Source organism: Nerophis ophidion, linkage group LG29, assembly GCF_033978795.1.
Source record: "Nerophis ophidion isolate RoL-2023_Sa linkage group LG29, RoL_Noph_v1.0, whole genome shotgun sequence".
In the NCBI taxonomy this organism is placed as follows: Eukaryota; Metazoa; Chordata; class Actinopteri; order Syngnathiformes; family Syngnathidae; genus Nerophis; species Nerophis ophidion.
The window spans coordinates 26,342,586-26,465,085 of record NC_084639.1 but is presented as its reverse complement, the minus strand read 5'-3'; the positions used below and the strand labels follow the sequence as shown (position 1 = coordinate 26,465,085).

The window sequence follows — 122,500 nt, the reverse complement described above, 5'->3', positions numbered from 1 at the left end:
CTTCCATATCAACAGGTGTCAGCCAGTAGCTAATTGCTCTGTAGATGTCGGGAACGTGGTTTGATCGTAGCGTGCAGGTAAAAAGGTATCTAAGGCTTAAACCCATAATAAACTAAAGGTGAGTGCCACTAAGAAAAGGCATTGAAGCTTAGGGATGGTTATGGAGAACGAAACTAAAACTGAACTGGCCGCAATGTTAACGAAAACAGAATGCTGGACGACAGCAAAGACTTACAGCGTGTGGAGCAGCAGACGGCGTCCACAAAGTACATCCATACATGACATGACAATCAACACAGAAAGATAGCGTCTGCACGACTTAAATAGTCTTGATTGCCAAAACAAGGCAGATTCGGGGAATAGTGTTCGAGGAGGACATGAAATTGCTACAGGAAAATACCAACAAAACAAGAAAAGCCACCGAAATAGGAGCGCAAGACAAGAAGTAAAATATGACACACAGGAAAATGTCAAATAACTCCAACTAAGTCACGGCGTGATCGTGACAGTACACCTACTTTGAGAAAAGAGATATAGTGAAGCATGGTTGGTTATGCTTTAAATTCATATCCAACACTTGCAAAAACTACTTTTTATTGTCAATATAGTGATGCATGCTTGGTTTAAATTCATATCCAACAATTGCAAAAACAACTTTTTATTGTCAATATCGGCAACAAAAACAAAATGCTGGACGAATGCAAAGACTTACAGCGTCCACAAAGTACATCCGTACATGACACAACAATCAACAATGTCCCCACAAATGAGGATAGCGCCTGCACAACTGAAATAGTCTTTATTGCCAAAACAAAGTAGGTGCGGGGAATAGCGTTCAAGGAAGACATGAAACTGCTCCAGGAAAATACCAACAAAACAGGAAAAGCCACCGAAATAGGAGCACAAGACAAGAACTAAAATACTACACACAGGAAAACGTCAAAAAATCTCCAAATAAGTAAGGGTGTGATGTGACAGGTGGTAACAGTACACCTACTTTGACACAAGATCTATAGTGATGCATGCTTGGTTTGAATTCATATCCAACAATTGCAAAAACTACTTTTTAGTGTCAATATCGGCAACAAAAACAAAATGCTGGACGACAGCAAAGACTTACAGCGTCCACAAAGTACATCCGTACATGACACAACAATCAACAATGTCCCCACAAAGGAGGATAGCGTCCGCACAACTGAAATAGTCTTTATTGCCAAAACAAAGTAGATGCGGGGAATAGCGTTCAAGGAAGACATGAAACTGCTCCAGGAAAATACCAACAAAACAGGAAAAGCCACCGAAATAGGAGCACAAGACAAGAACTAAAATACTACACACAGGAAAACGTCAAAAAATCTCCAAATAAGTCAGGGTGTGATGTGACCGGTGGTAACAGTACACCTACTTTGAGACAAGATCTATAGTGATGCATGCTTGGTTTGAATTCATATCCAACAATTGCAAAAACGACTTTGTATTGTCAATATCGGCAACAAAAACAAAATGCTGGACGACAGCAAAGACTTACAGCGTGCGGAGCAGCAGACAGCGTCCACAAAGTACATCCGTACATGACACAACAATCAACAATGTCCCCACAAAGGAGGATAGCGTCCGCACAACTGAAATAGTCTTGATTGCTAAAACAAAGTAGATGCGGGGAATAGCGTTCAAGGAAGACATGAAACTGCTCCAGGAAAATACCAACAAAACAGGAAAAGCCACCGAAATAGGAGCACAAGACAAGAACTAAAATACTACACACAGGAAAACGTCAAAAAATCTCCAAATAAGTCAGGGTGTGATGTGACAGGTGGTAACAGTATACTAACTTTGAGACAAGATCTATAGTGATGCATGCTTGGTTTGAATTCATATCCAACAATTGCAAAAAACGACTTTTTATTGTCAATATCGGCAACAAAAACAAAATGCTGGACGACAGCAAAGACTTACAGCATGCGGAGCAGCAGACAGCGTCCACAAAGTACATCCGTACATGACACAACAATCAACAATGTCCCCACAAAGGAGGATAGCGTCCGCACAACTGAAATATTCTTGATTGCTAAAACAAAGTAGATGCGGGGAATAGCGTTCAAGGAAGACATGAACCTGCTCCAGGAAAACACCAACAAAACAGGAAAAGCCACCGAAATAGGAGCACAAGACAAAAACTAAAATACTACACACAGGAAAACGTCAAAAAATCTCCAAATAAGTCAGGGTGTGATGTGACAGGTGGTAACAGTACACTTACTTTGAGACAAGAGCTATAGTGATGCATGGTTGGTTTGAATTCACATCCAACAATTGCAAAAACTACTTTTTAGTGTCAATATCGGCAACAAAAACAAAATGCTGGACGACAGCAAAGACTTACAGCGTCCACAAAGTTCATCCGTACATGACACAACAATCAACAATGTCCCCGCAAAGGAGGATAGCGCCTGCACAACTGAAATAGTCTTTATTGCCAAAACAAAGTAGGTGCGGGGAATAGTGTTCAAGGAAGACATGAAACTGCTCCAGGAAAATACCAACAAAACAGGAAAAGCCACCGAAATAGGAGCACAAGACAAGAACTAAAATACTACACACAGGAAAACGTCAAAAAATCTCCAAATAAGTCAGGGTGTGATGTGACAGGTGGTAACAGTACACCTACTTTGAGACAAGATCTATAGTGATGCATGCTTGGTTTAAATTCATATCCAACAATTGCAAAAACGACTTTGTATTGTCAATATTGGCAACAAAAACAAAATGCTGGACGACAGCAAAGACTTACAGCGTGCGGAGCAGCAGACAGCGTCCACAAAGTACATCCGTATATGACACAACAATCAACAATGTCCCCACAAAGGAGGATAGCGTCCGCACAACTGAAATAGTCTTGATTGCTAAAACAAAGTAGATGCGGGGAATAGCGTTCAAGGAAGACATGAAACTGCTCCAGGAAAATACCAACAAAACAGGAAAAGCCACCGAAATAGGAGCACAAGACAAGAACTAAAATACTACACACAGGAAAACGTCAAAAAATCTCCAAATAAGTCAGGGTGTGATGTGACCGGTGGTAACAGTACACCTACTTTGAGACAAGATCTATAGTGATGCATGCTTGGTTTAAATTCATATCCAACAATTGCAAAAAGACTTTGTATTGTCAATATCGGCAACAAAAACAAAATGCTGGACGACAGCAAAGACTTACAGCATGCGAAGCAGCAGACGGCGTCCACAAAGTACATCCGTACATGACACAACAATCAACAATGTCCCCACAAAGGAGGATAGCGTCCGTACAACTGAAATAGTCTTGATTGCTAAAACAAAGTAGATGCGGGGAATAGCGTTCAAGGAAGACATGAAACTGCTCCAGGAAAACACCAACTAAACAGTAAAAGTCATAAAATAGGAGCGCAAGACAAGAAGTAAAACACTACACACAGGAAAAGAGCAAAAAATCTCCAAATAAGTCAGGGTGTGATGTGACAGGTGGTGACAGTACACCTACTTTGAGACAAGAGTTATATATTAATGCATGCTTGCTTATGCTTTAAAGTCATATCCAACAAATGCGAGAACAACTTTTTATCGTCAATATCGGCTGCTGAGTTTTATTGTTCAATGATTTCTGCTGATTGTGTGCCTCAGAAATGTTCCAATGAATAATGTGTGCCTTGGCTCAGAAAAGGTTGAAAAAGACTGTTTTAATGAACGACAGGAAATTTTACAGGGAAAAAATTCCTGGTTGCTTTGTTCTCCGCTTATAATAAAAATATGATGGCACATTTTCCTTGACAATTCAAGTGGTGCACAGCAATAATACAGTAAACTTTGGACTATCAGTCGCTACTTTGTACCTACGCTTTGGACCCTGTGGCTTATAAAACAGTGCAGCTAAATAATTGATATTCCTTCAATGACAGCCAGAATGCAAAATGCAACTAGTTAAAAAAAACAAAACAGGCAAAGACTATGAATAGGTGTGTCGCCACTGGACTCTAGAGGGGTGGGGACCCCTTCTTTTGGAGTGATGAATCACGCTTTTCCATCTGGCAATCTGATGGACCAGTCTGGGTTTGGAGGTTGCCAGGAGAACGCTGCATTTCGGACTGCATTGTGCAGAGTGTGAAATTTGGTGGAGGAGGAATTATGGTGTGGGGTTGATTGTCCAGTGAAAGGAACTTTGAATGCTCCAGGTTACTAAAACATTTTGGACAATTCATTGGGATGGCACTTCAAGTTCAAGTACAAAGGCAGGTGGCCAAATACTTTTGGCAATATAGTGTATTTATTCTATCACTCAGCCTCACGTATAAATATTTGGCGGACAATTTGTGATGAAGGCTTTTGTCAAACAGCGATGGATGTGCTACTTATTGGGACACTTATGACAGTACCACTCTAGTTCATGTTATAAGATTGTTTTATAAACATCTCCCCAATGCCTAACTGGTTTAAATTCACACTTTCGGGACTTACAGTGGGGCAAAAAAGTATTTAGTCAGCCACCGATTGTGCAAGTTCTCCCACTTAAAATGAGAACTGTAAGAGGTCTGTAATTCGAGTTTATACCAAAAAGTTCTATTTTGGTTTCATCTGACCACATGACATTCTCCCAATCCTCTGCTGTATCATCCATGTATCCTTTTTGGTATAAACTCAACTCGTGGTGTTTGGAGGAAGAAGTATACTGAGTTGCATCCCAAGAACACCACACCTACTGTGAAGCATGGGGGTGGAAACATCATGCTTTGGGGCTGTTTTTCTGCGAAGGGGACAGGACGATTGATCCGTGTTATCCGTGTAATCCTACAATGTCAATTCCTGGATTTTGTTTCACATTCTGTCTCTCCCAGTTGAAGTGTACCTATGATGAAAATTACAGACCTCTGTCATCATTTTAAGTGGGAGAACTTGCACAATCGCTGGCTGACTAAATACTTTTTCGCCCCCACTGTATGCAGATCCCAAATACAGAACAACAGGTACAAAAAAAAGTTGATTTCACATAATGGGGCTCCTTTGAAAAGCAGAGCAAGCTCCAAAGCACAGACATCAGCACACTTGTTCTCACCACAGTTATATTCCACAGCAATCTAACTGTCTGGTAACCAGGCAGCGAAAAGAAAGCTTGTGTCCTCGGATGACTGGAATACGTTGCATGAATTCACACATTTTAGTGCCCACAGTATCTTGGTTCTGAGGGCTTATTTTATTCATTTATTTTATTTGTTGCCATGGTAACTGTAGTAGTGTTTCTCACAGCACGGGCGTTCTATTCACCTTCTTTCAAATGGCCACCGAGTGCTGCCTCGCCCATATTTCAAACCATCTAATGTTTTACAGCACAGTTTGCATGTACCGTATTTTCCTGACTTTTTCCCCCCACTCATAGAACGCTGCAGCTTATTAAACGCTTCGGCTAATTTATGGATTTTTTCTTTGCTGATGGTCGTAATGCAAACAGTTTTCAAAAAGGTGTGTTCTTGTTTGTGCCACGGCGCCATCGTTTGGACGAGTTCACTCACTGCAGGTGTTGCGAGTGTAAAATGTACTTCCTGTTTTAATGCCTGAAACTTAAACTAAAACCATCCATAGCGTTTGTACTTGAGTGGATTCTTCATTCATTTTACAATATAACTAAAACAATTCTTACTTACTAAACCGTCCCATGTTTGAGGTCAGGACTGAACTAAATTGAGTTTGACACATCCGTTGTAGAACCTTGTGCTCTGAAACCAAATGGCCGATACTTTTAATTTTTTTCACCTCATTTTTATACCAAAAGTTCTGCTGTACTGACGTATGTGTGTGCTGCAGTTCTACTCCAGTCCTGCAGGTGGCGATGATGCACCTTTGTGATTTTGTTTTTTAATGTATTTATTATGCCATCGCACTTTAATCACAATGTTTGTATCGGTCTATCAGGTATTTTATGTCATTGTTCTAGAGTGTGCCTGTATATTGGTGGTCGTTTGTGGATTTTTAAATGTTTTTATGATTTGTGTTTGCTTGCTTCATGATGTCCTGACGCTGAATTACAAATCTCTGCACATATATTTTACTTGCGGGTACCATTAAAGAAACCTAGAACCTGTAAGTGGACTGCCCCACACAGCGCATCGTCGGCTAATTATCACCAATGCAAGCAGACTGGAATGAGAATCAGCACCTCCAAGTCCGAGTCCATGGTTCTCGCCCGGAAAAGGGTGGAGTGCCATCTCCGGGTTGGGGAGGAGACCCTGCCCCAAGTGGAGGAGTTCAAGTACCTAGGAGTCTTGTTCACGAGTGAGGGAAGAGTGGATCGTGAGATCGACAGGCGGATCGGTGCGGCGTCTTCAGTAATGCGGACGTTGTATCGATCCGTTGTGGTGAAGAAGGAGCTGAGCCGGAAGGCAAAGCTCTCAATTTACCGGTCGATCTACGTTCCCATCCTCACCTATGGTCATGAGCTTTGGGTCATGACCGAAAGGATAAGATCACGGGTACAAGCGGCCGAAATGAGTTTCCTCCGCCGGGTGGCGGGGCTCTCCCTTAGAGATAGGGTGAGAAGCTCTGCCATCCGGGAGGAGCTCAACGTAAAGCCGCTGCTCCTCCACATCGAGAGGAGCCAGATGAGGTGGTTCGGGCATCTGGTCAGGATGCCACCCGAACGCCTCCCTAGGGAGGTGTTTAGGGCACGTCCAACCGGTAGGAGGCCACGGGGAAGACCCAGGACACGTTGGGAAGACTATGTCTCCCGGCTGGCCTGGGAACGCCTCGGGATCCCCCGGGAAGAGCTAGACGAAGTGGCTGGAGATAGGGAAGTCTGGGCTTCCCTGCTTAGGCTGCTGCCCCCGCGACCCGACCTCGGATAAGCGGAAGATGATGGATGGATGGATGGCAAGCAGACTGTAACGTTGACAACAAAGATCACCTTCGTCTTTTAGTAAAGGTTAAACCGTTTTTATCTTTTAACCTTTTTGAACAAGTGGTGCATGCTTTTATTTCAAGTGGCCTGGACTACTGCAATGCACTTTATGCTGGCATTAGCCAAAAAGCTCTCTCCCGGTTGCAGTTAGTCCAGAACGCGGCAGCAGGACTTTTAACAGGGGCCAGGAAACGCCAGCATAGAACCCCAATTCTTCAGAGTTTGCACTGGCTCCCTGTTCATTTTAGAATTGATTTTAAAACATTGCTGTTTGTTTTTAAATCTTTACATGGACTGGCACCTCAATATATCTCAGACCTCATCCAAATTTACATTCCTGCGCGCGCCCTGAGGTCCGAGAGCCAGTTCCAGCTCGTGGTGCCCAAGACCAGACTTAAGACCAGGGGAGACAGGGCCTTCTCTGTGGTCGGCCCTAAACTCTGGAACACTCTGCCCCTCCATGTTCAAACTGCTTCCAGAGTGGACTCTTTTAAGTCTCGTCTTAAGACCCACTTTTATTCTTTGGCTTTTAACACTACGTGAGTTGTGTGGTCCTCTGTCCTCTGTTGTCCTCTGTGTTTTTTATACACTTTGATTTCTATTTTACTGTTTTCATTGATTTTACCATTTAAAATAGTTTTTAATCACATTTGTTTTTATTGTTTTATTTTTATTTATTTTATTCAGTCGTTAGTGGAGCATAATATTGTTTTAAACATGGCTGTGCAGCACTTTGGAAACATTGTTGTTTAAATGTGCTATATAAATAAAGTGGATTGGATTGGATTGAAAGATCCCGAAAAAGGTTAAATGGAAATTTACGGTCTGTGAATTAGAAATAATCCAAACATATCTAGAGGCTTATGTCAGCTTGGTTCTTGTGAACTATCCATCCATCCATCCATTTCAACCGCTTATTCCCTTTTGGGGTCGCTGGCGCTTATCTCAGCTACAATCGGGCGGAAGGCGGGGTACACCCTGGACAAGTCGCCACCTCATCGCAGGCCCAACACAGATAGACAGACAACATTCACACACTAGGGACCATTTAGTGTTGCCAATCAACCTATCCCCAGGTGCATGTCTTTGGAGGTGGGAGGAAGCCGGAGTACCTGGAGGGAACCCACACATTCACGGGGAGAACATGCAAACTCCACACAGAAAGATCCCGAGCCTGGATTTGAACCCAGGACTGCAGGAACTTCGTATTGTGAGGCAGACGTTCTTGTGAAATATTTCCAAAAAAATCAAGTGATTTCGAGGGACGTCCAGTCAGGCTGCTTAATGAAAGGGATACATTAAAAAGGCACTCAAGGCTTGACGGTATGAAGCTGAACATGGGCATGAATTATTTGTTAGGCGGTATTTAAATATTGATTCCACATTAATAAGTGATTGTAATAATTTCCCCCCCAAATTGCATCAGCATGCTTGGCAAATATCGTGCCGTGCTATTTTAGTGTCATTGTCATTTTTGTGCACTCCTACCGCCCCCGCCTGCCCAACGCCTGTCCATCTGTGCGTCCATCTGCCCGTCAGCTCGCACGGCTCATCTTGCTCATATCCGCTTTGTTTTGTGGGGACTTTAAGAGGCGCCAAGACCAAGGTAGTGTTTTATGTCCACCATTACCGTAACCCGTAGTCTGATGGACATACCGTATCTTCGGGACTATATGGTGCACTTAAAGTCATTGTTTTCCTCTTAAAACTCGACAGTGCGCCTTATAACTAATGTACGGGTTGATTCTGGTTTTGCTTACCGACCTCGAAGGAATCTTATTTGGTAAATGTTGTAATGATAAGTGTGACCAGTAGATGGCAGTCAATGAAGCCACACCGCTTGATGGATTGTCAGCGCATTAAACATAGGAGTATTATTATGGTGTGTGTGTGTACAAGGTAAGACATTATCTGGTGTTTTGTTTTGCAATATTACACAAAAACATTTTTGTTACCTTCTGGTACCTGCTGATCTGTATTTGGGATCAGCATAAATCCTGAAAAATTGCACGCTTCCGCCTTTGTCGTCCGTGCTTCTTATTTTTCTCTATCTTCTTGTTATTTGACATTCATCCTCCACTGTTGCCATTTCTAAAATAAAAGTAGTGTGAAGTTCTTACTTATATCTGTCAGTAAATTCGCCATGAAAGCACTAAAACATACCGGTGTAGTTAGTTTACATTATTCGCCCAAGGAACTTTAGTTATTAGAGAGTTCCGGTCGGACGTTTTTATCACGGGACACATTTCCGGTGTTGTTGTTTCCGGATGCTCCGTTATTGATTGAAGTAAAGTCTGAATGTCATTAAAACAGTTAGCGCCATCTTTTGACACTTCTTCCACTCCCGTCCTTGCACGCTACACCGCTACAACAAAGATGACGGGGAGAAGACGCTGTCGAAGGTGAACCACATCGTTTTATTTTTCTAATTTTACGCAAAAGCAACATTTCTTAACTTCTGGTACCTGCAAATCTGTATTTGGGATTTGCATAAGTCCTGAAATATTGTGCGCGTCCGCCTTTTTTAGTCTGTGCCGTAGTCAATAGGCTTCTTATTTTTCTCTATCTTCTTGTTATGGGACATCCATCCTCCGCTGTTGCCATTTCTAATATAAAGTATGGTAAAGTTCTTACGAATATCTGTCAGTAAACTCGCCATGAGAGCGCTAAAACATACCGGTGTAGTGAGTTTACATTATTCACCCAAGGAACTTTAGTCATTAGAGAGTTCCGGTCGGACGAGTGTTCACGAGACACACTTCTGGCGGATGAGGAGATCCTGCTCTGTTATTGATTGAGGTAAAGTCTGAATGTCATTAAAACAGTTAGCGCCATCTTTTGACACTTCTTCCACTCCCGTCCTTGCACGCTACACCGCTACAACAAAGATGACGGGGAGAAGACGCTGTCGAAGGTGAACCACATCGTTTTATTTTTCTAATTTTACGCAAAAGCAACATTTCTTAACTTCTGGTACCTGCAAATCTGTATTTGGGATTTGCATAAGTCCTGAAATATTGTGCGCGTCCGCCTTTTTTAGTCTGTGCCGTAGTCAATAGGCTTCTTATTTTTCTCTATCTTCTTGTTATGGGACATCCATCCTCCGCTGTTGCCATTTCTAATATAAAGTATGGTAAAGTTCTTACGTATATCTGTCAGTAAACTCGCCATGAAAGCGCTAAAACATACCGGTGTAGTGAGTTTACATTATTCACCCAAGGAACTTTAGTCATTAGAGAGTTCCGGTCGGACGAGTGTTCACGAGACACACTTCCGGCGGATGAGGAGATCCTGCTCTGTTATTGATTGAGGTAAAGTCTGAATGTCATTAAAACAGTTAGCGCCATCTTTTGACACTTCTTCCACTCCCGTCCTTGCACGCTACACCGCTACAACAAAGATGACGGGGAGAAGACGCTGTCCAAGTGGAGGAACGTGAATAAGACCGCCCACAAAACGGCGCATCCTGAAGCGACTGTCAGAAAGAGACTTGAAGATGTGTAAAATATCATCTATGCAACATTTTAAAGCAAAGAACCACCATTACATATTATGTAGACCACAAGGAAGTCTTTTACATTTAGAACAAAATATATAATAATACGAATGAAGCTGAGAGAGAATAAGCAGTAGGAAATGGATAGATGGATGGATGACTACTTTAAAGCGCCTTATAATCCGGTGCACCTTATATATGAAAACAAAGATTGAAAATAGACCATTCATCGGCAGTGCGCCTTATAGTCTGGTGCGCCCAATGGTCCGGAAAATATGGTTGTAATAATGTCACACAAAATTGTACAATTTTAATAAAATAAGTCCACATACATGGCAGACACACTGCTGCTTCATATAACCGCTTTTTTTTAGATTTAGTTTTTCAGTCCCAATTGTAAAGTACTTGAGAACTAAATTTCAAAGTTTAACCAAATTGTTCAACAATAAAATGTCTCTGAAGTCACACCAGATCTCGATACATCTGCCAAGTCCTGGGTTCAGCGACTCTTTGCTCTACTTTGTAGTGTTTCAGTTGAACTTCTTTTTACACTTGCACGACGAATACAACTTTACAACAGGTGGGAAGTGGGAAAAGTCGTGCAAGATGACGCCACTGTCTAATTTGCACAATTGGCCATGCAAAAAAACGCGAAAAGCACATTTCAGTCCTTGAAATTGTGAGTTCACAAACCACAAAAAGTACTATCTAAATATTGTGACCATGTCGCAATGTTAACACCGATCCTCCTTGCTATGTCTTCTTATTCTCTGGCAGAGCAGTGCCTGTGACAATCGGTCACTTAATTTCTGTTTGTACTTCCTTGTTTTGTTGAGCTGTTTGGCCCAAATACCCAGCAATATGTTTGGAGGACAAAGGGTGAGGTCTTTAATCTCTGGAACACCATTCCTACAGTCAAGCATGGTGATGGTGTAGCTATACAAATAATCGTTGATTGATTGATTGACGTAATAAAACATTTCTAAAATTATTTTGGGAGGTAGAAGGGTCTAAGTGACAGAGCCTCGGAGTTGTGCACAGAACTAATGGACACGTCATCAGTGCTGCTATAATACAATACGTAAGACTAATGTGATTAGGAAATCAGCTGCTCCCCCTCCCCGTCCTCCTTTATTTAAGGGGAGACAATGCATCAGTGGTCGGCCTTCACCGCTCTGCGACAGTTGCTTGTCTATTTTTGTAGGGGTGTCAGGTTCAAACACCGAACTATCTATTAAACAAGACAAGAAGCAAGGAATCAGACGGAAACAGAGTTCAATTTTGCCCATGAGGAGAAACATTTAGGGCTGAACACTCAGTTACAGTCTCCCACCACGCTCTAAGGCAGTTTTTTTCAACCACTGTGCCGTGGCACACTAGTGTGCCGTGGGATACAGTCTGGTGTGCCGTGGGAGATTATCTAATTTCACCTATTTGGGTTAAAAATATTTTTTGCAAACCAGTAATTATTGTCTGCAAATGATGTGTTGTTGTTGAGTGTTGGTGCTGTCTAGAGCTCGGCAGAGTAATCATGTAATACTCTTTCATATCAGTAGCTGGCAGCCAGTAGCTAATTGGTTTGTCGAAAACAGTGGGAGGCAGCGTGCAGGTAAAAAATGTGTCTAATGCTTAAACCAAAAATAAACAAAAGATGAGCGCCCCTATGGCATGGAAGCTTAGGGAAGGCTAAGCAGAACAATACTAAAACTAAATTGGCTACAATTTAAAAACAGAATGCTGGACGATAGCAAAAACCTACTGTGGAGCAAAGACAATGTACATCCAAACATGACATGACAATCAACAATGTCCTCACAAAGAAGCATTTAAAAAAAAAGAAATATTCTTAATTGCTAAGACAAAGTAGATGAGGGAAATATCGCTCAAAGGAAGACATGAAACTGCTACAGGAAAATACCAAAACAAAATAAAAAGCCACCAAAATAGCAGCGCAAGACAAGAAGTAAAACACTACATACAGGAAAACGGCAAAAAAGTCCAAATAAGTCACAGAGTGATGTGACAGGTGGTGACAGTACACCTACTTGGAGACAAGAGCTAAAGTGATGCATGCTTGGATATGCTTTAAATTCAAATCCAACAATTGCGATGACGATTCTTTACTGTCAACTGAGTTTATTTTTTTAATTATTTCTGCTAGTGGTGTTCCTCTACATTTTGTCAACATAACAAAATGTGCCTTGGCTCCTAAAAGGTTGAAAAACACTGCTCTAAGGTACAGCCCCCGCGCTCCTCTATTCATTCAGGAGTTCCCCAGAGTAGCTCCAGTACGCACAATCCGTGATGGAATGTGCTGGGGGGCCTTGTGATCACCTTGTCTCTGCTTTGTCTGCGTGCTGTCGCCTTATCTTCGTTGAGGTCCTGGCACGTCCTTGGCTGTTAGCGGGCTAAAACAAAGCAAACATCTGCGGCGAGGCCAACCCTCACATGCCGAGGAAGATAACAAGTTGTGTGCCCTTGCACGAAGCAGAAAAGAGCACAATCGTTAACTATAGCAACGGCCTTTAAGCATAAAAGTTGTGTGATAACTTAAACTGTAATTATTCTAACAAGGGGTCCCATCTGGAGGCCTGTTCCTCGTTACGGTCTTTCACCTGCCTTGTAGACCCCCTCCTGCCTGCCCCAATCACACATGCGCTTTACCCGCCTCACAGAGACCACCCTCTCCACTCCACAGACCACCCCTCCCAAGGAGGTTCTTCAGTGCTGGTCTCGACAGAGTGCGATGGACAGCATCACGGAGCCTCAGTGATTCCTCGCGCGGATGCTTGACAAAGACCTGAGCTCATTTTTTGTGGAGTATTTGGCGTAAACACTTTTTTGTATTTGCGACTCAATAACACGGCAGGCGCTATGGAAGAAGACATGGACGAGGGGCAGACCCAGAAAGGTAGACTCACACCTGATTGTGCGATGTTACTTTCCGAATACATCTTGAAATATGAGAGCAGCAGCTGTTGGTGCGCTTTCTTTGTCCCTCGAGTGTTCGCACTCCATCAAGAGCGTGCGAGTGCTGGCTTGGGGTCGTCGGAGGGGTGTGAACCGGGGGGCTGGACCGCCTTTGTTTGCTTGATAATGCGTCCATGCATCTTTGCAGGCACATTTTTTAATCCGTCAGTACCGGCTGCAGACTAGTGCAACCCAATGTTGCAACAATATTCTTTTTTTTTTTTTGTTGGCAAATATATTTGATAGATTTTTCCAGTTAAAATCCCATTTGACAATCAGACTTTGCTCACTCAGACCCTTCCTACATGCACTCATGCACACTCACATGCACGCTTGAGGAGAGAGGTGCACTCGGGCTTTAACAACTCAGAGGTTTACAGTATGGACATTAGTAGAGAAAGTACCCAGATATTATATGCAGCAGGGGTAGGGAACCTGTGGCTCTTTTGATGACTGTATCTGGCTTTCAAGAAAAATCTTAGCTGACATTGCTTAACACGATAAGTAATGAATAATCTATCCAACGCCCTTGGCGCAAATCCCTGATGGGTGATGGATGGCTGGGCAGTGCCTGAAGAGCTGCAGCCCGCCACCGTAGCCCCAACTCCCTCCCCTATGTTGCAAGTCTGGAGTTGTGTGTTGTGATACGTATATATGGTTTTTTTTTTCCCGTAGCTGTTCTGTGAACCTAAAACTGTTTGTTTGTCTAATAAAATCAATCAGTCAATTAACAAAGTTTTGTTGTTCTTGGACAATAACAATACCTACCTAATTACATTGGTAATCACAGTGTCAAAATATCCATTTTCTACCACACCTGTTCAAGAAGTTGCATTCATGGTAAGAAGTATTTTATTTATTATTGGTTAGCTTCAGAATATCAATGTTAATTAAAAATAATAAGAGACCTACAATAGTCTAAAAATGTTGGTCTTACTAAAAAAAAATGCAGGCATTTAGTTATATTCAGTGTTAAATAAACTATTCTATGGCTCTCACGGAAATACATTTTAAAATATTTGGCTTTCATGGCTCTCTCAGCCAAAAAGGTTCCCGACCCCTGATATACAGTACATATATATGCAACCATCCTGCACTGGCTCAGGATCAGCAAACGATCCAGACCCGGGGTCAGGAACCTTTTTGGCTGAGAGAGCCATGAAAGCTAAATATTTGAAAATGTATTTCCGTGAGAGCCATATTATATTTTTTAACACTGAATACAACTTAATGTGTGCATTTTTAAGAAAGACCAACATTTTTAGAGTTTAATAAGTCTCACTTATAGTGTTTTGTCGCAAGGATTATGTGTGATTTGTACGTTTCTGGAATGTGTTTGTAATATTTTTGGCCAAAGTAAAACAAAGAAAACAACTTGGGCTTGTCTTTATTTTTAAGTTATCATGCCGTGATTTTACCATTAGGGTCCAGTTGGGAATAGATGTTCTTCCATGCGGCCCCTGAGCTAAAATGAGTTAGAGGGTCATACATTGGTCATAATTAAAGTCCTCCTGTGTCCAGGGACGTATTTCATGGGTTTATAAACAATACAAAAATGACAAATGATTTTGTGATAACAACAAAATAGATGTAATTGCTGTAGTATCGGCTGTATACGCTGTTGTACTTGGTATCATTACAGTAGATGTTTCTATAGATCCACCCATTTGTTTACAATCAGGAGCGCAAGCTAGCTGTTAGCGGTTACGGTGTGTAGTTGTCATGATCTGTGGTCTGGATCATGTTTTTTGTTATTTTCTGTTAGTTTTAAGACTCCATTAGTTCCTGTTTTTTTAGTTTTCATGACGACTTATGAGTTTCACCTGTCTCTAATCAAGAGACCAGTATTTATGCCTGTCTTTGTCTGTCAGTCGGTCTGGCGTCATTGCTTGTGTCATGCGATTGTTTGCTTCATGCCTTGCCAAGTAAGTTTTTGTTTGTTCATGCCAGGGTTGGTGAATTTTTGCCCTGTCCATAGTTTATTCTAAGTGTTAGCTTTTGTTTCCTGCGCTAAGTTGTGCCTTCGCCTTGTGCGTCTTTTGTTTGTACCTATTTGATAGTCTAGATTAATAATGAATATGTTCCTACCTGCTACATTTGTCCAGAAAAATACATTGATTCTCCCTCTTATGTCTCCACACTTTGTCTGTTTGTAAGCGCACCGTGCGTATGCGTTGCCGAACAAGCGCCTCTTGCTCGTTTTACCAGCAAAGTCACGACAGCGCGCAGTCATATCCATTAAAAAACACTGGCATTTTTCAGAGGCAGTATAGTACCAATTTTAATTCATTAGCTGTACTTTATTAGTACCGGTTTATTTTACAACGCTGCAACAAACAGACACTAGATATTTGACGATAAAACTTGGTGATAGCTTTGTTTTATAGGTGGTATGATTATTAGGTTTTGGTATCAAAATGCCAAGAATTTCACATCACTTCTTTTTTTCTTGTTTTTCAATCAATCCAAGTTTATTTTTACAGCCCTAAATCACACGTGTCTCAAAGGGCTGCACAAGCCACAACGACATCCTCGGCTCACCCACATCAGTTTTGTTTTTTGTTTGATTTTATTTCGACATTATACGGCGGACCAACAAAACCCGAGTTGTGGGCCGCAAATGGCCCCCGTGCCGCACTTTGGACACCACTGTTTTAAAACGTTCGCAGATTGAATTGCTTTATGGAACCTGAAGGTGACGCTCATACAAAGAAATGTGCTAAACAAAAATGTAGGTATAGAAACTCGACCAACATCAGTAAGACGGAATCTATGTGCAAAAAAACTAAACAATGAAAAATAATGTATCTCCATATTTGTATTTTATTGCGGACAAAAAAAAAAGAAAATATACTTGCATTTTCGTAGAGAGCAATGACAATAATCTAATTATATTTACAAATAATTTTTTTTCCCGCTCTTAAGTGAAATGTCGTGACAGGTTTGCTTGGCAAACAGGAACTGGAGCGGTTGCCATGGCGATGGTCAAGAGTGATCATTATCATCATTATCATTATCACCTCCCACTAATAATTAGGTGCCAGCAGCACCAGAATAGCTCGACAGAGCTGAGGATGGGGGAAGGAAACTGCAGGAATAGGCGGTTGCAGACAACCACAATGTATGCCACTGGGCACTTCAATGGTTTTAATACACTGTGTGTTCTGATTAATAAAGGATAGCAGGTGAAGCGGACCAAATATGTCAAAACTTCATCAACACTGCAGAAGGAGATCAACTTTTCGGCCAATGGACACAACTTTCTCGAAAAATCTTGGCCAGTCGGCCTCATTTTCACCAGTCAAATTTGTGTCTCGGTGGCGCTGAAATGAAAAATCTGCACTTCAATTGTGTGATCAAAACATATGTTTTTTTTCATCTATGCAAAGTAGGAACAAAAATATGTAAAAATATATCAACATTTTTATGTTTTCCTCCTGCATAGCTAAGAGTGACTTCCGGTTCCTGTTGACAGTGCAAAGCCTTCTGGGTAATGTAGTATACAAACATTTAGCGGCACATCCCAGTTTACATTATTTATTTTACATGCATTTAATCAAGATAAGGCCGTTCAAAACTTATTTTCATCAGCATTGCTGACCAAGCAAAGAGGCACCATTTTCATGTTAGAGATGTTGAAGTGTGATGATAATCTCTAATGGTCTCACATCGACATAACAGTTTATAAAGGCTTTGAAATGTGCTGGATTGTATTGGAACATGAATGAATGTTTAAAATAGATTTTTCAGGTGTAAAACATACACAGAAAATGTCTGCAACCTGTGTACTTCAGAGCAGACAACGGACAATAGGGAAGCCATTGCTGATGTTTCCGTCTATAAATATTATTAATGATTACTATATAGGTTAGAATTATTTTAAACAGTACAGTAAGTTGACAATGAACTCTGAATACGGGCTTTTACAGTACAGCCATTTAGTGTAAAACATCAATAGTTTTCTTTGGGAAATCCTGTGTTTTTAGAGGTTGTACGGATCTCCTAAATCAGTGGTTCTCAACCTTTTTTCAGTGATGTACCCCCTGTGAACATTTGTTTTAAATTCAAGTACCCCCTAATCAGAGCAAAGCATTTTTGGTCGAAAAAAAGAGATGAGGAAGTAAAATACAGCACTATGTCATCAGTTTCTGATTTATTAAATTGTATAACAGTGCAAAATATTGCTCATTTGTAGTGGTCTTTCTTGAACTATTTGGAAAAATATATATAAAAATAACTAAAAACTTGTTAAAAAATAAACAAGTGATTCAATGATAAATGCAGATTTCTACACATAGAAGTAATCATCAACTTAAAGTGATTTTTTTGGAGATTGTAATAGAGATCCATCTGGATTCATCAACTTCATTCTAAACATTTCTTCACAAAAAAATACATCTTTAACATCAATATTTATGGAACATGTCCACAAAAAATCTAGCTGTCAACACTGAATATTGCATTGTTGCATTTCTTTTCACACTTTATGAACTTACATTCATATTTTGGTTGAAGTATTATTCAATAGATATATTTATAAATGATTTTTGAATTGTTGCTATTTTTAGAATATTTAAAAAAATCTCACGTACCCCTTGGCATACCTTCAAGTACCCCCAGGGGTACGCGTTCCGCCATTTGTGAACCACTGCCCTAAAACACTGATAATAAATTAATGAAATCACAAATGCATTCAATGTTACTGAAAAAAAAAAAAACGACCTGAAAAAACATTACAACTTTTACTGCAACTTTCTGAAAAAGCTGCTACGAATTTGGACATTTTAAGAAGCGAAATACAGCAAATTGAGACTGTGGCTGAAAAATGTATGTTCTGCACTCAAACACCTTCTACTCTTGTAGTTACAAAACATGCCTGAAATAAATGATGCTTAAGCTAGAACAGGAAAGCTCTACAAACGTAACCGCTTCCTTATCCACCTATAGAGATGAGCGGTTTGCGGTCTCATTCGCGGATAAACCGCGGGTCGGGCGGTTGACATGACGAAAAAATAGATTTTAATTAAATTCGGGCGGGTGGCGGTTGAACCATCTGGAAATATTTGATATACATGGTTCTGGGATCGGTATCCTTTGCCATTCAAAGAGCCATTTAAGACCCGTGTCTGTAAGGTGGGCGGGGTTGGGGGGGCGGGGGTGTAAAATATATTCAGTAATTGTCATGGATACAAAGGATTCTGGGTATTTGTTGTGTTGCGTTTATGTTGTGTTACTGTGAGGATGTTCTCCCGAAATGTGTTTGTCAATCTTGTCGGGTGTGGCTTCACAGCGTGGCGCATATTAGTAAGTGTTAAAGTTGTTTATATCACAACCATCAGTGTACTCTGTATCACCCAGTATGTCTTTCAATCTTGGACGTGTGATTGCGGAAGCTGCACACAACATGTTGCCGGACCAATAATCAGTTGGTACATGTTGTTGAAGGCAGTAATAAAGGCAATGGCTTCACAGCACGCCCATATTCTTGTCATCAAGATGAACGCTATTGGATAGTCGCGAGAACGCTAGCGGCTCCAATTGTCTTCATTACTCTGTAAAACAGGTTTAGACAGCTCTGTGAGTGGTAAAGGCGGCCGACCTCTGATGTATTTCAGCGGGCGGTTGGCGGGCGGGTACGGTCCTGATAAAATGTTGGTTCGGGTGGACGGCGGGTGGATGACGACTTTTGTGATGCGGATGATATAATTGCCTATCTGCGCATCTCTATCCACCACACATTGACCACTTTTTAACCAACGTGCTCTGGGTTGCCATTATTCAGTGGGCACTTGGGCACTGATATTCATCCCCAAAGATATTTCCCTGTGACACGCAAATGTTCAACCGACCAAAAGAAGCATCCCTCCAAGCTTGGCAGTATGTGTGAGGAAGTCATCTCCATTGTCTTGGAGCTCGTGACTGCATGAGTAGGCAAGGTTTCATTGGAAGTCCTTGGACAAGTATATCACCCCAGCAGGCACAAGACATTGATACAACGTTGATTTTTACATACATGTATAATGTACGTAAAACTGACTTTGATAACAACGTTGCAAAATAGTTGGATTCGTGAATTGAGACAACGTTGGTGTCTTAGCGTTGGATCCATGTTGTTGGTTGGGAAATGACCACATTTCAATGTTCAAATCAACGTCACAACCCGACATTGAATCATCATCGGCAGTCACTCAAATAAGTATGACGATCCTCCTGGTAGGGGTGTATCCCTTTATGGAGGATGCCTGTGCGTGACTTAGTTTAACGTGGGGAGACTGGTGCACCACACCATCCTTGACAGAATCGGGTCAGGTTCCAGTGGCATGGAGTCCAAAACGACTGGGGACCCTTTTCTGCTGCAGCCTTCTTCCGCCGTTGTGGTAGTTCTTAAATCTACCGTCTTCCGCCTGCTCCGCCGTTGAGGTCTTGACCGTATCCCTGGCAAGGGGGCAGTCAGGTACTAGGCCTTTGCCAAGGGCCAGCTGGGGTGACAGTAGTAAAGGGGTTAACCTCCTACTGCCCCAAGACCCCATAGAGGAGCCTCCACTGCCGGATGCACTTTAACGTCATGCCCAAGACATTGACATTGAACAGATGTCGTCAAAATGTATGTTGTACTTATGTTGTACAATATTGGTTGGGAAATGGCCAAATATTAAATGGTCAAATCAACGTCAGAACCCAACAATGATTAACAGTCATCAAAAAGTATTTTGTTTTGTATAAGTCTGGAAGAGCACTCTCAAGACATGAGTATTGAGTGTAAACATTTTGTTTAGACAGTCATGTACCTCAAGTTTTTGCTACCTATAGGTCACATTTTGTAGGGTCAAGCTACATCTCGAGGCCACACAAATATCTTTACATAAATTATCTAAACGTTTAACCCCTTACACAAGTTCCATTACTCATTGGCCATAAGTCACCGGTTCTGTTTGTGGTGTTTAAAAGTAGTGTACTGCAAAGTAATTTTACAAATTATAGTTGTTACTTTCCCAAATAAGTAATTTTATTACTCCCGGAATTACTCTTGAATAAATGTACCTAATTACTAGAGAAAGTCATTACTACATTACTTTAAACAAACTTTAAATATCTGACATATGCAGTTGTGAGATGTTTCATGAGAACAGAGTGTGTCCGTCCCTTTAAAAGACGTGTGTACGTTGGCGAGAGAGCCAGACAGAGCAGCATTAGCCCAGCTGTGTTTGTTAGCTTGCGGTTTGCGCTAGTTAATAAAAAAGACTGAATGTGCTTCGATGGCTGTCATCTCTTTGTCCACGAACAAGGCTTCAATCATTGATTTGTTGTTCATTCTTCCATCAAACTGGTAGTAGTATGGGAATGTACTTAAAGGGTACGTGTTGTTTGCCGTGTGAATTTGCCGCATCCTGTTTGATATCAAGTTCATTTTAGTGCGGCGCTAGTTGTTGCTTTCATTAGTAAAAACTTACTTGCTGTGGTTCTGTTGCTGTCTTGTTGACGTTCAACCACATCAAGAGTAGTGCGCCACGTTACATCAAACGTGTCGGTAACGGCGTTGTAACGTACGTAAAAGTAATGAACTATTTTAGTTGTTACTTGTAAAAGTAACACTGTTATTATGTAACGTTGTTTTCCGCCGCTTCAGGAGTGAGAAAACTTGGAATTTATGTTGTTCCTGTTCAAGGATTCCGCAGATATGTGTAAAATCCAAATGTGTCGTGTTTCGGTACCTGTGTTCCTTCGGCACTTGGCCATCACTCCAGCAGCACTGAGAGCGGACTCAGCCAAACATGTATATTGGTTTTATGATTTCATAGTTGGTGAGAATAAATACATACAGTGCATGAATATAAGATCATATTGTACACATAATGCGATTAAAAGGTTATTTCCTTGGGTCAATTCATGCAAGTTTATGTTAACTTTATTTCTGTGACAAACCCATGCAAATTGAGAGGATAATATATTTTTGGTTCCAGTTTGGTCACGTCGTTGGGGAGGGTGGGGGTGGGGGGGGGGGGGACAATTAATATGTGATGGAATTAAGGAAGCAGCATGAGACAAGTGTTTGATGGAGAAGAAAGAAGTTAATGGAGTTTCGGATTAAAAATAAACTTGGACACTGACAAAGCCTAACCTTTTTTACTATAACAATCTACAAGGTTAATATAGGTTGCTTCTCTTTCTTCCCCTCCATTTTCTGCATACTTTTGTATCTCTAGTTATCATTACATATACGTATTGTTGCATTTGAACAACTGTATTGTTAAAAAAAGAGGTAATTATTGGTAATGTTCATCATCACTAGTGATATTTCTATTGGTATTTGTATTGCTCCATTTGTAGTGTAATAATGCTCTGTCATTTCTGTATTATTATTTATTTCACTAACTGCTTCTTTGCTATCACTTTTACCATCATATTTGTACATATTCTATTTGCTGATGTTGCTCTGTTGTTGTTGTTGTTATTGTTGTGTTTGCTGTTGTATTTGTCTCTCTGTCTTATTCCCCTCTTATCCCCTCTGTCTTCCTTTTTTTTTCTCTTTCCATCCCCTCCTGCTCCGGCCCGGCTGCACCTAATGATAATATAAATACATTTGATATAGTCAAATACAAATAAAGCAACAAGAGAAGTATCACACACTTCCTCTTTTGTAAAGTAAATGTGAACAGCCGATACGGGCATCTACATCAACTATATGATTTGCCTGAGAAGCTGGACAGGACAAAAAATAAATCAATAAATAAAAAATAAACTTGGTGTTTAAGAGGCCAATAAGGTATGATTCTTCCTGATATGTACGTGAAATCATTGGGTTTTCTTCTATCGGAGGTCAGACTAATTGCAAGTTATGTTTACTTATATTATTTGTTCGGACGGCATTATATTTGGCATTGTTGGTAACGTGAAGAAGACGTGGCTAAAGTAAATGTCTCGAGCCTGGATGAACACCTCGGAGGGAGTAACAGGCATTAATGGTACAACCCACCACAAAAAATTCCAGACTGATTCCATTCTAGACTAACAAACATGGCGTTTGACATTTGCTCGGATCCGATGTGGTCGCATTAAAGCCTTGGAGGAGGTCTGTGGCTGACAGCATCGGTGTGTAATGGACGCAGACAGCGTAGCTAATGAATTAGCAGCTCAGCCCTCTGTCTTCCTGTCAGATCTGGTGAGTCGCACGGGGCAGGTGGACACTTCTCACTGAGCTGCCAAGCCAATGTGTCGCTGCTCTAAAACAACAAGTGGCAACAAACAAGCGGGTTGGAGCTCCACCGATCACCAAGAAAGACAGGCGGAAAAGCGAGCATGACGCAGACGACACAGTCCGAGTCAACTGTGGACAACCTGAGGCTCATAACCTAAGGATATCCAGGGTAAATCCCACCTAACCTTATCTGTGTCCTCACGCACACAATGGTCGTTTAAATCCAGTGTGCTGTGAACAACACCTGAGTCCTCATTAGTTAATCACTTCTTAACATGTGAAAGTAAATGTGATAAAGAACATTTGACATCAATCAAACTAGGGATCTCGATATCTGGTCAGGACACTCCTCGCTCTTTAGCCTTCACCTTCATTCTCCATTCCTTTTTGCTGACTTTATATACTCTGGACCTAGACGTTGAGTCCGTGACATACATAACTGATATAGTCTGCTTTGCCAGTCCAAAAGCATTCGCCGTTCTCTGTAGTCTTCCCTCGACGGCCAGGTAATACAAATCACATGCTACCATTTTTATCACATCCACGGGAGGCCGCATTCTTGTTGTCTCCCCTGCGACAAATTGACCAAGTTTTTCGCTAAGAAGAATCACAGCTGACCTGGACATTGGAAAGTTCTCTTGCCGTCTGAGAAGTGTTGTATCCCAAATAGCTGCAATGGCTTTCTCTTAAGGTATTCATGTGTGATTTCCACACATAGAGGAAGGAGAAACACGGGCATGTCTGGATGACTCGCCTCCATATTTCCAGTGGTTAGTTCCGAGTTACGAAACCACTTTATTATGAAGCTGGCTGTGGCACCTTCTTTCTGATGTCACTTCCTATGTGGGGCGTGGTCTTTCTGGCATCACTTCCTCTCACATTAAAGACATAGTAACAAAAATGAGCAGAAGCATTTCAATCATAAGAAGAAGTGCCTATTTTTTAACTAACACAACTATGAAGCAAGTTATACAATCCCTTGTATTGTCACATATTGACTACTGCTCAGCAATCTGGTCTAATGCATCCAAACAAGATCTCAATAAAATCCAGTTTACCCAAAACAGAGCTGCCTGACTAGCTCTCCATTGCTCATTTAGGACTAGCATTGAGATCATGCATCATGAATTGTCATGGATGAAAGTTGGTGAAAGACTAGCGTGTAGTTTGATTCTATTTTTAAAAAACATCTATACATACCATAAACCTTCATATCTGTATCCTCAGATCTTGCTTGCCAGTGACAGTCACAACTACGGTACCAGGCTAGCCCAAAGAGGTGCTCTCACCCGTCTTAAACCCAAAAGTGAAGTTTTGAAAAAGACTGTAATGTGTCGGGCAATCACTTTCTGGAATAGACTTCCACAATATCTGCTATCAATCGTCAGCATAGTGGGCTTTAAGAATAGACTAAAAGGAGAAGTATTGCGTACAGAGATTATTCTAGATTGTACCTAATGTCATGACTGTTTTTATTGACTATTTTATTGATTATGGGATAAGCAGCAGAAAATGGATGGATGATACTTTTTCGTCACTTATTGTTTGTCTTTGGTACACTAATGTGTATATTTTAGGCCATTGTTTCTTTGTTTTATTTTGCAAAAATGTATACAGTATATCTATTTTTATATTGCTATTTTTATTTTTGGTATGAAAATTATTATGTAACATTTATTAGTATTTTTTGGTTCTTTGTTGTTGCTATTTTTGTATTATGACAATTTATTATTGGATCATGTTGTACTGCATTGTAATCTTTTGTTCTGTGGTTGTGTGATGTTTTTTGCCTGGACCCCAGGAAGAATAGTCTCCACTGCGGTGTAGACTAATGGGGAGCCTTAATAAACTAAACTAAACTAATCTCCGAACTCACTTTGTAAACGATCAATGAGTCCATACAAAGCTAAGAGCCGGAGATTCAAGATACACGGCGCACTTACCCGTGTAAAAAAATATCTAAGGAGGGGGGCCTTAAACGATGGTTTAGTGTGGTTTAGGCTAAATGATGATTTGTTTAAGGAATTATCCGGCTTAATGTAGACATAACCTTAGAATTGAGAACACCTGTTAGTGTTGTTGGAGCCAAGGATGGTTGCTGCAAGGCTCCACTTAACCTTCTGTCAAGCTCTTCCTAGAAAGTTCTAGCACAAAGCTTTGTTCCCCTCGTATTGTTCTCATTTTCAGGCTGAGGGAGTTCCACCAATTGTTCAATGCTATTACCGGCTTTGAATACTTGTTGTCGCAGGATGAAGTCCAGATTTAAGATAAAGTAAAACATAGGAGGTGTTTGCAGAAGACGATTCTAAAATGGTTTAAATAAAAGGTTAACAAGATAATACAACACAGTCAAACCAATTCCTGTTCTACCGTATTGTTCCTTGTACGACAAAGTGAGAGATTTAGTCAACACATGATCGACACTTTTGTCAAGATGAAATTTAAGACCCAATACGGTAATTTCTATGAAAAACAGGCACGTTTATGTTGACTTGGGTTGTAGTTCTACCCCAGCACCTCCAAAACCCTCAAATCTAGACTCCAAACATCCAAGAATAAGATAATCCGGTTACTTTTAGACCTCCACCCCAGATCACACCTCAATCCAACCCACTTCTCCAAAGTGGGCTGGCTCAGGGTGGAGGACAGAGTAAAACAACTTGCACTGAGCCTAGTCTATAAAATCCGCTACACCTCCTTGATACCGAAGTACATGTCAAACTACTTCCTTAACGTAAATGACCGCCATAACCACAACACCAGGGGGAGCTCCACAAACCACGTTAAACCCAGATTTTGATCTAACAAAGGTCTTAACTCATTCTCTTTCTATGCCACATCAATGTGGAATGCACTCCCAACAGGTATAAAAGTAAGTGCATCTCTATATTCCTTCAAAACCGCTCTAAAACAACACCTCCAGGCAACTTCAACCCTTTACTAATACCCTCCTCCATTCACATCCCATCTCCCCGGATTATAAACAACTCAAATGTACTTCTAATGTATATACTTGTTCTTATGCTATGTGAACTCACTATGTTCTCTGCGGGCTGTACATATCCTACTAAATAAGACCTACACTGTTTCAATGTCCACATTTCTCTGTTGATGTAATTGTTGATGACTGAAGTTCTGATATCAACCAAAGCTCCCCACCCACCCCCCGGATTGTAAATAATGTCAATAATTCAATGTACATACTATGATGATTAACTTGTGTGATGACTGTATTATGTTGATAGTATATATTTGTACCATGAATTGATTAACGTGGACCCCGACTTAAACAAGTTGAAAAACTTATTGGGGTGTTGCCATTTAGTGGTCAATTGTACGGAATATGTACTGTACTGTGCAATCTACTAATAAAAGTATCAATCAATCAATCAATCAAAAAGTTAAGGCTGGGCGATATCTGGAATATACTCGATATAGCACGGGTTTGTCTCTGTGCGATATAGAAAATGACTATATCGTAATATTGGAGTATATGTTCTCACGCAGTTGCTTTTGGCTGCGGGCATTACCCTACATGCTCTTCTCGCTCTGTCTTGTCTCTCCTTCTCACAGAGACATGAAACATGCGCACCTTCTTACATACGTCACATTATGTCAAACGTGCAACATCATACGCCCTCGCCGAGCAGAGAGGCAGCGGCAAGGGTAAAGTTAGCAGTGACAGGTGGTGCGAGTGGTAATACAAGAGAGAGAAGGTGGGAATCTGGTAACAAATGGAGGAGGAATAATTAATTCCCAAGAAAAACAGCAGGGGGTCCATCATCTGGCGGTGGTTTGGCGTCAAGGGGGAAGATGTCGAACAGACAACCGTGGTATGTCAAGTATGCGGCAAACGTGTTGCTACAAAAAGTAGCAGCACTACTAATATGTAGCAACATTTGAAAAGTCACCCGCTAGAGCAGGGGTCGGGAACCTTTTTGGTTGAGAGAGCCATGAAAGCCAAGTATTTTAAAATGTATTTCCGTAAGAGCCGTATAATATTTTTAACACCGAACACAACTGTCAGGTTCACACTGATGACATCTATTAAACAGACAAGAAGCAAGGAATTAAACAGAGACAGGACTCAATTTAGCTCAATGAGGAGAAACCCGTAAAACTGCACCCTTGTACAGTGTCGTCCTAGGCTCTGACAAGAGAATTCTACATTCTCTGTTATTTGGACTTTCCCTGATTACAACAACTAAATGCATGCATCTCTTATTATTTTTAATAACATTGTTATTCTGAAGCTCCTTCTTCACCACAACGAAGGAGCTTCAGAATAACAATGTAATGTAATAAGAGATGCATCCGTTGTGGTGAAGAAGGAGCTGAGCCGGAAGGCAAAGCTCTCAATTTACCGGTCGATCTACGTTCCCATCCTCACCTATGATCATGAGTTTTGGGTCATGACCGAAAGGATAAGATCACGGGTACAAGCGGACGAAATGAGTTTCCTCCTCTCCCTTAGAGATAGGGTGAGAAGCTCTGCCATCCGGGAGGAACTCAAAGTAAAGCCGCTGCTCCTCCACATCGAGAGGAGCCAGATGAGGTGGTTCGGGCATCTGGTCAGGATGCCACCCGAACGCCTCCCTAGGGAGGTGTTTAGGGCACGTCCAACCGGTAGGAGGCCACGGGGAAGACCCAGGACACGTTGGGAAGACTATGTCTCCCAGCTGGCCTGGGAACGCCTCGGGATCCCCCGGGAAGAGCTAGACGAAGTGGCTGGGGAGAGGGAAGTCTGGGTTTCCCTGCTTAGGCTGTTGCCCCCGCGACCCGACCTGGATGGATGGATGGATGGATGGATATTCTGAAGCTAACCAATAATAAATAAAATACTTTTGACCATTAATGCAACATCTTGTACAGGTGCGATAGAAATGGATGGATGGATTAAAATGCATGAGAATGTTTTATATTTTGAAAGTTATTTTTAACACTGTGATTAATAGCGGGGATTTATCCATTACTTATCGTGTTAAGCAACGTCAACTAAGATTTATCTGAGAGCCAGATGCAGTCATCAATAGAGCCACATCTGGCTCTAGAGCCATAGGTTCCCTACCCCTGCGCTAGAGAATGAAGAGTGCTTGGAAATCTGCACTTCAACATCTCCGGCCGGTGCCACACCCACAAAATGCCGAAGCAACCATTTCCACATCAACACCGTATGAAAAATATTGTCAAGAACAGAAGGAGATAACATCCGCAGGAACCTACCACAGAGCGAAGGACATATACTATTTAATTTCCTATAATGCAACTACATTTTATTTGACAGGTTTTTAAAATATATCTTGTGTGACATGCACAAAAGTGCACCTTACTTCTTTTAAACTATCGTAGTGGTGTTCTGTACAAAAAGTGCACTTTTAATTGAGTGTTGTTTGATATGTCATCTTAGTGACATCATGCACAAAAGTGCACTCATAGCTTGTTTTAAAACTCTCTGTTGTGAAATGACATGAATGCTTGCGTCACTGCTTAACTGTTTAATTATTACACTTTTGGTCAATTGACTTAGTTGTGATTTCCCTCTCTGCATGAAAGTTTAAAAGTAGCATATATTAATGCAGTAAGAAGAAGAATGTTTGAATGTAGACACATAGAATCATCATACTGCTGTGATTATATGCATCAAGTGTTCATTCTAGGCTAAGGCAAAATATCCAGATATATATGGTGTAGCGTGACAGGGGTGTCCAAACTTTTTCCACTGAGGGCCGCTGACGGAAAAATTAAAGCATGCGGGGGCCATTTTGATATTTTTCATTTTCAAACCATAACAAAATATATGGATTTTTAAAATGTATTTTACCTTTAGGGGTGCCGGGGACCATAAAGGGTCTCGGTTAATAAAATATGCAAAATAAGTCAAATTTGTATTATTATTTTTTATTTAACGCTTACAGTAAATCTCTATATCCACTTTAAAAAAACAATAAATAAGGTTTTATGGCTTTTCTGTCAAAAACGTGTTTTTTTTAATAGTAAAACTGAAATATGCAGTATTTAGTAATTAGAGCTCTAAAATATCAATAATGCAGGACACCATTAGTTTAAATTATTTAACATGTTTGAGTAATCACAGTGAAAAGATAAATAAAATACCACTAAATATATTTGGGATCCAAAAGGTGCCCCACTCGGAAAGTGATACATTTTTATTAGTTTTTTTTTTTTTAACTTTAAACATTTAAGTTGCGAGATCAACTTCAGATATATCTGTCTATTTTACCTTTAAACTATTATTTTAGTTTGTTTTATGCTCTTTTGTCAAAGAAAACTTTGTTTTTATATGGCAACTGCACGATATATGCAATATTTACCACATAAAACAATTTAAAAGTGAATTTTTTTAACTAATTGGAGCTTTGAAAATGTGTCATTATAACATGGATTTTTTTTTTTGTCATTATTTTTTGTTTTGACCAATGGCAAAAAAAATACAAAATAAATGATTGATTGAAACCAGTATTTATTAGGTTACACAGTACAGTATTCATATTCAGTATACATATTCCCTACAATTGACCACTAAATGGTAACACCAGAATACGTTTTTCAACTTGTTTAAGTCGGGGTCCACGTTAATCAATTCATGGTAAAGATGTTTTTTACATGGAAAAATAAAGACAAACGAAAGAAAAAAACAGTCTGCATGGCAGCTTTGTGTCAGCATTGCAACTGTTTCTCGTTAGATTTCACCTCATTCCAGTATTTCTAATGTCCTTTTTTTATTTTTGCAACAGCATTTCCAGAATGTGTGGCGGGCCGGTAAACAATAAGCTCCGGGCCGCAAATGACCCCCGGGCCGCACTTTGGACATCCCTGGCCTAAAAATATGGAAAAATTAATGAAAAGCCATATCGCCCAGCCCTAGTTGTTGTATTGTCTAACGACCATGACTGTTTCATTAAAGAGCATTAAATGTGCACACATTGACTTCCTGTTCAGGGCAAAGTGAGCTTCAAACTAAAAGCATGGCAGGATAAACCTGAAATAAATGATTTTATTTCAATCAATCCAGATACCAAGACATGTCACCGTCTGATTTTAAAGTGAATCGCTGCGTTTAAACTGAGAGGTACGGCAAAGTTCAATGCACCTTGACACAAACGCGCAATAATTGGACCCTCAATCATGGTCAAGGGGCTAAATTAAGAGGTTGTAAAGAGTTAGGAAGGAAATAAAAGAACCTGCGGCATTTGCTCGAATCAGTGCAGCGAAAAGAGGCGAGAGTTGTGGTAGGACAACTCGTGGCTGCCTCACCCGAACATGACCTACAACACGGCCACCATTACTGGCCCGCATTGATTACTACGCTGTCTAGTAAATGTCGGACGTGATATGACATTCAATTGCTGGCGTCACATGACGGGGGGATCGGGGTCAGGCCGGGTCAATTGCAACACATTGATCCTGTTGTACTGGAGTCAACTGTGTTTGCATATCTGAGTTATTGTGCAGAAATATCCGGTTTATATACATATCCAGTATAGTCCATATCTGAGTTATAATGCAAAAATATGGGGGAATAACAACAAAAGTACACTTCATTCATAACCGTGTGGGATCAGTTATAATAATAAATAATGTTGGATATAGAGAACATACAAACTCTTTATTTATTACATCATAAATACTGAAATTCCAAGACACAGATAATTTGCAAACAGCTAAAATTATACACAAAGCAAACTATAACCTGCTACCCAAGAATGTACAACCATTCTTCTCAACGAAAGAGGAGAAATATAGTCTTCGAGAAAAATGTAATTTAAAACATTTGTATGCATGTATAACACTTAAGACTTTCAGTATATCAGTATGTGGAATTAAATGATGGATTAAGTAAAGCAATCAAACAATGTACTAATATGATCCACTTCAAGAAACTCTTCAAACTTAAAGGGGAACATTATCACAATATCAAAAGGGTTAAAAACAATAAAAATCAGTTCCCAGTGGCTTGTTGAATTTTTTGAAGTTTTTTTGTAAATTTTACCGGACCCGGAATATCCCTAAATAAAGCTTTAAAGTTCTTGATTTTCCCAATTTGCGACGCGACTGTCCATTTCCCTGTGACGTCATACAGGGCTGCCAACACAAACAACATGGCGGTTACCACAGCAAGATATAGCGACATTAGCTCGGATTCAGACTCGGATTTCAGCGGCTTAAGCGATTCAACAGCTTACGCATGTATAGAAACAGATGGTCTGAGTATGGAGGAAGATAGCGAAAACGAAATTGAAGAAGAAACTGAAGCTATTGAGCGAATAGCTATTGACGGTATTCGGCCATAGCGTGGGTGTACCCAATGAAGTGGCCCATAGCATGGCTGCCTTATTAGCATCGCCGGTAAAATGTGCGGACCAAACGATCAGGACTTTCGCATCTTGTGACACTGGAGCAACTTAAATCTGTCGATTGGTAAGTGTTTGTTTCGCATTAAATGTGGGTATCTAGTTTCAAATGTACATACAGCTAGCGTAAATAGCATGTTAGTATTGATTAGCGTAGCATATTAGCATCGATTAACTGGCAGTCATGCCGTGACCAAATATGTCTGATTAGCACATAAGTCAACAACATCAACAAAACTCACCTTTGTCATTTTGTTGACTTAATGGTTGCAAATGCATCTGCAGGTTATCCATACATCTCTGTGCCATGTCTGTCTTAGCATCGCCGGTCAAATCTGAAGACACTCTGGTACATTCAATGGGGGTCTGGCGGCAGATTTCTTGCCAGTGGTGCAACTTGAATCCCTCCCTGTTAGTGTTGTTACACCCTCCGACAACACACCGTCGAGGCATGATGTCTCCAAGGTTTCAAAAAATAGTCGAAAAAACGGAAAATAACAGAGCTGAGACCCGGTGTTTGTAATGTGAAAATGAATATGACGGGTGTGTTACCTCGTTGACGTCACGTTCTGACGTCATCGCTAAAAGACCGATAAACAGAAAAGCGTTTAATCAGCCAAAATTCACCCATTTAGAGTTCGGAAATCGGTTAAAAAAATACATGGTCTTTTTTCTGCAACATCAAGGTATATATTGACGCTTGCATAGGTTTGGTGATAATGTTCCCCTTTAAAGTGTTTACAAAGTAAAAAGAAGAAGAACCATGATAAACATCCTGAATTTATTTCATCCATCCATTCATTTTCTAGATCATCTTACTTATCTCACCGTACGAAATATAACTTACTCTACAGAGTATTATTTATTTATTGGTATTGTTTTTACTTATGGATTATATTGTGAATATATTGAGAAAAGGAAGTGAAAAAAATCAGCCCTTTGAGAAACTAGTGATTTAGCGCTATATAAGTAAACATTGATTGATTGAAAAAATTTAGCAACTGCTATGTAAATAAGCTCTGCTTCTTATGACTCCTTTTCGAACATGTTGAATAGAGAAACTGGAAACTGTGATGTATCATGTTGTATGCATGCATGTGTGATGTATCATGTTGTATGCATGCATGTGTGATGTATCATGTTGTATGCATGCATGCATGTGTGATGTATCATGTTGTATGCATGCATGCATGTGTGATGTATCATGTTGTATGCATGCATGTGTGATATATCATGTTGTATGCATGCATGTGTGATATATCATGTTGTATGTGTGCATGTGTGATGTATTATGTTGTATGCGTGCATGTGTGATGTATCATGTTGTATGCGTGCACGTGTGATATATCATGTTGTATGCATGCATGTGTGATGTATCATGTTGTATGCATGCATGTGTGATGTATCATGTTGTATGCATGCATGTGTGATGTATCATGTTGTATGCATGCATGTGTGATATATCATGTTGTATGTGTGCATGTGTGATGTATCATGTTGTATGCATGCATGCATGTGTGATGTATCATGTTGTATGCATGCATGTGTGATATATCATGTTGTATGCATGCATGTGTGATATATCATGTTGTATGTGTGCATGTGTGATGTATTATGTTGTATGCGTGCATGTGTGATGTATCATGTTGTATGCGTGCACGTGTGATATATCATGTTGTATGCATGCATGTGTGATGTATCATGTTGTATGCATGCATGTGTGATGTATCATGTTGTATGCATGCATGTGTGATGTATCATGTTGTATGCATGCATGCGTGATGTATCATGTTGTATGCGTGCACATGTGATGTATCATGTTGTATGCGTGCACGTGTGATGTATCATGTTGTATGCATGCATGTGTGATGTATCATGTTGTATGCATGCATGTGTGATGTATCATGTTGTATGCATGCATGTGTGATGTATCATGTTGTATGCGTGCATGTGTGATGTATCATGTTGTATGCGTGCACGTGTGATGTATCATGTTGTATGCATGCATGTGTGATGTATCATGTTGTATGCATGCATGTGTGATGTATCATGTTGTATGCATGCATGTGTGATGTATCATGTTGTATGCATGCATGTGTGATATATCATGTTGTATGTGTGCATGTGTGATGTATTATGTTGTATGCGTGCATGTGTGATGTATCATGTTGTATGCGTGCACGTGTGATATATCATGTTGTATGCATGCATGTGTGATGTATCATGTTGTATGCATGCATGTGTGATGTATCATGTTGTATGCATGCATGTGTGATGTATCATGTTGTATGCATGCATGCGTGATGTATCATGTTGTATGCGTGCACATGTGATGTATCATGTTGTATGCGTGCACGTGTGATGTATCATGTTGTATGCATGCATGTGTGATGTATCATGTTGTATGCATGCATGTGTGATGTATCATGTTGTATGCATGCATGTGTGATGTATCATGTTGTATGCGTGCACGTGTGATGTATCATGTTGTATGCATGCATGTGTGATGTATCATGTTGTATGCATGCATGTGTGATGTATCATGTTGTATGCATGCATGTGTGATGTATCATGTTGTATGCATGCATGTGTGATGTATCATGTTGTATGCATGCATGTGTGATGTATCATGTTGTATTCATGCATGTGTGATGTATCATGTTGTATGCATGCATGCGTGATGTATCATGTTGTATGTATGCATGTGTGATGTATCATGTTGTATGCATGCATGTGTGATGTATCATGTTGTATGCATGCATGCGTGATGTATCATGTTGTATGCGTGCACATGTGATGTATCATGTTGTATGCGTGCACGTGTGATGTATCATGTTGTATGCATGCATGTGTGATGTATCATGTCGTATGCGCGCATGTGTGATGTATCATGTTGTATGCATGCATGTGTGATGTATCATGTTGTATGCATGCATGTGTGATGTATCATGTCGTATGCGCGCATGTGTGATGTATCATGTTGTATGCGTGCATGTGTGATGTATCATGTTGTATACATGCATGTGTGATGTATCATGTTGTATGTATGCATGTGTGATGTATCATGTTGTATGCATGCATGTTTGATGTGTATGTATATATATATATATATATATATATATATATATATATATGTATATATATATGATAGAATTATATATATATGATAGAAATAGACCCGTTTTAAGACATTTTAAATGTATTATTATTGCATTTTTTAGACCATATGGCATTTAAGGCGTTATATCATGTTTTTTTCTACAAGTAAAATACTTCCTTGTGGTCTACATAACATGTAATGGTGGTTCTTTGCTCAAAATGTTGCATAGATGATGTTTTACACATCATCTCCAAGTCGCTTTCTGACAGTCGTTTCCGGATGCACCGTTTTATAGGCGGTCTTATTTACGTGCCTCCAATTGGACGGCGTCTTCTCCCCGTCATCTCTGTTGTTCCGGTAGTTTTAGCGCATCCATAGTGAAGTCTACTGACAGATATATTACAATTGTACGCTAATTTGTATTACAAATGGCAACAGTGGAGGATCAATGCCCCATAACAAGAAAATAGTAAAAAATAGGAGCATCTTGACTAAAGTGGGGACTACAAAGGCGGCCAAGCGCAAATTTTCGGACTTATGCAGATCCCAAACACACATCAGCAGGTACTAATAAGTAAAAACAAAAAGTTGGTTTTGCATAATATTGCAAAACTAAACTCCAAATATGTCTCTTAATAGGTGCCATTTTGGTGTCCTTATACCAACATTATTATAATGCCCGTCCGACTATGGTCGCCATAAAGTGACGACAATCCATCAAGCGGTGTGGCTTCATAGCTTACCAAAGTCGTGCTAAAACATTTTGACAGATTTTCGAGTGCCGTGTGTAAGATTCCAAATTCTCAACGACACATCCGAATTTTGGTGTTTCCTGCTTACGGGTGCTTGCAAACGTCAATTATCAAACAGGTGACCACCAGCAGTCCATACATATCTCTAATGTGTGACTGCGATCTATTGGTCACACTTATTATCACACCGTGTACCAAATAAAATAGCTTTGAGGTTGGTAAGCACAACCAAAGTGAATGCGTACATGAGGCACACCGGGTTATAAGGCGCACTGTCAATGTCTGAGAAAATTAGAATAGAATAGAAATTACTTTATTGATCCCTGGGGGAAATTCAGCACCACAGTTCGCTCACAATAGACAATAAAGACTTGGGTATTTTTTTACATGGGAATAATATAAATACAGTCTATTATACAGCATTATTCTCATGTGAATAACAAAAATACAGTCTATTATACAGCATTATTCACATGTGAATAATATAAATACAGTCTACTATACAGCATTATTCACATGTGCATAACATAAATACAGTCTATAATACATCACTATTCACATGTGATTAATATAAATACAGTTTTATACAGCACTATTTACATGTGAAAAATATAAATAAAGTCTGTTATACAGCATTATTCTCATGTGAATACATAAATACACACTATTATACGGCATTATTCACATGTGAATAATATACTGTGTACTATACAGCATTATTTACATGTGCATAACATAAATACAGTCTATTATACAGCATTATTCACATGTGAATAATATAAATACAGTGTATTATACAGCAATATTCACATGTGCATAACAAAAAATACAGTCTAATACATCACTATTCACATGTGATTAATATAAATACAGTTTTATACAGCATTATTCACATGTGAAAAATATAAATAGTCACTTATACAGCATTATTCTCATGTAAATAACATAAATACAGTCTATTATACGGCATTATTCACATGTGAATAATATGAATACAGTGTATTATACAGCATTATTCACATGTGAATAACATTAATACAGTTTTATACAGCAATATTCACATGTGAATAACATAAATACAGTCTATTATACAAGCATTATTCACAAGAGAATAATATAAATACATTCTATCATACAGCAATATTCACATGTGATTAACATAAATACAGTCTATTATACAGCATTATTCACATGAGAATTATACAAAATACATTCTATTAAACAGCATTATTCACATGTGAATAATATGAATACAGTGTATTATACAGCATTATTCACATGTGAATAACATTAATACAGTTTTATACAGCAATATTCACATGTGAATAACATAAATACAGTCTATTATACAAGCATTATTCACAAGAGAATAATATAAATACATTCTATCATACAGCAATATTCACATGTGATTAACATAAATACAGTCTATTATACAGCATTATTCACATGAGAATTATACAAAATACATTCTATTAAACAGCATTATTCACATGTGAATAACAAATACATTTTGTTATACAGCATTATTCACATGTGACTAACATAAATGCAGTATATTAAACAGCATTATTCACATGTGAATAATATAAATACAGTTTGTTATACAGCATTATTCACATGTGAATAACATAAATACAGTCTGTTATACAGCATTATTCACGTGAATATAAATACAGTTTTATACAGCATTATTCACATGTGAATAACAAATACATTTTGTTATACAGCATTATTCACATGTGACTAACATAAATGCAGTATATTAAACAGCATTATTCACATTTGAATAACATAAATACAGTCTGTTATACAGCATTATTCACATGTGAATAATATAAAGTTTTATACAGCATTATTCACATGTGAATAACAAATACATTTTGTTATACAGCATTATTCACATGTGAATAACATAAATACAGTCTGTTATACAGCATTATTCACATGTGAATAACATAAATACAGTCTGTTATACAGCATTATTCACATGTGAATAATATAAATACAGTTTTATACAGCAATATTCACATGTGAATAACAAAGTCTATTATACAGCATTATTCACATGTGAATAACATGAATACAGTCGATTATAAAGCATTATTCACATGTGAATGACAAATACAGTCTATTATACAGCATTTTTCACATGTGAATAACATAAATACGGTCTATTATACAGCATTATTCACATGTGAACAACATAGGTACATTATTTACAGTATATGTACAGTCAAAAGGAACATATGCATTATACAGTCTGATGGCTGTCTGTATTAGAGGATTTTAAGAGCACTTTATAGTCCGAGAAATGGTTGAAAAAGTTTGGACACCCAAATACATTATCTTATCTCTCATGGTATTTAATAAAGACGTTTTTCTTGTGCTAACCTTTAGCCTTCCTTGCTGACCTCACACTGTTGCTGCCGTCCAGTAAGTAACGAGTTGGACTTGACTTCCATGTCCTCCCGTGTGCTTCAGTGCAGAGCAAAACGGGCAACGACTGAAGCGAGCAATAAATATGACTGAATTGACGACTTCTTGACATTTTTATTTCAGCTATTAGTGCCTCGTTGCTGGAGATTTAAAGCAAATTTGGTCTTTGCACGTTAATGTGGATGTAACGCTGCTCTTATAGCTCATGTGCAGCCACCCCCCCCCCCCCCCGTCCCCTGAGGCCGCTGTGTTTTTTGTTTTTTTCCCTCCCCCTTCGCCACCTCCTCTGCGCATGTTTAATCAAGCACTATGGTTGCCATGCCAACCACAGCGCCAAATCTGCGCCTTGAGAGCCGTGACCCACTTACTGTATGTCAACAAATTCAGTGGGACAATGGCGAGGGGGACACATTAGCCGCACGGCCCCCCGGGGGCTGAAAGGGCCCAAAAGCTCAGCCCTCGCTTTTGCTTCTTTCTCTCCCTTTCCACGCGCGATGAAGGAATCTCCGCCTGACGAGCGGGAAGTGACACGCATCTCTATGTTGCCTCAAAGCCGAGTTCACACGGGGATCGACTGGAGAGAGCAAATGTCAAGCTCTCAAAAGCATTGCTTTTTTTTGTTAGCACAGTTGAGTTGAGTTTGTGTTTATTTGGAACATGCATGCATACAACATGATACATCACACATAAATGTATACAACATGATACATCACACATGCATGCATACAACATGATACTGTATATATACATCTATACATACACATATATACATATATACATACATATACATATATACATATACATATACATATATACATACATATACATACATATACACATATATACATACATATACATATATACATACATATACATATATACATATATACATACATATACATATATGAAACAGTCGGAAATATTTGATATACATTGTTCAGGGATCGGTATCCTTTACCATTCAAAGAGCCATTTAAGACCCGTGTCACAAAGCGAAGAAGACAACAGGTGACGCTAATATTCCCTAGAATGACTGCCGGCAGTTACCAAGTTAATAAGTATCAGGGCGTGCTATGAAGCCATTGGCTTTGTCGCCTTCTTCAGCTTGTCAGTCCAGCAACATGTGTGTGGTTTCCGCAGCAACACACACACGACTGCTAGGCATACTGGGTGACACGGAGTACACTAATGGTTGTGATATAAACAATTTTAACACTTTTAGTAATGTGCGCCACGCTGTGAAGCCACACCAAACAAGAATGACAAACACATTTCGGTAGAACATCCTCCCAGTAACCCAACATAAACGCAACACAACAAATATCCAGAATCCTTTGCATCCATGATATATCCTGACTATTTTATACACCCCACTAGCAGCAAAGTGCCCAACCTCTGATGTAATTCAACGGGCAGGTGGCGGGTGGTTGCGGTTCTGATAAAATGTTGGTTCGGGTGGACGGCGGGTGGATGACGATTTTGGTGATGTGGTTGCGGATGATATAATTGCCTATCCGCGTATCTCTAATATACACATATACATATATTTATACATATATATATATATATATATATATATATATATATATATATATATATATATATAAACACACACATATACATATATATACACACACACATATATATATATATATATATATATATATATATATATATATATATATATATATATGGGACTGTTATTACAGTATTTGTTTAATCATCGTATTACTGCTCTGCAAACTGGAATTGGCTTAACATGGAATATTAAGACTATGGATGTATTAGTGTTGTCCCGATACAAATATTTTGGTACCAGTACCACAATTATTTCGATACTTTTTGGTGCTTTTCTAAATAAAGGGGACCACAAAAAAATGGCATTATTGGCTTTACTTTGACAACGAATCTTAAGGTACATTAAACATATTTTTATTAATGCAAATTTAGTCCGTAAATAAAATTGTGAACATACAATAAAACTTGTCTTTTAGTAGTAAGTAAACAAACAAAGACTCCTAATTAGTCTGCTGACATATGCAGTAACATATTGTGTCATTTATACACCTATTATTTTCTACACATTATTAAGGACAAGTGGTAGAAAATGTATTATTTAATCTACTTGTTCATTTACTGTTAATATCTGCTTACACTCTCTTTTAACATGTTCTATCTACACTTCTGTTAAAATTGTTTTCTTTGATACTGTACATTAGTTTTGGATGATACCACAAATTTGGGTATCAATCCGATACCAAGTAGTTACAGGATCATACAATAGTGTCGCTGAACACAAGACAATAATTACTGTGCAGGTGAGCTGTGTGCTTGGTATTTTTATGTATAAATGATAAATAAATGAGTTGTACTTGTATAGCGCTTTTCTACCTTCAAGGTACTCAAAGCGCTTTGACACTACTTCCACATTCACCCATTCACACACACATTCACACACTGATGGAGGGAGCTGCCATGCAAGGCGCCAACCAGCACCCATCAGGAGCAAGGGTGAAGTGTCTTGCTCAGGACACAACGGACGTGACGAGGTTGGTACTAGGTGGGAATTGAACCAGGGACGCTCGGGTTGCGCACGGCCACTCTTCCCACTGCGCCACGCCGTCCCCGTATGTTATGTATTTTTATTATTAATTTGCACTAAATTAGTTTTGCTTACAATTGTGTTGTACAATGTACAAGGACAATAAAGATATATTCTATTCTATTCATTGGTCGTATTCAAAGTCCTCATGTGCCCAGTGTCATAGTTCCTGACTTTATAAACATAATATGAATTTCATGAAAATGAAAGAAGATGTGATGCCAAAAAATAGACGTAATTATAGTAGTATCGTGCCTGTACTTGGTATCATTACAGTGGATGTCAGGTGTAGATCCACCAATGGTGTTTGTTTACATTGTGACACCGGTGAGCTACGGTGCGTAGCGAAACATGTTTAGCTATTCCTCGTCATGCAGTGATAATGATACTTGTAATAAACTTACTTCATCCGTCGCCATGGAGGCGAGGATTAGTGATTTAGAAGTAGTTCAAACACTGCAGAATGCGGATGGACTTTAGCCACTAGCTAGCTTGCCATGTCTTGAAGCAGCTCTTCCTGAGGGTGTTTCAGTGTTATAACTTCACCTTTATCTTTACTTTTTAGGCCAAAATGCGTCCGTTCTCCCTTCGCACTGTGTCTGCTTGTAAGTACTCAGTGTGTGTGCGCTGGCGAACATGCTCCTCTGCTCGTAAACCAGCAATGTCACCACATGACGACGATGCGGTCACGGGCGGTCGGAGACCAGTACTTTTCAGAGGCGGTATAGTACTGAAAATGATTCATTAGTATCACGGTACTATACTGGTATACCGTACAACACTAGGATGTATGTATTCCTGTTAATTACTTAATTTATTATTTCCTTATTTCCAAATCTTCTTCAGTGGGATCAAGACGTGTGCACTGCGGTCTCATTAGTGTAAGCAATTGGAGACGTCTGTCATTCCTAATATGGACGCATAATTGATTTATATATATATATATATATATATATATATATATATAAAAAAGGAACCAAAAAAAGAAAAGGACAGCAGAAGCTTCATTAATTAACCTCAATTGTCTGCCAGAAGCCTGCGCCAGGTTTTTCTTCAAAGGACGTAATTCATCTCCTGGCTTTATCAGAGGATAACCTTGCCTTTCGTAATGATGTTGACTGGATCACTAAGTGTGTGTGTGTGTGTGTGTGTGTGTGTGTGTGTGTGTGTGTCCCTTTTGCCTGTCGGACACGACACTGACAGATGGAGAAGAAGTGGGAGGTGGTGGTAGTATTTAGGGAGGGGGTCATAGTCACTCTGTATTAGAACGAAACATTATGAAGTGAAGTCAATTATATTTATATAGCGCTTTTCTCTAGTGACTCAAAGCGCTTTTACATAGTGAAACCCAATATCTAAGTTACATTTAAAGCAGTGTGGGTGGCACTGGGAGCAGGTGGGTAAAGTGTCTTGCCCAAGGACACAACGGCAGTGACTAGGATGACGGAAGCAGGAATCGAACCTGCAACCCTTAAGTTGCTGGCACGGCCGCTCTACCAACCGAGCTATGTTGATTGGAGATTTGTCTGTGTTTTTTTTTATGCTCCTTTTAATTTTTTTCCATGATAAAAAAAAAGTACATTTTACGTTATGGTATAGTACTAGAATGTCTCAGCGAAGCCTAGACCTCCACCAAGGCGGAGCTGATAAATACTGTAATGGTAATCCTTTGACAGGTTAATACGTAAAGTACACTTTTTCAATCAATCGAGCAATCATTGTTTAGTGATCATAAATGCCTCAAAGAGTTTCACAAACCACAAAAGAAAACATTGTAGCGTCCCGGAAGAGTTAGCGCTGCAAGAGGTTCCGGGTATTTGTTCTGTTGTGTTTATGTTGTGTTACGGTGCGGATGTTTTCCCGAATTGTGTTTGTCATTCTTGTTTGGTGTGGGTTCACAGTGTGGCGCATATTTGTAACAGTGTTAAAGTTGTTTATACGGCCACCCTCAGTGTGACCTGTATGGCTAATGAACAAGTATGCAATGCATTCACTTTGTGTGTGTGAAAAGCCATAGATATTATGTGACTGGGCCGGCACACAAAGGCAGTGCCTTTAAGGTTTATTGGCGCTCTGTACTTCTCCCTACGTCTGTGTACCACTCCGTACAGCGGCGTTTTAAAAAGTCATACATTTTACTTTTTGAAACAGATACCGATAATTACATTTTAAAGCATTTATCGGCCGATAATATCAGCAGTCCGATATTACCAGACATCTCCACAAATAACGGTTTAAATTGGTTCAGGTTATCGGGGACTTATTACTGACGGACAGGTGTCGCGGTGTGACTGCAGCCAGGCAGGTAAGAAAACCCTCGTTTCCATGGCGACATGTCTGTCACTTCCACTCATTTGCCGCTTTTCCACTAACGCAGGGGTAGGCAACCCAGAACGTTTAAAGAGCCATTTTGGAGCCGAATCACACAACGCTGTCAAGCGCCATGCATATAAAACTCGCGGGCCGCACTAACATTAGACTTTCATATTAAAGTGGAGGCCGCAAAATAACGGCCCGCGGGCCACGTGTCCGAGACCCCTGCTCTAGAGGAAAGTTCTGTGATCAGATGAAACAAAAATGGAGCTGTTTGGCCACAATACCCAGCAATATATTCGGAGGAGAAAAGACGAGGCCTTTAATCCCAGGAACACCATTCCTTTCGTCAAGCATGGTGGTGGTAGTATTATGCTCTGGGCCTGTTTTGCTGCCAATGGAACTGCTGCTTTACAGAGAGTAAATGGGACAATGATAAATATAATATACATTTTTAAAAAAATTAAAAAATAAAAACTAAAGAAGATTTTGTGATGCTGAAAAATGTTGATGTAATCATAGTGGTATCATTACAGTGGATGTCAGGTGTAGATCCACCCATGGCGTTTGTTTACATTGTGACGGCGGTGAGCTACGGTGTGTAGTGAAGCATGTTTAGCTATACCTTGTCTTGCAGTGAAATTGATACTTGTAAAAAAACGTACTTTATTTGTCGCCATGGGGGCGAGGATTAGTGATTTAGAAGTAGCTAAAACACTGCAGACTGCGGATGGACTTTAGCCACTAATAAGCTAGCCAGGTCTTAAAGGAGCTCTTCCTGAGGGTGTTTCAGTGTTATAACTTCACCTTTATTGTTAGTTTTTAAGACAAAAATGCGTCCATTCTTCCTTTTCTGTCTACACACTGTGTCTGCTTGTAAGTAATCTGTGTGTGTGCACTGCCGAACATGCTCCTCTGCTCGTAAACCAGCAATGTCCCGACGTGACGACGACGCACCTATTTATTTATATATATATATATATATATATATATATATATATATAAAAATATATGTATCGTATTGGGACTCAAAATATATCAGATTGAACCAGACAGACACTGACACTGAAAAATCGGTCCCATTTGTTTTTTTTTTTTGTTTTTTGCTTTTTTAAATGTATAAAGTGAATTAAGAAGTATTTAACAGTATTAACATTGATTAGTGCACACAGTTGTTGAAATCTAAGTACAGTAGTGCACATGTTAAAAGAATCAGAATCAGTTTTATTGTCATTACGCAGGGCAACGAGATTGAGGCCATTTCATATGTGTGCCCTTCCAGATGTGTCCATGCAAGAAAACAATGCGTAAATATTTAAAAAATATAGAAGTGCAAAGAAAGGTGTGGAAGAGAACAGTGTACACTATATTCTCTGTACAATGTACACTCTGTACACAGTTAATGAATATGATTGAGGGGGATAGATTGATGGCAAAACTTGCACATTTATCCAGATCCTCACCGAAACATAATGGCTATTTTCCTGAACCATGCACAGCCCTTTCACACAACATTTTGCGCGATAATGCTAACAACACAGCTACGATTTTTGCACAGAATGGAGTGCAGTGGGAGGCTGCAGAAAACGTTCTGTAAAGATTTGCTTTAAAAGTCTTATACTGTATTGTAAACCAGAAATGGGAACAACGTCAGCAGACTTTTCACCACATTTTATCATAACTTGGCTTGGACATGGATGGTGTGTGCTCCTTCGACGCAGCGGGATTACAGGACGAGCCGGGCGTGAATTCAGGTACATAGTTTTAATTATTATTACTCAAAAATACAATAATAAAGGCCAAACAAAAAGCGCGCTCGATGGCGGATAATCTAGGCTAAAACATAGAACGAAAACAGCACAGTGGAAATACTATCTACAAACAATCAAAAGAAACCATCAAAGGCATTCATACAAACAAAAAAACTTACTGTGACAAAAAAAGGGAGGCATAAACAGCAAGGTGCGTGGCAGGAGATCAATGGCATGGAGCAATGAGCAGCAAAGGTCCATCCATCCATCCATTTTCTACCGCTTATTCCCTTTCGGGGTCGCGGGGGGCGCTGGCGCTTATCTCAGCTACAATCGGGCGGAAGGCGGGGTACACCCTGGACAAGTTGCCACCTCATCGCAGGGCCAACACAGATAAACAGACAACATTCACACTCACATTCACACACTAGGGCCAATTTAGTGTTGCCAATCAACCTATCCCCAGGTGCATGTCTTTGGAGGTGGGAGGAAGCCGGAGTACCCGGAGGGAACCCACACATTCACGGGGAGAACATGCAAACTCCACACAGAAAGATCCCGAGCCTGGATTTGAACCCAGGACTGCAGGAACTTCGTATTGTGAGGCAGACGCACTAACCCCTCTGCCACCGTGAAGCCCGCAGCAAAGGTCATAGATTATAGATTACAATGAAAGTTAGAACGGCATGGGTAATGAAAGTTAATGTTCCCAGACTGATGGACAGAAAGAAATTGACTTAAATAGTGGCTGAGATAATTAGGAACAGGTGCGGGACTGAGGGCATGGGCGTGACTAGGAGGGCGAGGTGAAAAGCAATGAGTTGTCATGGTAACAAAACAAACCAGGAAGTGAAAAAACAGAACAAGAGTCCAGAAACAAAACAAAACATGATCAAACATAAAACCAGATTTAAAGACGTGACGTGAATCCCCACAAAAACAACACATTCTCCCTCATGGAGTTTTCCAATTCATCATCACTCCGTCACAAATTGATAGAGAAGCACTAAATGATGACCCCAAACGATACTGGCAAGTCCTCATTAAGCAGCAGAGCTTTTATTTCCTGCAGGTATTGTTGCTGCGAGCACCAGGCATCAATAATACATGCAGGGCAGCACTGAATTATGGATTCAACATCCAGCATCCTCTTGTTTTTTTGTTTTTTTTAAACCCAACTTAGGAGCCGAGGTGTTGGTAATGTGGCACAATAGTGATGGATGACTTGAGGTCAGGGGGAGCAAATGTTGGAGGCGCCACATCTTGAAAGCCTCAGCCAGGGGATGAACAACGGACGGTGTGACATAAAGTCTTATTAGCCCTGCTGGCAGAGACGCTAAAAGGTCAATTACTGCCTGACTCCTTTCATAAAATCCACAGCGGTGACAAAATTGTGCTGCACTGAGCACTTTCAATCATGAGCAATTAAACCTTCAAGTCTTTTGTCATTTTACTGCACAAATGTAGTGCAATTTGTACTTTATCTCGTGTCACATCATTAGATACACCACTGACTGGCACACTTCAACCCGTGTGTCCTTCCTGCCATTACAGGGGAACATTATCAGCAGACCTATGTAAGCGTCAATATATACCTTGATGGTGCAGAAAAAAGACCATCTAATTTTTTAACCGATTTCCGAACTCTAAATGGGTGAATTTTGGCGAATTAAGCGCCTTTCTGTTTATCGCGCTGGAGGCGATGACGTCAGAATGTGACGTCGCCGAGGTAACACACCCACCATTTTCATTTTCAACACATTACAAACACCGGGTCTCAGCTCTGTTATTTTCCGTTTTTTTGGAACCTTGGAGACATCATGCCTCGACGGTGTGTTGTCGGAGGTGTAACAACACTAACAGGGAGGGATTCAAGTTGCACCACTGGCAAGAAATCTGCCGCCAGACCCCCATTGAATGTACCAGAGTGTCTCCACATTTGACCGGCGATGCTAAGGCAGACATGGCACAGAGGTGTGTGGATAACCTGCAGATGCATTTGCAACGATAGTCAACGAAATCACAAAGGTGAGTTTTGTTGATGTTGACTGCCAGCTAATCGATGCTAAAATGCTACGCTAATCGATGCTAACATGCTATTTACCGGCGGTGCTAAAGCAGACATTGCTCAGAGATGTATGGATAACCTGTAGATGCATTTGCAACGATAGTCAACGAAATCACAAAGGTGAGTTTTGTTGATGTTGACTGCCAGCTAATCGATGCTAAAATGCTACGCTAATCGATGCTAACATGCTATTTACCGGCGGTGCTAAAGCAGACATTGCTCAGAGATGTATGGATAACCTGTAGATGCATTTGCAACGATAGTCAACGAAATCACAAAGGTGAGTTTTGTTAATGTTGACTGCCAGCTAATCGATGCTAACATGCTATTTACCGGCGGTGCTAAAGCAGACATGGAACAGAGATGTATGGATAACCTGCAGATGTATTTGCAACTATATTATGTTTCCTTCCACCCACATTTAATGCGAAAAAAAACACTTACCAATCGACAGATTTAAGTTGCTCCAGTGTCAAAAGATGCGAAAGTCCTGATCGTTTGGTCCGCACATTTTACCGGCGATGCTAAAGCAGCTATTCGGCCATGCTATGGCTATGAATAGTGTCAATAGCTATTCGCTCAATAGCTTCAGTTTCTTCTTCAATATTTTCATACTCCAACCATCTGTTTCAATACATGCGTAATCTGTTGAATCGCTTAAGTCGCTGAAATCCGAGTTTGAATCCGAGCTAATGTCACTATATCTTGCTGTGGTATTCCCATTGTTTGTTTACATTGGCAGCACTGTGTGACGTCACAGGGAAATGGCCAGTGTCTTCGCAGAGAGCCGAAAATAAGGCACTTTAAAGCTTTATTTAGGGATATTCCGGGACCGGTAAAATTTTGAAAAAAAAAATTCAAAAAATACAACAAGCCACTGGGAACTGATTTTTATTGTTTTTAACCCTTTTGAAATTGTGATAATGTTCCCCTTTAATGACACAATACTCCAATCAGTATTACATGACATTTTACAGAAAGCTGATGATCTCCAGACTTAACAAAATGCTCATCAAAACATTAATTTAGTCCTAAACTGTGCAGGAGAAAGTGCTCCAGCTGGTTTAATGTGTGGAATTGTAAAGAACATCATGCCATGGCTGTCTTGAGTTTGCAATCATTTCTACAATTTTTTGTGATAGAGTATTGGAGCACATACTTGTTGGTCGCAAAAAACATTCCTGAAGTTTGCTTCTTTTATGAATTTATTATGGCTCTACTGAAAATGTGAGGGTCAAAAGTATACATACAGCAATGTTAATATTTGCTTACATGTCCCTTGGCAAGTTTCACTGCAATAAGGCGCTTTTGGTAGCCATCCACAAGCTTCTGCTTACATTTTTGACCACAAAAATTGCTGCAGTTCAGCAAAATGCGTTGGTTTCCTGACATGGACTTGTTTCTTCAGCATTGTCCACACCTTTAAGTCAGGACTTTGAGAAGGCCATTCCAAAACGTTTATTCTAGCCTGATTTAGCCATTCCTTTACCACTTTTGAGGTGTGTTTGGGGTCATTGTCCTGTTGGAACACCCAACTGCACCCAAGACCCAACCTCCGGGCTGATGATTTTAGCTTGTCCTGAACAATTTGGACGTAATCCTCCTTTTTCATTGTCGCATTTACTCTCTGTAAAGCACCAGTTCCATTGGCAGCAAAACAGGCCCAGAGCATAATACTACCACCACCATGCTTGACAGTAGGAATGGTGTTCCAGGGATTGAATGCCTTACCTTTTCTCCTCCAAACATATTGCTGGGTATTGTGGCCAAACAGCTCCATTTTTGTTTCATCTGACCACAGAACTTTCCTCCAGAAGGTCTTATCTTTGTCCATGTGATGTCAGATGAAACAAAAATGGAGCTGTTTGGCCACAATACCCACAATGTCGTGGTTTGTGAAGCTCTTTGAGGCATTTTTGATCACTAAACAATGATTGCTTGATTAATGTCCCTTGGCAAGTTTCCCTGCAACAAGGCGCTTTTGGTAGCCATCCACAAGCTTCTGCTTGAATTGTTGACCACTCCTCTTGACAAAATTGGTGCAGTTCAGTTAAATTTGTTGGTTTTCTGACATGGACTTGTTTCTTCAGCAATGTCCACACATTTAAGTCAGGCCATTCTAAAACCTCAATTTTAGCCTGATTTAGCCATTCCTTTACCACTTTTGACGTGTGTTTGGGGTCATTGTCCTGTTGGAACACCCAACTGCGCCCAAGACCAAGCTTCTAGTTGAATTTTTGACCACTCCGCTTTACAAAATTGGTGCAGTTCAGCTAAATGTGTTGGTTTTCTGACATGGACTTGTTTCTTCAGCATTGTCCACACGTTTAAATCAGGAAGCTTGTGGATGGCTACTAAAAGCGCCTTATTGCAGTGAAACTTGCCAAGGGACATGTAAGCAAATATTAACATTGCTGTATGTATACTTTTGACCCAGCACATTTTTCATAAAAGAAGCAAACTTCATGAATGTTTTTGGTGAGCAACAAGTATGTGCTCCAATCACTACATCACAACAAAATGAGGGTTGTAGAAATGATTGAAAACTCAAGACAGCCATGACATGATGTTCTTTACAAGTGTATGTAAACTTTTGACCACCACTGTATTCTCTTACAAGAGATTCTTACCAGAACTGGTATTTGATGTTAGAATTTCATATATATATATATATATATATATATATTATACATACAGTCATTGGTAAATAAAACAAATGATCATTTATCAGTCCTGTGATGAGGTGGTGACTCCAAAAGCGACAAGCGGTAGAAAATAATGGATGGATGGATGATCATTGATGATTTCTAAGATCACACTAATGTGCCACGTAGCAGTGGTTGGGAATCACTAAGGATGGGTAAAACTTTCCGTTACCTCAGAATTTATACCGATGCAACAGTTTTGATACTTTTGTGTATGTTGTTGTGGTAATAAGTGTTTTTGGGGCTTACAGTATTAACTTGAGTCCAGGATAGTCCATGGACTTAGGTAATGACCAACATACCCTTAGGTCCCAAATTAGCCCAAAAGAGACCTTTTTTTCCCTACAGGTACCAAAGGATTCCAAAATGGATTTACCCCTAAAAGTCCCGGTGCTACAAAAGGGAGAATAATATTTCAAGGCACCCCATTTGGGTTTTTGTTTTGTTCTACTAGTGCCTAATTGGGTACAATTGGGACTTTGTAGATAGCTATAAAAAAACGTTATTAGGGTTGGAGGGAAAGAAAAAAAACGACAAATGACTTTCTAACCCTGCAGTGAGTATGAACAATTGGGGTATTTTGTCGGTCCACCATTTTGTACAATCAGATTTCCTGGAGAAAAGATCGTTTCTAAAAATAAAACCCAGAACTGACAGCCAAGTCCGACAACGGAGGAGGTACAGTAGGCGTGCTTGCAGATAATCCAGGCAAATCTGGAGCGAGGCCAGAAGCTTGGCGGCTACTTGCTATTCCGCTCATGCTTACAGAAGAATGAGGAGAAAAGAGATGAGGAAAAGCGGGAAGGCGAAAGGGAAGCCTGAGACGACCTTAACAGAATGTCTGATTTCAGAATCATTGATCGAGAATGCAGGAATCCTTCCTGACCCCAAAAACTAAGCAACTGCAGAATAATTGACGGTCATTCCGACAGAACCGACATTGGTATTCCTCATATCAATCCTGCTCTGAGGCAGCTGTGCACGGTGAGCTCCTCAACAGACGGTATTGTTCATTCATGGCCACGCACCGATAATAGACCAGCGACCTGGTAGGGCAGTGGTCGGAAACCCGCGGGTCTGGAGTCGCATGCGGCTCTCTGATCACTCTGATGTGGCTCAGCTGCATACTTGCCAACCCAACGATTTTTCGTGAAAGGTTTCGTGGCTTCAGTGCCTCTCCCAATAACATGCTCCGATTTTCACCCGGACAACAATATAGAGGACGTGCCGCGACGGCAGTGCCTTTAACGTTCTCTAAAACATGTCGAACTATCTGCGCGCCGGCCTATCACATATAATATGCGGCCTCTGTTAAAATACGGAAGTGACTGCAATGCATACTTGGTCAACGGCCATACAGGTTACACTGAGGGTTGTGATATAAACACCTTTAATACTCTTACTAATATGCGCCACACTGTGAACCCACAGCAAGCAAGAATGGCAAACATATTTTGGGAGAACATCCACACTGTAACACAACATAAACACAACAGAACAAATACCCAGAATCCCATGCATCCCTAACTCTTCCAGGCTACATTATAGACCGCCGTTACCACCTGACTATACGGCTCTACATAGCACAAAGCGAAAAAAACTCTGTATGGGCTGTTATTTCATTTTAAATTTCAAAAGAGTTTTGTGGCTTCCATTGTTTTCTTTTTTTTGTGAAACGAGTCAAAATGGCTCTTTGAGTGGTAAAGGTTGCCGACCCCTGTGATAGGGCCTCACCCAGGAAATAAACCCCGCTGATGCATTGCGCTGACAAATAACTGAGTCTGTCTGCATGTCAACACATTTACCCTCTTTTTAATGACACATTCAAAAGTCAGCGTCCTTTCAAAGGCTTCACGTCAAAAAGCCGAACGTACACATCAATACACAGCAAACTGCAGGGGGGGACACTAAGACTTAGGCCAGGGGTCAGCAACACAAAATGTTGAAAGAGCCATATTGGACCACAAATACAAAAAAGTAATCGGTCTGGAGCTGCAAAAAATGTAAAGTCTTATATAAGTGTTATAATGAAGACAACACATAATGTGAGTAGCTAATTATTTATATTAGCCTACTATCAAAATGACTGTGTGTCGCAGGCAGACGCAAATATTCCTTGACAGAAATGACGAAATGTATTATTTATTCCACACTTTTTTACAACATTTGAAAACAGTAAAAACTTCTCAGAAGGGGAGATAACTTCTGGAAATGACTGCCTTAGAATGGCCAAAGGTATAAATGTGTGTGTCCAAGTTAAAGGAAAAAACAGGTGTCTTCTTCCAAGGGATTTATTACATTCTTTGCAAGCTGGGTAACGTTTGCTGTGGTCTGGAACAACAATGAGAAATGCAGCCAATATTACATACAGATAATGTGTCATGAGACATGGAAAAATAAACTAAATACACAGAGGACATAAGTAAAGGAAATCAAATATACTGACATAATGATGGAATATGTACACATAGCTAGCCTGTCGAAGTGTTTCTTTGCAAAAGCCCTGGAAAATCTAATCATGGGTGGAAATGAGCATTGTGCTTCTTCGCAAAGCGACATCGGCAACTACAGGCCTGGCAAGCACATTGCAGCATTTCATTATCAACATAGTGTAAGCCATTGCATTTCAACTACTGTGCCGTGTGATACATGTGCTGTGGGAGATTGTCTAATTTCACCTGTTTCAGTTAAAAATGTTTTTTGCAAACCAGTAATTATAGTCTGCAAATGTGTTGTTGTTGAGTGTTGGTGCTGACTAGAGCTCAGCAGAGTAACCGTGTAATACTCTTCCATATCAGTAGGTGGCAGCCGGTAGCTAACTGTTTTGTAGATGTCAGAAACAGCGGGAAAAGGTGAGTGCCCCTAAGAAAAGGCATTGAAGTATAGGGGAGGCTGTGCAGAAAGAAGCTAAAACTGAACTGGCTGCAAAGTAAACAAAAACAAAATACTGGACGACAGCAAAGACTTACTGTGGAGCAAAGACGGCTTCCACAATGTACAGCCGAACATGACATGACAATCAACAATGTCCCCACAAAGAAGGATGTAAACAACTAAATATTCTTGATTGCTAAAACAAAGTAGATGCGGGAAATATCGCTCAAAGGAAAATATGAAACTGCTAGAGGAAAATACCAAAAAAAGAGAAAAAGCCACCAAAATAGGAACATAAGACAAGACGTAAAACACTACACACAGGAAAACAGCAAAAAAGGGCAATAGGTCAGGGTGCGATGTGACAGGTGGTGACAGTACACCTACTTTGAGACAAGAGCTATAGTCATGCATGCTTACTTATGCTTTAAAGTCATATCCAACAATTGCGACCATGACTTTTTACGGTGAACTGAGTTTAATTTTTTCATGATTTCTGCTAGTGGTGTGCCTCTGGATTTTTTCAACGTAAAAAACGTGCCTTAGCTAAAAAAAAAAGGTTGAAAAACACTGGAGTAAGCCATGCCCGTGCATACAAAGTTTAATGACACTCTTACATAAACAATATGATTTGCCTGAGTGGCTGGATAGAACGGATTGTTATTAATCTGAAAAAAATGTTTGCACCCCTATTGACTACAGCCTTGGACTACAATGGCAAACACGTGCAAAAGCTCTTGGGATAAATGTTTACCATATATGGATAATCTGTTGAGGTCACCACTGGCAACCACGTCAAAATGGGGCAAATTCCCCACGGCTCGTTTGGAGGAAGTATGAAGAAGGCAAGATTGTTTTATAAATATCTGCACTGCCTCTATAACTGAAATAAAATAGATGCATGCACTGCATTATGACAAAAAAGGAAAAGCCTCAGACTAAGAAGCGAAAGCCTCATACTAACGTGTTCGGGAAAAGTTTCGTGGTTTCAGTGCCTCGCCCAATAGCATTCTCAGATTTTCACCCGGACAACAATATAGAGGATGTGCCGTGACGGCAGTGCCTTTAACGTTCTCTAAAACATGTCGCCAGGCCCGCTTTTCCACCGAGCTATCTGCGTGCCGGCCTATCCATATAATATGCGGCCTCTGTTAAAATACGGAGGTGACCGCAATGCATACTTGGTCAACAGCCATACAGGTTACACTGAGGGTTGTAATATGTGAAAGGGGCAGATGTAAATATAAGAATATTATTCTTCCATCTGCTCCTTTCTGATCATGGAAATGTATAAGAAAAAAAACAATGAAAGTGTCAATTGTACGTGGCTTGTAAATATGCATTTTCATGAAAGGAATAAAAATAAATGATGAAATGAATGATGACGTCAATAATGTATCTAATCTTGCCCATCAAATGAGTTACCGTAGTTATTGGAATTTTGACAGAAAATTGCATTGACTGCCGGAAATTGCATATCTTTCGAACTTGAATATCTGATCACACAACACTTATATCATTGTTTACTATACCGCATTATTTTGTAAAAATAAAAATAAGTACCGTATTTTTCGGACTATAAGTCGCAGTTTTTTTTTCATAGTTTGGCCGGGAGTGCGACTTATACTCAGGAGCGACTTATGTGTGAAATTATTAACACATTACCGTAAAATATCAAATAATATTATTTAGCTCATTCACGTAAGAGACTAGACGTATAAGATTTCATGGGATTTATGGATTAGGAGTGAGAGATAGTTTGGTAAAGGTATAGCATGTTCTGTATGTTATAGTTATTTGAATGACTCTTACCATAATATGTTAGGTTAACATAGCAGTTGCTTATTTATGCCTCATATAACCTACACTTATTCAGCCTGTTGTTCACTATTCTTTATTTATTTTAAACTGCTTTTCAAATGTCTATTCTTGGTGTTGGATTTTATTAAAAGAAATTCCCCCAAAAATTCGACTTATACTCCAGTGCGACTTATATATGTTTTTTTCCTTCTTTATTATGCATTTTCTGCAGGTGCGACTTATACTCCGGAGCGACTTATACTCCGAAAAATTCCGTACTTAAATATCTTATTGTCCCGTTGACTTATGATTTCACAGCAAGTTATCAATCAATTTATAGAAAACACACAATCAAACAGGCACTTTTGTAAAAATATCATGAGATGTATACGGTCTATGTTCACTGTTACAAGCAGCCGTCTGCATGTTCCCATCACCAAAAATGACTTTGACCCTAAACTTGAGGGCTCCTGGTTTGATTCTGACTCCCGCCATCCGAGTCTCTACCGTTGTGTCCTCGGGCAAGACACTTTACCCACTTTGTTCCCAGGAGAGCATCCCAAGCTGAGACAGGTCAGCATGCAGAGATGTCCCAAACCGAGGCACAGACGAGCGGTCTAGCCCGGGTCCTGACTTTGTGACCCGGGCTGGACAATTACTGTTGGTTCAAAAATACTTCATCATCAATTCTCCTTATGTCTCTGAAACAAAGTCACAAGTAAATGTGCAAGAAAAGTTTCCAATTTTGGTTACCGTATTTCCTTGAATTGCCGCTGGGGCGCTAATTAATTTAAAAACCTCTTCTCACTCCGGCACTTACCTAAGACATGCGGTAAGTTTAGGCCTGCAATTATTAATTTGAGTTTGATGTAAGGATACCATCATGAAAAGCACATTTAATAAAAAAAACATTATGGTCTTACCTTTACTTATAAATGAAGTCCATGCGCAGCTCCTTCTGATCAAAAGTTTGATAACTTGTTTATAGAAGTCTTCCTTATCTTTCTTCAGTTTTAAAAGTTTCTTTTGTCTCGATGGAGATATTCCTTTATTACCTCCTGCTTCGATTGAAAGTCCAGTTTGGAAAACTGTTTTATTTTAGATATGTAATCCTCCAAGTTAAAAGTGCAAGCGAGAGGAAAAAATAAACAATCGCTGCTCACTCTTGCTGCTTGTTGTCACTTCTTCTGCAGCCGAGTAGTCGCAAGAAGGATCACTAGCGCCCTCTAGCACCAGGAGGCGGGAGTCATTTAATGACTCATATTTGACACACGCAGCTACGGTATATAAATAAAACATAACTGCTTACTGTTCTTTTTAGCATATTCAATAGCTTGGGCCTTAAATCCTACTGAATAGCTCTTAATCTTCTTCCCTTTATGCGATTTCAAATGATTGAAATCAGCCTCCTCCATTTTGAAAATGATGAGAGGTGAAGTATCACTCGTGACGTGACGAGTTTGACCCAGTGGAAATTCTAGGTATATGCTAATTTTTTGGGGAAACGAGTTTGACCCAGTGGAAATTCTAGACATGCGCTAATAAAAATAATATTTTGCTAAACGAGTTTGACCCGCCGTTAATCCTGAGCCGGCGGTAATGCTTAATATGCGCTAATTATTTTGCGAAACGAGTTTGACCCTGCAGTAATTCTAGGCAGGCGCATACTATGTACCCGGCAGCAATTCAAGGAAATACGGTAAGTCCAACCGGCTTCTTTGAGGTACAAGGCAGTACATTAAGTCAGGGCCAGAGATGTGACATTAGTGATTATGGTTCCAAGAGACAGCAAAACCAGGGGTCGAAGGTCAGGGTCGTGGCTTAAATCTCAGGCGGCGGAATTTAAATGTCAGCCTCCTCCAGGGGACTAAACAAACGACAGAGCAAATTAACGGCACAGAGGCAGAATGCAGGGTAAAAACCCGGTGAAGACGCCGCTTCTATTTGTGGCTTTAAGTACGGTCACAATGGTAGCGAACCTTTGTATGTCAGAGAGAAAATGAACTGTGACCTACTTTCTAAGTCAACTTGATGGATTTGTTGTGTAGTGCACGGCTGTGCATGGACGGCTGCCAACTGGGCTTTGAATTTGGAAGAAGCCAAATGGCAAAACTGTGTTTGTAAAAAAAAAAAAAGTCGAAAAAGTAGGAGTGGGTGTCCTTTTATTTCCTCAACGTGACTGAGAAGTTTTTTGTTTCTTTCCTGGCGTGTTTAGGGTGCCTGGAATGCTGCATCAAATGCCTGGGAGGCATCCCCTACCCCTCGCTGGTAGCCACCATCTTGCTGTACGCCGGCGTGGCTCTCTTCTGCGGCTGCGGCCACGAGGCTTTGTCCGGCACCGTCACCATCCTCCAGAACTACTTTGAGGTGGTGCGGAGCCCCGTGGACGCACTGGACGTCTTCACCATGTGAGTATCGGTGCTCTCGGGGACTTTTGGACTACATTCACACTGCGGGCCAAAAGGGCCCAAATCGGATTTTTGCGAAATTGGGATATTTTTCCAGTCGACGATTTACAATGCAAGTACAAACCCCGTTTCCATATGAGTTGGGAAATTGTGTTAAATGTAAATATAAACGGAATACAATGATTTGTAAATCCTTTTCAAGCCATATTCAGTTGAATATGCTACAAAGACAACATATTTGATGTTCAAACTGATAAACATTTTTTTTTTTTAGCAAATAATCATTAACTTTAGAATTTGATGCCAGCAACCTATGACCAAGAAGTTGGGAAAGGTGGCAATAAATACTGATAAAGTTGAGGAATGCTCATCAATCACTTATATGGAACATCCTACAGGTGTGCAGGCTAATTGGGAACAGGTGGGTGCCATGATTGGGTATAAAAGCAGCTTCCATGAAATGCTAAGTAATTCACAAACAAGGATGGGTCGAGGTACACCAATTTGTAAGCAAATTGCCGAACAGTTTTAGAACAACGTTTCTCAACGAGCTATTGCAAGGAATTTAGGGATTTTACCATCTACGGTCCGTAAAATCATCAAAAGGTTCAGAGAATCTGGAGAAATCACTACACATAAGCGATATTACGTACCTTTGATCCCTCAGGCGGTACTGCATCAAAAACCGACATCAGTGCGTAAAGGATATCACCACATGGGCTCAAGAACACTTCAGAAAACCAGTGTCAGTAACTACAGTTGGTCGCTACATCTAAGTGAGAGTTAAAACTCTACTATGCAAAGCCAAACCCATTTATCAACAACACCCTTAAAAGCCGCCGGCTTGGCTGGGCCCGAGCTCACCTAAGATGGACTGATGCAAAGTGGAAAGGTGTTCTGTGGTCTGACGAGTCCAAATTTCAAAGTATATTTGCAGACAGAGGACGTGGTGTCCTCCAGAACAAAGAGGAAAATAACCATTCAGATTGTTATAGGCGCAAAGTTCAAAAGCCAGCATGTGTGATGGTATGGGGGTGTATTAGTGCCCAAGGCATGGGTAACTTACACATCTGTGAAGGCACCATTAATGCTGAATGGCCCATACAGGTTTTGGAGCAACATATGTTGTCATCCAAGCAACGTTATCAGAGACGCACCTGCTTATTTCAGCAAGACAAGTGTTACAACAGAGTGGCTTCGTAAAAAAAAAGAGTGTGGGTAATTTCCTGGCCCGCCTGCAGTCCAGACATGTCTCCCATGGAAAATGTGTGGCACATTATGAAGCGTAAAATACGACAACCGAGACCCCGGACTGTTGAATGACTGAAGCTCTATATAAAACAAGAATGGTAAAGAATTCTACTTTCAAAGCTTCAACTATTAGTTTCCTCAGTTCCCAAACGTTTATTGAGTGTTGTTAAAAGAAAAGGTGATGTAACACAGTGGTGAACATGCCCTTTCCCAACTACTTTGGCACATGTTGCAGCCATGAAATTCTAAGTTAATTATTATTTGCAAAAGAAAAATAAAGTTTGTGAGTGTGAACATCAAATATGTTGTCTTTGAAGTGTATTCAACTGAATATGGATTTGCAAATCATTGTATTCCGTTTATATTTACATTTAACACAATTTCCCAACTCATATGGAAACGGGGTTTGTAAAATGTGATCTTTTTCAGACCCAATGTTGCTTCGACGTCACTTGCATGCGCAGTTCGAAAAAGTGAAAACAAAATGAGTTGACTGGAAAACGTACATGAACAAGGAAGTCGCTATTACTACTCCTACAAAATAAAATAAAAGTCACCACAACTTAAAAATGATTGTTTTTTTTACATGAAAAGAGGTAAAATAAATATAATGTATGAATGGATGTATGGAGTATAATACATTTTGGGTGTTGGTTCTAATCTTTTTATGTCTGTTTAGTAGATGATACACAAACATTAGGGTGGATCTATGTTAGCTTTATTTTCCAACGTACTTACGTAAACAATGTAACATGTAAGCATATATGCCAAAGCGTCAATTCCGATCCTTCAACAATCGTTATTTTTTCGGAATCAATATACAGTGGTGGTCAAAAGTTTACATACACTTATAAATAACATCATGCCATGGCTGTCTTGAGTTTCCAATCATTTCTACAACTCTTATTTTTTGTGATGTAGTGATTGGAGCACATACTTGTTGCTCACAAAAAACATTCCTGAAGTTTGCTTCTTTTATGAATTAATTATGGCTCTACTGAAAATGTGAGGGTCAAAAGTATACATACAGCAATGTTAATATTTGCTTACATGTCCCTTGGCAAGTTTCACTGCAATAAGGCGCTTTTGGTAGCTATGTTCTCAAGTACCATGAATTGATTAACGTGGACCCCGACTTAAACAAGTTAAAAAACGTATTGGAGTGTTACTGTACTGTGCAATCTACTAATAAAAGTTTGAATCAATCAATCAATCAATCAATCAAAGTTATGGACAAAAATGCCAACATGGCACTGCCATATTTATTATTGAAGTCAAAAAGTGCATTTTTTTTTTTAACATGCCTCAAAACAGTAGCTTGGAATTTGCTCCCTCAGAGAGCATGAGGAGGTTGAGGTGGGCGGGGTTGGAAAGAGTTAGTGCTGCAAGGGATTCTGGGTATTTTTTATGTTGTGTTACGCTGTGGATGTTCTCTCGAAATGTGTTTGTCATTCTTGTTTGGTGTGGGTTCACAGTGTGGCACATATTTGTAACAGTGGTAAAGTTGTTTATACGGCCACCCTCAGTGTGACCTGTATGGCCGTTGACCAAGTATGCCTTGCATTCACTTGTGTGTGTGTGAAAAGCCGTGGATGTTATGTGATTGGGCAGTGCCTTTAAGGTTTATTGGCGCTCTGTACTTCTCCCTACGTCCGTGTACCACTCCGTACACCGGCGTTTTAAATAGTCATACATTTTACTTTTTGAAACAGATACCGATAATTTCAGATATTACATTTTGAAGCATTTATCGGCCGATAATATCCGCAGTCCGATATTATCGCACATCTCTACTCTGGACTTCGCCTAGTTTCCATTCAAACATGCAACAAAAGATCCTCATGTTTTGTTTTGTTTAAGGCGTACATTGTTGAAAAACATCCACTGAAGAAAGTAATAATTAGTTTAGCGTTTATGGTTCACTTCCAGGATTGACATCATCAAGTACGTGATCTACGGCATCGCTTCGGCCTTCTTTGTCTACGGCATCCTGCTCATGGTGGAGGGCTTTTTTACCAGCGGCGCCATCAAAGATCTCTACGGAGACTTCAAGATCACCACCTGTGGACGCTGTGTCAGCGCTTGGGTAGGTTTGGAGATAAGTACGGACAACCCCGGTCTTTAGTGGCCGCTCAATGGAAACAGCAAAAGTGGTGACGGTGTATAAGTGGCCATTTTATGCTGGTTGGCAGACATTTTTAATGGCGATAATTAATTAAGAAGGCGGGAAAAGAGCGCTGCTGCTTGTTGATTCTGTGAAAGTTGGAGAACAAAGGAAGGGGAGAGCTTGTTGGCGCAGGATAATATGGTGCTATCCTGGTCAAAAGTTTACATACACTTGTAAAGCAGTGGTCCACAACCTTTTTGGAGCTGCGGACCGGTCAACGCTTTTTTATTTTATTTATTTATTCTTTATAAAAAAAAATGTTTTGGTCATGAAAAATGTAGGGTTTTTTGGGTTAGTGCACTAATTGTAGGTGTATCTTGTGTTTTTAATGTTGATTTAATAAAAAAATATACATAATAAAAAGATAATAATAAAAAAAGAATATTCTGCGGCCCGGTGGTTGGGGATCACTCTTGCATAGTACATGTCATGGCTGTCTTGAGTTACCAATAACTTCTACAACTCTTATTTTTTTGTGATAGCGTGATTGGAGCACATAATTTCTACTAAAAGACAAGTTGTCTAGTATGTTGACTATTTTATTGAAGGACTAAATTGCAATAATAAACATATGTTAGATTTTTTTTGTCGAAATAAAGCCAGTAATGACATGTTTTTGTGGTCCCCTTTATTTAGAAAAGTACTGAAAAGTACCAGAATACTTTTGGTACCGGTACCTATGAGTTCAACAACACCCGGAAACATATACTCACTACACATAGTCGCACACCATACACATTTTGGATTAGTTACAAGCCTCATTTCTTATGGTATTTAATAATAAATAGAGCTAAACCACGTCCTTGCTTCCCTTCCCCCGCTGAACCGTAACGATCCGCCCAGGAACCTCTTCCCCACCGCACAAGCTGTACACTGACTACTCTCAGGTGTACCCAACATTCCCTTCTATAATATTGCTTCTGGACAAGCGACACGATCATAAAAAGGCTTTCTGAAATGCCGAGCTGCTGTTATTAAATTGCATAACCTCTAACAGATAAAATGTCTAAGTACAAATCATGTACAGTCGTGGTCAAAAGTTTATCATGTCATGGCTGTCTTGAGTTTCCAATCATTTTTACAACTCTTATTTTTTTGTGATGTAGTGATTGGAGCACATACTTGTTGCTCACAAAAAACATTCATGAAGTTTGCTTCTTTTATGAATTTATTATGGCTCTACTGGCAAGCTTCTGGTTGAATTGTTGACCACTCTTGACAAAATTGGTGCAGTTCAGCTAAATGTGTTGGTTTTCTGACATGGACTTGTTTCTTCAGCATTGTCCACACCTTTAAGTCAGGACTTTGGGAAGGCCATTCCAAAACCTTCATTCTAGCCTGATTTAGCCATTCCTTTACCACTTTTGAGGTGTGTTTGGGGTCATTGTCCTGTTGGAACACCCAACTGCACCCAAGACCCAACCTCCGGGCTGATGATTTTAGCTTGTCCTGAACAATTTGGAGGTATTACTGCTTTTTTATTGTCCCATTTACTCTCTGTAAAGCAGCAGTTCCATTGGCAGCAAAACAGAGCCAGAGAATAATACTACCACCACCATGCTTCACAGTAGGGATGGTGTTCCTGGGATTAAAGGCCTCACCTTTTCTCCTCCAAACATATCAATCAATCAATGTTTATTTATATAGCCCCAAATCACAAATGTCTCAAAGGACTGCACAAATCATTACGACTACGACGTCCTCGGAAGAACCCACAAAAGGGCAAGGAAAACTCACACCCAGTGGGACGCCAGTGACAATGCTGACTGTGAGAAACCTTGGAGAGGACCTCAGATGTGGGCAACCCCCCCGTCTAGGGGACCGAAAGCAATGGATGTCGAGCGGGTCTAACATGATACTGTGAAAGTTCAATCCATAGTGGCTCCAACACAGCCGCGAGAGTTCAGTTCAAAGCGGATCCAAGACAGCAGCGAGAGTCCCGTCCACAGGAGACCATCTCAAGCGGAGGCGGATCAGCAGCGTAGAGATGTCCCCAACCGATACAGGCGAGCGGTCCATCCTGGGTCCCGACAAGCGGTCCAGGATATATTGCTGGGTATTGTGGCCAAACAGCTCAATTTTGGTTTTATCTGACCACAGAACTTTCTCCCAGAAGGTCTTATCTTTGTCCATGTGATGTCCATCCATATTGAACCAAATTCAAGAAGAAGCTCGCCAGAACTTTGTGGATGGCTACCAAAAGCGCCTTATTGCAGTGAAACTTGCCAAGGGACATGTAAGCAAATATTAACATTGCTGTATGTATACTTTTGACCCTCACATTTTCAGTAGAGCCATAATAAATTCATAAAAGAAGCAAACTTCATGAATGTTTTTTGTGAGCAACAAGTATGTGCTCCAATCACTACATCACAAAAAATGAGAGTTGTAGAAATGATTGGAAACTCAAAACACCCATGACATGATGTTCTTTACAGGTGTATGTAAACTTTTGACCGCGACTGTAAGTACTGTATGCAAAGGTACATAATAGTTGTACCTCAACCGCTAGCCAGTGGCATTGGTAATGGCTGTTTTTTACTACCTGAAAGCAATTGTGGCAAAATAAAAATAAAAATACGCCGGTAACAAATAAGTAGGGTTGCTTTTAACATTTTTTGTGGCTGCTAACTGAACTCTTGCTCCTGTTTGACGTGCACGTTTGAAAAAAGATTGCGAAGACTGCGACTTGTCCGATTGCAGTACGTTATTTGCGGGTTGTGCACAAATCATTCAGATTCGACCTCCTCGAAACGGATTCTCAAACATTTTTACATCAATATTTGAAATAGTTCCAGGTTCAACAAAACTATTTGTCCGTCTTTAATCGCCATTGTTTGCTCAGGACAAATGAAGCCAACAGAGCTCGATCGTCGATAAGAATTGTGCTAGCTCCCTGACTTGATTTTCCGGAAAACACTACCCCCTAGTGGTGGTGCGGAATATTTCACGGCATGCAGGATGGATGACGCAGAACCGTAATCTAACGATGTTTGTTTTTAATAGGAAAATATATGAACTTCTGCTGAGTGAATGACTAACTGGGTAAAGTTGGCAGTTTAGAAAAATAAATACGACAACACGGGCAAGAAAAAAGTGAAGGAACTAAAGCGGACAATCATGTCGTGACATACTGATCGTGTTAAACGTGTTGTAGCTGAGATGCTGCGTGGTTGCATTGCAGCGGAAATATTACATAAAGAGGATAAGACAATAATGAAAAGTGTCAGGGCGCATCGAGGAACCTGCAGTAACGAGATTATCTCAGCTGTGAAATGAGTTTGCAAATCTGAAGCTCTCCGGGGAGGTAAAGTAAGCGATAAGGATTTGTTGTCATTGGCAAGGCAGTTTTTATTGATTTTTTTTTTTTTGTTAAATCTCCAAATTGTAAATTGTATGCCACTCACATCCACTGCAACAGTGATTCTTAAACTGTTTTTCCCCCAAACTACCACACCAGGACTAAGTATTCATTGAAACAAAAGCAGTGAAGTTGTCACGTTGTGTAAAAGGTAAATAAAAAGAGAATACAATGATTTGCAAAGCCTTTTCAACTTAAATTCAATTGAATAGTCTGCAAAGACAAGATATTCAATGTTCAAACTGGAAAACTTTGTTATTTTTTGCAAATATTAGCTCATTTGAAATTTGATGCCTGCAACATGTTTGGAAAAAGCTGGCAACAGTGGCAAAAAAGACTGAGAAAGTTGAGGAATGCTCATCACACCCTAATTGGGAACATCCCACAGGTGAACAGGCTAATTGGGAACAGGTGGGTACCATGATTGGGTATAAAAGCAGCTTCCGTGAAATGCTCACTCATTCACAAACAAGGATGGGGCGAGGGTCACCACTTTGTCAACAAATGCCCGAGCAAATTGTTTAAGAACAACATTTGTCAACCAGCTATTGCAAGGAATTTAGGGATTTCACCATCCACGCTCCGTAATATCATCAAAAGGTTCAGAGAATCTGAAGAAATCACTGCATGTAAGCGTAATAAACATTGAATGCCCGTGACCTTCGATCCCTCAGACAGTACCGCGTCAAAAAGCGACATCAGTGTGTAAAGGATATCACCACATGGGCTCAGAAGCACTTCAGAAAACCACTGTCAGTAGCTACAGTTTGTCAGTGCATGTGTTTTTTTTGTTTTTTTTTCTTCCCTTGGCCTCAGTCTGCACCCCATCTCCAGGGCCCAGGCTAAGACCAATTTTTTTATTTTATTTTAATCTTCTATTTTTTTCTCCCATTCCCTTGTTTACCTGTATCTCATCTTTTTTGTAAGGGGCGCTGGAAGCCGGCAGACCCGTCAGCGATCCTGTTCTGTCTCCCTGTTATGTTTGTCTGATCTTGAATGGGATTGTGCTGAAAATTTTAATTTTCCTGAAGGAACTCTCCTGACGGAATAAATAAAGTACTATCTATCTATCTATCTATCTATGTAAGTGCAAGTTAAAACTGTACTATGCAAAGCCAAAGCCATTTATCAACAACACCCAGAAACGCCGCCAGCTTTGCTTTGCCTGAGCTCATCTAAGATGGACTGATGCAGAGTGGAAAAGTGTTCGGTGGTCTGATGAGTCCACATTTCAAATTGTTTTTAAGAAACCGTGGATGTCGTGTCCTCCGGAACAAAGACCAAAAAAACATTCAGATTGTTGTAGGCGCAAAGTGTAAAAGTTAGCATGTGTGATGGTATGGGGGTGTATTAGTGGCCAAGGCATGGGTAACTTACACATCTGTGAAGGCACTATTAATGCTGAAAGGTACATACAGGTTTTGGAGCAACATATGTTGCCATCCAAGCAACGTTATAATGGACGCCCCTGCTTATTTCAGCAAGACAATGCCAAGCCACGTGTTACAACAACATAGCTTCGTAGTAAAAGAGTGTGGGTACTAGACTGGACTGCCTGTAGTCCAGACCTGTCTCCCATTGAAAATGTGTGGTGCAATATGAAGCCTAAAATAGCACAACAGAGACCCCGGACTGTTGAACAACTTAAGCTGTACATCAAGCAAGAATGGGAAAGAATTCCACCTGAAAAGCTTCAAAAATGTGTTTCCTCAGTTCCCAAACGTTTACAGAGTGTTGTTAAAAGGAAAAGCCATGTAACACACTGGTAAAAATGCACCTGTGACAACTTTTTTTGCAATGTTTTGCTGCCATTAAATTCTAAGTTAATGAATTTGCAAAAAAACAAGTTTCTCAGTGTGAACATGAAATATCTTGTCTTTGGAGTCTATTCAGTTGAAAATAAGTTGAAAAGGATTTGCAAATCATTGTATTCTCTTTTTATTTACCATTTACACAACGTGCCAACTTCACTGCTTGTGGGTTTTGCAAATTCACCATTTTTGGCCGCTAACATTACGCACAGCTTGAACAGTAACACTGTGTTTGAATGTTTAATTAAGTGACCCGTTGACGTACCGCCACCACAGTTTGAGAACCACTGCAGGAGATGACATACTTGCTTGGCTTGCAGTTTTTGCTTGCAGTACTCAACAGCAGTATCTATTCATACGAGATGCTAACTGTAGCATTGTGGTCTTTCAGTTCATCATGCTGACCTACATCTTCATGCTGGCCTGGCTGGGAGTGACCGCTTTCACCTCCGTGCCCGTCTTCATCTACTTCAACATCTGGAATATTTGCCAAAACGCCACCGTGCTGGAAGGAACCACCCTCTGCCTGGACCCACGCCAGTATGGTACGGGAACAATCCCCTCGCCACTGAGTGACTTTATGTCAAAGGCAATATTATTGTAGTCTTATCAGATCTTTTTAACTCATTCACTTCTCTGCCGTCTATTGGTTCTGATTTACCTTGCAAGTTAGGAGAATTGTACTGCATACAGTAGGGAAAGGATTTATATGGCCCCGTTCCTGGGTGGATCTCGCGTGAGAGGAAGAGGGGGAGGTTAGTCAGCAACCTGCAAAAATGATGGAAGGCGCCACTCTACATAGCAACAGACGCTGTGGTCAAAAACAGAATTGCCAGATCTAGATATTGCGGGGCTATACAACTACATAATGATGGTCCCAGTTTCAAGAGCCCGAGAGCTCAGGGGCCGGACATGGAAATGTGGATGTTTCGTCAGAAAGTGCCTCTGAAGGTTGTATTCCTTTGAGAGTGCGTTTACTTAATTGCAAAATAAACACATCGGCTTTCACGATGGACTGAAATTCATTATTCTGCCCTGGTTACTCGTTTCCAGCGTGTGCAGCTGGACAGATAGTTAACATCATGAAAAAACAGAAGCTCCAGACTTTTTGTTGAGGATTGATGTTCCTTCTTTTGAAGTATTTTCCTTCCTTAGTTTTATTGCTTTACACGTCTTTCTTCATTTAAGTGTGTAAGACTGAAAATGTAAACATAATACAAACAATGCAAAAATATAACAGCCATTGTGTATTTTATGTAATGTCCATTGTAGTTTAGTGTTAATACATTTACACAAACAACTACACCTTTTTACGCACATAGATATTGAAGTGAAGTGAATTATATTTATATAGCGCTTTTTTGTAGTGACTCAAAGCGCTTTACATAGTGAAACCCAATATCTAAGTTACATTTAAACCAGTGTGGGTGGCACTGGGAGCAGGTGGGTAAAGTGTCTTGCCCAAGGACACAACAGTAGTGACTAGGATGGCGGAAGCGGGGATCGAACCTGTAACCCTCAAGTTGCTGGCACGGCTGCTCTACCAACCGAGCTATACCGCCCCATATTGAACAACATCCACATCAATCATTGCACACAATGAATATGTCTCATCACAATGAAACCTAAGGTGTAGTGTTATCTCCCTCTACTGGTCAAATTAAGCACCAGATGTATTACATGAGCTTTAATCGCCGGAGTTACTCTAACATACCAAAGTCATGGACTTAGACAAACTTTATTTATTGAAATTGTTCAACGTAGTAGCTCAGTTTCAAAGGATGGAAAGGGTAAGTTTTTCCTTGCCCTTATGTGGGCCCAACCGAGGATGTCGTTGTGGTTTGTGCAGCCCTTTAAGGCACTTGTGATTCAGGGCGAATATAAATAAACATTGATTGATTGATTAATGATAATGCAGTTATAAAGTAAACAAAAAATGTACCACATTAGTACCACATTTCAATACAAAACAAACAAAATATCTTTATAAACAACATCTACTTACTAATCCGACCAAGTTTCATGATGAAGCTAACGCGTGGAGTTCTACCATTGTAGCTGGTCGGGGGCTTAAAAAGGCCTGACAGGAAACAATGACTTGGTGCAGAACATTCACACTTTGTTGTCCAGTCGCTGTTAAAAGTCCGATTTTAGCCAATCACTTTGACTTTTTTTAAGGGTTGCATTAGTAATCTTCTTCAACTTCACCAACTGCTGCTTCATTGCGACACATTTGCCTCATTGTTGCCCCCTATGGTGTGGCGGGAGTACTGCACACATGAGCAACCAGAGTTCAAATGGTTTCATCGAGCCTATTTTGGTGATGTTTCGGCAGGCCGCCAGTTGACCAGGCCTGCTCTAGTGTACCCCTAAATTTGTCACATTTCATGCGTCAGGTAAACCTCGGCGGATGGGAACTTGTGAATGCCTTCCTACTGTATGTTTGGTGTGTGCACTAGAATAGGTACTCAAATAGTGTTTTATGTTCCAGGCATTGTGCCAATTGCCAAGGCAAAGACGGTGTGTGCAGGACGAGAGGACTTCTACAAGATGTGTGAATCCAACGAGGTGAGGTGGTCACAGTAACTCGGGGCAGGTTTGAGGCTTGAGTCACTAATGTCTGAAATGGGGCTCCAGGCTCAAATCATTTTTTGCGATAATTGGTTCGCAGCTTAGTGTGAAACGACTGGGATGAGAATCAGCAGCTCCAAGTCCAAGTCCATGGTTCTCGCCCGGAAAAGGGTGGAGTGCCATCTCCGAGTTGGGGAGGAGACCCTGCCCCAAGTGGAAGAGTTCAAGTACCTCGGAGTCTTGTTCACGAGTGAGGGAAGAGTGGATCGTGAGATCGACAGGCGGATCGGTGCGGCGTCTTCAGTAATGCGGACACTGTATCGATCCGTTGTGGTGAAGAAGGAGCTGAGCCGGAAGGCAGAGCTCTCAATTTACCGGTCGATCTACGTTCAGGACTCAATTTAGCTCAATGAGGAGAAACCCGTAAAACTGCACCCTTGTACAGTGTCGTCCTAGGCTCTGACAAGATAATTCTACATTCTCTGTTATTTGGACTTTCCCTGATTACAACAACTAAATGCATGCATCTCTTATTATTTTTAATAACATTGTTATTCTGAAGCTCCTTCTTCACCACAACGAAGGAGCTTCAGAATAACAATGTAATGTAATAAGAGATGCATCCGTTGTGGTGAAGAAGGAGCTGAGCCAGAAGGCAAAGCTCTCAATTTACCGGTCGATCTACGTTCCCACCCTCACCTATGGTCATGAGCTTTGGGTTATGACCGAAAGGACAAGATCACGAGTACAATGAGTTTCCTCCGCCGGGTGGCAGGTCTCTCCCTTAGAGATAGGGTGAGAAGCTCTGCCATCCGGAAGGAACTCAAAGTAAAGCCGCTGCTCCTCCACATGGAGAGGAGCCAGATGAGATGGTTCAGGCATCTGGTCAGGATGACACCTGAACGCCTCCCTAGGGAGGTGTTTAGGGCACGTCCGATCGATAGGAGGCCACGGGGAAGACCCAGGACACGTTGGGAAGACTATGTCTCCCGGCTCGTCTGGGGAGGGCTCGGGATCCGGCAGGAGGAACTGGACGAAGTAGCTGGGGAGAGGAAAGTCTGGGCTTCCCTACTTAGGCTGCAGCCCCCGCAACCCGACCTCGGATAAGCGAAAGAAGATGGATGGATGGATGGATAAATTCAGGGGTGTCTTACAATACACTTTTTGGCGATTCGATCGGTAGGTCTCCGATACAACTATTAACATTGCAGTCGATTTATCAGAACTTGTCAGTGGGAGGGAGGCAATTTGAGTAGCCGTGGCCCACCGCGTACAAGGGGTGTGTCGGGAGAATGTGCCGAGATAGAGGACCCCCCCCCGCTGAGAGAATCCTTAAAGCCCGCCGTCAGACACATAGTAAGGTGGGACTTCCAGGAGAAAGTCTCCCTCACAGCTCCCCTCTGGCAATGGGAATAATCCTTTCGTAGGTTCGCTGATAGAACCCTAGTTATGAGGTTTACTTCCACAGTACCGTCAAGTCTTTTTGTCCTTGCATCAGAGGTTTCCAGGACCTCACGAGATTATCCAACGTCCAGTGAAATATAAGATCTGTTTTTTTTTTGGGAGATCTGCATAATCTGGGCTATTGCGAGCATAAAAAGATAACTTTTTTTTGCCCGTTTTGCCAAAATCTAATGATGCACATTTGAGTTTGAAATCCCTTAGTGTAATGCCCACATTACAATACATGTATAAACTGAAGAGGGGAAGACTTGAAAAAGAGTATTTTTGCACATGAAAAGTTTTTTTGCTAATTGTTTTTAAAACCGAAAAACAACAAGAGCACCACTGGCTAGATAGGATAGACTTGATATATCCCAGAGTAGGGAAATTGCTGTATGTGGTTGCAGTTCAGACACAAAAAGTCCAGAAAAAATAAAGTGAAAAAATCATGAGGGGTACATTAGAGAACACAAAAAAGACATTAAAAGAACACAGCTGAGGCAACCAGCCGCCACTTCATTTCTATGTACAGCTACAAAAGTAAAACAAAATGAAAAACCATAAATAAGCAATACATAGCCATTTGTGGTTTAACAAAACATACATTTTTAGGTGTCCATTGTTTTCACAATTACGAATCATATTGTAAAAATTTGCATATCAGCCAGAGTAATTTGTTTGGGAACCCCTGTACTCACGATTGAATACAAAAGTTTTAACTTACAATTTTCTCAGAGAATAGAATTCCCTTCCTTTGTTGAGAATTGTTGTACGGTTTGGGCAGCAGGTTATAGGTATCTTTGTGCATAATTTTAGATGTTTGCAAATTCACTACATCGGGGAATTTCAATATTTTTGATCAATTAAGTCCCTTCCTTCCTTATTGTTTCTGTTCCTATACCGAGATATCAACGCAGTGTATCACCGTATCGACAGTGTGTACCACCACAGGCTTCATGAACAGTGTCTAATGTAGAAAGCTATTCATCCATAGTTTAAATTTGAAAAACTAAATGAAACCACATTTCTGGATATAATGATTGATGATAAATTAAACTGGAAATCTCATGGAAAAAATATACAATATAAAGTAGCAAGAAACACGTCAATAATGAATAAAGCAAAACATGTTCTAGACCAAAAATCACTTCATATTCTCAACTGCTCACTAGTGTTACAAATCTGAGTTACTGTGTAGAAATATGGGGAAAAACTACAAAAGTACACTTCATTCATTAACGGTGTTACAAAAAAAAATCAGTTACAATAGCACATAATGTTGGATATAGAGAACATAAAAACACTATTTATTGAAACAAAAACTATAACCTGCTACCCAAGAATATACAACAATTCTTCCCAACAAAAGAGGGTACCAATAATCTTAGATACAAATGTAATTTAAAACAATTGTACGCACGTATAACACTGAAGACCTTCAGTATATCAGTATGTGGAATTAAATGATGGAATGGATTAAGCAAAGCAATCAATGTACTAATATGATCCACTTCAAGAAACTCTTCAAACTTAAGTTGGTTGCAAAGTACAAAGTAGAAGAACCATGATAATCATCCTGAATTTATTTCATCCATCCATTCATTTTCTAGATAATCTTACTTATCTCACCATATGAAAAATTGCTTACTTCACCAATTAATATTTATTTATTTTTATTGTGATTACTTATGGAGTATATTGTGAATAAATTGGGAGCAGGGAGTGAAAAAAGTGAAGGTAAAGGGGTGGGATTAAGATTAAGTAAACTCTGCTTCTTCCGGCTCCCTTTCCAACATGTTGAAAAGAGAAACTGGAAATTATGATGTATCATGTTGTATACATGCATGTGTGATGTATCATGTTGTATGCATGCATGTGTGATGTATCATGTTGTATGCATGCATGTGTGATGTATCATGCTGTATGCATGCATGTGTGATGTATCATGTTGTATGCATGCATGTGTGATGTATCATGTTGTATGCATGCATGTGTGATGTATCATGCTGTATGCATGCATGTGTGATGTATCATGTTGTATGCATGCATGTCTGATGTATCATGTTGTATGCATGCATGTGTGATGTATCATGTTGTATGCATGCATGTGTGATGTATCATGTTGTATGCATGCATGTGTGATGTATCATGCTGTATGCATGCATGTGTGATGTATCATGTTGTATACATGCATGTGTGATGTATCATGTTGTATGCATGCATGTGTGATGTATCATGCTGTATGCATGCATGTGTGATGTATCATGTTGTATGCATGCATGTGTGATGTATCATGTTGTATGCATGCATGTGTGATGTATCATGTTGTATGCATGCATGTGTGATGTATCATGTTGTATGCATGCATGTGTGATGTATCATGCTGTATGCATGCATGTGTGATGTATCATGTTGTATGCATGCATGTGTGATGTATCATGTTGTATGCATGCATGTGTGATGTATCATGCTGTATGCATGCATGTGTGATGTATCATGCTGTATGCATGCATGTGTGATGTATCATGTTGTATACATGCATGTGATGTATCATGTATGCATGCGTGTGTGATGTATCATGTTGTATGCATGCATGTGAGATGTATCATGTTGTATGCATGCGTGTGTGATGTATCATGTTGTATGCATGCGTGTGTGATGTATCATGTTGTATGCATGCATGTGTGATGTATCATGTTGTATGCATGCATGTGTGATGTATCATGTTGTATGCATGCATGTGTGATGTATCATGTTGTATGCATGCATGCGTGATGTATCATGTTGTATGCATGTATGTGTGATGTATCATGTTGTATGCATGCATGTGTGATGTATCATGTTGTATGCCTGCATGTGTGATGTATCATGTTGTATACATGCATGTGATGTATCATGTTGTATGCATGCATGTGTCATGTATCATATTTTATGCATGCATGTGTGATGTATCATGTTGTATGCATGCATGTGTGATGTATCATGTTGTATGCATGCATGTGTGATGTATCATGTTGTATGCATGCATGTGTGATGTATCATGTTGTATGCATGCATGTGTGATGTATCATGTTGTATGCATGCATGTGTGATGTATCATGTTGTATACATGCATGTTCCAAATATATTCAACTCAACATTCCATGGTATTTTCTGCTGAGATGAATCGCTAACAAGCCTGTAAATCCGTGAAAAAAAACAACTTCAGATGTGATTTGTCTTGGCTACAGCTGAACATGACGTTCCACCTGTTCATCTGCGCCCTGGCTGGAGCAGGAGCTGCCGTCATCGCTATGGTGAGTCACCACTCAAGAGCACTCATTTCAAATCTTTTCAAGTCTCAGGTCATTCGGAACATTCTTGGGAGTCATTTTTAGAAGAAAAAAAAACATTCATTGCATCGATGTTGTTCATATTTGATTCTAGTTGTTCCTAACAACCAAGGAGAGAATCCCTTGTGCTTTGTTGTGGCTGCACGGTTGGGGGCCTCGGCCCGTGGATCGCCGTTAATCTGAGGGAAGGCATTTTGGTGCAGTGAAAAGACGCCGTTTGTCTCCCTTCCCTCGCCCCCTCCCGCTTTCGGGGGCGCCTGGCGTGTCACGGCGTTGCCATAGAAACAGAGGAGGGGAAAACGAGTAATGGATGGCAATCACAAACACTGCTCGGTGATTTCTTTTTGCACAGGCAAAATGTTTGTCGGGCAGAAATTATGATTACGGTGCAAATAGTATCAAAATACTGCTATTTAATTAGTTATTTCAAGATTAGACTTCCCTGAAATAATTACCAGCCTGCTCTGCACACATTCAGGTGTCCTAAAAACAACCCAAAGTCCAAGCAAATCAAAGTTGGAGACTTGACAAGTGCTGTCTAATTTGCACTGTTGCCCAACAACAACAACACGTTCACCAAACAATTCCCGCTGGAAATAGAATTTCTGCAGGAGCAAGCAGTCATTGGGCTTCAATATGTTCAGTCTGGGCCGCGCTGCCATGGCAACCAGTCCGAGAACGCAACCAGTGTCATGGTGCCCCCTGCTGGAGGACTCTTAAAGGTCTCCAGTCTGCATGGAAAAACAGCCTGCTTGATGACATCACCAGCAGTAAGTCAAAGTTGTAGGAGGTGGACTCGCCAAGGCTGACATTTCTCACAGATTCGGTTCATTATCATATTTGACAGAACCTCTATGAGGCGAGGAAGGTGTCCGGTATTTGGGCCTTAGGCCCCTTCTACACCAGGGTAAATCCCACCTAACCATATCCTTGCCCACTCACATACACAATGGTCGTTTAAGACCCCCTCCTCCCCTCCGTCAGTCAGCGCATCGCGACCTAGTACGCATGCGTGGAACATGCACCACCTCATAGTCACCTCCAGTGTTGCTTTGTACGCAACTTCTTAAATGTAACTTATCTGAACATTATCCAGCATTGTGCTATTTCAATTACCTGGAATCCAGTGTGCGGTGGGGCCCTATGGTAGTGAATCACACCTGAACCATCATAAATTAATCAAATCTTGAATAAAGAGCCTTTGACATCAATCATTCTAGGGATATATATATATATATATATATATATATATATATATAAATATATATATACATATATATATATATATATATATATATATATATATATACATATATATATATATATATATACACACACTCCTCCATTTGGGACAAAATCTCCTCCCCAACCCGGAGATGGCACTACACCTTTTTCCGGGCGAGAACCATGGACTCGGACTTGGAGGTGCTGATTCCCATCCCAGTCGCTTCACGCTCGGCTGCGAACCGATCCAGTGAGAGCTGAAGATCCTGGCCAGATGAAGCCATCAGGACCACATCATCTGCAAAAAGCAGAGACCTAATCCCGCAGCCACCAAACCGGAACCCCTCAACACCCTGACTGCACCTAGAAATTCTGTCCATCAAAGTTATGAACAGAATGGGTGACAAAGGACAGCCTTGGCGGAGTCCAACCCTCACTGGAAATGTGTCCGACTTACTGCCGGCAATGCGGACCAAGCTCTGGCACTGATCATACAGGGAGCGGACTGCCACAATAAGACAGTCCGATATCCCATACTCTCTGAGCACTCCCCACAGGACTTCCCGAGGGACACGGTCCAATGCCTTCTCCAAGTCCACAAAGCACATGTAGACCGCTCTAAAACAACACCTCCAGGCAACTTCAACACTTTACTAATACCCTCCTCCATTCACATCCCACCTCCCCGGATTATAAACAACTCAAATGTACTTCTAATGTATATACTTGTTCTTATGCTATGTGAACTCACTATGTTCTCTGCTGGCTGTACATATCCTACTAAATAAGACCTACACTGTTTCAATGTCCACATTTCTCTGTTGATGCAATTGTTGATGACTGAAGTTCTGATATCAACCAAAGCTCCTCATCCCACCCCCCGGATTGTAAATAATGTCAATAATTCAATGTACATACTATGATGATTAACTTGTGTGATGACTGTATTATGTTGATAGTATATATTTGTACCATGAATTGATTAATGTGGACCCCGACTTAAACAAGTTGAAAAACTTATTGGGGTGTTACCATTTAGTGGTCAATTGTACGGAATATGTACTGTACTGTGCAATCTACTAATAAAAGTATCAATCAATCAATCAATCAATCAAAGACTGGTTGGGCAAACTCCCATGCACCTTCAAGGACCCTGCAGAGAGTATAGAGCTGGTCCACAGTTTCACGACCAGGACGAAAACCGCACTGTTCCTCCTGAATCCGAGGGTCAACTTATTGGATCTAATTAGGGTCCAATAAGCCCAAATAGCAAAGAGAAATACAAAAAAAGTATGTAAACAAACAGCTTGGGCCTTAGGAAGTTTGTCCTTTGTGTTTTTTGAGGTTTCCCTCTTACACAGATGCTTATGTGTGCTATGGATATGAGGGTTTTTTGCCCCTCGGCCTCAGTCTGGGCCCACTGACCAGGGGCCCAGGCTTAGACTGAATTTTTTTCTTTTAACCCCCCCCCCCCCACGTTTACAGTACCTGTTTCTCATCTTTTTTTGTAAGTGACACCGGAAGTTGTCAGCCCCATCAGCGATCCTGTTCTGTCTCCCTGTAATGTTTGATCCTGTTCTGTCTCCCTGTAATGTTCGATCCTGTTCTGTCTCCCTGTAATGTCCGATCCTGTTCTGTCTCTCTGTAATGTTGGATCCTGTTCTGTCTCCCTGTAATGTCCGATCCTGTTCTGTCTCCCTGTAGTGTTTGATCCTGTTCTGTCTCTCTGTAATGTTGGATCCTGTTCTGTCTCCCTGTAATGTTGGATCCTGTTCTGTCTCCCTGTAATGTTGGATCCTGTTCTGTCCCTCTGTAATGTTGTATCCCGTTGTGTCTACCTGTAATGTTGGATCCCGTTGTGTCTACCTGTAATGTTGGCTCCTGTTCTGTCTCCCTGTAATGTTGGCTCCTGTTCTGTCTCCCTGTAATGTTTGATCCTGTTCTGTCTCCCTGTAATGTTTGATCCTGATCTGTCTCCCTGTATTGTTGGATCCCGTTCTGTCTCCCTGTAATGTTGGATCCTGTTCTTTCTCCCTGTAATGTTGGATCCTGTTCTTTCTCCCTGTAATGTTGGATCCTGTTCTGTCTACCTGTAATGTTGGATCCTGTTCTGTCTACCTGTAATGTCTGATCCTGTTCTGTCTCCCTGTAATGTTTGATCCTGTTCTGTCTCCTTGTAATGTTTGATCATGTTCTGTCTCCCTGTAATGTTCGATTCTGTTCTGTCTCCCTGTAATGTTGGATCCTGTTCTGTCTCCCTGTAATGTTGGATCCTGTTCTGTCTCCCTGTAATGTTGGATCCTGTTCTGTCTCCCTGTAATGTTGGATCCTGTTCTGTCTCCCTGTAACGTTTGTCTGCTCTTGAATGGGATTGTACTGAAAATCTTCATTGCTTCTCGGGGATTAATAAAGTATTTCTGATTCTGAGATTTAATTATTTATTGTTTCCTCCTATCTTAGATCCACTACCTGATGGTGCTGTCAGCCAACTGGGCTTATGTGAAGGACGCGTGCAGGATGCAGAAGTACGAGGACATCAAGTCCAAGGAGGAGCAGGAGCTTCATGACATACACTCCACTCGCTCCAAGGAACGACTCAACGCTTACACATAAAACATTCGGTCTTTCTCTACAAGGGGGTGGGGGGGATGTGTGTGTCTGTGTGTGTGTGGAGGGGGGCTCAAAACCACCTCTGATGTCACAGGTGCATCACCTGACAACGTGTTTCAGTCTGATGACATACAAAAGCCCCTTTTCCTCTCTTATGGATGCTGTTTGTTGTCATCACGGCAGTCGTTGAAACATAAACGAGTGCCCTGGGTACTGTAGTTTTTAGTGTAGTTTGTAGATTGACAAGTAGCGGTGGTATTTTCATATTTTTTACATTGAATGCTTTGCTTATGAAACGTTTTGCTCTTCAACATAATTTATTTTCGGTCGATTTTCGAGAGGGGCTTTGAAAGGATTCTCAAGCACATGTTCCGTCTCATGATGTGTGATATCCGTGTACAGTACTGTATGTGAATGACTGGTTTATTCGAAAAATCAAAAAGTAAAAAAAAAAAAAAAAAAAGGGATTAAAACCACTAATCACAACACGGTATTTGAATCGACTTTATATTTTAAAGATGAACAGAAACAATGAATATTACAAACCCCGTTTCCATATGAGTTGGGAAATTGTGTTGGATGTAAATATAAACAGAATACAATGATTTGCAAATCCTTTTCAAGCCATATTCAGTTGAATATGCTACAAAGACAACATATTTCATGTTCAAACTGATAAACTTTTTTTTTTTTTTGCAAATAATCAATTACTTTAGAATTTGATGCCAGCAACATGTGACAAAGAAGTTGGGAAAGGTGGCAATAAGTACTGATAAAGTTGAGGAATGCTAATAAAACACTTATTTCAGCAAGACAATGCAAAGCAACATTCAGCACGTGTTACAACAGCGTGGCTTTGTAAAAAAAGAGTGCGGGTACTTTCCTGGCTCGCCTGCAGCCCAGACCTGTCTCCCATGGAATATGTGTGGTGCATTATGAAGCGTAAAATATGACAGCGGAGACCCTGGACTGTTGAACGACTGAAGCTCTACATAAAACAAGAATGGGAAAGAATTCCAATTTTAAAGCTTCAACAATTAGTTTCCTCAGTTCCCAAACGTTTATTGAGTGTTGTTAAAAGAAAAGGTGATGTAACACAGTGGTGAACATGCCCTTTCCCAACTACTTTGGCACGTGTTGCAGCCATGAAATTATAAGTTAATTCCATCCATCCATCCATTTTCTACCGCTTATTCCCTTTCGGGGTCGCGGGGGGCGCTGGCGCCTATCTCAGCTACAATCGGGCGGAAGGCGGGGTACACCCTGGACAAGTCGCCACCTCATCGCAGGGCCAACACAGATAGACAGACAACATTCACACACTAGGGCCAATTTAGTGTTGCCAATCAACCTATCCCCAGGTGCATGTTTTTGGAAGTGGGAGGAAGCCGGAGTACCCGGAGGGAACCCACGCATTCACGGGGAGAACATGCAAACTCCACACAGAAAGATCCCAAGCCTGGATTTGAACCCAGGACTGCAGGAACTTCGTATTGTGAGGCAGACACACTAACCCCTCTGCCACCGTGAAGCCCAAGTTAATTATTATTTGCAAAAAAAAAATCAAGTTTATGAGTTTGAACATCAAATATCTTGTCTTTGTAGTGCATTCAACTGAAAATGGGTTGAAAAGGATTTGCAAATCATTGTATTCTGTTTATATTTACATCTAACACAATTTCCCAACTCATATGGAAACGGGGTTTGTAAATCATTTAATAAAAACACGCACCTGTTAAACAGGACAAGTATATTTTGATTGATATGAAACGTGGGAGCAAGTCAAAGTGGGTTATTTTATGCTATAGTTGGGGACGTTTGTGGTATTTTTGAAGTAAATGAAGCACATACTCTTCAACGTGGAACTTGGTAACGACACATTTTTTTCCTGCTGACCCTGCACTGTACATAATGACACATCAAAGCATTCCTACACGTCGTTAAGCCCGGCGACTGATTGAAGCCGCGATGGGAAGGTGTCGTTGTTGTGTTGGTCATTTAAACACCGAACAACACGAGAAAAAAACTCTGTGTTCACGCGCTTCATCGACCGAGTCCCTGCTCTGGTTAGCGCCTCGGCATTGGACTCCGAGTCAGAAAGGTGTACTATTTGTAAAGACCGTGACTTTAGATGTTTTCCGTGGCATGGACATGCATTGATATCACTTGTTTTTGTTTTCATTTGGAGACTTTTGCCTGTCTTGCTGGACCAGCCCTTTGTTTCAATGTGCAGTATATACTAAAATACTTACAAAGCCATGCTACTTCTATAGACACTGTAGTCCTTTAAGTTGTGTTGAGTTAGTTAGTGACGAGGAAATGTCCTAAAAAGGTGATACCTGTACCGACATCGCTTACTCTGTACTTATCCGCTCTCAGCTTTCTCCTTGTGTTGGTCTTTTGTACATCCACTACCAATGCTTAGTACCGAGGCGTTAAGAAGATTTGTTTTGTACGTCCATGTGCCAACAGCTTGAAGTGGCTTATTTGACCTGTGTGATCAAATTTGCTTGCGTAAATAAAATTCACTTGTGTACTTGTTGATTAATAGGCGGTGTGTCAAGTGTCCTTCTGTTCTTGCAGCAACTACATGACATCCAGGAGGACTAAGAACTGCTTTGGACCACTAGAGGCCACTACTACCTCCTATTTTACTACTTACGTATAAAATACTACACGGTCTAGCTCCATCCTATCTTGCCGATTGTATTGTACCATATGTCCCGGCAAGAAATCTGCATTCAAAGGACTCCAACTTGTTAGTGATTCCCAAAGCCCAAAAAAAGTTTGCGGGCTATAGAGCGTTTTCCGTTCGGGCTCCAGTACTCTGGAATGCCCTCCCGGTAACAGTTCGAGATGCTACCTCAGTAGAAGCATTTAAGTCTCACCTTAAAACTCATTTGTATACTCTAGCCTTTAAATAGACTCCCTTTTTAGACCAGTTGATCTGCCGTTTCTTTTCTTTTTCTTCTATGTCCCACTCTCCCCTGTGGAGGGGGTCCGGTCCGATCCGGTGGCCATGAACTGCTTGCCTGTGTATCGGCTGGGGACATCTCTGCGCTGCTGATCCGCCTCCGCTTGGGATGGTTTCCTGCTGGCTCCGCTGTGAACGGGACTCTCGCTGCTGTGTTGGATCCGCTTTGGACTGGACTCTCGCGACTGTGTTGGATCCATTGTGGATTGAACTTTCACAGTATCATGTTAGACCCGCTCGACATCCATTGCTTTCCTCCTCTCCAAGGTTCTCATAGTCATTATTGTCACCGATGTCCCACTGGGTGTGAGTTTTCCTTGCCCTTATGTGGGCCTACCGAGGATGTCGTGGTGGTTTGTGCAGCCCTTTGAGACACTAGTGATTTAGGGCTATATAAGTAAACATTGATTGATTGATTGATATTCACCAGATGCCGTGGGCCAATTTGGTGCTTTTGGCCAATTATTTTTGAATTAATTAATCCTCTGGCAATACTTTCTCTGACTGGTCAAAATGGTAAAAGGGTTTAGTTTAGTTTATTTAGGGTCCCCATTAGTCTACAACGCAGTGGAGACTATTCTTCCTGGGGTCCTGGCAAAAAACATCACACAATCACAAAACAAAAGATTACAATGCAGTACAACATGATCAAATAATAAAATGTAGTACAAAAATAGCCAAAACAAATATTAATAAGTTGGTGTTTACATAATAATGTTCATGCCCGAGATAAAAAGAGCAATTTAAAAATATATATACAAACCCCGTTTCCATATGAGTTGGGAAATTGTGTTAGGTGTAAATATAAACAGAATACAATGATTTGCAAATCATTTTCAACCCATATTCAGTTGAATATGCTACAAAGACAACATATTTGATGTTCAAACTCATAAACATTTTGTTGTTGTTGTTGCAAATAGTGTGTGAATGTGAGTGTGAATGTTGTCTGTCTATCTGTGTTGGCCCTGCGATGAGCTGGCGACTTGTCCAGGGTGTACCCTGCCTTCCGCCCGATTGTGGCTGAGATAGGCGCCAGCGCCCCCCGCGACCCCGAAAGGGAATAAGCGGTAGAAAATGGATGGATGGATGGATGTTGCAAATAATCATTAACTTTAGAATTTGATGCCAGCAACACGTGACAAAGAAGTAGGGAAAGGTGGCAATGAATACTGATAAAGTTGAGGAATGCTCATCAAACACTTATTTGGAACATCCCACAGGTGTGCAGGCTAATTGGGAACAGGTGGGTGCCATGATTGGGTATAAAAGCAGCTTCCCAAAAAATGCTCAGTCTTTCACAAGAAAGGATGGGGCGAGGTACACCCCTTTGTCCACAACTGCGTGAGCAAATAGTCAAAGAGTTTAAGAACAATGTTTCTCAAAGTGCAATTGCAAGAAATTTAGGGATTTCAACATCTACGCTCCATAATATCATCAAAAGGTTCAGAGAATCAGGAGAAATCACTCCACATAAGCAGCATGGCCGGAAACCAACATTGAATGACCGTGACCTTCGATCCCTCAGACGGCACTGTATCAAAAACCGACATGAATCTCTAATGGATATCACCACATGGGCTCAGGAACACTTCAGAAAACCATCCATCCTCTTCCGCTTATCCGAGGTCGAGTCGCGGGCGCAACAGCCTAAGCAGGAAAGCCCAGACTTTCCTCTCCCCAGCTACTTGTCCAGCTCTTACTGGGGGATCCCGAGGCGTTCCCAGGCCAGCCAGGAGAGATAGTCTTCCCAACGTGTCCTGGGTCTTCCCCGGGGACTCCTACCAATTGGACTTGCCCTTAACACCTCCCTCGGGAGACGTTCGGGTGGCATCCTGACCAGATGCCCGAACCACCTCATCTGGCTCCTCTCCATGTGGAGGAGCAGCGGCTTTACTTTGAGCTCCTTCCGGATGGCAGAGCTTCTCACCCTATCTCTAAGGGAGAGACCTGCCACCCGATCCACTCTTCCCTCACTCGTGAACAAGACTCCTAGGTACTTGAACTCCTCCAATTGGGGCAGGGTCTCCTCCCCAACCCGGAGATGGCATTCCACCCTTTTCCGGGCGAGAACCATGGACTCGGACTTGGAGGTGCTGATTCTCATTCCGGTCGCTTCACACTCGGCTGCGAACCGATCCAGCGAGAGCTGAAGATCCCGGTCAGATGAAGCCATCAGGACCACATCATCTGCAAAAAGCAGAGACCTAATCCCGCAGCCACCAAACCGGATCCCCTCAACGCCTTTACTGCGCCTAGAAATTCTGTCCATAAAAGTTATGAACAGAATCGGTGACAAAGGACAGCCTTGGGGGAGTCCAACCCTCACTAGAAACGGGTCCGACTTACTGCCGGCAATGCGGACCAAGCTCTGACACTGATCGTACAGGGAGCGGACCGCCACAATAAGACAGTCCGGTACCCCATACTCTCTGAACACTCCCCACAGGACTTCCCGAGGGACACGGTCCAATGCCTTCTCCAAGTCCACAAAGCACATGTATACACGCATATTCGGACTGGAATACTCAAAATGGCCGACTGAATTTGTGGTATTTAGTGAGGTTCAGACAGTATTTTCACATACTTTGCGGATTGTAAATACAATTGGATGTGGTTTGATGGATACAATCATACACAAATAAGCATATAAGGAAGTCAAACTTTTCCCCCCACTCTACTGGTACTTTAAAGGGGTCATGTTTTCTTTGTTCTACATTTAGATGAAAAACACTGCCATGGGAAAAATATCAGCAATTGGGGAAAATTTTAGATTTGCTTGGAAGTATGTAAATAAGGCGAGATAGTTTTCTAAATCTCTCCGCCATACCTCCATGGTTTGATTTAACATTTTCAGGACTTGAGCAGCTGTCTGACTATTGTTTTTAGAAAATCTGCAGAGACTCCACCCGCCCCCACCAATGACTGCTTTCACTGCTGGACTCTATAAAGAGGTTTCGCAGCCTCCGTAGCAGAACCTCCAGGTTCTGTAACAGCTTTTTCCCTCAGCCCGTAAGACTCTTGAACTCATCACAATAATACCGTCAACTCCCCCCCAGGCAGCACGGTGGTAGAGGGGTTAGTGCATGTGTCTCACAATACAAAGGTCCTGAGTAGTCCTGGGTTCGGGATCTTTCTGTGTGGAGTTGGCATGTTCTCCCCGTGACTGCGTTGGTTCCCTCCGGGTACTCCGACTTCCTCCCACTTCCAAAGAGATGCACCTGGGGATAGGCCCCTCCCACCTCCAAAGACATTCACCTAGGGATAGGCCCCTCCCACCTCCAAAGACATGCACCTGGGTTCAGGCCCCTCCCACCTCCAAAGAAATGCACCTGGGTTTAGGCCCCTCCCACCTCCAAAGACATGCACCTGGGGATAGGCCCCTCCCACCTCCAAAGCCATGCACCTGGGGATAGGTTGATTGGCAACACTAAATGGTCCCTAGTGTGTGAATGTTGTCTGTCTATCTGTGTTGGCCCTGCGATGAGGGGGCGACTTGTCCAGGGTGTACGCCGCCTTCCGCCCGAATGCAGCTGGTAAAGGCTCCAGCAACCCCCGCAACCCCTGACGGGACAAGCGGTAGAAAATGGATGGAATTCCCTCCAAAAATTGATTAACTGGCTGGACTATAAAGACAATATAACATACATCCATAAACGTGGATGCATATCCAAAAGTGCAATATATTTATCTGTACAATCTTCTATTTATTTATATCTGCACCTTATCGCTCTTTTATCCTGCGGCATAGCTCGGTTGGTAGAGCGGCCTTGCCAGCAACTTGAGGGTTGCAGGTTCGATTCCCACTTTCGTCATCCTAGTCACTGCCGTTGTGTCCTCCAAACATCCCAGAATAAGCTAATCCGGTTACTTTTAGACCTCCACCCCAGATCACACCTCAATCCAACCCACTTCTCCAAAGTGGGCTGGCTCAGGGTGGAGGACAGAGTAAAACAACTTGCACTGAGCCTAGTCTATAAAATCCGCTACACCTCCTTGATACCGAAGTACATGTCAAATTACTTCCTTAACGTAAATGACCGCCATAACCACAACACCAGGGGGAGCTCCACAAACCACGTTAAACCCAGATTTCGATCTAACAAAGGTCTTAACTCATTCTCTTTCTATGCCACATCAATGTGGAATGCACTCCCAACAGGTATAAAAGTAAGTGCATCTCTATATTCCTTCAAAAGCGCTCTAAAACAACACCTCCAGGCAACTTCAACACTTTACTAATACCCTCCTCCATTCACATCCCATCTCCCCGGATTATAAACAACTCAAATGTACTTCTAATGTATATACTTGTTCTTATGCTATGTGAACTCACTATGTTCTCTGCTGGCTGTACATATCCTACTAAATAAGACCTACACTGTTTCAATGTCCACATTTCTCTGTTGATGCAATTGTTGATGACTGAAGTTCTGATATCAACCAAAGCTCCTCATCCCACCCCCCGGATTGTAAATAATTCAATGTACATACTATGATGATTAACTTGTGTGATGACTGTATTATGTTGATAGTATATATTTGTACCATGAATTGATTAACGTGGACCCCGACTTAAACAAGTTGAAAAACTTATTGGGGTGTTACCATTTAGTGGTCAATTGTACGGAATATGTACTGTACTGTGCAATCTACTAATAAAAGTATCAATCAATCAATCAATCCTTGGGCAAGACACTTTACCCACCTGCTCCCAGTGCCACCCACACTGGTTTAAATGTAATTTAGATATTGGGTTTCACTATGTAAAGCGCTTTGAGTCACTAGAGAAAAGCGCTATATAAATATAATTCACACTTCACAAGCAGCTAATGCAACAAAATTCCATTGTTATCTGCACTGTAAAGTTCAAATTTGCATGACAATAAAAGGAAGTCTAAAATGTAAAAATCCCAAATACACAAAAACAAATACCAACAGGTAAGAAACATTGCTCTTCAAAGCCAAATTGTCTTCCCCGTTGTAATTTCTAATACAAAGTAGCGTACAGTTCCAATTTATATTGACTCCACAGGGGAGCCCTGAGAACTACAACATGGCTGATGGCGTGGAGACACAGTCGAAGCAGGCTTGGCCTGGAGGAGGACTTTGGCATGTAAATAAGACCGCTACAAATTGGCTTAGTCTGAAGAGAAATGGTGTGTTCCTTTTGTAGTGAGAAGTTTCAACTGGAGAATGAGCAGCCTCACCACCCCTGAGTTGGCTTTAAAGATGGCTGCTCTGAATGTAAACAACATTACAAGCGTCTGTAATATCCATTATTAGCATTTCTGATTAGATTTTGTCCCACAAAATCAGCAATATATTGTTGGATGTTTATGAATAGTAACGTTATTGTAGTCCAGGGGTAGGGAACCTATGGCTCTAGAGCCAGATGTGGCTCTTTTGATGACTGCATCTGGCTCTCGGATAAATCTGAGCTGACATTGCTTAACAGGATAAGTAATGAATAATTCATCTTGTAGTCACAGTGTAAAAAACAACGTTCAACATATAAAACATTCTCATGCATTTTTATGTTCAAGAAGTTGCATTAATGGTAAGAAGTAATTTATTTATTATTGGTTAGTGTGGGGCTTGCCCTCCTGGGGGTTCTTCTGACCACCAAGAGCCTGTTTTTGGGTTTGAATGAATGAATGGTTTATTTTGAGCCATGCAAACAAAACAACAGAATGACATAAAATACAAAATAAATATATAGATACATTATTTTTACACCTACATTGGAAACATTACATGTGACTAATCTTTTGTAGATGTCAAGATTGGCTCAAAAGGGAGTGGGAAGACTGTCAGTAGAAGCATTTAAGTCTCATCTTAAAACTCATCTGTATACTCTAGCCTTTAAATAGACCTCCTTTTTAGACCAGTTGATCTGCCGCTTCTTTTCTTTCTCCTATGTCCCCCCCTCCCTTGTGGAGGGGGTCCGGTCCGATGACCATGGATGAAGTACTGACTGTCCAGAGTCGAGACCCAGGATGGACCGCTCGTCGGGACCCAGGATGGACCGCTCGCCTGTATCGGTTGGGGACATCTCTACGCTGCTGATCCGCTTGAGATGGTTTCCTGTGGACGGGACTCTCACTGCTGTCTTGGAGCCACTATGGATTGAACTTTCACAGTATCATGTTAGACCCGCTCGACATCCATTGCTTTCGGTCCCCTAGAGGGGGGGGGTTGCCCACATCTGAGGTCCTCTCCAAGGTTTCTCATAGTCAGCATTGTCACTGGCGTCCCACTGGATGTGAATTCTCCCTGCCCACTGGGTGTGAGTTTTCCTTGTCCTTTTGTGGGTTCTTCCGAGGATGTTGTAGTCGTAATGATTTGTGCAGTCCTTTGAGACATTTGTAATTTGGGGCTATATAAATAAACATTGATTGATTGATTGATTGAAGAAGTAAACTTATTTGGTCCCACCCCTATACATATACAATATATATATACACAATATATAATACAATAATATATATAATATAATTCAATTCAGTGGTTGCTGCTATATATGTCTATTAAAAATACATTTAAATTCACACACATTAACATATATTCAATATATTACAATATTGTTTTATTTTATTGTTCTCTCAGTTGCTTTACAGCAATTGTCTTTTTCTCTTTCATCCTCACTCGCGCTCTGGCTCCAGCCCCAACCCTGTCTCTCCTCCTAGCTGCTGCTTATAACAGAGCGACAGGTGATTAGATAAAAAGGCCCAGGTGGGCCTACTACGCACCTGTCGCTGATTTCGAGGCGGGTCCTGGCAACATCCCGCTTTGCTGCAGGCCCGCAGGCCACGCCCCCTCCACAGTTAGCTTCAGAATAACAACATTATTACAAAGAATAAGAGACTTATTATACTCTGGAAATGTTGGTCTTACTTAAAAATGCACGTGTTTAGTTGTGTTCAGTGTTAAAAAAAAAAAATTAAACGGCTCTTAGGGAAATACATTTTAAAATATTTGGCTTCTTGGCTCTCTCAGCCAAAAAGGTTCCCGACCCCTGCTGTAGTGTAAACTACATTTATTTCATGTGGTATGTACAGTCATGGTCAAAAGTTTACATACACTTGTGAAGGACATAATGTCCAATCATTTCTACAACACTTATTTTTTTGTGATGTAGTGATTGGAGCACATACTTGTTGCTCACAAAAAACATTCATGAAGTTTGCTTCTTTCATGAATTTATTATGGCTCTACTGAAAATGTGAGCAAATCTGCTGGGTCAAAAGTATACGTACAGCAATGTTAATATTTGCTTAAATGTCTCTTTGGCAAGTTTCACTGCAATATATGGGTATGTATGGGTTGTACTTGTATAGCGCTTTTCTACCTTCAAGTTACTCAAAGCGCTTTGACACTACTTCCACATTCACCCATTCACACACACATTCACACACTGATGGAGGGAGCTGCCATGCAAGGCGATAACCAGCACCCATCAGGAGCAAGGGTGAAGTGTCTTGCTCAGGACACAACGGACGTGACAAGGTTGGTACTAGGAGGGGATTGAACCAGGGACCCTCAAGTTGCGCACGGCCACTCTCCCACTGCGCCACGTACATGTTATTATGAAATTGCTTATTACTACATTACATATATACAAACCCTGTTTCCATACAAGTTTCCAATAAGGCGGTTTTGGTAGCCATCCAGAAGCTTCTGCTTGAATTGTTGACCACTTGACAAACTTGGTGCAGTTCAGCTAAATGTGTTGGTTTTCTGACATGGACTAGTTTCTTCAGCGTTGTCCACATGTTTAAGTCAGGACTATGGGAAGGCCATTCTAAAACTTTCATTCTAGCCAGATTTAGACATTCCTCTACCAATTTTGACCTGTGTTTGGGGTCATTGTCCTGTTGGAACACCCGACTGCACCCAAGACCCAACCTCTGGGCTGATGATTTTAGCTTGTGCTGAAGAATTAGGAGGTAATCCTCCTTTTTCATTGTCCCATTTACTCTCTGTAAAGCACCAGTTCCATTGGCAGCAAAACAGGCCCGGAGCATAATACTACCACCACTATGCTTTACGGTAGGGATGGTGTTCCTGTGATTAAAGGCCTCACCTTTTTCCCTCCAAACATATTGCTGGGTATTGTGGCCAAACAGCTCCATTTTTGTTTCATCTGACCACAGAACTTTCCTCCAGAAGGTCGTATCTTTGTCTGTGCGATGTCAGATGAAACAAAATAAATGAAGTCCATCTATCCTATCCTACAAACAGGGCACTTGGGATGAAATTTTACCAGCAAAAACTATATTTTGTTTAATTGACCTGTACAATTATTGTATTGTGGTACCAAGGGTCCTCCGAAGAAATAATTTTTAAAAAGCACTCAGTGAGAATATGGTTTGATTACAGGAGGGGAACCCTTTCTGGAAGTGGCTGATTAACGCCATGTTTAAATGACCTGCTGCAGAGCTTGCGTGACCCTTAGAACCCAAAGAAATCCGCTGGTAATCTTCCCGAGGACACGGGGGGGGTGATTAGCATCTCACAGGTGACCTGTACTGTAAGTCGTCAGCCTGCCGCCGCCTTTGGACTCCGAAAGCTCTTTTCTTTATTCTCCATTTGTTTTTTTTTTGGGAGGAGTTCTTTGAAGCTTTGAATGAAACCCCGATGGCTTTTTCCCTGACCTCTCCTCGATGTGACACGTCGGGGTCCTGTTGGTGAAATCATGCGTCAAATCCTGCATGCATTGGCGTTGTTATGCTGCCTTCATACGGCTCATCCTTTCTGTCCAGCCCAGTGCACCTGTGTCTTCCACGGACGTACCGACGGAGCAGGGTCCAGGTAACTGTGCACTCTTAGACTCTTATCGGTAAAGCGTAAAACGTTGCAAGTCGGGCTCTCGCTGACTCGTGGAACCGAGGCACCATTTGAGTGCACAAATGGGAAAAAAAAGGATAATTGGTACGTTGCAGTTTGTTCGAAAGTGCCTACCAAAACAATTTCACCCGTGTTGTCATTAAAATAGACGGTTATGCTGCCGTGTGCTGGGATGATGTCAGTTCATTCTCACCGCAACATCCCATTAATCCCTGAGAAAGACCTAATTGGCACTGATGTCAGTGTCTATCCCGATGCATTGTTACCTTAGGCCGAGAGGAAACGAGTACATGGCGAGCAAGTACAACACCATTGAACCGTCGGATTTTCTCATCACAGAGAATGTTTTCATTTAGGTAGAAATCAGGATAATGCTTGGCTGATAACATTAGGCCTACTGAGCTCTGACTGGACCATCATTGTATCTAAATGATAAAGTTAAATGTATTCATTTTGTGAGTCATTAATGCTCTTAGATACTGGAACTGTATTGATGATTAGACGTGGAATCATGAACCATGTACCTCGGTATTAACGTCACGGTTTTTTTCAAAATCGGCACAGTCAAACAACAAAATTCCAAGCCATCCAACTGCTTTACTTTTAAGCTTTAATGATCTAAATATATGAAAAAAATCCGAACATGGAAAAAACTGCTGGTAAATAAGTATTCAATGAATACAATTCTCAACAACAAAAAATATAGGTACATGGGTAGTTGATAAGACTTTTCCATTTCAGATTCCACTTTCGATTCTGATTGACGATTCAGTTCTTTTTCGGTACACTTATAGATTCCAATTTTGGAAAACAAAAAGAGAATTAGCATCAATTTAGTTTAGTTTAGAGCAAACCTAACCTTACAAAGCCGACAAGCGAGGTCTTAGGAAGCACACAGCATAGAAAAACTCTTGACAATAAATACATGCAATATTTCTGTAGAATTTAAACTAAAACATATGTTGAAGGTACAAAGAATGTAAAATGTTTAAAACTTTTAGTATTATTTGTCATCTGCCTATAGAAAATATACCATGCAGAGGTTTCTTTAGATTTACAAAGTGAAACGGTGACATAAGCTCATAACATGCGACACAGGATATTTCAAGCCTACTCTTGATATAATGTTGACAATTATTGCTTATATCTTTTGAAAACCTTGAATTGTAATTCTCAGAAAATGTGGGGTTTTCAAAAACTGTAAATAATGATCATCAAAATGATAATAAATAACTCTGCATGTATTGACTTTATATCCCAGATTAGTTTCCCATTTGAAGTTGAATTACTGACATGAATGGACTTATACACAATATATCATTTTCCACCTGTATAATATAATTAGAGTGAAAATGTGTGGGGCGGAAAATATGCAACATTTCTCTGAGAACAATTGAACATTTACCGACCGTACCTCAAATTTAGTCACTACAAACTTAGTCAATGCCGGTGTGAACTGGAGCTGTTACAAACCTCTCCGAAACCAGTCAGAATCTGTCCCTTCATACTCATCTAAATGAGAAGGCATTCATTTCAACTTAACAGGTAAGAGCGCCAACATTATTGGCGGTATTAGTACCTGTAGTATTTACAACAAATGACTGCTGCTGCCTGGGAGAAAATCCACGTGGTTCAAAAACACGACATTCATTTATAGTGATTGCTTCCGCCCGATTGTAGCTGAGATAGGCGCTAGCGCCCCCCGCGACCCCAAAAAAAAGGGAATAAGTGGTAGAAAATGGATGGATGGATGGCGTGCTTTATGTTGAAATGTTTCAGTATCTTGCTCGTATGTTTTCGTCTTGATGAAATTGCAACATTGGGAATCATTACAAGTAGTGCTGTTGCAATCTTCTCTTGTAAAACGTCGGACAATTCCATGGCGCTTATACCACCCGAATGCGCCATTTTGCAATCTGATGTCACTAAGAACGTCAGAGAACCGCTAGACAAAACGGCAAGTGACTCCAAAGAATTGATACACCGGCAACCAGTTGTTTTTCAGAACCAGTTTTCGATTCCCATTCCTATACAACATTACAAAAAAAAAATAGACCCACTTGGCTATATTTTGTGCAAAAAAGATAAGTAAAGATGGGTCAATTTATTCTCATACAAACTATACAAGCTTTTCTCTATGAAAGGTAAAATAAAAAGCTGTGTAATATTTATTTTTAACAATACAATTGATTTTGTTCTGAGAGTATGCTGAGGGTCAAAATAAACAACGTGGAAAATGGCTTCCATGCTGCACTTTGGACTGGTTCACAGCTATGATTTTATAGGAAAGTGCAATGATGCAGACAGAGTTCATTGATAACAGTTTGAGCAGGGTGAATGAATACTTTTTTTTGTAAATTCAAGTCAGTAGTGCTAGTTTTTAGTCATGTTTCCCAGCTTCACTGAACAATGAATGAGTAAATGAATGTATTTATTTTGGCTGTGTATATATATATATATATATGTATATATATATATATATATATATATATATATATATATATATATATATATATATATATATATATATATATATATATATATATATATATATATATATATATATATATATATATATATATATATATATATATATATATATATATATATATATATATATATATATATATATATATATCTCAACACTTCATCAGTCTTTGTAATTTGACAGACATCTACAGTTGTGATCAAAATTATTCAACCCCCACACAATTTTGGTGTTTTAGCAAGTTGGACATATATTCCGTATTTTGTTTATAGGCATATCAAATAAAGATGCATTAAATAGACAAATGCAACTTGAATTACAACATTATATTTTGTGACATACCAAACAGTGTCATTTCTCTTAATATCTCATTGACAAAATGATTCAACCCCCTAGTTCCATGCATCTTTAGTACTTAGTAGAAGACCCTTTGGCAGTAATGACATCCTTCAAAGGTGATACATAAGTGGACACAAGCTTCTTGCAAGCATCCACAGGTATTTTAGCCCATTCGTCTTGGGCAAAGGCCTCCAGTTCATTCATATTCTTGGGCTTGCGTGCTGCAACTGCCTTCTTCAAGTCCCACCACAGCTTTTCTAGAGGATTTAGGTCTGGCGACTGTGAAGGCCACTCCAGAGTCTCCCAGCCCTTCTTCTGCAACCACTCTGATGTTGATTTGGAGGTATGCTTGGGATCCTTGTCCTGTTGGAAGGTCCAACGTCTCCCAAGCCTCAGCTTCGTCACTGACTTCATGACATTTGCAGCTAAAATATCCTGCTAGGAAATAGAATTCATAATGCTTTGAACGCGCTGGAGATTCCCGGTACCTGAGGCAGAGAAACAGCCCCAGAGCATGATTGACCCCCCACCATGCTTAACAGTAGGCAAGGTGGTGTTCTCTTTGTAAGCTTCATTTTTTCTCCTCCAGACATAACGTTGATTTATAATTTTGATCACAACTGTATATACTGTAACGGAAAAGGGATACGGGGAAAAAGCAAGAAGTCTGATCCATGTCCTGCTCCTAGTTTACAATCAACTTATATGCTGGTTATATATGGCGACATACTGCTTTTGTCTTAGCCCCTAGTATCTGTTTATTTATATATTTCAGTGGATATGTTTCCAAACAGAACATTTTAACAATGGACGAAAGCACTAGTCATGATTCCTGCTGGCTAACCAAATGCTGGGCTGTGGACTTTGTTGACCATGTAGACTATGGGTGTCAAACTCTGGCCCGCGGGCCAAATGTGGCCCGCCATGTTTTTTCATTTGGCCCTTGAGGCAATATCAAATTAACATTAGAGCTGGCCCGCCGGTATTATACAGCGGCGGTGTAGCTGTAGCGCCACATTCACCGCTAATACTAATACTTGCTTATCCTCACCCCTGATTTTCCAAAGAGACTCCCAAATTTTAGTGCCCCTCCCGAAAATCACCAGGGGGCAACCATTCTCCCAAATTTCTCCCGATTCCCACCTGGACAACAATATTGGAGGCGTGCCTTAAAGGCACTGCCTCAAGCGTCCTCTAAAGCATTTCGTCACGTCCGCTTTTCCTATGTAGAAACAGCGTGCCGGCCTAGTCACATGACATATGTGGCTTTTACACACACACACACACACACACACACACACACACACACACACACAAGCTAATGCAATGCAAGCTTGGTCAACAGCCATACAGGTCACACTAAAGGTTGGCCGTATAAACAACTTTAAGACTGTTATAGATATGCGCCACACTGTGAACCAACACTAAACGAGAATGACAAGCAAATTTCGGGAGAACATCCGCACTGTAACACAACATAAACAACAAAACAAATACACAGAAGCCCTTGCAGCACTACCTCTTCCTGGACGCTACAGTATACACATTTATTATTAGCCTGTGGGAAAAGTTTATTTTGATATTTACCTTAGAAGGCTGCAAGTAGAAAGAGGCATTCAATTTCTATTTAAATTTGATTTGATATGCCATTGCTATTTTTAAATTATTAGTATTATTTGAAACTCGATTTTGCATGTCACTATAAAGTTATATAAGCCTTGCTTGTTCAATATTCAATGCACAACTTGTTTGGGTCCCTATTAAAAGGTTAATTTGTTCAAGCTTGGCCCACTCTGTATTTGAGTTTGACACCCCTGATGTAGACAGTCACCTGATACGAGGTACACTTGTTGTCCTTCACTTTAAGATGTACTGGTTGGAACATGTACCGGAAAACTCATACTCACTATTCATGATGGTTTTTAGACCTGATGCTACCCAGAGAGAATGTAGTCTGATTTCAGCCATAAGTGTCTGCAGGCTGATGGGAGTGATTTGATTATTTTGTTAACAGAAAGATACAGTAGCCCTTTATGAAAGCAAACTGTTCACATAATGTCTACTGTATTAACAGGTCCGTGCTGTGCAATGACCCCGACATGTCCGACATCCCCGTCAATGTCCCGGTGGACACAGTCAAGCTTCGGATCGAGAAAACTGCCATCCGCCGGGTGCCGACAGAGGCGTTTTATTACCTGGTGGAGCTCCGCTACCTGTGGATTACTTACAACTCCATCACTTCGGTGGATACTGGAAGTTTCTATAACCTCAAAGTGCTCCACGAGCTGAGGCTGGATGGCAACATGATCTCCGTGTTCCCTTGGGAGTCTCTCAAAGAGATGGCCATGCTGAGGACCCTGGACCTACACAACAACAGACTCACCAGCATCCCCAGTGAGGCCATCCCCTACCTTGTGAAGATCACATACTTGGATCTATCCAGCAACAAGCTAGCCACCCTGCCCTCAAACCTTATGGACATTTGGCCGCCATTCAATGGAGAACCAGTCACGTCCAATGCATCCCAAAAGGTGGTTTTGGGTGAGTAGCAAAGATCATGTCTTGCTGTGTTTTAAAAGATGGCACGACCAAGGCAGGTCACTCATAATCACATCAGCAAGTCACATCCATCGACACCTAATCTAGCCAAATTGGTTCCAATTACCCAAACCTACAAGTGCCAGGACGCAATCAAATTAGATTATTCTAAGCAGAAGCACAGTTCAAAGTCATTGTTCACTGTTAATTCATCACTCTAATTAATTAAGGAATATTTAAAACAAGGTTGTTTAATATCTTGTTGCTCCAACTCAGGGTCAGTTTTCAACATTCTGACACTACTTTGTGCATATCATCAATGCAAAACACACATACAAGCAAGCAGCGCATTGTATTCCATACAAACATATGCAATTTTATCAGAATAAAAGCAATAAGCAATGTACCGCGTGTGAAATGGCAGACACTATTTTTTGTGTTTCTTCTGAATTCCAAAAGAATAGTCTTTTCTATGAGTAAAAACCATATCCTCCTCAATTGCGTTCTCCTAGAATAAGAACCTACTTGTGCCGTTGCATCGAATATTAGCCCCGTTGTAAGGTTCAGCCTTTCAAAACAGTTTGAGAACATTAGTTCAGTCAGCATCCGGATTGATTGTTGTTATTGCCAACTCTCTTTTGGTTTGCAACCTTCTATGTGGGGAGCCAGGGGTGCTTAATGGGCTGTCTGAGGCCAAGATAGCTTATCGGAATGGAAACACAGCAGGTGTGCCCGAGTGCACCTCAGGGAGACATAAGATTAGTGTGCAAGTTGAACAAAACAAAAACTACACAATCACAATAGAAGTGTATTTAGTAGTTAGGGTCTGCATTTCCTTGTAATGCTCAAATCAGCATTACTGTTTAAAATCTACCTACTTTCATACGGCTGTAAAAAATTAGTTTAGAAAAACTATATAACCCGATTTCTCACAGCTGCCTCTTTTAATATTTTAGCATATAAAGGAGGTAATCTATTGATGTGGCTGGTGAGTTGCCACAAACTAAATAAAGGCCAGAGGCAGATTAGATCCGCTGACACCGTTAAGACAAACTAATCTGGTTAAAGGGATTTCATATGGACTGTTACATGTGCTCACGTATTGTGTGCAACAGGTGCTCACAGCAGCCCGTTTTCAAAATGGTAGCCTCATCCACACAAACCATTAAAGTCTAATTTGATGACGCTAGAAAATGACAAAGAAGACAAATGTTAACATGGTGATTCAACCATATTCCTGCTACCTTTCGTTCATATGTTTCCATCAACAGGCCTCCAAGACAACCCCTGGTTCTGTGACTGTAAGATCTCAAAGTTGATCGAGATATCCAAAATGGCAGTGACGCCCGTGGTTCTCATGGACCTGTTCCTGACCTGCAGTGGACCAGAGAATCTGGCTGGTGTTCTCTTCCAGGGTGCCGAACTTGACAATTGTGTAAAGCCGTCAGTCATGACTTCAGCAACGAAGATTACATCTTCGCTTGGTAGTAATATTCTCCTGCGATGTGACGCAACTGGCTACCCAACCCCAACCCTCTACTGGACGAGGTCCGATGGATCACTTGTCGACAATACAGGTATCAAGCTTCTGGTTTTAGAGAATCTTAAAATAATGCTGTTTGTGTGGTTTGTTAACAAATACACATCAAAAGATTTGTGATGCATTATATTTATGGGTGTTCTCTTCTTTCACTCTACAGTACAGGAGTCCCCAGGGGATGGTGTTAGGTGGTCCATCATGAGCATGCATGGGATCTTGCACAAGCAGGCTGGGAACTACAGCTGCAAAGCTAAGAATGATGCGGGTTCAGCAGAAGCTACTATCTCCCTTTCAGTGGCAGGCAGCATGAGTACCACCATCTCTCCATTGAAAACAAACACTGGCCAAGACTTGGCATATGGAACAGACACATCCATCTCAACCTCTACCACATCCATGGTCCTTTCCAGGCGCCAGACAACAGTGGCTGCCCCCCCTGCAAAGCCAAAAACTACTCTCAGTAACGGTGTCCAAAAAGGTTCACTCAAACCTGCAAAGATTAGGCAAGGAAGTGGTGGACAAAAGTTCCCATCAGATGAGGAGAACAAGAAAAGATATGCATCAAAGTCCGTCAAAGATCTGGAGATTGTGGAGGAGACGTCTGACAGTGCCGTTCTGCTGTGGACAGCAGAGGGCTTACCAAAGGACTCTCCCCTCACAGTCGTATATTCACCTTACGGGGAAGATGGTGAGGACGACTTCAAAAGAACAGTAGAGACGAATGCGGGCAGTGGAAAAATCCTGCTAGAGGAACTTTTGCCTGGCATAAGATACTCCGTCTGCCTTGTAGCAAAGGGCAGTGCTATAGGAAAGGATCCTTGCATTGACTTCTACACACTTCTGGAGGGTGGACAGAATCCATTTTTCATCATCATTAGTGGCATTGTCTGTGTATTGGTGGTGTCTCTGATCGGCCTGTTGCTCTACAAGATCCTCGCCCTCTACTGCAAAGGAAGTGAAGCAGCCCAGGACGAGGAGGAGCTCGAAAAAGAGAGCTACGTCAAGTTTGAGACCATCACAATGAAGCAAAGGACTATGAATTCCCATCCAACCGAGCTTTGGGCAAGAAGGCCGACTCATGAGTCAGAGAGAATGCTCTTGTGCTCCAGGTCTAGCATTGACTCCCAGATGACCTACAAGAGTGACAGCTCCAGATCGGAGTATCTCTGCTGATGGCAGAATGACATGCTCCAAAGACTTTATCAGCTATGACAGTTTGCCTTTGATTAACCATGGACATGTTTATATTTTTATCCGCAGGAAAATATACCCCATCTACTGTCATGTGAGTTCATTAACAGGTCATCTACATCTAATCTGGACATTCCTGAGTATGACTGATATTCATTCATGTCCTTATCGGTTTTGTAGCCTTATATTGATTGGAGCATTTTGTGTAATAATTTGCCAGGACCTTAGTTGGACTTTTGTAAACTAAGCAAACAACCTGCCAGTTGTGGTGTTTTTGATGTAAAACTGTATGCCAAAATTCAAGTCTTCGCAACAGAGAATTAATTTTGATCCACTCCCCGTCACAAAGACATCACCCACAACTTTGCTGATCCAGAAATGCCTTACCCAATAAGTTAATGGGAATCTAAATGCTTGCCAGTGTGTATGTTCTCGCGTTTATATGTATGGAAAATGGCGTGTACGTCTGTTTTAATAAACATAAATCTTGCTAAAATGTTGTCAAGTTATAGTTGATTCACTACACCTCTTTTCCGTGGACATTATTAGAATGATACCATTTAAGTTCCACCTTGAAGCTCATTTATACACTTTAGGTTGAGGAAATGGAATGGATCCTGTTTAGACCAGTTGACCTGCTGTTTTCTTTTCTGCTCTATCCCCTCTCTCCTACATGGAGAGGATATCAGGTGGATCATGGATAATTTCTGCAGAGGCACCAGTCTTTAAGAGGCGCTAGCTGATCAAAGTCGTGACCCAGGGTGGTCCACTCTACTATGAACTGGTGACGTCTCTGCGCTGCCGACGTGTGATTTGAAGTCAATGCAGAAGACTGAAAATAAGCCGAAAGTCTGGGGTCTGCAGGTCCCCAGCCTGTTCCAGGGTAATGCCCTGATGTGGGGCACCCCCGAAGTTCCTGGTTTTCAGCAATGTACATGTAAAATTTAGCAAAAAAAAAAAAGGCAGAATCTAAAAATGTTTTACTGGTTAAAGAATTGAAACATTATCAACAGATTTTACATAAATACATTCCCAATTCATCAATGTTTCAGTCACTATGTTATTTAGTCACCACGGTAATTACAACTTGTGTTGACATCCACAGGAACCACATGGGTTAGCCTACTATATATAGTATTTACAACCTTACTACTGTTCACTTCACAGCCACAGATGGTTCATCCAGTTATTGACATTATTTACAAATTACTTTGATTCATTCACACATTATTTTGGCATTTTTGCTGTGATGGCTCTGACATGAGCTTTCCTGGCACATTTCTGAAGAGCTAGCATTTTCCTTTTTGTTTCTGCTTTAGTGGATTCTGCCTTGGATTATATAGCCAATTTTCGTCTCTTCGGCTCCCTCTCCACTTCAAACTGCTCCAAATGCAAAAATCATAAAGAGTACAAACAATGTTTATTCTATTAGCTAACTTCCTTTATCTGAATAGCCGTTTGTGATTTTAGAGCATGAAATAGCAAATATCTTGCAGTCGTGTTTGTTTATGTTTCGAAATGATTCAACTATTCAAAGTCAAAATATAAACAGTAGAAATTAAGAACACAATGTCAGCTACTGTGTTGTAAAACACTCATGAAAATGAAATGTAGCATTTTGGCAGGCTGTATATACTGTAGCAAAAGTCATCACGTGTGTTCTTTCATTCTACCAAACAATTTTGATTTGGGCTTACATGGTAAACAACTCAAATTAATGTTTGGCCATTGTTTTATTTAGATTTATCATTTGTCCAAATGTGGCCAAGTAGACGCATTGTGGGTTTCCTGCACGTCGTCTACATCGCTAAAAGAAACATCAAAGAAAGAGAATCCCTCTGCCATCTTCCATTTTTTTTTTGTTGTGGTTTGTGCAGCCCTTTGAGACACTAGTGATTTAGGGCTATATAAGTAAACATTGATTGATTGATTGATTGATTAGTATTTTTAATATATAAATCGCCCGCTTGAACATTCCCTCTTCTCTTCTCCGACTCTCTCGTCGTCCTTTGGGATGTCTGTTGTGATATCCCTTTTTTCTTCCCTGCCCGTGGAGTTGCTTCGCTACGTAGATTGGATTTTTAAATTAATCATCTTAACCGCGGGTTTTACCACTGGATTGTCCAAAACCGTACTCAATACGGGAAAACTGTAGTCGTTGGCAGGTATGGCAAAGAGACAGATCAAGATTTTAACACACATTGTATGGAGGTCATAAAAAACTAGGAAAAATGGGAATTTTTCTTTTTTCTTTTTACAAAGATAAACAAAAATAAAAATCTGACTACAGACGTAAAAATCACATGGTCACACCGGAGCGGGGGTCCTCACATGTGCGGCCTCTACCTGAGGTTTCTTCTTTTTCCTAGCTCGGGCTTTTAAAGTTTTGCCTTGCCCGTATGTTGTTTCAGATCAGGGGATGTTGTTGTAGTTTGTGAAGCCCCTTTAAAGGGGAACATTATCAGCAGACCTATGTAAGCGTCAATATATACCTTGATGGTGCAGAAAAAAGACCATATATATTTTTAACCGATTTCCGAACTCTAAATGGGGGAATTTTGGCGAATTAAACGCCTTTTTGTTTATCGCTCATGTGGTGATGACGTCAGAACGTGACGTCGCCGAGGTAACAGCCGCCATTTTCATTTTCAACACATTACAAACACCGGGTCTCAGCTCTGTTATTTTCCGTTTTTTCGACAATTTTTTGGAACCTTGGAGACATCATGCCTCGACGGTGTGTTGTCGGAGGGTGTAACAACACTAACAGGGAGGGATTCAAGCTGCACCACTGGCCCCAAGATGCGAAAGTGTCTGCCGCCAGACCCCCATTGGATGTGCCAGAGTGTCTCCACATTTTGACAAACACGGCACAGAGATGTATGGATAACCTGCAGATGTATTTGCAACCATTAAGTCAACGAAATCACAAAGGTGAGTTTTGTTGATGTTGTTGACTTATGTGCTAATCAGACATATTTGGTCGCGGCGTGACTGCCAGCTAATCGATGCTAACATGCTACGCTACTCGACGCTAACATGCTATTTACCGGCGGTGCTAAAGCAGGCATGGCATAGAGATGTATGGATAACCTGCAGATGCATTTGCAACTATAAAGTCAACTAAATCACAAAGGTGAGTTTTGTTGATGTTGACTGCCAGCTAATCCATGCTACGCTAATCGATGCTAACAAGCTATTTACCGGCGGTGCTAAAGCAGACATTGCTCAGAGATGTATGGATAACCTATAGATGTATTTGCAACTATATTACGTTTCCTTCCACCCACATTTAATGCGAAAAAAACACTTACCAATCGACGGATTTAAGTTGCTCCAGTGTCAAAAGATGCGCAAGTCCTGATCGTTTGGTCCGCACATTTTACCGGCGATGCTAACGCAGCTATTCAGCCAAGCTATGGCTATGAATAGCATCAATAGCTATTCGCTCAATAGCTTCAGTTTCTTCAATACTTTCATACTCCAACCATCCGTTTCAATACATGCGTAATCTGTTGAATCGCTTAAACCGCTGAAATCTGAGTCTGAATCCGAGCTAATGTCGCTATATCTTGCTGTGGTATTCCCATTGTTTACATTGGCAGCACTGTGTGACGTCACAGGGAAATGGATAGTCACATCGCAAATAGCGAAAATCAGATAGATAGATGGATAGTACTTTATAGATTCCTTCAGGAGAGTTCCTTCAGGAAAATTAAAATTCCAGCAGCAGTGTACAGAGTTGAGATCAATTTAAAGAAAAAAGTAAAAAGTAAATAATGGGGGTTTAAATGGAAACAAAATAGATAAATATTACAAAAAGAATAAAAACAATGGGAATAACAATATAACAGTAAAATAAGAATAAAACAAGACAAAGTAGGCAGTAGTGACCATGTTATGAAAACGTACTGCACTGTTAATGTTTTGCATCCCCTGTCATCCTAATACCCCCCATCCCCCGTCCCAGAGAGGAGTTGTACAGTCTAATGGCGTGTGGGACAAAGGAGTTTTTGAGTCTATTAGTCCTGCACTTGGGATGAAGCAGTCCAGCACTGAACAGGCTCCTCTGGCTACTGATAACACTATGCAGAGGGTGACTGGCATCATCCAGGATGCTCACTACTTTGTCCATAGTCCTCTTCTCTGCCACCGTCACCAGTGAGTCCAGTTTCATTCCCATTGTAGAACCGGCCCGCCTGATCAGTTTCTCAAGTCTGGAGCTGTCCTTCTTAGATGTACTGCCCCCCCAGCACACTACCATGTAGAACAGAACACTGGCAACCACAGACTGGTAGTACATCCACAGGAGTTTTCTACAAATGTTGAAGGAGTGCAGTCTCCTGAGGAAGTACAGCCTGCTCTGTCCTTTCTTGTACTGGTGGTCCGTGTTAACAGTCCAGTCCAGCTTATTGTCCACCCAAACCCCGAGGTACTTGAATGAGTCCACGGTCTGTACCTCAACTCCCTCGATCACAATAGCTTGTGACCGTGGACTCGACCTCCCAAAGTCAATGACCAGCTCCTTGGTCTTTGACGGATTGAGCTGCAAGAGGTTCGTGTGGCACCAGACAACAAAGTCCCTCACCAGGTTCCGAAACTCCTCCTCTCTGCCGTCCCTGATGCACCCGACGATGGCTGTGTCATCCGCGTACGTGTGGATGTGACACAGCTCTGAGTTGTAGCAGAAGTCAGCGGTGTACAGGGTGAAGAGAAGAGGGGCCAGCACCGTTCCCTGCGGTGCTCCGGTGCTGCTGATCAGTGTCAGACGTGATGTCCTTCAGTCGGACGTACTGTGGCCTGTCGGTGAGGTAGTTCGAAATCCAGGCAACCAGGCAGGGGTCCACTCGCATTTTGTAGAGCTTGTCCTGAAGGAGGCGGGGCTGGATGGTATTAAAGGCACTCGAGAAGTCCAGGAACAGGATCCTCACAGTGCCATTTCCCTTATCCAGGTGTGAGTGGGCTCGATGCAGCAGGTAAAGGATAGCATCCTCCACACCAACGCCTTCCTGGTACGCAAACTGCAGGCTGTCCTGGGCATGTTAGACCTGTGGTCTGAGGAGGCTGAGAGGCTGTCCAAAAAAATCAAGCACTTTAAAGCTTTTTTAGGGCTATTCGGGGACCGGTAAAATTTTGAAAAAAACTTCAAAAAATACAACAAGCCACTGGGAACTGATTTTTATTGTTTTTAACCCTTTTGAAATTGTGATCATGTTCCCCTTTTAAGGCACTTGTTATAAACGGCTATGTAAATAAATTGTGACTGATTTCGATTGAGTTCACTTTTTTATAATAAATAGCCTTAAGTTGAATAACAAAAGCAGTAATTACCAGATGAGGTAATTCCTTCTGGAATTGCCTGTGAATACTCCAATGCTGAACTTGAACTGAAATCCTGGAATTTTTTTGAATTGTTGAAGTAGAGCACACAATTCCCAAACAGGCTGAAAATTTTGAAGTTGAAACGGTTGGAATCAGATGAAAAATGTGGAAGTTGTGGGACTTTGAAGAATTTGGTCATTTGGCGAAAAGCAGAAGTATTTTTGAAAATGTTAAAAGACTTGAATGATCTGATTGAGATTAACGGTTGTTGTAGAAATGTTTCTAATCGGTTGAGAAATAATGAAGTAGTAACATGTTGAATTGAGAAATAGTATCTAGGAATTCCTGGAATTTGGGGAAAACCGGGAATTTTTCCAGGTCAAAACACAACTTTGTTCTGATTAAGAGGATTGTTTGGACGGTGGAACAGTTGAGATGTGTTGAAAAATTTGGAAGGAGTCGTTGCCAGAAAAACGCTGGAAATAGGGCTTTGGAAAACCAGGAATTCTGGAAAATCCTTGATTTTTTTTAAACTTGGAAAATGGGTAGTTTGAACTTCCAGAATGGTGGAATGTGTTACAGGAGGACTAGTTTGAATAGGTCGAAACATGTGGAAATGGTGGAAGTTTGAAAAATGGCCAATTCATTTTGAATGGGAAAAATGTACCGGAAAAACCTGGAAGTCTGGGAATTTTTGGAATTTGTCAAGGGAAAGCCCGCAATTCCCGTATAGGTTAAACAGTTTGAAGTTGAAACGATTTGAATCGGGTGAAAAATGTGCAAGGTTGAGAAAATCTGGAGAAGAAGAACTTTAATAATAGATGGATTTTGGTGTAGAATTTTGGAGCATTCACACAATTATGATTTGCCAATTTATTTATGTTTAAATAGTGATTTAGGGCTATATAAGTAAACATTGATTGATTGATTGATAAATGAGACCAAGGACTGTCAATCAATCATTTTTTTATAGCCCTAAATCACAAGTGTCTCAAAGGGCTGCACGAGCCACAACGACATCCCCGGTACAGAGCCCACATAAAGGCAAGGAAAAACTCACCCCAGTAAGACGACGATGTGAATGACTATGAGAAACCTTGGAGAGGACCGCATATGTGGACCCCCCCAGAGGAGACCGAAAGCAATGGACGTCGAGTGGGTCTAACATAATATTGTGAAAGTCCAGTCCATAGTAGATCTAACATAAGACTATGAGAGTCCAGTCCATAGTGGATCTAACATAATAGTGTGAGAGTCCAGTCCATAGTGGATCTAACATAATAGTGTGAGAGTCCAGTCCATAGTGGATCTAACATAATAGTGTGAGAGTCCAGTCCATAGTGGATCTAACATAAGAGTATGAGAGTCCAGTCCATAGTGGATCTAACATAAGAGTATGAGAGTCCAGTCCATAGTGGATCTAACATAAGAGTATGAGAGTCCAGTCCATAGTGGATCTAACATAATAGTGAGAGTCCAGTCCATAGTGGATCTAACATAATAGTGAGAGTCCAGTCCATAGTGGATCTAACATAACAGTGAGAGTCCAGTCCATAGTGGATCTACTATAATAGTGAGAGTCCAGTCCATAGTGGATCTACCATAATAGTGAGAGTCCAGTCCATAGTGGATCTAACATAATAGTCAGAGTTCAGTCCATAGTGGATCCACCATAATAGTGAGAGTCCAGTCCATAGTAGATCTAACATAATAGTGAGAGTCCAGTCCATAGTGGATCTAACATAATAGTGAGAGTTCAGTCCATAGTGGATCTAACATAATAGTGAGAGTCCAGTCCATAGTGGATCTAACATAGTGTGAGAGTCCAGTCCATAGTGGATCTACTATAATAGTGAGAGTCCAGTCCATAGTGGATCTACCATAATAGTGAGAGTCCAGTCCATAGTTGATCTAACATAATAGTGAGAGTTCAGTCCATAGTGGATCCACCATAATAGTGAGAGTCCAGTCCATAGTAGATCTAACATAATAGTGAGAGTCCAGTCCATAGTGGATCTACCATAATAGTGAGAGTCCAGTCCATAGTTGATCTAACATAATAGTGAGAGTCCAGTCCATAGTGGATCTCACATAATAATGAGTGTCCAGTCCATAGTGGATCTAACATAATAGTGAGAGTCCAGTCCATAGTGGATCTAACATAGTGTGAGAGTCCAGTCCATAGTGGATCTACTATAATAGTGAGAGTCCAGTCCATAGTGGATCTACCATAATAGTGAGAGTCCAGTCCATAGTTGATCTAACATAATAGTGAGAGTTCAGTCCATAGTGGATCCACCATAATAGTGAGAGTCCAGTCCATAGTAGATCTAACATAATAGTGAGAGTCCAGTCCAGAGTGGATCAAACATAATAGTGTGAGAGTCCAGTCCATAGTGGATCTAACGTAATAGTGAGTCCACTCCCTAGTTGATCTAACATAATAGTGAGAGTCCAGTCCATACTGGATCTCACATAATAATGAGTGTCCAGTCCATAGTGGATCTAACATAATAGTGAGAGTCCAGTCCATAGTGGATCTAACATAGTGTGAGAGTCCAGTCCATAGTGGATCTAATATAATAGTGTGAGAGTCCAGTCCATAGTGGATCTAACATAATAGTAAGAGTCCAGTCCATAGTGGATCTAACATAATAGTAAGAGTCCAGTCCATAGTGGATCTAACATAATAGTGAGAGTCCAGTCCATAGTGGGGCCAGCAGGAGACCACCTGAAAAGCATTAAGAATCTTTAGGAGGTTCTGGAAAAGACCTGCAACTGTCCTGTCATTAAAACACATTTTCAGTAGAAAAGGCAATGTATATCTGGAAATAAAAGTTTAGATCTTGCAAATTTAGTTAAAGTTCGACATGGTTCATATCTGTAATTAACGTCAAAGGACCCCCAATTATTGAACATCTTTTTGCGGTCTGTTTAAGGAAAACGGTATTGGTCCAAGGGGGATGCTTTAGCGTGGTTGAGGAGAGCGTGGAGACAAAGAGAAACATATTAACATGTCCATTGTTGATCATCTCGCATGCTGGACAAATTGTGGAGAAAAGGTCACGGCTGCCATCAGTCTGCATGCTGTGTAAATCTCCCAGTGCTCTTCTACGAGGTTACTGATGACGCCGTGGCTGACAATGTGCTAGTCATGAAGGCTATGAATAGAGGTTTTGGTTCCTGACATTTGTTATTTGTTATCCCGGGTAAAGAAAAAAAAAAAAAAGAGGACAAAGAATTAAGGAAAATGCACCCATGCCGTTCCCTATAAATTACTCATTGCCGCCAGGGGTCGATAAATTCCGGAGAGTATTTGGAATTAACAACAAAGTTTAATGCTTGGGATATTAATGAGAAGATGCAAGGGTTATTGATTTTTAAAGATTGTTTGTAGTTTGAAAAGACCACACTCGCCATCCCATCACTTCAACGCCCCGGACACACCCGAGTGTCCACTTGAAGAAGGGACATGCGTCACAGGGGAGGAGTGAGGACCAAATGTTGTTGCATATTCCTCAGGCCCAGCCTCATTTCTGGCATTTTCCACATTCTACCCGGAGATACCGACTTAAAGGAGATTTCGCTCCAGCGCTGAGATTGCATGTGCAAAATTTACCATGGGGGTGTCAGGAATTTCAATCTTTGCTTCCAAAACAGGCTGGCAGCATGGGGGCCGAGGTAGGGTGTGAGCGCCACACCACACACTATTTTCTACCCTGAGACTGGAAGGGGTTTCTTTCCATCTCCCTTCTGCCGTCACACCTCGCCACCGCGTCTCGGAGGAGGATGCAAACGGTCCACAAGCAAATGCCGTTTAATTCGGGCACATTTTTCTTTGCCGGTGCCGTTTGCGGCAATGCCTGAAGAGAACTGAACACAGGGCGGGATTATGTTGGCTGCAGCGGTCACAGCGGCACTGATCTACCTCACGGTGCAAGACGCTGGAGTGTTGGCTCTGGGGACCGCATGTTGGGACGAGCGATTGACCCCAGCGGGGAGGAACGGCAGCTGTGTTGGTGAGTTTGTCGCAATACGAACCCACATTTATAGAACGGAGGTTGTGTGCTGGTATTGTTGGTTTTCTGAGTGTAGTGGACATGGACACTCACTGGACACGTCTAATGGGATTTTTGGTTGTGAGCAGGTTTATATAATAAAAGGTGTACCTCTCTGCCAATTAAACCTGAGAGGCTCTGCCTAAATAAACTGGTACTACCAACCATTGGCATTGTTAACACATTTTCTATTAAACTATAATATTTGCAAACCGGAAAATGACTTTTTTTTTAGAATTGCTTGAGTAGAGCACACAATCCCCAAGCAGGCTGAATATTTGGAAGTTGGAACGGTTTGAATCCGATGAAAAATGTGGGAGTTGTGGAACTTTGAAGAATGTCCCATTGATTTCAATGGGAATTTCCCAAAATTTGGTAATTTCAGGAAAAGCGGGAATTTTTGGGGAGATGTTAAAAGACTTGAATGGACTGAATTAGTTGAAATGATTGGTGTTGGAATTCTTCAAATTGGTGGAGAAATGTTGAATTAGTAACATGTTGAATTGAGAAATGGTTTTAGGGAATTCCTGGAATTTTGGGAAAAAGAGTTAAAAAAACAACTATGTTTTTTGTCCTGATTAAGAGGAATGTTTGGATGGTATAACGGTTGAGATGCGTTAAAACATTTGGAAGGAGTAGTCACCAGAAATAAGGGTGAAAATAGGGCTTTGGAAAACCAGGAATCCTGGAAAATCCAGGATTTTTTATAAATTTGGAAAACTTACAGAATGGTGGAATGGTTTGAATAAGTTGAAAAATGTGGAAACGGTTGAAGTTTGAAAAATGGCAAATTCATTTTGAGTTGGAAAAATGTCCCAGAAAACCTGGAATTCTATGAAATCTGGGAATTTTTGGAATTTGTCAAGGAAAAGCCCGCAATTTCCGAGTAGGTTGAACAGTTTTAAGTTGGAACGATTTCGAATCGGGTGAAAAATGTGGAAGGTAGAGCGCGGCAAAATCTGGAAGAGAAGAAAAAGTTTTATAATAAATAGAAAAAAATCTCAGAAAATACAGACCTCCACCTTGCCCTACCTCACATTTGTAACATTTCATCAAAATCTGACCAAAACATTACCGTATTTTTCGGAGAATAAGTCGCATTTTTGTGGGAAATTTATTTGATAAAACCGGACAGCCAAGAAAAAACATTTGAAAGGCAATTTAAAATAAATAATTAGTGAACAACAGGCTAAATAAGTGTAGGTTATATGAGGCATAAATAAGCAACTGCTATGTTAACCTAACATATTATGGTAAGAGTCATTCAAATAACTACAACATATAGAACATGCTATACTTTTACCAAACTGTCACTCCTAATCCATAAATCCCATGAAATCTTATACGTCTATGAGCTTAATAATAGTATTTGATATTTTACGGTAATGTGTTAATTTCACACTATGAAAAAACTGACTTATAGTCCAAAAAATACGGTACTAGCTATGTGGCTAGCCAAAAAATTACAAACTAAGGAATACATAACCTTCATAACCCAAATGTAAGCTGCTAGTTGTAATGCTCAGGTGATACAGTTATGAGCACTGACTTGGCCTTAGAAATATGCGACAAAGTAAGTACAAAAAAACTTTACCATTTACACTACAGAGAGAAATGTTGGCGATCGGGATGTGTATCTTATAACAACTTACGAATCATTTCAATTCCTGGGGTGACGATTAAATTAAAAATCGATCCTGGATTCAGCATGATTCTTCATTCAAACCAATTCTTGCAATAAATTAGTTGGTATACAAATAAAAACAGGTTACAAAAGCTCCTCTTGGCTGCTGATATATGACGTATACGCGCAATAAGCTCAAATATGGCCTAAAAAACGTGTTTTGGAAAAAGGAGATTCTTGAAAATTGATTCTGAAAAATATTGAATCCATTTAGAATCTACAGATCTAAATAAGAATTCCGATTGTGAATCCATTCCATACAGTAACCCTACTTGGCTAAGCTCAATAAACCCGAGCAAACAATTTCAAAACCTGAGAGAATTATAAAGTGTCTTTCTGTGTTCTCAGGTAAAAAAAAGTTATACCTATGTCGAAAATTGCCAACCACTAGGGATGGGAATTGAAAGGATTTCCATGATTCGGTTCTTTATCGATTCTCATTTGGATAAAAGAATAGCAAACAAGTTGATTAGCATCAACTCTGTTTAGTTTAAAAAAAACACCCGAGTATATAAACAAAACAGTGAGGTCTTAAAAAGCCCACGGCCTTGTTTTGAAATAAACTCTAATATAATGATAAAATGAATATTCTACTGTAGTAATAAACAAAATACAACAAACTATGTGATAAAATAAGCCTAACACAAAAATGTTAGGAAACTTGAGATTTTTTCAAAAAGATAAATTATTGTTTTTAAATGTATACACAGTATATAAGCTGAGGGCTCTTTAATAAGTACAACTACAGTCAAAGACAAATACAAACAAGTCATAAATAAAAGTAAACTTTGCAATTTTTCAAACATCAACTATAAAAATGAACCATTAATTTACATAAAATTAAGCATAAGCGATTTTCGGTAACACTTTAGTTTAGGGAACACATAGTCACCATTAATTAGTTGCTTATTAACATGCATACTTGCTCCTAATTAGTCATAATTATCCATCCATCCATCCATCATCTTCCGCTTATCCGCGGGGGCATCAGCCTAAGCAGGGAAGCCCAGACTTTCCTATCTCCAGCCACTTCGTCTAGCTCTTCCCGGGGGATCCCGAGGCGTTCCCAGGCCAGCCGGGAGACATAGTCTTCCCAACGTGTCCTGGGTCTTCCCCGTGGCCTCCTACCAGCTGGATGTGCCCTAAACACATCCCTAGGGAGGCGTTCGGGTGGCATCCTGACCAGATGCCCGAACCACCTCATCTGGCTCCTCTCGATGTGGAGGAGCAGCGGCTTTACTTTGAGTTCCTCCCGGATGGCAGAGCTTCTCACCCTATCTCTAAGGGAGAGACCCGCCACATGGCGGAGGAAACTCATTTGGGCCGCTTGTACCCGTGATCTTATCCTTTCGGTCATAACCCAAAGCTCATGACCATAGGTGAGGATGGGAACGTAGATCGACCGGTAAATTGAGAGCTTTGCCTTCCGGCTCAGCTCCTTCTTCACCACAACGGATCGATACAACGTCCGCATTACTGAAGACGCCGCACCGATCCGCCTGTCGATCTCACGATCCACTCGTCCCCCACTCATGAACAAGACTCCTAGGTACTTGAACTCCTCCACTTGGGGCAGGGTCTCCTCCCCAACCCGGAGATGGCACTCCACCCTTTTCCGGGCGAGAACCATGGACTCGGACTTGGAGGTGCTGATTCTCATTCCGGTCGCTTCACACTCGGCTGCGAACCGATCCAGTGAGAGCTGAAGATCCCGGCCAGATGAAGTCATCAGGACCACATCATCTGCAAAAAGCAGAGACCTAATCCCGTGGCCACCAAACCGGAACCCCTCAACGCCTTGACTGCGCCTAGAAATTCTGTCCATTATTAAGTACTTATTAATGCCTTATTCTGCATGGGCTTATTATACAAGCAGTAAGCCATTAACTAAGAGTCTTGCCTTAATAACCTCAGAATTATTGCTTATTAGTAACCTTCAGCCTTATATGTCCCACTATCGTCCAAATAACTCTAAATTAAGTCTTTGTTACTTTAATAAGCAACTAATTAAGGGTGAATATGTTCTGCATACTAAAGTGTTACCGCACTATTTAGGCGTCCAGGTGGATCAAAAACGCGTCCTTCATTCAAAGTTATCACCTGCTGTGTCTGCTGATGTTGATACCAGTTTTTTCTCAGTTTGATGTCCTGTTGTCTACATTTCTTGTGAATAATCATTTCTTGCGTGTGCTGCTGATCGGCGCCGTGCGTGGTGACGTCATGGGCATCGTCAACCAAACCCGTTAAAGATTCCTAGGATTGGAAATGATTCTCAACAAGAACGGGATTTCCATTCCCATCCCTGCCAACAACAGTAACAAATAGTACATGAAAATGGAAATAGAAAGCTTTATAACTGCTAATTGGTATTAACGGCTTGCTGTCAGTTGAGATCTATGGTGCGATTAAAAGCCAACCGACGAACCTAACAAAATGTAGAACTTAGATCAGGGGTCACCAACTTTTTTGAAACCAGGAGCTACTTCTCGGGTCTGATTAATGCAAAGGGCTACCAGTTTGATACACACTTAAATAAATTGCCAGAAGTAGCCAATTTTCTCCATTTACCTTTAATAAATAAATATATATATATATATATATATATATATAAAAATGGGTATTTCTGTCTGTCATTCCTTCGTACATTTTTGTTCCTTTTACGGAAGGTTTTTTGTAGAGAATAAATAAAACTGTTTAAAATAGGAGAAAACAGGAAAAAGATGAAAATTCAATTTTGAAACATAGTTTATCTTCAATTTTGACTCTTTAATATTCAAAATTCAACTGAAAAAAAGGAGAGAAAACTAGCTAATTTGAATCTTTGGGAAAAAATTTGAAAAAATAATTTATGGAACATCATTAGTAATGTTTCCTGATTAAGATTACATTTAGAATTTTTATGACATGTTTTACATAGGTTAAAAAAAACAATCTGCATTTTGTTAGAATATATAACAAATTGGACCAAACTATATTTCTAACAAAGACAAATCATTATTTCTTCCGGATTTTCCAGAACAACAATTTTAAAAAAATTCAAAAGATTTATATTTGATTCTACAGATTTTCTAGATGTGCCAGACTAATTGTTTTTAATTTTAATAAGATTGAAGAAATATTTCACAAATATTGTCAAAAAAACACGAGCTAAAATAAAGAATCAAATTAAAATGTATTTATTATTCTTTACAATGAATACAAATAAATTGACTTGAACATTTATTTAAATTTTCAGGAAAGAAGAGGAAGAAATTCAAAAGGTTTAAAAATCCTAAAATAATTTTTAAGGTTGTATTTTTTCTCTAAAATGTTCTTTCTAAAAGTTATAGGAAGCAAAGTAAAAAAATAAATTAATTTATTTAAACAAGTGAAGACCAAGTCTTTAAAATATTTTCTGGGATTTTTAAATTCTATTTGAGTTTTGTCTCTCTTAGAATTAAAAATGTCGAGCAAAGCGAGACCAGCTGGCTAGTAAATAAATAAAATGAAAAAATAGAGGCAGCTCACTGGTAAGTGCTGCTATTTGAGCTATTTTTAGAACAGGCCAGCGTGCGACTCATCTGGTCCTTACGAGCAACCTGGTGCCCGCGGGCACCGCGTTGGTGACCCCTGACTTAGATGCATTGGCATTGCCAGAACCTCCAGGTTCAAGAACAATGTTGACCACGCCGTGAACCCGTCATTGGCCAGACATCTCATTATGCTGTTTGTGCCGGGCGTTGCTCATTGTTTTCTCCATTCCACAGCGGTAAGCACCGTAACCGTGGTTGCACAAGAGGTGATATTAGCATAATAAGACCGAGAGCAAACGGAGACCGCTATATGTCAAGGTTGGACTATTTAGAGACAACTACTAAATACAAAACCCAAAACCAGTGAAGTTGACACGTTGTGAAAAACGTAAATAAAAAAGAGAATACAATGATTTGTAAATCCGTTTCAACTTATATTCAATTGAATAGACTGCAAATAATCATTAAATCAGAATTTATAGGCAGCAACACATTGCAAAAAAGTCATCACAGGGGCATTTTTACCAGTGTGTTACATGGCCTTTCCTTTTAACAACACTCAGCAAAAGTTTGGGAACTGAGGAGACACATTTTTGAAGCTTTTCAGGTGGAATTTATTTTTTTTCCCATTCTTGCTTGATGTACATCTTAAAAGCCTACTGAAATGAGATGTTCTTATTCAAACGGGGATAGCAGGTCCATTCTATGTGTCATACTTGATCATTTCGCAATATTGCCATATTTTTGCTGAAAGGATTTAGTAGAGAACATCGACGATAAAGTTTGCAACGTTTGGTCGCTAATAAAAAAGCCTTGCCTGTACCGGAAGTAGCAGACGATGTGCGCGTGACGTCACGGGTTGTGGAGCTCCTAAGATCTGAACATTGTTTACAATCATGGCCACCAGCAGCGAGAGCGATTCGGACCGAGAAAGCGACGATTTCCCCATTAATTTGAGCGAGGATGAAAGATGCGTGGATGAGGAAAGTGAGAGTGAAGGACTAGAAAAAAAAGAAAAAAAAGGCGAGGGCAGTGAGAGCAATTCAGATGTTATTAAACACATTTACTAGGATAATTCTGGAAAATCCCTTATCTGCTTATTGTGTTACTAGTGTTTTAGTGAGATTGTATGGTACCTGAAAGTTGGAGGTGTATGGCCACGGGTGTGGTGACCACCAGTGTCTCCGGTGGGAGGAGGTAATAGTCCACAGCTGCAGGAGAACGCAAGCTCCGCTCATGTCTACGGTAAGAGCCGATTTATTAGCACAATTTTCTCACCGAAACCTGCCGGTTGACATGTGGTCGGAAACCATGTTGGCTTGACCGCTCTGTTCCATAGTAAAGCTTCACCTTCGGGAATGTAAACAAGGAAACACCGGCTGTGTTTGTGTTGTTAAAGGCGGCTGCAATACACCGCTTCCCACCTACAGCTTTCTTCTTTGACTTCTCCATTATTAATTAAAACATGCAAAAGATTCAGCAACACTGATGTCCAGAAAACTGTGTAATTATGTGATTAAAGCAGACGACCTTAAGCTTGGATCCGGCTGGAAAAAAATGTCCGCTACAACCGGTGACGTCAAACGCACGCGTCGTCATACCGCAACATTTTCAACAGGACACTTGACGGGAATATTTAAAATGGCAATTTAGTAAACTAAAGCGGCCGTATTGGCATGTGTTGCAATGTTAATATTTCATCATTGATATATAAACTATCAGACTGCGTGGTCGCTAGTAGTGGCTTTCAGTAGGCATTTAAGTTTTTAAAAGTCTCTGTTGTGGTATTTTTGCTTTACAATGCGCCACACATTTTCAATGGGAGACAGGTCTGGACTACAGGCAGGCCAGTCTGGTACCTGCACTCTAACTACGAAGCCACGCTGTTGTAACAAGTGCAGAATGTGGCTTGGTATTGTCTTGCTAAAATAAGCAGGGGCGTCCATGATAACGTTGCTTGTATGGCAACATTTGTTGCTCCAAAAGCTCTATGTACCTTTCAGCATTAATGATGCCTTCACAGATGTGTAAGTTACCCATGCCTTGGACACTAATACACCCCCATACCATCACACATGCTGGCCTTTACACTTTGCGCCTATTCTTTTCCTCTTTGGTCCGAAGGACACAACGTCCACAGTTTCCAAAAACAATTTGAAATGTAGACACATCAGACCACAGAACAATTTTCCCACTTTACATCAGTCCATCTTAGTTTAGCTCGAGACCAGCAAAGCCGGCGGCGTTTCTGGGTGTTGTTGATAAATAGCTTTGGTTTTGCATAGTAGAGTTTTAACTTGCACTTACAGATGTAGCGACAAACTATAATTACTGACAGTGGTTTTATGAACTGCTCTTGATAGTGATATCCTTTACACACTGATGTCGGCTTGTGATGCAGTATTGAAGGTCGCAGGCATTACCACTTACGTGCGGTGATTTCTCCAGATTCTCTGAACCTTTTTATGATATTACGGAGTGTAGATGGTGAAATCCCTCAATTCCTTACAATAGCTGGTTGAGAAATGTTCTTAATCTGTTGGATAATTTGCTCAGTGTTTTTCTGAAGTGCTCCTGAGCCCATGTGGTGATATCCTTTACACACTGATGTCGCTTTTTGATGCGGTACCGTCTGAGGGATTGTAGGTCACGGGCAATCAATGTTTATTACGCTTACATGCAGGGATTTCTTCAGATTCTCTGAATCTTTTGATGATATTACGGAGCGTAGATGATGAAATCCCTGAATTCCTTGCAATAGCTGGTTGACAAATGTTGTTCTTAAACAATTTAATCGGGCATTTGTTGACAAAGTAGTGACCCTCGCCCCGTCCTTGTTTGTGAATGAGTGAGCATTTCACCGAAGCTGCTTTTATACCCAATCATGGCACCCACCTGTTCCCAATTAGCCTGTTCACCTGTGGGATGTTCCATATAAGTGTTTCATGAGCATTCCTCAACTTTCTCACTCTTTTTTGCCACTTGTGCCAGCTTCTTTGAAACATGTTGCAGGCATTAAATTCCAAATGAGCTAATGTTTGCAAAAAATAAAGTTTACCAGTTTGAACATTAATATCTTGTCTTTGCAGTCTATTCAATTGAATATAAGTTGAAAAGGATTTGCAAATCATTGTGTTTTTCTTTACCATTCACACAACGTGACAACTTCACTGCTTTTGGGTTTTATAAGTATTGTTTCCAACATTAAGGTTGACTGCAAAGTCAAAAGCCATTTGTCACTTAGGCTACCTGCTTCATCTGACCGGAAACATCCCAGTGAAGCAAGTAGTAATGAGGGCTGTCATGCTCAGGGTTTATTTTGCGACAACGCACACAATAAAACTAAAAAATGCAGACCTGGTCAAGTAAAATCACCGGTGGGTACAAGAATGCCATTTGACAGATGGAAAAAAACTACGTTTTGTGTTAAGTTTCACAGCCCTTCCTGATATTCGGCCACGGGAAAGCAATCCATAGGATGGACCTGGACGGGAAAAACCACAGAAGGCTCCTGTCCAAGGTGGCCACCACTATCCTGCTCGATTTCCATTTCAGAGAAGAGACACTCTACTGGGCGGACAAACACAAGGGAATCATCTACAAGTCGCCCTTGAGAGGCGTGCACAGACAGGTGAATATACAACTGATGTGTAGGACTCGATGTCATTTAGGTATGATCGGGAGCAAACTGGTACATTTACCAAACAGATCTTTGAAAAAAACTACCTTTATGTCCAAAACAAGTCTTTTGATTTTTACCCAAGTTTTCTTATTTTGAATTTGGGTTGTCTTTGACTAAGAATTTTCATAATTCATCATTTGTTATTGTTTCATGTTATCATGAATACTCGTGAGACATGGGTGTCAAACTCTGGCCCGCGGGCCAAACTTGGCCCGCCGTGTAATTTCATTTGGCCCTTGAGGTAATATCAAATTAAGATTAGAGCTGGCCCGCCGGTATTATACAGGGACGGTGCCGCTGTAACAACACATTTGCCAACCCTCACGATTTACCCGAGAGACTCCCGAATTTCACTGCCCTGCCAGAAAATCTCCCGGGGTAACAATTCTTCCGAATTTCTCCCAATTTCCATCCGGACAACAATATTGAGGGCGTGCCTGGAAAGCACTGCCTTTAGCGTCCTCTACAACCTGTCGTCACGTTCGCTTTTCCTCCATACAAACATGCCGGCCCAGTCACAAAATATCTGCGGCTTTAACACACGAATGAATGCAATGCATTCTTGGTCAACAGCCATACAGGTCACACTGAGGGTGGCTGTATAAACGACTTTAACACTGTTACAAATATGCGCCACACTGTGGAGCCACACTAAACAAGAATGACAAACACGTTTCGGGAGAACATCTGCACCGTAACACACGTAATACCCAGAACCCCTTGCAGCAGTAACTCTTCCTCGACGCCACAGTATACACCCCGCTACCACCAAACCCGGCCCACCCAATTTTTATTTAAATTTTATTTGATATTTTTCAATTATTATTGATAGGTTGATTTGTAACACTAAATGGTCCCTAGTGTGTGAATGTGAGTGTGAATGTTGTCTGTCTGTGTTGGCCCCGTGATGAGGTGGCGACTTGTCCAGGGTGTACACCGCCTTCCGCCCGAATGCAGCTGAGGTTGGCTCCAGCGACCCCAGAAGGGACAAGCGGTAGAAAATGGATGGATGGATAATTTGAAACTCGACTTTGCATGTCACTATAAAGTTATATAACCCTTGCTTGTTCAATATACAATGCAAAACTTGTTTGGGTCCCTCTTAAAAGGTTAATTTGTTCAACCTTGCCCCGCGGCTTTGTTCCGTTTGAAATATTGGCCCACTCTGTATTTGAGTTTGACACCCCTGTCGTAAGAGCACAATTAATGGGCATCCCCACATACAAACAGATCTTTTTCCACCTAAAAAAAAATGAAAACATTCAGATTAACAAATAAACCCGCCAGACCATGGGTAGTTTAGTGATGTCCTTGGATCGACCCTGTAGTAAAATTAAGCTACAATTGGTTTGTACACTTTGAATACAATATCAAGTGCTAAACAGTACTGTATATTAAACAAATATAACAAAGGGGTAAATAACGAGCCAAAACATGCCGAGCTGTTCCGGCAACACGCGCACACAGAAGTGACTATAGTGCCCTCAGAAACAATCAGAAATCACAAAAACACCTTAACTTTAGATTGCTATAACTCTTCTTGCCAGAGTGAATAAGGTCCGCTTTGGCATATTTTTCTAGACAAGTCCGGTCTCATCACAATTAACACTTGCTGTGGTACAAAGTCTGCTTCGATGATACTTCCATACTTGTGAGAACCATTAACACAAATAGTTTTTCCACGCTGGTCTTTTTCTTCTCCGGACTCAAATCAAGTTAGTAAAATGGACAAAACTTGTCAAAACGGAAAGAAAACAGTGACTCGGAGTGTCCTGTGCAGCAAGTGACGTGGAGAGCTCCGCTTGTGCGCTTGTGCGCTTTGCCTGCAGGTATAACATTAAATAACTTGCTTTTGTACACGGAGACATGGTTTGCACATAAAGGCATATTTGGCTGGATCTAAGAGTTTGTAAATCAAAAAGTTCTTAAATACAGGGGTTCATAAATAGAGGTTGCACTATATTTGAAATTAGCCTTACTAATAATAATCTTTTTGCTGTTTTATGCATGAAAACCTTGTTGCGACCTTTACTTCTTCTAGAGAATCAAGCTGGATCGTCTTCTGGCGCTACGATTGGACCTGCCCGATCCGAAGACTGCACTGAACTATAAAGAATGGAAATCAAAAATACAACTTTGCCTCGACTATGGGCAAAATCCAAAGAATAAGATTTGACCAAAAAAGTCCTTAGTTGAGAACAGCCTTAGTAAATACCAATTTAGCACCAAAAAAAGGTGGTCTGGTTACTAACTACAGAGTACCACCCTTCTGGTACTTTGTCTTAATATCCCGAAAAGGTTTTCATGATAATTTCATCCACCGGAGATTGATTGAAGTCAACTGGACTTCTTCTACTAGCTTCTGCACTCAAAGACTGCACTGAACTATAAAAAAGACAAATTAAAAATACTACTAACGCCATAGATTTTGCGTAGACTATGGTCAAAACCCAAAGAATAAGATTTCATATAAAAAATCCTTAGTTGAGAACAGCCTTAGTAACTACCAATTTCACCCCAAAACAAGGCGGTCTGGTTACTGACTACAGTTTATGTCGGCACTGGTTCCCTTCTGGTACTTCGTATTGATATCCCCAAAAGTTTTCCAGGATAATTTCATCCACAGGAGATTGACATCAAATGGACTTCTTTTACTAGCATCTGCATTCAAGCCGGAGAAAGCGATTGGCATGTTTCTTTAGTGACAGAATGTCGTCATTGTTCTGCAAAAACTGTACTCGTCCGACAAACACATCTCAGCCTCGATAATAATATTTCCGCAGGTTCATCCATGAAAACATTGTTACGACCTTTACTTCTGGAGAATCAAGTTTGATCGTCTTCTGGCGCTACGCTAGAGTTGCGTAATCCGCCCGCGGAGGCCCAGTCCGAAGACTGTACTGAACTATAAAAAAAAAGTAAAATAAAAAAATACAACTGACGCCATAGATTTTGCCTTAACTATGGGCAAAATTCAAAGAATAAGATTTGATATAATAAAAAGTCCTTAGTTGAGGACAGCCTTAGCAACTACCAATTTAGCACCAAAATAAGGCGGTCTGGTTACTAACTACAGTTTACGTCAACACCGGTGCCCTTCTGGTACTTCGTATTGATATCCATCAAAAATCCTTTCATCCACAGGAGATTGATTGAAGTCAACTGGACTTCTTCTACTAGCATCTGCACTTGAACTGGAGAAAGCGATTGGCACGTTTCTTTAGTGACGGAATGTCCTCATTGTTCTGCAAAAACTGTACTCGTCCGACAAACACATCTCAGCCTCAATAATAATATTTCCGCAGGTTCATCCATGAAAACATTGTTACAACCTTTACTTCTTCTGGAGAATCAAGTTTGATCGTCTTCTGGCGCTACGCTAGAGTTGCGTAATCCGCCCGCGGAGGCCCAATCCGAAGACTGTACTGAACTATAAAAAAAAGTAAAATAAAAAAATACAACTGACGCCATAGATTTTGCCTTAACTATGGGCAAAATTCAAAGAATAAGATTTGATATAATAAAAAGTCCTTAGTTGAGAACAGCCTTAGCAACTACCAATTTAGCACCAAAATAAGGCGGTCTGGTTACTAACTACAGTTTACGTCAACACCGGTGCCCTTCTGGTACTTCGTATTGATATAATAATAATAATAATAATAATAATAATAGATTAGATTTATATCGCGCTTTTCTATTGTTAGATACTCAAAGCGCTCACAGAGAAGTGGGAACCCATCATTCATTCACACCTGGTGGTGGTAAGCTACATCTGTAGCCACAGCTGCCCTGGGGTAGACTGACAGAAGCGTGGCTGCCAGTTTGCGCCTACGGCCCATCCGACCAGCACCTATCATTCATTCATCATTCATTCACCGGTGTGAGCGGCACCGGGGGCAAAGGGTGAAGTGTCCTGCCCAAGGACACAACGGCAGCGATTTGGATGTCAATAGGTGGGAAGCGAACCTGCAACCCTCAGGTTTCTGGCACGGCCGCTCTACCCACTACGCCATGCCGCCCCTATCCATATCCATCAAAAATCCATTCATCCACAGGAGATTGATTGAAGTCAACTGGACTTCTTCTACTAGCATCTGCAGTCAAGCCGGAGAAAGCGATTGGCACGTTTCTTTAGTGACGGAATGTCCTCGTTCTTTTGCAGAAACTGTACTCGTCCGACAAACACATCTCAGCCTTAATTATTTCCGCAAGTTCATGCATGAAAACCTTGTTACGAACTTCGCTTCTTCTAAAGAATCAAGTTTGATCGTCTTCTGGCGCTACGCTAGAGCTGCCTTATCCGAAAACTGCACTGAACTATAAAAAAATATAAAAATTTAAAATACAACTGACGCCATAGATCTTGCCTCAAAATCTAGGCAAAATCCAAAGAATAAGATTTGATATAAAAAATCCTTAGTTGAGAACAGCCTTAGTAACGATCAATTTAGCACCAAAATAAGAAAGTCTAGTTACTAACTACAGTTTACTGGTGCCCTTCTGGTACTTTGTATTGATATCCATCAAAAATCCTTTCATCCACAGGAGATTGATTGAAGTCAACTGGACTTCTTCTACTAGCATCTGCAGTCAAGCCGGAGAAAGCGATTGGCACGTTTCTTTAGTGACGGAATGTCCTCGTTCTTTTGCAGAAACTGTACTCGTCCGACAACACATCTCAGCCTTAATTATTTCCGCAAGTTCATGCATGAAAACCTTGTTACGAACTTCGCTTCTTCTAAAGAATCAAGTTTGATCGTCTTCTGGCGCTACGCTAGAGCTGCCTTATCCGAAAACTGCACTGAACTATAAAAAAATATATAAAAATTTAAAATACAACTGACGCCATAGATCTTGCCTCAAATCTAGGCAAAATCCAAAGAATAAGATTTGATATAAAAAATCCTTAGTTGAGAACAGCCTTAGTAACGATCGATTTAGCACCAAAATAAGAAAGTCTAGTTATTGACTACGGTTTACTGGTGCCCTTCTGGTACTTTGTATTGATATTCATCAAAAATCCTTTCATCCACAGGAGATTGATTGAAGTCAACTGGACTTCTTCTACTAGCATCTGCAGTCAAGCCGGAGAAAGCGATTGGCACGTTTCTTTAGTGACGGAATGTCCTCGTTCTTTTGCAGAAACTGTACTCGTCCGACAAACACATCTCAGCCTTAATTATTTCCGCAAGTTCATGCATGAAAACCTTGTTACGAACTTCGCTTCTTCTAAAGAATCAAGTTTGATCGTCTTCTGGCGCTACGCTAGAGCTGCCTTATCCGAAAACTGCACTGAACTATAAAAAAATAAAAATTTAAAATACAACTGACGCCATAGATCTTGCCTCAAATCTAGGCAAAATCCAAAGAATAAGATTTGATATAAAAAAATCCTTAGTTGAGAACAGCCTTAGTAACTATCAATTTAGCACCAAAATAAGAAAGTCTAGTTACTAACTACAGTTTACTGGTGCCCTTCTGGTACTTTGTATTGACATCCATCAATAATCCATTGATCCACAGGAGATTGATTGAAGTCAACTGGACTTCTACTAGCATCTGCATTCAAGCCGGAGAAAGTGATTGGCATTTTTCTTTTGTGACGGAATGTCCTCATTGTTCCGCAGAAACTGTACTCGTCCGACAAACACATCTCAGGCCTCGCCGTGGACTGGATTTGGAACGTGGTATACTGGACAAGCGGGGGAAAGGGCAAAGTCAAAAGAATGGATTCCAATGGGAAGAATGAGAGGACTCTTGTGAGACACTTGATTCAGCCCAGATCTATAGTGATCGACCCCGCGAAAAGGTAATGGTGTTGGTACATCGTTCGTAGGAAGGCAAATGAGCAAACAGTGGATTTTGGTAGGTTTCTATTTTGGCTATCTGGTGGGACGAGGCCAAGCATCCAGCGGTCGGATGTGACAGGACAGACGACAACAACACTCATCAAGCGAACGCAGCAGTTGGAGGCGCTGTCAATTGACCACGGAGACAAAAGACTGTTCTGGGTTCAGTTCGGGCTGCAGGGAGAAAGCGCCATCGCCTCCTCGGACTACAGCGGCAAAGCTCTGCACATCGTAGACCAGCCCCTTCAGTAAACACACTCCAGTTGACATTAATATCTTCCTTTTTTTACTTGTTTGCTTCACCCTACTTTGTTTGGTCAGGTCTGATTTGCTGGGAATATGTGTCTTCCACGAGCACGTTTATTACTCCGATGCCGCATCCCCAGCAATAAAGAGAGTCAACAAGTACGCAGGCGGCCAGCCGGTGGAAGTCAATATCAAACAAATGGCAAAGATCCCAGTCGATATCAAAGTGGTGCATGCCGACAACCAGCCAGGGGCGGACTCGCCAGCACCGCCTCCAGGTCACAGCTACGCTCCTTTGGCATGTAACGGAAAATGTATCTTCGGTAACGTGCACTTTTGTCAAGCAGGATGCGACGAAAGGAGCGGCAACTGCGTTAATGTGTGCTCCAGCCGCACAGAGCAGGGAATTTGTACGTGCAGTGAAGGTTTTGTACTCGGCAAGCAAGGCTCTTATTGTGAAGGTAAGGATTCCAGGTGATGCCGTGCCCTTGAATCCATAGAACAGGGGTCGGCAACCTTTACCAATCAAAGAGCCATTTTGACCCATTTCACAAAATAAAGAAAACTATGGGAGCCACAGGACTCTTTTGAAATTTAAAATGTAATAACACAGCGTACAAAGTTTTGTTTGGCTTTGTGCGACGTATAAACCAGGGGTCTCAGACACGCGGCCCGCACCTTAATATGAAAATGTAATACTAGTGCGGCCCGCAAGTTTTATTTGAATGCCGCTTGACAACATCACATATGCCAACCATCTGAATTTTTCCGGGAGACTACCGATTTTCAGAGCATTTATTCTCTCCACTGTCTGCTGGTTTTCACCCACACAACAATCATAAGGGCGCCCTCTACAACCGTAACAAACAGCTTACCAGCCCATTCACATGTTGTATGAGGCTTCTGCAGACACACATAAGAAAATGCAAGGCATACTTGCTCAACAGCCATACAGGTCACACTGAGGGTTGTGATGTAAACAACTTTAGCACTCTTACTAATATGCGCCACACTGTCAAACCACAGCAAACAAGAATGACAAACACATTTCGGGAGAACATCCGGACTGTAACACAACATAAACACAAGAGAACAAATACCCAGAATCCCTTGCATCCCTAACTCTTCCGGGCTACATTATACACCCCTGCTGCCACCAAACCCCGCCCACCCAACCCCACCCACCTCAACCGACGCACGAGGGGGGTGTATAATGTTGCCCGGAAGAGTTAGGGATGCATGGGATTCTGGGTATTTGTTCTGTTGTGTTAATGTTGTATGCAGTTGAGCCACAACAGAGTGATCCAAGAGCCGCCGGTTGCCGACCCCTGCCATAGAACAACGAAGGCTGGATTTTGTTTACACATCCCTGTCAAATTGGTACTTCTTAAAGAATGTTTGGTGAAATGCAAGTTGAACAAAATATGAATGGAAATACTTGAATATGAATAAAGTGAAAAGTAATACATTCACCAGTATGAAATAATTAAAACGACAGCAATACAGAACACAGGGAATGTGCGATTTTTAGGATTTTACAGTGAATACATATTTATTCTGCTGTTTCCCTTGACAACTTGCCGACATTGTAATCTTGATGTTGAAAATCCTCCCGTTGAAGAATACACCTCGTCATGAGTGTGATTGGCAAATGTTTTCCTGCTGTGAAAGCCGACATAGAAAAGTGCGTGGGACTTCCAGAATACAATGTTGGAACCGAGCACTGCTTTTAGCGTGTTAAGGCTGGCAATAAAGTTTAAAAAAGAGATTTAAACACTAAGTGCCCATGACCGGATGCTACAAATAGAGATGGGTATCGAATCTGGTACATTTTTGACACTGCCCGAATCCTGCCGGTCCGATTTGCATCAAATCCAAACGGTACAGTCTTACGGTACCTGGGTTGCGCGTGACTGGTTCTTCACTCTTCAGCACTTTGCGATGGCTCCAGCAGCCAAACTACCTCTCTGTAATGTAGCAATTTCCAGTGTTAAATAAATGTATTTAAAAAAAACGCTCCTATTTAAAGTAGAGTAAGGATCCACTTTTCCAAAAATGTGCCAGCTTAATACTAGTGTACATTGGCTTCGCTATTTACATACTACTGATTAGCATTGACGATTTCGTCAGCTGCAAACTTGGTAATAAAAACTACTACTGAGATACATTTTACAGTCAAACAGATGGTGTGTAATAAGTAAATCTTAGAGTATTAACACTTCTTAGGCCGTAACAAAAAAAACAACTCTATATACTATTGCTATCTAATTTATTGGACTTACAACTGTAATTGCAACCTAATGTCATACTTGCAAATCAAAAGTACTGTATTTTTCTGAGTATGAGTCGCTCCAGAGTATAAGTCGCACCTGCCGAAAATGCACAATAAAGAAGAAAAAAACATACGTCGCACTGGAGTATAAGTCGCAGTTTTTGGGGAAATGTATTTGATAAAACCCAACACCAAGAATAGACATTTCAAAGGCAATTTAAAATAAATAGCGAACTGGCTGAATAAGTGTAGGTTATATGAGGCATAAATAAGCAACTGCTATGTTAACCTAACATATTATGGTAAGAGTCATTCAAATAACTAAAACATATAGAACATGCTATACCTTTACCAAAAAATCTGTCACTCCTAATCCTTAAATCCCATGAAATCTTATACGTCTAGTCTCTTACGTGA

General features: G+C 40.8%; 3 protein-coding genes across 3 annotated transcripts in view; all 3 read left to right on the top strand.

The window, feature by feature from the left end:
- The first annotated feature begins 13,118 nt into the window (after positions 1-13,118).
- gpm6aa (glycoprotein M6Aa) lies at positions 13,119-78,086 on the top strand. The gene is made up of 7 exons (XM_061891716.1): positions 13,119-13,329; positions 55,576-55,768; positions 58,949-59,105; positions 64,750-64,903; positions 66,850-66,926; positions 71,603-71,668; positions 75,389-78,086. The coding sequence occupies exons 1-7, from the start codon at positions 13,293-13,295 to the stop codon at positions 75,539-75,541; spliced, it is 837 nt and encodes a 278-aa protein (XP_061747700.1). The 5' UTR covers positions 13,119-13,292; the 3' UTR covers positions 75,542-78,086.
- An 8,932-nt stretch (positions 78,087-87,018) lies between these two features.
- Positions 87,019-95,945, top strand: lrit3a (info leucine-rich repeat, immunoglobulin-like and transmembrane domains 3a). Its single transcript, XM_061891886.1, has 4 exons — positions 87,019-87,326; positions 92,264-92,730; positions 93,999-94,304; positions 94,428-95,945. The coding sequence occupies exons 1-4, from the start codon at positions 87,211-87,213 to the stop codon at positions 95,438-95,440; spliced, it is 1,902 nt and encodes a 633-aa protein (XP_061747870.1). The 5' UTR covers positions 87,019-87,210; the 3' UTR covers positions 95,441-95,945.
- Positions 95,946-104,285: 8,340 nt separating this feature from the next.
- The window catches only part of egf (epidermal growth factor), a 50,190-nt gene continuing 31,975 nt past the window's right edge, over positions 104,286-122,500 (top strand). Inside the window, exons 1-6 of the mRNA XM_061891771.1 lie at positions 104,286-104,799; positions 113,466-113,665; positions 119,344-119,525; positions 119,586-119,813; positions 119,887-120,089; positions 120,159-120,272. Coding sequence (XP_061747755.1) covers positions 104,673-104,799; positions 113,466-113,665; positions 119,344-119,525; positions 119,586-119,813; positions 119,887-120,089; positions 120,159-120,272 — 1,054 coding nt within the window. The 5' untranslated portion in view covers positions 104,286-104,672. The remainder of the gene's footprint in view (positions 104,800-113,465; positions 113,666-119,343; positions 119,526-119,585; positions 119,814-119,886; positions 120,090-120,158; positions 120,273-122,500) is intronic.

Excerpts from the sequence above, each read along its gene's own strand:
- gpm6aa (XM_061891716.1), top strand. The coding sequence starts at position 13,293 with ATGGAAGAAGACATGGACGAGGGGCAGACCCAGAAAG. Across the intron at positions 59,106-64,749 it reads GACGCTGTGTCAGCGCTTGG|TTCATCATGCTGACCTACAT; the intron begins GTAGGTTTGGAG and ends GTGGTCTTTCAG. Across the intron at positions 71,669-75,388 it reads GAGCTGCCGTCATCGCTATG|ATCCACTACCTGATGGTGCT; the intron begins GTGAGTCACCAC and ends CTCCTATCTTAG.
- lrit3a (XM_061891886.1), top strand. The coding sequence starts at position 87,211 with ATGCGTCAAATCCTGCATGCATTGGCGTTGTTATGCTGCCTTCATACG. Across the intron at positions 87,327-92,263 it reads ACCGACGGAGCAGGGTCCAG|GTCCGTGCTGTGCAATGACC; the intron begins GTAACTGTGCAC and ends CTGTATTAACAG. Across the intron at positions 94,305-94,427 it reads ATCACTTGTCGACAATACAG|TACAGGAGTCCCCAGGGGAT; the intron begins GTATCAAGCTTC and ends TTCACTCTACAG.